At 39.7% G+C, this 144,179-nt stretch overlaps 5 protein-coding genes and 1 non-coding gene across 9 annotated transcripts; 3 read left to right on the top strand and 3 right to left on the bottom strand.

Annotated features, from left to right (window-relative positions):
- Positions 1 to 386: 386 nt before the first annotated feature.
- LOC121528576 (phospholipase B-like 1) lies at positions 387 to 17,194 on the bottom strand. Its single transcript, XM_041816091.1, has 10 exons — positions 16,965 to 17,194; positions 15,083 to 15,166; positions 14,648 to 14,789; positions 14,397 to 14,543; positions 12,172 to 12,316; positions 9,289 to 9,489; positions 4,895 to 5,035; positions 4,619 to 4,804; positions 4,358 to 4,464; positions 387 to 651 (listed from the first exon to the last, which is right to left on the bottom strand). Exons 1-10 carry the CDS (start codon positions 17,192 to 17,194, stop codon positions 475 to 477), a joined length of 1,560 nt encoding a protein of 519 aa, XP_041672025.1. The 3' UTR covers positions 387 to 474.
- A 781-nt stretch (positions 17,195 to 17,975) lies between these two features.
- trnar-ccu lies at positions 17,976 to 18,048 on the bottom strand. The gene has a single exon. It is a non-coding gene; the product is annotated as a tRNA-Arg (tRNA).
- A 432-nt stretch (positions 18,049 to 18,480) lies between these two features.
- cby1 (chibby homolog 1 (Drosophila)) lies at positions 18,481 to 20,795 on the top strand. 3 transcript variants are annotated; one of them, XM_041816228.1, is made up of 5 exons: positions 18,481 to 18,572; positions 18,790 to 18,888; positions 19,042 to 19,147; positions 19,300 to 19,412; positions 20,417 to 20,795. In XM_041816228.1, the coding sequence occupies exons 1-5, from the start codon at positions 18,567 to 18,569 to the stop codon at positions 20,495 to 20,497; spliced, it is 405 nt and encodes a 134-aa protein (XP_041672162.1). In that variant the 5' UTR covers positions 18,481 to 18,566; the 3' UTR covers positions 20,498 to 20,795. The 3 variants fall into 3 exon arrangements, with proteins under 3 accessions (XP_041672162.1, XP_041672163.1, XP_041672164.1); XM_041816229.1 differs by having other exon boundaries at positions 18,521 to 18,653; XM_041816230.1 differs by having other exon boundaries at positions 18,554 to 18,658.
- A 685-nt stretch (positions 20,796 to 21,480) lies between these two features.
- Positions 21,481 to 27,993, top strand: pdap1a (pdgfa associated protein 1a). The gene is made up of 6 exons (XM_041814869.1): positions 21,481 to 21,634; positions 22,257 to 22,339; positions 22,424 to 22,498; positions 25,265 to 25,389; positions 25,495 to 25,646; positions 26,554 to 27,993. The coding sequence occupies exons 1-6, from the start codon at positions 21,622 to 21,624 to the stop codon at positions 26,586 to 26,588; spliced, it is 483 nt and encodes a 160-aa protein (XP_041670803.1). The 5' UTR covers positions 21,481 to 21,621; the 3' UTR covers positions 26,589 to 27,993.
- Positions 27,994 to 30,808: 2,815 nt separating this feature from the next.
- Positions 30,809 to 60,612, top strand: sh3bp1 (SH3-domain binding protein 1). The gene is made up of 18 exons (XM_041815411.1): positions 30,809 to 31,060; positions 42,002 to 42,044; positions 42,433 to 42,537; positions 44,521 to 44,597; positions 44,933 to 45,044; positions 45,555 to 45,631; positions 45,715 to 45,802; positions 47,186 to 47,254; positions 47,388 to 47,478; positions 47,576 to 47,712; positions 49,849 to 49,960; positions 50,325 to 50,406; positions 50,494 to 50,574; positions 53,764 to 53,877; positions 54,303 to 54,400; positions 55,226 to 55,376; positions 56,652 to 56,992; positions 59,817 to 60,612. Exons 1-18 carry the CDS (start codon positions 31,011 to 31,013, stop codon positions 60,140 to 60,142), a joined length of 2,154 nt encoding a protein of 717 aa, XP_041671345.1. The 5' UTR covers positions 30,809 to 31,010; the 3' UTR covers positions 60,143 to 60,612.
- An 873-nt stretch (positions 60,613 to 61,485) lies between these two features.
- Positions 61,486 to 80,073, bottom strand: cdc42ep1a (CDC42 effector protein (Rho GTPase binding) 1a). 2 transcript variants are annotated; one of them, XM_041815412.1, is made up of 4 exons: positions 79,932 to 80,073; positions 70,679 to 70,793; positions 66,430 to 67,389; positions 61,486 to 62,518 (listed from the first exon to the last, which is right to left on the bottom strand). In XM_041815412.1, exons 3-4 carry the CDS (start codon positions 66,899 to 66,901, stop codon positions 61,791 to 61,793), a joined length of 1,200 nt encoding a protein of 399 aa, XP_041671346.1. In that variant the 5' UTR covers positions 66,902 to 67,389; positions 70,679 to 70,793; positions 79,932 to 80,073; the 3' UTR covers positions 61,486 to 61,790. The 2 variants fall into 2 exon arrangements, with proteins under 2 accessions (XP_041671346.1, XP_041671347.1); XM_041815413.1 differs by lacking the exon at positions 70,679 to 70,793 and having other exon boundaries at positions 79,932 to 80,066.
- Positions 80,074 to 144,179: the final 64,106 nt, after the last annotated feature.

The raw sequence follows: 144,179 nt of genomic DNA on the forward strand, positions 1-144,179 counted from the left end.
AGTTCTCTCTTTTTCAGAGCATTTCTCAGCTAAATTTGTTGGTGTTGAAAAAAAAGAAAAGGTTAACAGTCACTTTGGGATGGCATACCAAAGGATTAGTCTAAATATCTTAAACACAAGCTACAGCCTGACATTCAAAAAACAAAATAGCATTTATTAGAGATAGGGATAGGACCTTAAGATAAAAAACTAATTGACTGTGTGCTGAACAATGAGAACGTCTATTATACTGTAACACAGACTATATCTAATCCTTCAATGACCACTTTTTGTTGTAATTATGTCTCTAAATTTCAACATTTGAGTAGCATTTTTGGACCATATTAGCCATGTTTTCCCAGGCTTCAACTTTCTGTCAATTATCAGAAAGGTACCAACAATTTTCCTCATTGTTGTGACCAAAAGTTACAGGACTGGAGCAGGAAGACATGACCTTTCCTACATGGGTGGGTGGTATTTTTAGTCTCTGTGCTCTCAGGGATGACGCAGAGTTGGCCTCATGGTGATGAAGGAAAAGTTGTAAGTGTGTGGGAGACCGTGATGATTCGAGAGATTGAAGAATTGCCATGAGAAGGGATGCAGCCCCCCCTGCGTTGTGGGGCCGTTTATAGCTTCTGCAACCAGCTGGACGGCCATCTGGTAGTCCGTCACCTGCATCATGAGACAGAAATGGTTAAAGACACCACATTGGGAATAGAGTGAGTAACCGGAAGAAAGGACTAATATCAATTTGCAAAATCTCAAATTTAAGAAAGTTTATCTGTCAAATTTCTTGCTAAGTATCTACATGGTTTTATTTAAAGCCACAGTCAAACGATAAGGAAGAGGTAAACATCTTATTTTAAGATTACATAAAATAAGGCCTGAATTGCTTGCAAGGACTAAAATTATGCCAGTTGTAAACCAGTGCATATGAGATCCAATAATGTAAATACTGGTCAGTACATCACAAAAGTTTGCCATGACATTTTAATAAAATACTCGTGCCCAAGGACGATTCAGCTCAGTGGTTGTCTGTCAGTCCTCAACTAGAAGGTCAGGCATTGATCCCGAGCTTCTGTAGTCACATGTTGATGCGTCCTTGTGCTCGACACTTAACCCCAATGTTCTCCCTCTGCTGTGTTAGTGACATTTGAATGTGTATGAATGAGATTAGCTAATGCTGACTGACACCTATAGCAACCTCCATCAGTGGGTGAATGGGTGAGTGTGTCCTGCGGTGTAAAAAGCACTTTGAGTAGTCAGACTAGAAAAGCTCTATACAAGCTCACATCCATTAACTATTCTTGTCCAGAAAACACCTCAGGTCATAGTTTCCAGTGTTTTTGTTAGAACACTTCTGACAGCCCTTTTGCCTGAGCTGTTTTCATGATCAGTCATCACTTGACAGCTAACATGCTAATATAACATGGAGAACGGCAGCTACAGTGCCTATAAAAAGTATGCACCCCCTTTAAAGTGACTGACCTAAGTTAACAAAAATCGAGCCAACTAGTGCTAGTAGTCCCACAGTTAGTGAAATGGGGATCACCTGAGTGCTAGGAATGTGCCTCAAGTGATTGTAGTATGAATACACCTCTGTTTTGAAGCTCCAGTTAGTGGTTAATCAGTATTCCTGGCTACCATTACACCATGAAGACAAAATAATACTCCAAGCAACTCAGAGAAAAGGTTATTGAAAAGTATAAGTCAGGGGATGGATACAAGAACATTTCCAAGGCATTGAACATCCCCATTTAACATCAGTTAAATCCATCATCAAGGAATGGACGGAAGATGTGCAAATTTTGCCTAGATCAGGCTGTCCTCACAAACTGAGTGATCATGCAAGGAGAGAGGCCAAGACACTTTTGACTATTCTGAAGGAGTGAGAAGCTTCAGCAGAGGAGATGAAAGTAACTCTGCAAACAACAAATGTTGCCTGTGCTCTTCACTATTCAAAGTTTTATGGGAGAGTTGCAAAGGAAAAGCCACGGTGGAGTTAAACTCATATTAAATCTGGACTAGAGTTCATCAAAAGTCATGTGGGAGGCTCCATGGTCAAGTGGGAGAAAGTTCTTTTTCTGATGAGACCAAAATGGTGCTTGTTTGTCATGAGACAAGACACCAAACACTGCACATCACCACAAACACACCAGCCCCACTGTGAAGCACAGCACACATTGCAGCCACATGTGCATCTGCTAAACACTGATTTGAAGGGGGTGAATATTTATGCAATCAGTTTTGGTTTATAAAATAAAAAAGGGTAAAACATCCAAGGGTGTACGTCCGTGCAACCTTAAACGATCCTGCTTTAGCAATCACTTTTGTGATTGCCAACACTCTAAAAGGTAAAACTCTGCCATGTGCACCAAATTACCCCCTATTAAGCTCACATGCCTCGGTTCTTATTCACTTTACCTACTTGCCGTGGGCCGTCAGATATGAACCGGCATGATTAGCGTTCCTGAGATTATTGGTAAGCATAGATAAAATTGTGTTGAGCTTCTGATACGGTCAGCTGGGTTGACTTTATTGGTGGCCCTCACATCAAAAACAAGGTATACATTTTTTATTTTTCAGTTAAACTCAACTTCATTTGTTGCACCTTCATAAATAAAAGCATGCAGGTTAAAGTGCAACATAAACAGAAACTGTCGTTTATAAAAGACTAAAACAAATAATAAAGAGGCAATAAAACTAAATAAGTAACATCATAAACTATAAATACATTAATCAGCATGTTATCGCTGTAATTAGGAAATGGTGACACTCACATTTAACTCAAACAACTGTTTCCCAAAGCTGAGTAAAACAGCTGCAGCATAATTGCAGACTATTGGTCGTGCTAATAAAAATTAATTTAACAGTTGACTAACTTAAAAAAAACAGTTACAAATAACAAAGACATTTATATTTTGAAGGAAGTTGGGACATAACAGGACCTGTGTATGGCAGTGATGACGATAAAACATCAAAAACATACCAAAAAAATCCTCTACACTATTAAGTATTATGGTGCTGTAAAAAAGTATTTGCTCACTTCCTGATGTCTCTTTTTGCATATTTGTCACACTTAAATGTTTCAGATTTCACATTTTAGTACTACACAAAGATAACCCGAGTAAGTGCAAAATGCAGTTTTTGAATTATGATTTAATGTATCAAGGGAGAAAAGTCATCCAAACCTACCTGGCCCATGTGAGAAAGTAATTTACCTCTAAACCCAATAACTGGTTGTGCCATGCTTGGCAGCAACAACTGCAAACAATTGTTTGTGGCAACTGGTGATAAGTCTTTTACATCACTCTAGAGGAATTTTGGCCCACTCTTCTTTGTAGAATTGATTTAATCCAGTCAGGGTTTTTAAGCATTAACAGCCTTTTTAAGGTCATGTCACAGCATCTCAATCAGATTTAAGTCTGGACTTTAACCAGGCCACGCTTCAGCTTTAGAACACAAACTAATGGCCGGACATTCTTCAGGATTTGCTGGTGGAAGTCAGAATTCATGATTCCATTAATTATGGCAAAGGGTCCAGGTCCTGAAGCAACAAGTTAGCCCCAGATCATGACACTGCCACCACCACGTTTAACAGTTGGTATGATGCTCTTTTTATGAAATGCTGTGTTAGTTTTACTCCAGATGTAACAGGATGCAAACCTTTCAAAAAGTTCAAATTTTGTCTTGTCAATCTGCAGAATGTTTTCCCAAAAATCTTGGGGATCATCAAGATGTTTTTTGGCAAACGTGAGACAAGCCTTGTATTCTTTTCGGTCAGTGGTGGTTCAAGCCTGGAAACTCTCACATGAATGCCACTTTTGCTCAGTCTCTTTCTTATTGATGGTCTTAGGTCTTTAGATGTTTTTCTGGGTTCTCTTGTGACCTCCTGGATTAGTCACTGATGCACTTTTGGAGTAATTTTGGTAGGCCGGCCACTCCTAGGAGGGTTCACCGCTGTTCCAAGTTTCTCCATTTGTGGACAATGGCTCTCATCGTGGTACACTGGAGTCGCAAAGCCTTAGAGATGGGACTGTAACCCTTTCCAGGCTGATAGATGTCGATGTCTTTGTTTTCTATCTGTTTTTCAATTTCTTTAGATACTTTTTCACATAGTGTTGGGCCTGGTATGCTTGGATGTCTTTTTTCCTTAATAAATGTAATCATAACTTAAAAACTGAAATGACTCTGGCTGTCTTTGTCTAATATTAAAATTTGATGATCTGAAACATTTAAGTGTGACAAATGTGCAAAAAGAAATCAGAGGGGGGTGCTTTTTCACAGTACTGTACATTTTGTAACAGCACTTTTTTTCAATGTTTAAAGTTAACATATTTAACTTAATTATTGTTGTCATACACAGAAGACCACTGACCTTGGTGTCATAGCAGCCTCCAGGGCGTGGCCTTCTTGGTCTTAGGTCATTACGGCAACAGATGGTTTTACATGGATGGCCCTTGGAGTAGGGGTCTCTCTTATAGTCTGAAACAGAACCAGTCCAACTCTAAGTCTCATCACTGTAAGCTGCAGAAAAGCCTCCTGAATTATGTCTCTCATTTTCTGTCACATCTCTGATGCACTTAATTTAGGAAATGATCAAAAAAGTGAGGAGAATGCAAAATAATGTCACACCTACTGTTGTATCTCATGATGTGTTTCAGGGAGCTGAGGTCAGACACTTTGGCCTGGTCCCTGCGGAGGATTTTGGCTCGAGGGCAGAGGTCATAAGAGAAGTCTTCTCCATATCTCTTCCACATCACACTATACCCACTCAGGTTGTAGATTTCAGCGTGGAACGGTATGTTATACGATGGCCAATAACCTGCAAACAGCCACCTTAAACTGCAGATCAGGACTAAAAACCAAAAACCTACTAATCAGATGAACTAAAAGGTTTATTTTCATTTCTTACCTCTCCGTAAAGCTTGAGTCTGATCAGAGTGCACCACCTTCCCAGGAATCTGCTCCACCACAGTCAGAGCTCCACTCCTGATGCTGTGACCCAGAGAAACCCTGCTCAGGTCCAACACCATGTACTGGCTGTTATAGGTCCCTGAAATCAGACACAGTAGAACCACAAGGGGTTTGGAGATCAGTCAAACCTCACATAAAATCCTATTAACCCATATTTTATCTACAAAAGAAGATAACTAAAATATCAGATGTTGAATCTGAGACATTTTACAATTTCATGACAAATATTCGCTCGTTTTGAAATTGACGGCAGCAATGCATCTTGAAAAAGTAGGGACAGTGTTTACTATTGTGTAGCATTCTCTCTTCTTTTAACAACAGTCTGTAAACATCTGGGACATGAGCAGACCAGTTGCTGGTGTTTTGGGGGAGAAATGTTGTCCTTTTCTTGTCTGATGTAGGATTTTAGATGCTCAACAGTCATGGGTCTTCTTTGCTGGATTTTTTTGTTACATGGTGCAGTAAGAGGTTTGAGCTGCAGCACTGGGGATCTTCAACTGCAAAGCCATGCTGTTGTGATGGATGTGATATGTGGTTTAGCATTGTTTTGCTGAAAATAAAAGGCATTCCCTGAAAGAGACATTGTCTGGATACAGACTTTTCAGAAGTGATATAGCGCCTGGGTAAACTGCCCATGCAAAAGGCACTAATGCAACCCCACACCATCAGAGATGCAGGCTTTAGAACTGTGCACTGATAACAAGCTGGACGGTCCCTCTTCTCTTACATCTGCAGGACACGGCATCCATAGTTTAAAACAAAAATCTGATTTTGATTCGTCTGACCACAGAACAGTTTTCCATTTTGCCTCCATTTTAAATGAGCTGTGTCCCAGAGGAGATGGCAGCATTTCTGGACTGTGTTCACATATGGCTTCATCTTTGCATAATAGCAATGCCATCATCAAATACAAGCTTTAACTTGAATTTTGTTCCACAATTTTTCGACACAGTTCTTCACAGATTGGTAAACCTGTACTCATCTTTACTTCTGATAGACTTTCTCTCTGTCAAATGCTCCTTTTATACCCAGTCATGTCTCTGACCTGTTCCAAGTTAACCTAATTAGTTGCTAAATGTTCCTGTGGCTGTTTTTCATAAGTACCACTTACGTTTCTAGCCTTTCTTTACCCCATCCCTACTTTTTGAGATATGTTGATGCCATCAAATTTAACATGAGCTTATTATTTGTCATGAAATGGTAAAATGTCTCAGTTTCAACATCTGATATGTTGTTTATGCTCTATTGTGACTAAGATATGGGTTTGTGAGATTTGCAAATCATTGCATCCTGTATTTATTTACATCTTACACAGCAACCCAACATTTGTGGAATTGGGGTTGTACATGTTTTTCACAATCAATCACATTTTTATGATTTATTGTGCAGCATTAACATAAAACATTCATTATGCTATACTATCATATTATTGAGTCTAGTTGCTTTACTTCTGATTCATGACTGGCAGAGAAAACAAATAATGCAGGATTTAAAACTGTTAACAAGAAACTGTTAAACTAGAAAAGCACTTGGAGAGCGCAGATCTCCGCCATTAGCCCTATCTCCCAATAGTGAAGAATCCTTTAACAAATTCCTGGTTCCGTCCCCATACGCCCCCCACCACGGCATTCGCCAATTACCCCTTCCCTGGTGGGGTGGAAACATGGTTCAGGAAAGCATTGGCTTCACTATGTGTGTACCATCATGTGAAAGCATTGCCTGCCGGTGCCAACAGATGCACTGGCAGTCTCACCCATGGTCTCACTGGACGACAGGAAGTCATGGCAGAGGGTGAATATTCCTCTATTCCTCCCAGGATTGTGAGTATTCCCGCTACAATTTGCTGTCTTTCTCTCTGTTAAGCTCTGGCTCGTCTCCTCGACCAGGCGTGCGTCTTACAAACTCTATAAACTTCAAAACTTTGAATAGAAACACACCCAAAATGCTGCTGGGATTGAAGTTACTCATGTCCGCCATCTCTTGGTGTAAAGTGGTAACAGGGCAGACCTCCGCCATTAGCCCTATCTCCCAATAGTACAGAATTCTTTAAAAAATTCCTGGATCCAGACGGTGATCTGGACCAGTCCCAAAATCTAATCAGTTCTTTCTTCCCTGAAAATCTCCTGAAAATTTCCTGAAAATTTCATCAAAATCCGTCCCTAACTTTTTGAGTTATGTTGCTAACAAACAAACTAACTAACAAACAAACTAACTAAAAAACCCACCCAATCACATAACCTCCTTGGCGGAGGTAATTAAACAAAAACATAGGCAAAAGTTAAGCACAAGTTCCTGTGTTAAGTGCCTGCTGGCCTCTGTGACAGTCAGACAGGATGAGGAGTATGAGAGCAGAGGCTGCTGGGTAATGAGAGGACTGTCAGTCTCAAGAACTCTCTGTCCTGTTCTCCCATGCCCTCGCATAGCAACCTGAAGGAAGATCAAAGCAGCTGCACAATTAACATGCAAGACTGTGTAATGAAAAGGACAGCCTGTTTAGGAGTCTCCTAATTCTCTATGGAAACCTGACCTGTGGATTTTTACATAGTCCGAGTTTCTGTTGTAGAACAAGGCAAATATTCATGATCATCTGCAAATCAGATTTTCCACCAGTCCAATCAGTATGAAATAATCCCACTCGTCTATACACCTTCACACACCACTGAAGCAGCAGGGACAGCAATATGGGGTTAAGTGTCTTGCCCAAGGACACAACTGATATGTGACTACAGGTAACAGTAATAAAATATGAAAAAAAACCCAGCACTGATGATAAATCATTTGGAAATTCAAAAAAGTAAAAATAATAAGTTTAAAGGCTAAAATCTGAGATAAAAATTCCAACTTAATAGTTCAAAAGATCAGAACACAACATAAAAAATAGAAAAATAATGTTTTTAAAGAGCAAATATATGAGGAGAAAGTTGAAATCATAAGTTTGAATGGTCAAAATATGACATCAAATTTGTAAAAGTCAAAATATGACTTAAAATTTTAAACTGTGAGTCAAAATACGGGATTAAAAGCCAAAATTAGGAATTGAGAATGTCAAAATATGAGCTAGAATTCAAAATGATGACTTAAAACTTAAAAATAACTGAAATAAAAAATTCAGGGTCTAAAAGGTAAAAAAAATAATACAAAAAGTAAAAATTATTAATTAAAAATGTAAAAATATCAGAAAAAAATTAAAATTTAAAATTGGGAATCTGAAAGATAAAAATGTGACATATATCATATATCAAGTCCAAATTCTGAGTTGAAAAGGTCAAAGTATGAAATGAAAAGTCAGAATCATAAGTTTGAGTTGTAATCTGATTCAAAATTGAAAATATGAAATTAAAACACATTAATTTTTTCCCCCACATTCTTGACTTTTTATGAAATCTTTTTTACTCTTTACTTTTTCAGGGTTTTTTTAAACAAGGATATTTTAATTAAGTTGAAGTTTACATTATTATACTAGGGGAAATCTCCAGACCTCATAGTGGTGGGCCAGTTATAATACAAATATTATATGATCTTGCAGGCTGGATATAATCATTCCACAGGCCAGATTTGGCCCCCAGGCCTTGAGTTTGACACCCCTGCTCTAAATCTTTGACTTGGCCACTCCAAAACGTACTTTTTAAAAACCTTCCAGAGGTGGAATTTCGTATCATTGTTCAGCCGAATAACCCATGTGAGTTTTAAAGTGATCATCAAGGTATTTTTTTGGCAGATGTGAGACAAGCCTTTGTGTTCGTCTAGAACCATGAACACTGACCTCAACTGAGTCACCTGGGGCCTGCAGGTGTTTAGATGTTGTTCTGCGTTCTTTTTTGACCACCTGGATGAGTCGTCAATGCGCTCTTTGAGTAATTTTGGAAGGCTGGCCACTTCTGGGAAGGTCCACCACTGTTTCAAGTTTTCTCCATTTGTGGATAATGGCTCTCATCGTAGTTCTCTGGAGTTCCAAAGCCTTAGGAATTGCTGGTTAGGGATATCTAGCTTGAACCACGGATTTTGGTATGTTAGGAGCAACATGCTCTTCTGGTTTTGGCTCAAGAATTTTTTTTTTGGCTGTCATTTTGCATGAACTTTTAAATCTCAAAAGTGATTGATAAGAAAAGTAACTGTCCAGATGATGTAAGTTAATCATTTTAAAGAATGTGGCTGATAATGAAAGTTAAATCATTGTATCATCAGTGCACAGCTTAAAGAGTATTTGTGTTCAAACTGTGCTTGATGCTTAGTTTTTCTTAATCCACTGTAACTCTGTCTTTTTAATGCTTTTAAGATTTTATGAGTTTGCCTAAATTACTGATTTAGTGTCAGGCGATGACAGGATTTCACCTGAGTTGTATTTGGAGAAGATCCATGCCCACTCCTCTCCACTGTGTGCCAGGCTGTTGGCCAGGCGGACCCTCTGCCACGCCAGCAGGCTGTGAGGGCTGAGCTGAGAGAACAGGGAGACTTTGAAAACACCAATGGAGGTCTGAGTCATCAGCAGGCCACTCCCGAGAAGGTAGAAGTCATCCAGAGACATCAGGAAGCCTGGAGGAGGAGGAGGGGGAGGAAGCAGTGTTCATACAATATATTCATATCAATATAAAAGGGGTGTGTATGTCTTTAAAAAGAAAACAGAGTTGTGATGACATCATTTCCTACTGTGATTCGCAGCAAGCCTGCAGATTATGTGACTTTAAGTATCTTTGACGTACTTCTACATGTTGTGACAGCTGTAATTGCAGGCGTCTTCGCAGGTGGAGATTTTCCTCTCAAAACAAGTCATTATGTCTTATTTCCCTCCCACAGTTCTCATGTTGTTGTTTCCAGCAAAAATAAAAATAAAGCTCTGGTGTACCCACACACATCTGCTGAGCAGGAAACAGTAGAAAGACTCAGTTAGCAACTAGCTGGATGGTATAATAAAATTATTTTGCATAGACATTCATCAAATAAACACCATCATCCTTCTTTATTAATAAAATGTTGCTCTGTCTTTGTCCAGTGACTTTATACAACTGTGGTTAAGATGTTTGCATGAAGTGTTGTTCTCACAGATAGTATCTGCTGCCCCCACACAACAGGGGCCTCATGAGCACCTCATAAACTTAATGTTGAGCTCATATTTTTATATCTTGTCATTGTGAAAATCCACATATATTAAGATGGCATTAAAATACCTGTAGTTTATTAATGACTAGTGCTTCAGTCTTGTAGGCTAGGAGAGATCACTATTTATGACAACACGTGACACTAAGGGTGGACAATATGGAAAAAATATATCACTTTTTTCTATGGCCAGCTCACAATATTGATTATACCACGATTCTTTAATTTGAATTTTAAGACAAATTGGTAGATTAATGACTGGAAAAAAAACAAACATTTCCCCCACATATGTTTTGGATGCACAAATATTGCAATTACAAGTCATAGCTGTAACTGTTTTCATAGCTGGCACCATTAAGGCTGGCCACACATTACAGGATTTTAAGCCTGATTTGAGGCAAGATTTGCCTCCCCCAACAATCGCGGGGGCGTATCCCGAGTGGAGCCTCACCACGAACGATTAATTGTCTGAATAATCTGCATGTGCGTGGTGTCAACATGATTATTTTACTGCTCCAAACGGCGTCGTAGCCTCCCAGACGCCAAATCAAATTCTAGGTTGTAGTGCCTCTGACAGAGGACCCCACAACAACCAATGAGAGCAAGCAGATGTGGTAGCGTCACCAGCCGGATCATACACACTTTCACCGCTCACAACCATAAACACAACTGTAGCAACTGTGGGATTTCATCCTGAGTCTTTCTCTTGTTTTAAGATTTATGCTGCACCTGTAACGCATGCCTGGGCCGCCTGTTGTGCAGGAACAGCAAGAGGGTATCGCAGACATCTGTTTGTTTGTTTTTTTCTCAAGTCATGTGATCACCCGAGGTCATTGGCAGGTCTTTCAGATGTGTGGTCTAGTGTGTGCGTTCAGAGGATTAAAGATGAAACATAGTTTGAAATGGTCCTCGTGTCTGTGGTCTCCCACGGTTTTAAAATCGTTTCAGATTTAAAAACTGGCTAGCATGTGACTGGCCTAAGTAAGGAAAGGGGGTCTGAAGGCCTTCTCCAGAATACTTTTAACATTTATTTATCCCCATTCTGATCTATTTAAAGGAACAAATTTGTGCATTTTCTATTGAGATGTGGAGACTTTGAGTTATGTTATGTAAAAGGTGAGGAGGAAGTACTCCTTGCATACTTTTAGGTATATCCTATCCAATATGGCTTTTTTAACTGAAAAGAAATGCTTATAAATATGTCTTGCTTTGAGCAAATTGGAGAAAAAACACATACTGCTCTTACTAAAACTGCCTCTGGGAATGGCATACTAACCATTTCTCTAGTATGCAGTTTGAGTATATCGTAGCAGTGTGTGCAATTTCTGACACATCCTGGGTATAAACAGAAAAATACTTTTACTTCTCTGAATACATGCACTACCATAATGTTACTACACTACAGCTCATAATCACTAATTCTCCAGATGATGTTATTAAAAATGAATACAGAATAATGCTACTGTTATGAATAATATAACGACTATGTAGGTCTATGAGTGTTTCCACCAGCCCTACATCTGCATTAAGCATTTATTTATTCCATCTTCCCCAGTTTCTTAGCTGTGATCTGCAGATGTGAATGTTAAAGAGTGAGAGAAAGCAGCTTAAGAAAGCAGCAGAGGTCACACAGCACCTACAATGGCAGGACTGTACTTCATCTCCTCATTTTAATAAGGTGAAGTGATATCCTTGGCCTCCTGGCCTCTAAAAATAGTCTGTTTTAAAACCACTTGTGTTCTGATAGCAGTGGACCCTGTAAGAGGATTTTTATGGTTTGGACCACACTGCAAATCTTTGGTCACAAATTACTGAGTCCCCCCTGACTTTGAAAAGAGGGCTCTGTTTTAGGTGTTTACACTGCTGTGGATGTGTCTGCACGAACTAAGCTGTGTGCTTATCAGGAGAATTACTTTCAGTAGAGACTGTTCTTTGAGGATTTAGGTTAAGTCTCTATGTCATTGTTTATATTTTCCAAGATGGAAACAAAACCATGTGGATTAACGTCAAGCTGTTCACCTCATCTCAGAGTTTTTAAATGAATGCTTTGCTGTGCTGTGACACACTACTTTTCAAATTTCAGGTTCTGTACTTGTATTGTGTGACTGTGCATGTGTGTACCAGGGTAGCTGCTGAACGACAACTTTCCAGTGGCAACGTGTGAGTCAGACACCTGAAAGTCCCAGTGTTTATAGATGCGCATGGTGGCTGCATAGGTGTACCAGCTTGAGTGTCCAAACAGCAGGTTTTCAAAGCCTGGGAGCACCTAAAACAGAGAGAAGGAAGAGAGAGTTCTGTGATGGATGCCACCTCTGCAATCAGACTGTTTGTGAAATTTAATCTAGGACAGATATTCCACTGTCAACTGTACGTGATATTATTAGAAAATGGAAGCATTTAGGAATAACAACCCCGCATAAAATAAAAGAAAAGAGTGGGGTCAACAAGTGCTAAGGCTCACTGTACAAAAAAGTGGCCAACACTGCTTACTCCATAGCTAAAGAGTTCTAAACTTCCACTGGCATTGATGTAAGCCTAAAAACTGTGTGGCAGGAGCTTCATGGTATGATTTCCATGGCCGAGCAGCTGCATGCAAGCCTTACATCACCAAGTCCAATGCCAAGCATTGGATGGAGCTGTGTAAAACACACAACACTGTGGAAATGTGCTCTGAGGAGTGAAGAATCATGCTTCTCCGTTTGGCGAGTCTGAGATGGAGGGAGAACATTACTGGTCTGACTGCACTGTGTCAACTGTGAAGTTTGGTAGAGGAGGGATATGGGGCTGTTTTGCAGGGTTTGTGTTAGGCCCCTTATCTCCAGTGAAGGGCAATCTTCATGCTTCAGCATACCAAGACATTTTGGACAACGCTATGCTTCCAACTTTGTGGCAACAGTTTGAGGAAGACCTTTTACTGCCTGGCCTCATAAATGCCCTATAGGGTGAGCGGGCACAAATTCCCACAAAGACACTTCAAAATCTTGTGAAAAGCCTTCCAAGAAGAATGGAGGCTGTTACAGCTGCAAAAAGAGGCCAACTCCATGTTTATGTATTTGAATACAACCTTATCACAGTCCCTGCTGGGTGGGTGGCCGTATACTTTTGTCTATTGGTTGTATATATTTTTTTTCTCAATAATTTCTATTTTTTTGTGTTGTGGTGTTAATTTACAACATATTTATTGTTTGTGTTTCTATACTTGCTTGATAACAAACTGCTGAAACACCAGAATTTATCAGTTTTGGATCAATAAAGTCCATGCATCTATGCATCCATTCATCCATCCACCAATGAATTCTCCCATCCATCCATAAATCTATTCATCCATCCACGCATCCATCACTCTATCCATCAGTTGGTCCATCCATCCATCCATCCATCCATCCATCCACTCATCCATCCATTCATCAATCGGTCCATGAATCCATCCATCCACCACTCCATCCATCCATCCACCACTCCATCCATCCATGAATTCTCCCATCCATCCATGAATCCATCCATAAACCATGAATCCATGCATCCATCCATCCATCCATGCATGCATCCATCCATCCATGCATCCATCCATGCATCCATCCATCCATCCATCCATCCATCCATGCATGCATCCATCCGTCTGTGCCCTTCGTGGTTCACACTGCATTCATTCCCACTTTTCAGAATACTCTAGGAGAAACGTGCAGAATAAACCAGTAAGCAGGCCACTGTTGTATCCTTCATTATGTGAAATCCATCTGTGTACCCATAATGCTGTTGTTTAGATAATATGCCATATAGTGTGCCATTTTTGTTGTACAATTAGTGACCAGTGGAGATAGGTGAAGCAAAGAAGCACATTTCTGCTTGCTATCTTTTCTTATTATTTGGTTGAGAATCCCCTGGCAGTGGGGTTTATACAAAACATCCCCAACAGAAGCAGATGAAACCAATTTTTGAATGACAGTTAAGCAAATGTTCATAAACTATGTTCAGCAGGCACACAATTTGCAAAACAGGGAAGCAAACAAAGTAGCCTTATTCTTTTTTAGATAGAAACAATAGAAACAATAGAGTTCCAGTGGATAACCAAATGAGAAACAAAGATATAAATCCATCATTTAAAACCTTATCATGTTGGATTCCAGACTGCGAGGCCTCACTCTATTTCCACTATGTCATTGTTTCCTGAATGGCTGTTGGTGGACAGGAAACTATTCTCCTCCTAATGGCCTTTTACCCCCTTTATTGACACACTTAAGAAGAGGAAACCCCATGCACAAGGACCCTCAATAAAACTAATTAGGCCTACTTTCAGACCTCCCAAGTGCTCCCTCACAGCATGAGCCAAATGAGCTTGGCCTGACCTTGATGAGAGCCGTGCAGTGGCCCATTCCTGGCATCCTGAAAGCACCGCCGCCTCTGGAAGAGTTGGAGCGGGGTGTCAGAGCCGGGACGAGGTCCAGGAGATCTCCGACACCATTCAGAAACTGGAGAGCAAAGGCTGATAGAGGCTGAGGGGAGGGAAGGGAGCATGAGGCGGGATATCAATGATATGATACTGTAACAACTTTCTCACTAACACACACACACACACAAAATGCACACAGTAACACACCTCTCTGTGTTCGCTTTTGGCCCACTGTGCAGCTCCAGCATGGAGCCCATCCAGCTGGGCCAGGATCAGTCCTAGATGCTTCCACAAGGGGTCGCTGGATCTTCTCAGTTTAACCTGCTCTCTGGCCCACTGGTCCTGTTTGCTGTTCAGAAACATGAAGTAGAGTTTTTTCTTACAGAGAAGCAGTGTGGGTGGCTGTTTTTAAAACCTGAATCCTGCTTTTAGAGCAGCAGAATTCACGGTGCAAACAATCCTGCAGGCATAAATGTTTCTTGTTCCATATCTTAGAGGGTAAAACCTGCATTTTAAGACATTTCTCTTTCGATGAAGGAAACAATCTCAGATATATTTACACTACATAAGATGAAGCCAGTTTGGGACGATTTTCTACCAATTTACCAGTGGTTAATCTTAAAGGAAGCTGTAAGACCATACCTTAAAAACCTTCTCAGGGGATTCAAAACCTTCTCATCCTTTATGAGTTGAGGATACATGTTGTAGTAGTGATGGAACATCTGTCTGAGGAGAAATATAATGATCAGTGTGCATTAAATCATTTAATTAACATTAAACAGACCAACAGTAAAAACTACAGCAGTATCAATACAAGCCATAATCATCATAACAAATGTTTAAGACTACCATAATAACCTCCCCTTTTCATCATAGTTATAAAATGATCAGTCTTTTGACAACCATTGTTGTTCTTTCAACTACTACACAGAGGCTACTGTTCCCATCATTCAGTGCCAATTAAAAGTATTCACCCCGTTAGATGTTTTCTCATTTTATTGATTTTATAAATCAATCATGGTCAACATAATAAAAAAAACAGATTTGTACAAAGAAATGTCAGAGAAATAAAAACATGTTATTTAAAATGAGTGACTGCTGGAAAACACATCCTTATTTCTATATTTTGATGCATTTATTTCCCTCTCTACCTTTACAAGCCTTCCAGGGCCCATGCTGAAAAGCATCCCTACAGCATGATGCCGCCTCCAGGGGCGTAGCTAGGGATTTTCGGCCCCCAAAAGAATATTACACTGGGCCCCCCTTAACCGGCAAGCCAAGCAACAAATGTGTGATTTTTTTTACAAATATCTCTGCATTTAATGTATTTTTGAACCATAATTTCACCATTTATGAGCAATACTTTTGCTTTGGTTAAACTGAATTTACTTCCATTATTTCACAGCGCTGGACTACGCTATTTAGACATTTTTAAGGGAGGACCAGAGGCCCCCCCTAGTATTTAATTTCAGTCTATTTGAGACAAATTTCAGTCTGTGGACCAATTAATTCTGTTGCTTTTGATTCAATAATGACTCTGGTTACAAAGAAAAATAAATAAAGACAGTCTTTTCATTGCAGGCTTCTCAAAGGCCCCTCCCTACCGTAGGCCCGGGTAATCAGTAACCCCCTCGTGCTACGCTCATGGCTGCCTCCATGGCCTCCACTGCTTCACAGTGAGATTGGTGTGTTTGGGGTGATGTGCAGTGTTTGGTGTTTGATGCCAACAAAGCGTCTTGTCTGACGGCCAAAAAGCACCATTTTGGTCTCATCAGACCAAAGAACTTCCTTCCACTTGACCACGGAGTGTCCAACATACGTTTTAGTGAACTCTAGTCAAAATCAGAGTCTCTCCCATCTGTAGGACCCCTTTGAAAACAAGATGCTGCTCTCAAGGGGCTAGCCTTTAATAATTTCAAACTCAAAAGCTATATATTTTTATTGAATGCATGCCATTTTACCACAGAGCAATCTACAAATTTGTTGTGTCAGAGTGTTTGTAAGAACTTACCTTACTATGGATGTCTTGATAAAAAAACGTTTTGGAGGTTTTTTGGGCACTCTAACCTTTCTGTTGGAACCCGGGCACTCCTCTGGAACTTTTTTAGCTAATCAACAGCTATTTTGATGATATTCTAATTGCTCTTAGCCCCTTATTTACATTAAAAAACAGGTTTTATAGTTGTAAATAATTTTAGACATATCTCACATGTAATTTTACACTTATTGCACCCAGGAGCTTGAGGTCTCAGGCATTTGCCTACTTTTTTCTCATGGTTAAACTGCCTATCAGCATTTCTGTATGTCACAAGGGGAAAATAAATGCTATTACTTGAAACATTACAGCTCTGTGCATTCCAGAGCAAATAAGTCATTTGTAGCAAGTCTGTGGACAGATTATTTACTGTCAAATCACACCGATTAAAACTAATCAAACTTGTTGAAGAGAAACCAGGGTCTGATTAAAAAAATCTATGACTTTGATTATTCCTTTATTTAATGATTTGATTCCTGTGACACTCACCCAGCAGTAAGATAGCCCTCCAGGTACCCAGCCAGGAAGAAGGTGGTCTCATCTTGCTGTGGGAATCCTCCATGACCTGCACTAATTTCCAAAACACCCCATCCAGTGAGGAGCAGTGTGTCATTGAAGTAACCGAAGGCTCCCCCCTTTGTCTCCATCACGCCCTCCTTCAGGATCACACTTTTCTGGGCAGCATCCCAATACACAGTGGCCTCTTGAAGCTCTACCATTGTAAGAGGATGGACAGGGTCACAGGGTTGAGGTTGGATAACAAACATTATGTAAAATAAGGCTGGCAATAGAATCAACTATAAGGAAAACATGCTTTTCACAGTTGTTTTATTGCCTAGTTAGTTTCTGTCAATAAAAGTTCATTTCTAAGACTAGCATGTTTCAGAATAAGTGTTATTAGTAACAGGTAGCTTATTTAAAGGGGTAATGAGTAAACAATAAGTAATATTAAAGGCTTCACCACTAAACAGAGGGAAATATTATCAAATGGGATCTCGGAAATACTTATGAGGAATATCAGCGTTATTAGGTGTGTTGCTTCCACATGACAAGAACCTTAAGAATAGAACAGATAAATGTAAATGTTTAGATTCTTATCGCTAGGCGCCATTGTGAGATCTTTGTGAGAGCCGTTCACAATTTAACTCATCAAACATTGTTTTTTTTTATCCAGAGTTTTAAATATATTGGATTCAAAGTTTCAGTATCCGTCATATTCACACGATCATCAGCGATACTCACCGTAAGTGCGCACCAATGCAGCGAAGTAGGTCAGCATTATACATAGTTTGAAATAATACTTCTCCATGTCAGCTGACATTTTCTTACGTTGTCCTGCCTTTCAAGTATGTAGGACGGCCGAGGTTCCTGTCATATCTGCGACCGGCACGCGCGAGTAGATATGGTCCTGGTTTATAATCCCTTAATTCCTCTCATGGTTCGATCTTCTATAAAGGGCATCAGATGAAGAAATTTCACTCGGATAGGAGGAAAAGTATTCACCCCAGATGGGACTCGAACCCACAATCCCTGGCTTAGGAGGCCAGTGCCTTATCCATTAGGCCACTGGGGCTAGTTGTACAACCACCTGGCTACTGAGTATTTATCCATTTCTCTGGGACGTTCAATGACTTTTATGAGTTGGTATTTTTTTGGTTAATAACTTCCGTTTATAATTTTGTGTGTCAGATAATTGCAACCATTCAACATAAACAATAACTACATCCCATATTACAAAGCTTCGGTCGGTGACGCGTCTCCATGGTGAGGATTGTAAGATTAACGGGTGCATCCATTATCCCCGCAAAAAAGGGGTGTTTATGCCTTCGCAAATCAAACTTGACAACTAAAATGACTACAAAACGAACTGCAGAGCTTTTATGTTCTAATTTATTGCACAAAATCTTCCAAACTTACGTTTTCAAACAAATACAAAACAGCGTTGATATTTTAGGTTTTATCTTTTTTTAACGGCAGTGTCTTGTTTGAACACAAGGAACCCTCACACATGCGCAGTAGAAAATAAACATGCCTTACCTTGGAGAAAGAGAAGTTCTGCAACCCCCCAGAGAATTTAAGTAATTAGCCTGTATGGAGGTAAATATATGAGCTGCATATTTTCAGTGACTCAACCACTACTAACCAGTCTGTGAGGCAGCCAAGAGTTTTCGTTTAAATGTAAGGTATGAGTAGTACTAATAGTTAGCAAGTGGTAGCAACTTAGCACTAGCGTGATAACGTACCGTTAGCAACGATAAACACACTGTGGTTGCATGATGCTGTTGTTAACAAAGCACCGATGTCGCTTTAACAGGACTTGAGAAGATCTCTCAGGATGCCGCTCTTTGGAAACTCATTTAGTCCGAAGAAGACTCCACCACGTAAATCTGCCTCTTTGTCCAGCCTGCATACAGTGAGTTAAGAAACGCAAATGTCAATTGTGAAGGAATATTTTGGAAATTTGTCGATTTCTTGTTAAGTATGAACTGATTGATCAAGTACAAGCACCTAGAGAATAAAACTGTTAACATGTTTTGAGACAACAAAGATGTTTGATCTCTTTCAGTTGGATCGTTCAATCAGGGAAGTAGAGCTGGGTCTTGAATATGGCCAACCTGCAATGAACATTGGAGGTCAGAGCTGGAAATTTGAAGATGGACAGTGGATGACAGGTAACAGCTTAACTTATGATGAGTAAATTCACCTGCTGCGACTGCTTCTAACGTAAAAGCGCGGAAAACCATGAACATATAGTGTGTTCGGCGTATTATTATCAGGTCGATCACTACCGTTATCTGTTTCCTTTTTGTTTTTGTGTCACCAGAATCAGGAGGGAATACTTCCAGTAGGGAATTGCAGCGACTTAAGAAAAGAAACGTACAGCTGGAGGAAGAGAACAACCTTCTGAAATCAAAGATTGAAATTCTCTTGGACATGGTAAGATTGATGAACGATTATTCAAATCCTTTTAATGCTCTTATACCCACAGATAAGATGAGCCAGGGTGTATGCAGGGTCTTAAAAAGTATTAAAAGTTGATAAATTAATTTAGCAAAACAAATTAGGCTTTTATGAAGTATTAAAAGGTTTTCAATGCAACACCACAAGGTCTGAAAATTTGTAACTGTTGTCATTTTTTATATTTGTCGAAAGAGGTTGAGGAAGTGGTTTGGGGAGAAAGTGTTAGGGCTGAGGCTCTGGTCAATTCTTAGCAATATTTACATGATTTTGCAAACAAAAAACCTTTTTTCCAAAGTGTAATACTACCACAGAGCAATGTACAGTGCAATACATAGTGCAAAACTACTTTTAGGCCTCTTAAGTAAAAAATAAGAACTTTCCATTTAGCTACCTTATGGTGTCAGTTTTTTTTCACAGTCTAATCTCAAAAATTTCCAAGAAAGTATAAATAAAATACTACAATAGGAAATACTACATGCGCTTTCTTTTCTGTGTTACCACAGTGTTGTTTTACTGTTGGCAACATATACCTTACTGTGTTGTTAATGTAATTGGTTGGAGAAAAATATAATGGAGTCTTAAAATTTAAGAAGAGGATCTTGAAAAAGATCTTGAAAAATATAAAATTCAATGTCAGATTGTCTGTATATATGTTTTTTTTTCACTTAGAGGGAACACTAGAAAGTACCTTGTCCAATTTTGTCCACTTAGAGGGTTCTCTATTTTGTTGATGTACCCAAAAGGTATCCAAGAGGGCACTTGTGCGACATTTTTCCCCAAACACTAGGGACAGTTGCACCTCTTTCCCTCTGAATCTACCAGTGAACCTCTACTTGCACTAAAAAACAAGAGATTAATATTCTCACTGTCTGACTTGACAAGGGTTTTTATAACATTGGTCAAAACAAAAGTCTCCTAATTCTTGGCTCTCTTATAAAATTAAGCTTTTAAATAACCGATATTTAATCTTTACCTTGTAGTTAACAGAGACAACTGTAGAGTGCTGCCAGATGGAGAAGGAAGTGGAAGGCATAAAGACTCAACATCGAAGGAAGAAATGACAGATGTGCCCTGATGTTGTTGTCACATCATGTTTGTAGTCTGTTAATGAAAATTTTTACTTGCCTCTCCTTTTGTTCTATTTTTTGGAATAACTGATAGAATACATGTTCATTGTTTTTGGATGTCCATGCCTTTCTTGTGTTTATTGAAAATAAGTAGGATTTTGAGACATGCAACTTAATTGTGAGTATTTTTGCTCATAACACTGAATATTTTATACCTTTTACATCTGTTAATCAAATTTAACATTTCTTGTATTTCCTTTTTATTAAATTAAAAGATGTTTTCCATCAGAAAGCTGTTTTTGTCTTTCACTTTCAGGTTTTAGGATATTACTCTTAGAACTTGACAGACTAATACTTGAGTCGCAGATGCCAACCACTGAGAAACGAAAAATCTTAATCATAGAAAAACATCTTTTCGGCGTATATGGACAGAAGTATAGTCTGTTTTGCTCGAATACTTAATATTCTATTTGCAAATATGGCAGTGGATGGAAAAGAAGATGACAGAAAGTTTGTAATTTTTAAGGCAGACTCAAAATCTTTTGCCTTGCAAGGCAAAAGGCAAGTTTATAGTTATTATGATACTAGACTAGACGTTTCGGACTTAATTTTTCCTTTCGTTTGTATGATTTAGCATTGTTCTCTATTTAAACAATACACTAATTTAATGGTCAAATTTGTGGTCCTTTACAAAGTTAGAAATGTATCTGTCTCAGTGTTTAATCTTCCAAAACAGCAGACTTGTTAGATATATTAATGCGACTGAAGAAGTATAATCTGCATCAAAATCAGTTCAGAGTTGCTGAGAATGAAAGGTTCAGTCCGTTCAGTCCCACAGCCTATGCTGGTTAAGTCCTTTACTATAATGTACTCTCACAAGCTAATTGGTTGATACATGTGTCATTCAAATTCCCACTGCAGTCATTGGTTGAATTCTCCTTACTGCGCAGGCGCACCCTGTCTGACTCAATGCAGCGTTTCGATGATTGTATTGCTGACAGCGGGAGAGACGAAGTTGTTTCTCGCCTTTCTTCTGACTCTTGAAACTGCCCATACAGTCGTCAAGTTAGCTTATCATAAAATTGTCGACTTTGTCACTACAGATCTTATCTGTAACAATGCCTCGAGGTGGTAAGTTGAATCCTGAATGTTCATTTTACATGCTGTTTTTAGCTGGCTAGTCCTTGCTAGCCAGTCGTTAGCTAAAGTAGTGTGAAGTCCCGTTGAACTCTCACATGCTTAGCTTTTAGCATGCTAACCGGTTAGCCAGTGGTATTTGCCAACAAGGGGAAGCCGCCAACTGCGAATTTGCTGGTGGTGTTTCTTTGAAATGTTGACATGAAAACACCCTTTATGTTGTTGTTGGTAATAGTATCTATTTAAAACACTTTCAGTAGTCAGGCTTTCTGTGCTAAACCGCTAGTACCATGTGCACATTAAACCACCTCTATTCATGTGTATTGTTCTCTCCCCAGTGTGGGATGAATGGAGACTGTCGGTATGACTAGTTACTTAATGCGTGTTGTGTCTAAGTATGTATATCTTTACGTATTTGACTCCTTTACCAATCCAGCCCCTGTCTTGCACTTACTAGCTTTGGTGGAGGGAGCTAGGCAACAATAAACAGCATGTGCCATCTCCTACCACATACAGTCTCTGTCGTTTGATCAACATTGATGCAGAACTATATGACAGACTTCAAAAACAAGTTTTTACAACCATTTATAATTAACACTTCGAATCACTGTTTCAGGAAAAAGGGGCCACAAGGGCAGAGGGAAGCAATTCAGCAACCCTGAGGAGATTGATCGACAGATGAAGGCACAGAAAGAGTTGGTGAGTGACAGAGCTTTTGAGCTCTTTTAAATGTTGATTTCTCATCAGAAGAGGTCTGGTTTAAGTTAATGTGTATGTTTACAGGAAGAAAATGCTGCTGCAGAGAAAGGAAGCTCTTCAGAGTCTGGGGATGAGAGCAGCAGTGATGATGAATCTGAGGTGAGTGAGGGCAGTCGAGGACATGGTAATGAGACAACTTAATAAAATTTTGATTATTTTGCGAATCATGTATTAAAAAACGTTAATACATGATGCATATAATGTGTTTTTGAGGGATAAAAGCATGGGGATCACCAGCCTCATATATGCTTTAAGCCCTGTTTCCACTACATAATCTGTCTGTTACAACTACATGATACCACATTTTGAATTTCATCAGGATACTAGCTAAGTCAAACCACACTGATACCTGTTTCAGTACCACTGCAACAATAAAATGATCTCCATAATACCACAACGTGTGAACTTTTGCAACGTTTCAGCCTTCATGGAAGAAAAGTTCACCAGACACTAAATGCACACTGACGTCTTTACAGTACTTGAGGTTTTCTTGAAAATAAAATTTAGGACCCACCTAAAATCAAATATTTCATCTGAATTATTAAACCAGAAGAATTGTCTGCAGTGATTCTGTTCTCTGTTTTTTTTCACCTTTTTTCCCCATATTTAGATCATTTATGGGTGTCATTGTGCAGGGCTTTGAGGCTGTCATCAGTCTGCAGATCAAGACCAGGAGAGATCATTGTCTCTTTCATGTACTTACTATCTTATGCCTGTGCATCTTTGAACAATACTCAAGTGACTTTTTAAAAGGTAATTTTTTTAAGGGGATGGTGGGGGTGCAGCAGACAGATACATGTAGGCATCTTATGCATTAACTAGAAAAGCACTCGGAGAGCGCAGACCTCCGCCATTAGCCCTATCTCCCGATAGTGAAGAATCCTTTAAAAATTTTCTGGATCTAGACGGTGATCTGGATCACTCCCAAAATCAGTTTTTCCTTATGCCATTTCTGACATTTCCTGAAAATGTTATCAAAATCCGTCCACAACTTCATGAGTTATGTTGCAAACAAACAAACTAACAAACTCTCCCAATCACATTACCTCTTTGGCGGAGGTAATTACATAAAATGCTGAATCTTCCTTCATGCCTGCATGGAGATTTTGCAGTGTTTCTAAACTCTGAGTGTAACCGCTGTGAAACAATAAGGAAATAACATCTCTCCTCACACTTTCACTCTGTTTTAGCATCAGGAGACCGGCACTTGGTCTAATTTAATCGACCCTCCCTATTCCCTCTCTTTCCCTCTCTCTTTTGATCTCTCTCCACTTGCTGCATCTTTGGGCTAAAATAGAATTGTATATCTGTTACTTCTTCAAACCTTTCTTACTTTGCATTCTACTGGACATAAACATTAACAGATATTGTGTTGGTTAAAGCATGTGGTATTGAAAAAGTATCAAAAATTCTGAAACCTTAGCTGTAATAGTCACTGTGGGCTCACAGTGGCAGAGCTATAAAGTTGTCTGACCTGACTCACTAACAAACATGACAGACTACATGGTTGTGCCTGATGAATCATCCCTACATGATGACACTGGAAGAGGCTAAGCTAAATGACACCCAGAAAGAAGGCTACAAACAGACTTACTTTTTTTTTTTTTTTTTTTTTTTTTTAATCTCTACTGCATTTTACAAACCAGCTGTTACTCACTGGGTTGCTGAAGTGCGTCTTCTGTATCTTGACAGCATAAAACACTCATATTGATGCCCTCTCAGTTCTTTGTTTGATTTAAGATGTACTGATGTAAATACTGCCATACCTTAGAACTCTACTCACTCATCCCTGCTTGTGTTTTTACAGATTGCATGCACAGTGGAGAAATATTATGGATTTTGAATTTTTGTTTTGTGTTAGTCTCCTCGACGAAAACTACACTTATTATTACCAAAGATCTGTTTTTACCTAGTCTTAAGCCAGGCATTCACTGTGATGTGACTTTAAGCTGACTCTACAGCAGTTGTGGCTGAGAGTCAGCTCACACTGGATTGCTTACAACGCACAGCAATCGCGCATGATTTATGTGCTCAAACTATACAGTTCGATGGTCATGCAATGACCTGTGACAAAAGTCTGTGGAGTTTCCTTTGAAATATTTTCATACACTGAGACTGAAATCGTATACAGTCATATTCTCCCTCTTTCTCTCTCACACAAACGGCATTGCCGTCCGTGTCAGCTGGAGGTCCGCGGGTAGGAATATTTCCTGCTCCTTTATTATAGCAGGGTTGTGGGGCATGAGAAAGTCATTCCTGCTGTTGTCATGATGATTTAGATGCCATCTGACTGTTTTACAAAGGAAAAAACACCCCAATGTGTAGAATTCTGCTTGTGGTTTTGCTCTTACTGAGAGTTGTATGGGGTTGTCCGACCAAAATATCAAACATGTCAGAAATCCATCAGACCAGTCGGGAGCAGCTGTCAGGCTACAGCCGGGTCATGGTCGACCGTCACATCCCACTGTACACAGCATGACAAAAGGCGCACAGTCCGAACTGGTAATGGACGCACCTTTCAAGTGAGTCATATGACTCAAAATTTGTTGCTGAATCAGATGAAATTCGCACAGTTTACGCCAGGCTCGAGTCTTGACTTCCTCATTGACAAAGGTAGTCAACCAATATTTTAGTCATTGTTTTTGTCAACAAAATTAACACTGAGATCAACAGGATGTGGCCTTGGTTGTTGACCATGATAATTCATGGGAATAAAGGATGGATTTTCAGGACTGGCAGGTCTCAAAACCCTGTGTTTGTTGGATCAGGCTATAGTTGTGCTTAGAATGTGTTGACTGACCTTGACATTGAGCTCTTGGTTTCTTGTCTCCCTGGTGTTAAAAACGTGTTTCCTTTTTCACACAGTCCAGGAAGAGGAGTGGAGTGGAGGGGCTTATAGAGATTGAGAACCCCAACCGTGTGTCTCAGAAGAGCAAGAAGGTGACTGAACTAGATGTCACTGCTCCCAGGGAACTGTCTCGCAGAGAGAGGTATGCTCAACCTGCTTATGTTCAATGTCTGTATACATCAGCTTTTAAGCATGTTTTAAAGAAACACTTAATGTTATGTGTATTTATTCCGGTCTTCTCTGTCAGAGAGGAGATAGAGAAGCAGAAATCAAAGGAACGCTACATGAAGCTACATCTGGAGGGGAAGACAGAGCAGGCCAGGGCTGACCTGGCAAGACTGGCTATCATCAAGAAACAGAGGGAGGAGGCTGCCAAGAAGAGAGATGAACTCAGGAAAGGTGAGTGGTCAAAACAACAGAAACATGAAAACCTGGAAGAAATCACTTCCATAATTTCTGACAAAGGTTGTCAAAACTTTTGATACTTTACCTGTTTGATAAAATATCCAACATCGAACGGTTGATGGAATTGTAAAGTATCATAGCTTTCAAAAAAGTCACAGGTTTTCAGACATGTTTTTAAACGAAGCTCACTCAAGAGACAGAACAGTGGTTGTTTATTCAGATTCACAAGTTGGCTAGGAAATATATAATGCATAAATACATATTTAAGTCATTTTGGGTTCTCATAAAGTCAACTTTTCTGACTCTTAAAAACAGACAGAGCAAAGTTGGTACATGCCAAAGTATTTTTGCAAGTTACACAACTTGCAGGAGATTACTTGCTATTTTTGTGTATGAAATAACGATGGATGAGTCACTATAGGGAACAGGAGCTTCTGTTTTTGTTATATTGTTATTGTGATTTATTGTTTTTGCTTGTAATTTTAACGGTTTCAAAATCTGGTTTTGTAACAGCCCTCATGATGTTTAAATGATAAACTTCAATTAAGTTTCATTATTATACTAGGCCTGAGAGTTTTTGTAGTTCAGCCCCCACATGTTAGAACAGACACCACATCAGGTTTGCTCTTGTGGTGAAGCTTTAATGCAGAAAAGCTGCTGATTGTGACAAAATGATTCAGTAATCTCAGCAAAGCTTGATGATTTGTTGTAGGTTTTGTCTGTACATGTACCACATTGTGACATGCCAGATCAAACATTTCCAGTAGCCTTTAAGGGACATTCCCACGTTTCTTTTTTTTCTGTCAACACTTAAATAGTGATTTAGAGTCGTCGTATGGAAATGTTTACAGTTTAAAAAACCAAACCATCCAGTCTCATTGATGTTGTTTCTCATATTCAGAAAAAGAAGCTGAAGAAGCCAAAGCAAAGCGCTAGTCCTCCACCTTCAAGCTTCAACATGCACTTCAGTCTCAGAGGGAAGGAGAGTGGGAGATCTGGAGGAGGAGGAGAACGGGTAGGGGACCAATTCGAGCGGCGTCAGATCAGGGATGCTCCTGAACTCCTGTCTCTCGTTTCAAATCAGAGGGGCGTGGGATTTCCCTGACCGTGTGGTCAGGACAAGGGGCAACGGGTGGAGTAAAAACAAGATGAAGAGGAATGCAACATTTGGGATGCCTCTAGTTTTCTTTCAGAGTCCAAAATCAATCTCAGGTTTTCCAAGTGCTTCACTCTCTCTTTATTCTTCCCCACCGTCTATGGTTTTAATTCTAAAGCTGCTGAAGTTTTTTCCATTCCTTTTGATTCATAAATCTTTACCTATTACAAGTTAAGTAAATGACTCGACAGGTGTTACAGTGAGTGTGCATGAGGAATTTTTTGGTGCTTTACTCCTTCTCATCTCAGTTGCTTTGTACAAAGCCAAATCAAAAAGAGATGGGGGGAAAAAGAACCATATTTAGAGGAAAAACTGATATATAGGAATCATACAGTGTAGTTTAGCTTTTGTGAATATATTGCACAAAATATTCATAACTTTTCTAAAATATTCCTAATTCCAAATATGTCAAGAATTCCACTTTTCCGCTGTCTTATTTTTTCAATTTCAGGTTTTCCCTTGTCTGGACCCTTTTTATTATTTACAGCTGTAAGAATTAGGTGCCTCTCACCACTGCACACGTCGATAATTGGATATATCTTTTGGTTTTTCATTTATTTTTTCTGCAAATGTACACTGCTCACATGAATTATGTTATTGCTGACAGTTAATAAGTGTTTTGTGGTCATTTACTCAGAGCACTTAACTACTTGAAATACCTAAAATAAATAAGCATTTTTTTAAGTTGTTGAACATCAGTGCTGGAAAGTGATAACTGCGGCCTTGCCCTGTTTCTGATGGGATCCTCTGAGGTTCTTAAGGAGGGATTGTGTCTTTTGTTGCCTTTCCAGAGTTTACACAGGACCAGTTCACTGTCTTTCTCCTGTAATAAAAGTGCTACAAAGAACCTGCACCGAGTTAGTTTATTTAGTACAATTAGAATGTAATCCAGTCCCAAACCAGCACCGCTGTTAACAGTCTTTAAAATGATCACAGTAAAGTCAATGTAACATTTTCACAGTGGGAGGATTTATAGCAGAAATGTTCAGGATAATCTGTTAACTCAGGATGTGGGGCTTGAAAAGGCATGATCAGGAAACGGTGTTCCCTATAAAAGATAAAATCAGCTGAAAGAACAAACTGTTGAAACCACAAGATTTATAAATGTAGCTGCAGTTAAAAAATAAGATTTAACAAAATTTCCATCATGTAATTTAATTAATTTTAGAAAATAAATCCATTTAAAGATGAATGATTGTGGTGTTTTGTTTTTATATTTTGCCTACTTGTCGTTTCAGTTCTATTTTCTATTCTGTTTTTGCCGTTTCCACCACTAGACTGCAGCAGTGTACATCTCATAGACTGCCAACATTTTCAGAGGACAGTTCAGCAGTGAAACTGGAATCATGTTTGAGAGTTTATTCCACAATCCAATGCTGTTAATGATACTGAAGAACACTAAGATTGATTAACATACTCAAATCTTGGGTTTAAGAGAGGTCAAGTTTTTCCAAGTTGTTTCAGCGAAACTAAAACCCAATTTCCAAAAAAAGTAGGGCACTATGTGATTTGCTTTACAAATCAAATTTTTAAAAACTAGTTTTCATCGCTTCACACAGACAAAAATGCTAACTAATTAGGTTAATCTTTATATTTAATACTGTAATAACCTCTTAGGAGGAAATTCCGTTTTTACACTGTTGTTGAACATGCTTTACTCACATTGAAATGCAGGAACATATACAAACAGGATTGTATGGACATTGGCTAATGTATGTATTCATTTATTCACACATTGAAAAACAAGGTACATTGACAATGCATAAATGGGTGTGAGGGTTTAGTGCAAGTCCACAAGTGACGTATATATAAAAACCACACCCAACTGACATAAAGGATAATATCAAAACCACTGAAGCTTACTATACAGAGGGGGCTCAATTATTAGCCCCCTTTATGAAAATATCACTTGTTCAAAGTATTTCCTAAGCGCTGTAAAACAGAGCAAGGATTTAACAACTTTTCCAAACATCCTATTTTTTGTTGTGGATGCTTATTTTACCTGCTAACAGACACAAAAACTATTTCACAAAAACTACCAGGGTCAAATTATTAGCCTCCTTTAGAACTTACCTTATTTTTGGGCACAAACCACTGTTGTGCAATTTTTAAACTTTAAAGCTCAAAGCCTGTCAAATCAAAACCGAGAGTAATCTTGTAATTTACATACATTATAAAAACTTCAGTAATGGTTTGAGCTGTCACTGGAGAAAGCATCACAGCAAAAATGAAAGAAATTAGTTTCGATTTGAGAAACAGAATTGATGCTCTCAAAGCAGAAGGAGGAAAGTTATCACAGCGTTTCCAAGTGTCAAGAACTTGAGTGAGAAGTATCAAGAAATTCAATGAGAGCTACACAGCACAGAACAAGCCTGGGAGGGAGGAAGAGAAAGATTTCAAAGATCCTGGAAAGAAAACTGAAGAAAATGCATTCAATCTCCACTAGAAGAAAGAAGTCATGTGGGAGACTCCATGTCAAGTGGAAGAAAGTTCTTTGGTCTAATGAGACCAAAATGATGTAAGCATCTGTTTGATGGACACCAAACATTGCACATTACCACAAACACACCATGGTGGCAACATCATGCTGTGGGGATGCTTCTTGGCAGCCGGCCCTGTAAGGCTTGTGGAGGAAGAGGGTAAAATAAATGTGGTGAAATAAAGGAAAATCCTGGAGGACAATCTTATTCAGTCTACAAAAGAACTACGGCTTTGGAGGAGATTTATTTTCCAGCATGACACCATTACTTTGAAGAAATCTGATTTTCCTTTGACACTGAAGAGGGTTTTTGGAAAAACAAATTGGGGTTAAAGCCAACTTGTATTGACAATGATTGAGTCATTAAATCAATAAAGGATAAAACATACAAAAGGGGTGAATACTTTCTAAAGGCACTGCATATAAATGCACCACTATGTTCAACCTTTAAAGGTGAAGCATCAAGTTTGTAGAGTTTTAATCAGAAACATGCACAGGTGCATCTCAATAAATCAGAATATCATCAGAAAGTTGATTTATTTCTTTAATTCAATTCAAAAAGTGAAGCTCACATCTACATATTCATTACACACACTCAGATACACACAGGTAAAACACTCACACATCACTTTATATTTAATCAGCCAATCACATGCCAGCACGCAATTTATGTTGGCATGGTCATGGCAAATACTGAGCATCAGAGTGAGGAAGAAAGGACTTTAGCGTGCCGTTGTCTGGTCCGGCAGGCTTTATTGTTTACACCAAATTTTGACCCTGTTAAAGCCAATTCAAGACTCATCAGACAAGACAAAGCTTCCAGTCTTCTCATGTTCTATTTTAGTGACGTGTGAATTTAAGGCTCGGTTTCCTGTTCTTGGCTGTCAGGAGTGGCACCCAGTGTGGTCTTCTGCTGCTGCAGCTGATCTGCTTTTAGGTTTGACATGTTCGATATACATTTGGGGCCAAAAAGGTCGACTTTTAAAATTAAAATCGGGCTGTTCAAGAGCAAAGGAATCAGTTGATGTTCACAGGTGTAAAAACTATCGTAGGAAATTAGAGGCCTAAGAACAGCAACGTTGCATTATTTTCCCATTTAAACTAGCTTTCAAAATTGCTACAACCAGCATTGATAGTTTCCTCTTTTGGTCTTTTCACATCCTTTTAACTGTCAGAAGTTACAGAAGTACAAACTGATCACAAAATGATGAGAGATGAACACCACATATTTACAAAGAGAACCAGGGGGCAACAATGCTCAAATAATGGTAGTAAGAGCTATATATCTGCTGAACCAAAGACAATTAACCAAACAGCTATAATACAATTGGGAAATTCAATTAAAAACAAATACTCTTCCATTCTAACTCCTAACCTCTAAAAACACCATCACTAAATCATTACACTCTGAATACAGGTAGTGTGGTTGTAATGAGTTAACTTTTAAATCATAGTGTGACAGTTAAACCTCACAAAATCTCTCTTCCCCCTCGCGACTGACACCATGAGCAACTTCCTCATTCACGGTTTTTGACAGTTGTTCCTTCAGAGCGCACTCCTGAAACGAGAGCAAACTGATGGCCGCACAAAAACACAGAAAAAGCATCAACCAGCCGATGAAGTGAGACAGCTGTGACTGCGTGTGTGGCGGTTTCTGGGTCTGGATCTTTCCTGAGGCTGAGCAAGTCCGAGGAGTACAGGTAGACACGACTCCACAGCCAACATGCTCCGGCAGTCTCTGAACATCCTGAGGCAGTTCGGCACTGCAGCAAAGTAAGCACTTTGTACTCTGCTTTTGTAGAATAAGTTAAGACTCAAACATGTAAACTAAAGTCAAGGTACTCAAAGACCTCATGTAAAGTCTCATGTGTCACGTTTCAGTGAAGGGCTTTTCAGTTTGGCGGTTAACATTTTGTAATTATGATTTAGTTGATTTGAAAGATCAAGGCTGTAATCATTAAAATTAGTTTGAATTTATTGAAATCAATTTTGAAAGAACTGACATCACAACCTTCAACTTGTCAATGAAAAGTTTTAATTTATGGCAAAAATAAAACACAAATTTAGTCCTGCCAGCACACGTTAAAACATTGCTGCTGTATGCTTTCTGTTCTGGTGTGTCCATTTGCTTGTTGTGGCTAAAGGCAATCATTACACTTTGTTAGATTATTTACCCTTTCCCATAATTGTTAGCTAGAGTCACTTTGATTAACAGAATGAGGCCTTCATTTGAGAGGTGGTTTCCTTGTTATAAAAGAGGCAAGGCTGTACTAAATAACAAGCCATTTGGGAGCCAAAAACCAGATCGTTACTCGGCTGAGCCAATTGATCAGGATCTCTCAGGGGCAATCACGCAATGTGATCCGTATCAGCAGGGTTGAGCCCCAGCGTCAGTTTGCTTGACTGGTGTTAGTGCACTCAGGCACGGTACACTTCCTTGGCACTTGCACTGATGGAAAAGGTGTTCCTCTCACCAATCATTTTAAACAACGGAGGCATGTTAGTGAGTCATATCTGTCCAAAACCACTCAATATAAGCCTCTAAGTGAGTTAGCTTATTCTGCCATATTCTCTATGTATACCTCTATTGTGCTGACTCTGTGAGACTGCACATCTTGTAAGCCTTGGATCGGGGAAGACTAAAAAGTTTCACTGAAGGTTCCCAAGAGCACAGTGGCCTCCACGGTTCTCAAATGGAATTTGTTTGGCATGACCAGGACTCTTCCAAGAGCTGGTTGTCCGGCCAAACTGAGCAATCCGTGGAGAAGGGCCTCAGTAAGTAAGGTGACAAAGAACCTGGTGCGGAGCGCAGATGGTCGAGTGGTTTAAGGTGCTACCCGTGTATGCGGGCGGCCTGGGTTCAAATCCAGCCTGTGGCCTTTCACCGCATGTCTCCCCCCACTCTCTTCCCTGTTTCCAAGTCTATCCACTGTCCTTACTCTATCAAACAAAGGTATGAAAAGGCCCAACAACAAATCTTTAAAGGAAAAAAAAAGTTCCAGAAGGACAAACATCACTGCAGCCCTCCGTGAAACACATGAAAGCATGCATGGATTTCACATGTTTTGAAAACTCAAAGCAAACGTTCATGTGTTTCGCATTGAGGAGAGGCTGCTGAAAAACACCCCAGTGGTATGATGCTGCCACCACCATGGTTCACTGTTGGGATAGGCAGATGATGAGCGGTGCCTGGTTTCTTCTCGACATAACGTTTAGAATTGAGGCCAAACAGTTCAATCTTGTTTCATCAGACCAGAGAATTTTGTTTCTCACAACCTGAGAGTCGTTCAGGTGCTTTTTTTTGCAAACTCCAAGCAAGCTTTCAGAGCTGCAGTGATGGTTGTCCTGGAACTTTGTCCCATTTCCACACAGGATCTCTTTGGAGCTCAGTCAGAGTGACCATCAGATTCTTGGTCACCTCTCATTACCTTGGCCAAGGAGGTTATGTGATCGGCAGGGTTTGTTTGTTAGTTTGTTGGTTTGTTTGTTAGTTAGTTTGTTAGCAACATAACTCAAAAAGTTATGGATGGATTTTGATGAAATTTTCAGGAAATGTCAGAAATGGCATAAGGAAGAACTAGTTAGATTTTGGGAGTGATCTGGATCAATGTCTGGATCCAGGAATTTTTAAAAAAACGATTCTATACTATTGAGAGATAGGGCTAATGGCGGAGGTCTGTGCTCTCCGAGTGCTTTTCTAGTTTCAATAGTTTTTATTAAGGTCTGAATACTTTTTGTAAATGTGATATTTCAGTTTTTTATTTTTTTAAAAATTTGCAAACAAATGATTTTTTCTACTGTAACACGAGGCTGCAACATCACAAAACTGAAAAATTGAAGGGGTCTGAATACTTTCGGAATGCAGTTTAAGTAAGAGCAAGGAGCTGATGATCTTATTTCTTCTCTTAGGTCACATAGAGACAACAGTATTAGCTTGAGTCTGTTTTATTACCAGATAAACATTCTTCACTGGAGCTTTAAACTTCGGTCAAATGAGAGTCTAATTTCCCCCTTTAAAAGCAGAAACACTTCGCCTTAAATGTGGCAGACCCTTTGTGTATCTTACACCACCTGCTGTATGAAGTTTGTTAATTTTAGTACTTTGTTCTGCTTTAAGGAAATGTTAAATTCACTTTGGTTACCATGTTCTCGTTTTCTGGTTGCAAACAGTGTTGATAAGTGTGGTAAGCTGAAACACCACAGTTGTTGGTTCCTCTTGAAAAGTAAAGCATGCTGTTTGGGTTTTGAGGGAAACCTCGGATTTATCTATACGTGAAACCCATCGAGTTTCAGCACACTTCAGCGGGCACAGTTACTCATGCTGTGATATATTTGGGGAAAAAAGAAAAAGAAAAAGGTTTATCAGGTTTGTTTTCTATGTGATCTATTGTGATGCAGCCTCAATCTGTACGCTCTAACAGGCTGAAAGTAGCTGATCTGTGAAAGTTAGTATCAGTCCCTGCCTTGCAAATGAGTGGGTGACTAAATTATACATCTGCACCCTGTATGGTTTTCTTGGTGCAGACCTGCATGCAAAAGGCTTTAACCACTGTGTTCATGTTTGCCTATGCAGGCCTCTGACGCACTCTGGTTTAATAATAAACCTACACTGTGTGCATTTGCAGCAGAGCAATGTGGGCTTCAGCTGCTTCAGCAACACTTCACCCTGTTCTCGGTCTGTCCTCACTCTACTGTCTCAGATGAAAGAGATGTATCTCTAGGAGCATCAGCATATTTAAAATTGCATATATTGTTAAGTCTCAATGTTGCATTCACTACCACAGATCACAGAGAACTGGTTTACAAGTTGGAAAATGGGGTTAGATGAAAGAATTGATTATTCACTATACTGCCAAATGTATTCGCTCTGCTGCCTTGACTCACATATGAACTTAAGGGACTTCACATTCTTAATCCATAGGATTTAATGTGACGTCGGTCCATCCTTTGCAGCTATCACAGCTTCAACTCTTCTGGGAAGGCTTTCCACAAAGTTTAGGAGTGTGTTTATGGGAATTTTTGACCATTCTTCCAGAAGCGCATTTGTGAGGTCACACACTGATGTTGGACAAGAAGGCCTGGCTCTCAGTCTCCACTCTAATTCGTGTTAAAACAGGAAGGGGCCATCCCCAAACTGTCCCCACAAAGTTGGGAGCATGGAATTGTCCAAAATCTCTTGGTATACTGAAGCATTCAGAGTTCCTTTCACTGGAACTAAGACGCCAAGCCCAGATCCTGAAAAACAAGCCCACACCATAATCCCCCCTCCACCAAAATTTACACTTGGCACAGTGTAGTCAGACAAGTACCATTCTCCTGGCAACTGCCAAACCCGGGCTCGTCAGTCAGATTGCCAGATAAAGAAGCAATATTTGTCACTCCAGAGAAAGCGTCTCCACTGCTCCAGAGTCAAGTGGTGGCGTGCTTTACACCACTGCATCCGACACGTTGCATTGCACTCGGTGATGTTTGGCTTGGATGCAGCTGCTCAGCCATGAAAACCCATTCCATGAAGCTCTCTACGCACTGTTCTTGAGCTAATCTGAAGGCCACATGAAGTTTGGAGGTCTGTAGCGATTGACCGCAGAAAGTTAGTGACCTCTGCGCACTATGCGCCTCAGCATCCGCTGACCCTGCTCCTTCATTTTACGTGGCCTACCACTTCGTGGCTGAGTTGCTGTCATTCTCAATCGCTTCCACTTTGTTTTAATACCACTGACAGCTGACTGTGGAAAATTTAGGAGTGAGGAAATTTCACAACTGGACTTGTTGCACAGATGGCATCCTATCACAGTACCACGCTGGAATTCAGTGAGCTCCTGAGAGCGACCCAATCTTTCACAAATGTTTGTAGAAACAGTCTGCATGCCTAGATGCTTGATTTTATACACCTGTGGCCATGGAAGTGATTGGAACACCTGATTTCAATTATTTGGATGGGTGAGTGAATACTTTTGGCAAAACAGTAAATCTCCTGAGAATAGATATGAAAGCTTTAAACATGCAACAGTCACTGCCCATATCACACCACATATTCTGAACCTTGAAAGTGGACTTTAAAAAAATGCATCATGGGTGCTGGTTTAGTTCAGTTGGTAGAGGCTAGGAGGCTACAGTCCTCAACACACTGGTTGCAGGTTTGAATCTTGATTCTGGTGCTATTCGGCACATGCTTACCCCACTTCCTCTCCCCAAACAGTGCCCATAAAAGCATTTATCCCCTTGGATGTTTTACCCTTTTGATTTCATATATCATTCATGGTCAGTATAATTTGTCTTTTTGACAAAAACAACAATAACAACAACAACAACAAAAAACTCCTTAAAGTTTAATAAAAACAGATTTCCACAAAGTAATATAAATCAAATAAAAAATATGTGTAAGGTAAAATAAGTGATTGCATCAATACACACCCCCTTCAAGTCAGTGTTTAGTAGATGCACCTTTGGATGCAATCACAGCACTGAGTCTGTGAGGATAGGTCTCAATTAAGCTTGTGCATCTGGATGCTGCAATTTTACTCCACTCTTCCTCAAGCTCTGTCAGAAAGCACAGAGATCGGGCGTGAACAACTCTTTTCAAGACCAGCAACAAATTCTGTATTGGATAGAGGTCAGGGTTGGCTGCTTAGATGCATCCCCACAGCATGATGCTGCCACTGCTGTGCTTCATAATGCAGATGGTGTGTTTGTGATGATGTGCAGTGTTTGGTGTCCGCCAAACATAGAATCTTGTGTGAAGGCCAAAAAGCACCATTTTTGTCTCATCAGACCAAAGAACTTTCTTCCACTTGACCATGGAGTCTCCCACATGCCTTTTGGCTGCCACCAGATTTGATTTGAGTTTTCTCCACTAGTCTCTCACTAGTCTCCTTCTTTCAAGGTCACTCAGTTTGTAAGGATGGCCTGATCTAGGCAGATTTACACATGTGCCATATTCATTCCATGTTTTGATGATGGTTTAAATGAACTCGGGTGGATGTTCAGTTCCTTGGATTTATTTTCATATCCATCCTCTGACTTAAACTTTTCAATAACCTTTACTCTGAATTGCTTGGAGGGTTCATTTGTCTTCATGGTGTAATGGTAGCCAGGAATACTGATTAACTAGTGATTGGATCTTCCAGACACAGTTGTCTTCGTACTACAATCACTTGAGACACATTCACTGCACTCAGGTGATGTGAGACTGAGGCTGGACCTCTGGTGTAATAGGTCACTCACTTTGAAGGGGGTGAATATTTATGTACTCATTTATGTTATATTACATATTTTCATTTAATTGACATTACTTTGTAAAAATCCTGAAGTATAGTCTTGTCTTCCTAATAGAGAAAGGTTAGTCAGTCAACAGTTTTAGTCATCGTTTTAGTCTATGAAATTAAAGCAGTATAGAAGTTCATGACTGAACCCACGACCTCCCCGTTGCAAGACAACCATCTCTCCCTGCTAAACCCCAGTCACCTCTTGTCATGTGGAGCAAATTAACCAGTAGGTTTATTTGCTAAATAATATCAGCTTATCCCTTAAAGGCATGTTTACACCAAAATGAGAGAGAAAACCAATTCAGCAGCACCTAACCTGCCTCCAAGTGCACTGCGGTGAAGTCTCAGCTGCTTGTCATCATTCGGGAATGATGATGCCTCGCAGAGGTGCAACCACTGCACCGAACTTTGAAGACTTTGAAGTAGAAACAATGCAACTCTTGAACAGAACAATGCCTATTGAAGAGTAGTCATTTAACACTGACTCAAAACACCACGTCATCAGCTCAAAGGTAGCCCGGTTGTGGAAAAGCAAACCCCCTTACTGTGCTGGGCTGCCGAATCAAACCAGGAGCAGATGTACACTCATTGTAATGGAAAAGCCCCGATTGGTTCACCAGCAGAAAGGTGTCAAAAAAGGAGAGCACAATGGATTGCGAGCAACAAAAAAGGGTCAGCATCAATAAACATCTTGAGTCTCAGGATCTGACTAAAAATATTTCTGTGATTGTGGTCAGAGACAACAATTGATTTACACAACCACTCATCCGTAGGGGATACGACATCCTCTCACATGGTCTGATGTAATGTTGCTCTTCATGGAGTAATCTGTCTTTACAGCACAGAAATAAGAGTTGTAACGAGAGTCAAGGAAACAAAAAGGAACTGGAAATACTTTTGGGTATTTCTTCTCTACTGTGTTTTGAAACATCAGATGTTCACTGGAGGAAATAAAGAACAACACCTTAGAGGTGCAGAAGCTCATCTGCCCTCTTTACGAACCGGGCTGGGTTTCCTTTTTTCTGTGACAGAGTCTGTGACAAGTTTGAAGATGTTCTCGGGGTTGTAGTGGAGTTTGTTGTGTTTCACCTCTGTTTTTTCACTTCCCACCTATGTTGTTTTTTTTTTTAACGGCTGAGTGTTGCTCTGTGTTTCTGCAGCCTCCTCTCACACAGAGCATGTACAAAGGTGAACCGCAGCTGCAGCCCTTACACTTCAGGTTTTTGGCGTCATGCCACTTGTCAGTTGAGCCTAAAAATGTCTTTGATTGACATATAGAGTAGAAGAAGAAACGTAGACTTCATACAGTAGCTTAAATTTCATTATCTGATCGAGGAGTTTGAATACAGTAGTATGGATTTTAAACATAACAGACAGAACTCATTATATTTAGTATAGCTGATGTGGATTATTAATCAACTTTATTTAGGATTTGCAACTTTTGTCATCTTTATGCTACTTCCTTGTAAATCCCATTAGATAGGTGTTAAACGAATGAGGCAGGAAACCTCACTGAGTTTCAGTGAGTCATATTTAAGGGCGTTTTCACACTATGCACCCTTGTTTGTGCCTGGGAGAGATTGCTGACTCCTCCCCTCTCCTCTGCTTCTCACATTATTTATACCCTTTGTGTCTGATCACACTCGTGTGTGTACACAGTCCAATACAGCAGGTGGCAGTAGTTGGTCTGTAAACCTGCAAAGAAGAATCAAGAAGAAGACACAACATGGGAACCACTCTAGTCAAAATGCTCTGTGCAGACGGTGGAGTTAATCCTGCAGGCTATTATGCATCTCTTGATTTTTTTTTACACCAACAATGACCCTCTTTCTTCCTTCCTCCACATCAACCCTGTAAATCTGAGGACAAAATGGGCCCATGCTGCATATATATGATGGTTTGAGAAGAGACAGGAGACATTCAGAACTGCCTTTACAGATCTACTTGCTGATGTTCTCGGGCACAGCTGTGTTCATATCTCCCTCATAGCATCCCTGAGTCTACATGAATCATGCCCGAGACTACCTCTTCAAAGAGGAGTATAGTTCACCTGACACTTCACACTGCCAAATGGAACTAGAATTTGGACTCAAGTTTACACAGATCTGGGCAAGGCCACCCAAAAGGAGGGATAAAGGGGACAGACTTCTGGGGCAAAGCCAAATGGGGGACCCATAAAGGTCAGCAAAATCATGGTCCATTGTAAAAAGTTTATTGTTGATAACCATACCTTATACAAGGGACAAATGTAAGGAGGCCAGAAAATGAAGTAGAATTAGTGGAAAGTAGTGAAAAGCAGTTAGAAAGTGGCAAAAATGGGCAAAAACTGCTGAAAAGGGAAAAACTGGTGGAAAACAGTGGCGAAAAAAGCTTACAAAAGGCAAAAATGGGATACATAAATGCCAAAAAGGCTGGAAAGTGGTAAAAAGTGGCAAAAATAGAATACAAAAATTGCCCAAATGGGTAAAAAGTGGTTAAATGTAGTTAAAAAGTGGTGAAAGTGGGCAAAAATTGGTCTCAAAGGGGGAAGGAGGTAAAAAAAAAAAAGATGGCAAAAATGGTGAAAAGAAGTTAAAATTGGCCAAAAATGTGTCTATATCAAGGAAAGAGGTCAAAAATGGCAAAAATTGGAGAAATAAATGCAAAATTGGGTGGTATGTGGTGAAAAGCAGTTCAAAAGTGGTTAAAAACTGGAAACCTAAATGCAACAATGGATGGAAAGTGGTGAAAAGTAGCTAGAAAGTGGCATAAATGGGATGCATAAATGCAAAATGGGTGGTACATGGTGAAGAGCAGTTAAAAAGTGGCAAAAATAGGCAAAACTTGGCCTACATGGATGAAAGAGGCAAAAAATTGGTGTTAAATCAAGTGGCAAAAAGAGGTTAAAAGACAGAAAAAGGGATACAAAGATGCAAAAGGTTGGAAAGTGGGGAAAAGTGGTTAAAAAGTGTAAAAAAATGGTTAAAAGTAAGTTACAGTGGGTTAGAAGTGGCATAAATCTGTCATAGAGGGTAAACAAGTGACAAAAATGGCCAGTTAAGTAATAAAAAGTAGGTTAAATGGGAAAAGGCTGGCTAAAATCTAAAAAAATAATATATATATGGGTTTAAGAGGCAAACATAAACAAAAAATGGCAAAAATGAGTTAAAAGTGGCATAAATAGGTTGAAAAGGCAAATATAGCCCAGAAGTGGCAAAAATTGGATTAAAGTTGCAAAAACTTGCAAAAATTAGTTAGGTCTTTTACTCCCTGGTGATACACCCGGTGACTGCCAGAGATTTTCTGGCCTCATAATATTCGAGCCAAAATCTCAAGATATACCATATTTATATTCATACAAAACATCTCGCCCTAAGGCTCACCAGTGTGTCTCACCACACCATTTGTGCTCACTTGCCACATCCACCCTTTACTCCACTCTGAACATGGAGAAAAGGGTGGTAAAGCATTTTTTTCAATCAATAGAAATATTTATTCTGGATCCCATTTGTGTTCCATGAAAAGGTCTACAATTGCATGACAACAAACTTTGATTGTCTATAGGTGGAATCAGTCCATGTGAAGAGTAAATGAGACAGTTGCATTGGCTATGAACCAGCCAGCTTCACCCAGTGATGATTTTAGCATATCTAACTCCCTCTGACACTTATTTATTTTCTTCTCAAGTACCTGACGCAATCAAGGTCCAATCTAAAGAAAAAGGGTCATGGCTCTCATCAGCCTGGCACTGTTGGTTATTTATGTGTTTCACACCTTTCTGAGGTGTGAGACTGTCACACTTGGGTGTGAATAAAAAGTGTCAAATGCAGATATCAGAAGCATTAACGTGATGGGGACAATGCTTTCACAGTTACATACAATATCATTATCTGCATAAATCTGCTATCTGAAGAAGCCCCTAGAGTGTGACCTAAATCAGAACTCTGAGGTCCAACTCTGGTGGATCTTACCTCTGAGCAGCACATACTAATAACTTTCTATTATAGTAGTTTTAATAGGACACTGTATTCAAATGATTGTTTCAGTATCATTTTAAGAGAGGGCTGAATGACGCCAAGTTTTTTTTGAGTTTGTTAATCAAAACAACAATCCAAATCATATTTTAAAATAACTTTACAACCCCATTCCTAAAATGTTGGCACACAGTGTAAAAATGTAAATAAAAACAGAATGCAATGATTTTGAAATCTTATAAACCCTTTTTTATTCCCTATAGAAAAAAAAACAATATCCCAAATATTTGCAATTTCATTAAAATATAAGCTTATTTTGAATTTGATGTCAGCAACATATCTTATAAAAGAAGGGCCAGGGCAACAAAAAGCTGGAAAAGTTAAGTGGCACAAATAAAAACAGCTGGAGGAGCATTTTACAACCAATTAGGTTAAATGGGAACGGGCCAGTAACATGACTGAGTATAAAAAGAACATTTTAGAGAGGCAGAGTCTCTCAGAAGTAAAGATAGGCAGAGGTTCACCAATCTGCCAAAAACTGCATTCAAAACAGTCACTGCATGGGCTCTGGAACACTTTCAGAAGTCATTGTCTAACAAACACACAAGTGTCCACAGGTCGCACATCTGGAAAGGAACTATCACTACTGCAAAGTATATAGAGGTTAAAGAGCCGCATTCAGCAAGACATTGCTAAACCACACACCACATCTATCACAACAGCATGGCTTCACAGTAAAAGAGTCTGGGTACCTTTTCCTTGCTAAACAATGGTAAACATGACCCTGTCTGTACTTTTTAAGATGTGTTGCCACCGTTAATTTCAAAAAGATCTCAAATTTATCAGGAAAGAGTAAAATGTTGCAGTTTCTACATCTGACATGACGTCTATGTTCTGTTGGGGGATTCTACTGTCTGTGTTTAAAATATGAAGCATTAAGCCACATCCAGTTGTCATATTTAGCAAAAAGACTGGAAACAGGAGACGGCCACTGTGGAAATTGGAGTATTAAAAAAAAGTAACTGGTATTTTTGCACCTGGGTTTTAGTGACTGAAAGTTTTTAAAAATGATAAACAAGGTGTCAAACACTGAGGATGAGGTCTGCTGGATTTTGCTGCAGACTAGTGCAGGTAACATAAAATCATTCAGTGGATAAGACTCAAGACAAAAGGGCAGATAAGCAGAATTATAAAGTGATATGAACAGACAGATGTCTCTTATTTGGAACTGATTATTTTTGAGAATTCTCCTGCTTTTTGAAGGTCTTATTTGATTTTATACCTTCAAACTTACAACCTTTGATAACTACATTGAAGAACACAGGAGTGATCTTCCCACCAACTGGTAGTGAATTAAAAATGTTAAGTTAAAGTACAAGGAGGGCATGCCAGAATTACAGTGGCTGTTGAATAAAGTCCCACTTGTTTAATCTGACCCAGCTCTGGCCTCTGTTTGCCTGTTTGTTTATTCACTGACTCTACTTTTACTTCTGCAGGTCTCAAGATGCCACTGAACTCCTACATGAAGACCTGGTGTTGGTGAGGGCAAAATAACTCATTTTAATCTCCACAATTCCTAAAATGACTTATTATTAACAAGGATTGCTGTATGATTTATGCTTTAATGCACTGTGAGATTTACGCCATACTGAAGTAAATTTAAAATGTTTTCAATCTGATTAACCATAGAAATCAGCTTACATGTTTGAGATAGCTGACTTTTAAAAATTGCATGATAAAGCCAACATTAAACAAATTAGATAACTATGACCACAGAGTGCATTTCTGTAGAAGTTACTGATATTAAAAGGGAACAGAGAATAGATATAGTGATTATCCCATGAGACACATTCACAGATGGCTTCTGGTAACCTGAGCCGTTGTTTCAGCGCTGATTGTTCCTGTCTGTTTCTCTGACTGAATAAAGGTGGAGCAGCGGGTGGAGCCTGCCAAGAAGGCGGCTCAGATCCTTCACAAGAAGCTGCAGGGCTGCATGCAGAGCCAGCCGGGGCTGGAGGTTGATAAACGAATGGTACAGAAACATTCATCCTGTAGAACTTGTATGGTATTAATTCACAAATTACCAAAAAAGAACGGATCCATATCCTCAACTATGAAGGGGACCCTATATGAAAACATATTGCCCTGATTAGGTTACCATTAGTGTCTTTAATAGTATGTTGCACAAAAAACTCATTAGATTTCTACATTTTGAGAAATCTTAGATCAACAGATTCATATACAGGCTTTCTTTTTATTCAGTGCATTCTGAGTGGTAACGTTAAGGAACTGCATTGCTCCTTTTTGCACATCTTAAACTTGTACTCACCTTTGGCTATACTACAGTAACTTCTTCCTAATACTTCACTAAAACTGCAAAGAAAAGGCTTTAAGGATGAAGGTGAGGAGAGAAAAATGCATATTTTTAACATCATTAGCCAGAATACATTTCACAACAAACTCAGCTAAGCATTTTTTTAAAACTACAGAAATCTAGTGTATTTCTTTGTGCAGCATACAGTGCATGCACAACACTAATGTTAACCTAATAAGGACATTTTTCCTAAATTTACAGGGCTACTTTTAACAACACATCCTGACTTTGAATTTTACAGTAGTTCACAAATTACAGTTTTAGTAAGGAGTTCTATGATATTATAAGTAAAAGGCCCCTATATGCATGCATTTTTCCCATATGACTTTAGTACTCTTATACAGTGCCTATAAAAAGTGTTCAAACCCTTGGATACCCTTTAAATTATTTTATAAATCAATCTTGATCAATATAATTCGGATTTTTCTCACAAAAAATAGGGAAAACCCCTATTTAATGTCAAAGTGTTTAAACAGGTTTCTACAAAGAAATGTCGATTAAAGAAAAGTATGTAAACAGACTTGCACATCTGGACACTGCAATTTTTCTCCATTCTCCTTTGTGAAAGTGCTCATGCTCTGTCAGGTTGCATGGGGATCAGGTGTGAACAGCCCTTTTTAAGTCCAGCCCCAAGTCCTCTATTGGATTGAGGTCTGTCCTTGACTCAGCCACTCCAGAACATTCACCTTGTGGTTATTTTTGTGTAGCTTTTGTTGTATGCTTCGAGTCATTGTCTTGCTGGAAAATAAATCTTCTCCCAAGGTGATGATCTTTTGCAGACTTAATAAGAATGTCCTCAAGGATTTCCCTATATTTTCCTGCATTCATTTTACCCTCTACCTTTGCATGCCTTCCCAGGCTGGCTGCAGAGAAGCATCCCCACAGCATGATGCTGCCACCACTGTGCCTCACAGTAGAGATGGTGTGTTTGTGGTAACATAGCATCTTGTCTGATAGCCAAAAATCACCATTTTGTCTCATCAGACCAAAGAACTTTCTTCTTCTTGACCATGGAGTCTCCCACATGCCTTTTTAGAGATTTATTATGAGCTTTCTTTAACAGTGGCTTTCTCTTTGGCAACAGTTGTTGAATGCAGCGTCTTTCCCTTCTCAGATTCTGAAGCTTGTGACTTCTTCAGAGTAGTCAGAGTTGTCTCGGCGGCTCTCTCACTAGTCTCCTTCTTGCACGGTCACTCAGTTTGTGAAGATGACCTGATCTAGGCCAATTTATATTTGTGCCATAATCCTTCCATTTCTTGATAATGGATTTAACTGAACTCGGGGATATTCAGTGCCTTAGATATTTTTTGTATCTATCCCCTGACTTCTAGTTTTCAAGATTTTTGTCTTTCTTTGAGTTATCTTTTGTCTTTATGGTGTAACGGTAGACATGAATACTGATTAACCAGTGACTGGAGCTTCCAGACACAGGTGTCTTATACTACAATCACTTGAGACACATTCACTGCATTTCATTTCACTTATTGTGAGACCACTAGCACCAATTGGCTGGGCCTCTGCTGAATTAAATAGGTGGATATTTATTTACAGACATTGCAAATTTTAAAGTAGACCGTTGTTATAAAGAAAATGAATGTAAGGAACAGATAATAGGTGTCATATCTGCTTCTGTGTCCACAGAAAAAGCTTCCTTTGATGCTGCTGTCCATCAGCATGGCAGAGAGCTTCAAAGACTTTGATGCAGACTCCTCGATCAGGTGACAGGTTTGGTTTTTTTCCACAGTTGTCCAACTCTTCATTAGCATATACGCTCAACCTGAACTCTTACAGCTGTGTTGACTGCTGTCATGTGAAATCCTCATGACTTTAAAATACACATGTTTTCAGTTCTGGGTGAAACTGAAAGAGGATCCACTCACTGTCTTCAAACTGTGGCTGAAATTCTCTAAGTCTCTTATTTATAGCTCTGAATCATAAGGTTTAGGTTTAAATTTAGCTCTGGTGCTTTCCGTGTTGTGACCTGTCGAAAATGTGTTGTAGTAGGTGCTGAGCGTGAGCTCTCTGTGTTTTTACCTGTGTTTGTGTGAGGCAGGAGGGTGCTGGAGATGTGCTGTTTCATGGAGAAGATGCTGGCGAGCATGCTGGCAGACTTTGAGATGAAAGTGGAGAAAGAAGTGCTGGAGCCGCTCAACAAGCTCAGTGAGGTGAGAATAGCTCTTGCAGCATTATGTTACACAAAACAGAGATTTTAATCTTTAACATTAACAAAGTAGAGACACAGCCAATAAGCAGGGAGCCCAAAGCTACAGCTGTAAAACTACTGAACAAACACTTGTCTGATAAATACCAGTATACATAAACTGAGTTCTGATGTCAGGTCATAACTGAAGATGCACTGTTCATGCACAATACAGACACAAGTACTAAATTAATGTCTCTTAGTCTCTGGGAGACCAGAACGCATTGTTAATAAAAAAAAATGTAGACAGTGCAAATTATACCATGCTGAATAGTCTATTTCTTTAATATCTAACCTAATATTTTTGACAGTGGACTCCCCACATATACAGGATGAGATAAACAAAGATATAAGACATGTTTTTTTTTTTTTTTTCCAAATGGTAGCTCCAGAATCTACACAGAAGCTTTAAAATGGCTCTTGAACCCAAAAAACATTAAAGCTGTTCTCAATACAATGTTCATTTTCCTGGCAGGATGATTTACCAGAAATTCTCAAGAATAAGAAACAGTTTGCAAAACTTACTACAGACTGGAACAACGCAAGAATCAGGTGAGTTACAGGCTCAACCAGGGCTACCTACACCTGTTTAACACCTTAAAACACACATTACATGACTAGTTTTTTGTGTTTAGGAGTCAAGCCAGCACCGGTCCTCAGGCCAGACAGGATGGGCTCAGAGAGGAAGTAGAAGAAGCTTGGAGGAGGTTGGAGAGCATCAAGGTAATAGTACAGTGTATGGAAAGTGTTCAACTGCTTAGTTGTAATCAGTCATGGTCAATATAATTTGGCTTTTTTGACAAAAAAAAACCCTTTCATGTCAAATTGGAAACAGATCCCTACAGAGTAATGCCAACTAAACAAAAAAATTTAAGGTAAAAGAAGTGACTGCAGCCAATTGGTGCTAGTAGTCTCACAATTAGTGGAATGGGGATCACCTGAGTGCCGTGAATGTGTCTCAGATGATTGCAGTATAAAGACACCTGTGTCTGGAAGGTCCAGTAACTGGTTAATCAACATTCCTGGCTACCATTACACCATGATGACAAAAGAACACTCCAAGCAAATTAGAGAAAATGTTATTAAAAATTGTAAGTTAGCGGGTGAATACAAAAAAAAAAAAAAAAAAAAATCCAAGGCACAGAACACCCCCAAGAGTTCATTTCAATCCATCTTCAAGCCATGGAAGCAGTATGGCTTATGTGTAAATCTGCCTGGATCAGGCTGTCCTCACAAACTGAGTGACCATGCAAGGCGTAGACTAGTGAGAGAGGCCACCAAGACTCATATTAAATCTTGCCAAGAGTTCACCAAAATGCATGTGGGAGACTCCATCGTCAAGTGGAAAAAGGTTCTTTGGTTTGATGAGACCAAAATGACACTGGTTACAGCATCATGCTGTGGGGATGCTTCTTGGCAGCTGGCCTTGGAAGGCTTGTAAAGACAGAGGGTAAAATGAATATGACAAAATAAAGCAAATCCCGAGGACAATCTTATCCAGTCTGCAAGAAAATGAAGGCTTGGGAGAAGATTTATTTTCCAGCAAGATAATGACCTGAAGCAGACAGCGAAAGCTACACAGAAAGGTTTAAAGACAACAAGGTGAATGTTCTGGAGTGGTCGAGTCAGAGACAGACCTCAGTCCAATAGAGAATGTGTGGCTTTACATGAAAAGGGCTGTTCGTGCTGGATCTCTGTGCAACATGGCAGAGCTTGAGCAGTTTTGCAAAGAAGTATGGAGCAAAATTGCAGTGTCCAGATGTGCAACCCTAATTGAGATCCATCCAACATCGACTCAGTGCTGTGATTGCATTCAAAGGTGCATCTACTAAACACTGACTTGGAGGGGGTGATTAATTATGCAGTCACTTATTTTCTATTCTATAATTTTATTTAATTGACATTTCTTTGTAGAAATCTGTTTTTACTTTAACATTTAAGATAATTTTTCTGTATTTTCTTTAGTTAAAAAGTGAAATTAAATTGCCCATGATTAATTTATAAGATCAATAAAAGGGTAAAAACATGAGGGGGTGGATACCTTTTACGGTGCACTTCTGTAAAAGTACAATTGCCTTGACCTCAGACTGTTCGCCTTTTCCACAGGACCAGTACTCTGCAGATCTTTATCACTTTGCAACCAAAGAGGAAGATTACGCTAACTACTTCATTCGTGTGAGTTGCACTTCCTATAGTTTGGTGTTCAAACAAAATGAATAAAGTTTTACTTCTAAGAAAGTTTGCAACCGCTCATCTGTATGATTTTTAAAAATTAACATCTTTTTTTTTTTTTTTGAACTAACCTTAGCTTCTGGAGCTTCAAGCAGAATACCACAAAAACTCCCTTGAGTTTCTGGACAAAAACATCAACGAGCTCAAAGAAAACCACAGTCAGAAAGGTGAAGTTAGTTGTCACTAGTCTGTAGATTTTTTAGCCCTGCTGTAATATTTCTCCATGTGTTCATATTTCCTCTGTGTACTCATCTGATTCCACAGGGTCAGCACTTAGTCTCAACTGCCAGAAGGTCTACGGGGAACCTTTACTCTCTCATCTGTCTCAGAGCGGGAGAGAAATCGCTGCACCCATCCAGGAGTGTATTCACATGCTGCTGAGAACAGGCATGAGGGAGGAGGTAGGACTGACAGGAGTAGTTAACAGGTTCACTGGGCCAAAACATAACAATCTGACTGATACACTTTTCAGCTCTGCTGTGGTAAGCTTTCTTACACAGTGGGAATGTACCATCCTAGAATATTGCCTACTGAGGCCCTTAGAGTACCATGGCAATATTAAAGCCCTCCAATCAGGAACTCTTTCATTTATTGCAAACCTTCTCGTATGAACTCATGGTTCAACTAGATTTCCATCAGTGCACCTTTCGACACCATGGAAGTCCCTCAGCAGATAAAAACATATCTCCTTAGCTCGACCAAAACTTTATTTAAAATCCTAACTAGATAACATCAGTAAACCCATGGATTGTATTGGTATACTACAGCATATTCATTTATCACATCAAGATCAGTGACCTGCTCTGTGACACATTCTTTATCAGCATTTTTTTATTCAACAAATGCAAGGTAGCTCTAAAAATTTGTTTGTCCATTATCACTTAAATAGAAATACAAAAACACAAACATGTCTTCTTCAGCGATAAAAAATAATCAATTTTAAACTAACTGTAATCTGTACTCACTGTATAAAGTGACATTCTTTGCAAAAATGCCCTTTTAAGTTTCTAAGTTAGTTGTCATTGGTGTTTGCCTCACTGAAGTATGTCATAACAGTGCTACTTCCACCTTGTAACCACTGTGTGTTCATTAGTTTAAATATGGCTTTGTACATCTGCATTTCCACCATAGGTAGCTGAAAAAATAAACTTTTAGTTTGTGCAAACTGCAGCGTATTCATTACCTTGTACTTTGGGATGAAAGATTCTGTGTAGCTTTCACTCTATGGTCATTGCCTTACTGGAATATGAATGTTCTCCCACGCTGTAGTTTTCTTGCTGACTGAAAAAGATTGTCCTCTAGGATTTTCCTATATTTTGCTCCATTCATTTTACCCTCTACCCTTACCAGCCTTCCAGGGCCGGCTAATGAGAGGCATCCCCACAGTATGATGCTGCCACCACTGTGCTTCACAGTGACGATGGTGTGTTTGTGGTGATGTGCAGTGATTGGTGTCTGCCAAACAGAGTGTCTTGTCTGATGGCCAAAAAGCTGGAGTGTTCTTTTGTCATCATGGTGTAATGGTAGCCAGGAATACTGATTAACCAGTGACTGGAACTTCCAGACACAGGTGTCTTTATACTACAATCACTTGAAAAACATTAACTGCACTCAAATGATCCCCATTTCACTAATTGTTAGACTACTAGCGCCAGTTGGCTGGACCTCTGGTGAATTAGGTCAGTCACTTTAAAGGGGATGAATATTTATGCAGTCACTTATTTCACATAACATACTTTCATTTAATTGGCATAACTTTGTAGAATTTGTTTTGCACTTTGACATTAAAGAAGTTTTTTTTAATTTGTCAAAAAGACAATTATATTGACCATCATTGATTTTTAAAATAATTGAGAGGATATAACATCCAAGGATGTAAATACTTATTACCGGTAATGTAATTTTCAGTCCCTTCACCAGTTATTGACGCACTGATTAAAGGGAAACAAAATGTTTTGCAGCCAGCTTTCAGCTGACCTACATTGCCATTGCTCACGCTATGCAGCCAGCATGCAGTGAAGTAATTTCTGCAGGGTTTGGGTTTGGGTATGCTTATGTTGATGCTTGCAGATTGCAGAAGAAAATACCAATATATAAACTAGATGAGTTCTGTTAAACATTATGATCTCATCAGAGGCAGCCGTGGCTCAGTTACAAATGGCCCCTTTACTTTGGTTTGCAGTTCAATCCCAACTCCTGAGGTTAACAAGTGTTCTCGAGCAAAACACTGAACACTCACTTGCTTCCAGTGGCACCTAAGACCTCCTCTGCTATCAGCACACAAATGCATGAGTGAATGGGTAAATGTGATGTAGAAGCACTTTGAGTGATCAGAGAAGTGCTATATTAGTGCAATCTTTAAACCAGTTTACTGTTTAAACCAGTTCATCTTGGGTCATTTGGTATGCAGTTACTTTAGGAGTTAGAACATGTAGCTTCATAGGCATAATGTTTAGATGGTCAAACCCTTCTCCACCTGCTCTCGGTATTGGCTGGATTTCAGCATGGCTGATTTGTTCTTCTTCGTCCTCCTTCAGGGTCTTTTCCGCCTGGCAGCAGCAGCTTCAGTGGTGAAGAGGCTGAAAACTTGTTTGAACCAGGAAATGGTCGACCACAGTGAGTTCAGCATGGACCCTCACGCCGTAGCAGGTATACAGATTTCCTCTTCTGGTTTAGTGATGACTTTCTGTTGTGGGCACTCTTTACTGTTCCTTCTTGTTCAGTCAATGTGGCTTTCACAGCTCATTCTAACTTCCCATTTTCCTTTTCTGTTAACTCCAAATATGGCTCCTGTTGCAGCTTCCAGTAATGTAAAAAGCACAGCTTCCTGTGTACTAGAGATTCTTTTAAAACAGTGATATTGAAGCTGTCATGGGCTGCACAAAGTCACAGTGAAGAAAACAGACACTTTTAGGTTTAACCTTACAACATGACAATTGAAAGTATTCAAATGAACTATTTCCCTCCACCTTCTAAAATGCAACATTGATGATATTTTCCTCTGGTTTTACAGGAGCTTTAAAGTGTTACCTACGAGAACTACCTGAACCTCTAATGACATTTGAACTCTACAATGACTGGTTCAAAGCAGCAGGGTCTGTATCCTATCTACACTACAGCTTGTATTTCTTTTTTCTGGTCTGTTTATTGAATGTGTGTGTGTGTTTTTTTGTTCCTTACAGGGAAAAAGACCTAACAGAAAAGCTAGAGCAATTCAAAGTACTTCTAAAGAAACTGCCATCTGAAAACTACAACAATCTCCGGTGTGTATTTCTGATGTTTTTCGTGCATATCATTGTCAAAGATCATTTAGCATTCTTGTTTTCTGTTACTGGAAGTCTGGAGTTTACATGTTGATTGTGAAATCTTTGTCCCTAAAGAGTTATTTTGGAGAACAAATAAAACACGTGCATAATTAAAATTGAAGTGAGTTGGATGTTAGCCACATTAGTAAATCTGTAAGGATTTGCAGTGCTGCTATTGGTGCCTCAGGATTGCACACTGAGAACGGATGAGAACAAAGATAGTAAGCCACACAGTTGCTTGTGTGGCTTGTTCCTTTCATTAACAATCATTTTAACTAAGGATGCACGATAATGGATTTTTGCTGATATCCGATATGCCGATATTTTAAAACTCAATTTGGCCGATACCGATATTTAATTACATTTTTTCCACTGTAAAACACCAATGCCATGCTGTGCGACAATTTTTTTTTTCTAAATATTGGTAGTCTATTTTTTTTTTAGAAACAGACAAAACATTTGATTTTTATCAGAAATGAAGGATGTTTTTTTTTTTTTGTTTTTCACATACAGCCATACACTAATGAAAAACTTACACTAATGTCTTCGGGTAACATACAAGACATGCTACATGTGTTTTTAGCAGTACAGCCAAAGTCATCTTCATCTTTGAGGGCAATAAAAAGCAGCAAAATAACCTGCTGACACTGAGCTCCACAGTGCAAGAAATAGCTTATAAATTTAGATTGATTCTCCTTATTACTCAGCCTGTATGCAGGATGGCTCCCTGAGATACTCCAAATACAAAGTGCTTTAAATAACAACAACAAAAATTCTTAAATGCAAAAAATCTAGCTATAGTTCAGAGCTCCTGTGAGTGCAGGACAGGCTTTTTAAGAGTTAAATTCTCATATCCACTGAGGCAGTGAGGCTCAACATGCTAACAGGATGAACACTTGATGTCCTTATATTTGTGGTGAAGCTAGTATGTTTAGCTTTAATGAGGAGATTCTTTTTGTAACTTGAAACAAAGTTTTGCAGTTCAGGTAAGGCTATAAGGGGGCTTTAAATGCGTTATTAGCCCGCGGAAGCCCGTATATTCTACCACGCTGAAAGGCGTCTCTTATCAAAAGCTATGGATTCAATGATTTTCCTGTTCAGCTCCTTACCTTTGGGAGGTCACTGTTGTATTTTTTTAGCTTTGTCGAAAGTTGAACAGCTGCTAGCTTGTTATGACGTTCTCACTGCTACCTAGCTCTTTTACCCTTAGCCAGAACTGACATTTCTTGTCAGTGTGTGTGCAGAGAACCATCTCCTGGACATACTGAATATAGCACATAAGCTTGACAGATATGGGTTAATTCAGTGATTTTCTCTTTAATAAAGAACACAATATTTCACATCAGTAACTTCAACCTTTTTAAAGACTTTCTAACTTATAACTTTAAATGAAATGAAATTTTGAGACCTTTACCCTATGTTGAAGAAGAAGTTGCACTCAAACTGATAGGAAACTGCATTTTGTCGCTTTGTAGTTGAGACATAGGCTGACAATACAGTAGATCAACCTTTTCAGAAATAGACTAGCTTATAGCCTATTGCAGAATCTAATGCTAGCCCTTTAAACTACACAGATGTACTTAGAAATATGAACGACCAGCATGTTAGCTTTGCTATTCTAAGTAGTTAGCTTACAAATGTAGCCTATACCAAACCAATTTGAGCTAGCTAACTTTCGCTAAGTTTAGCTCGAAGTTGGAAGCTGACATTAGCCATGTATTAAAGTACAGGTTATATCTTTGAACATGAGCAGGTTATAACATGCTTAGCAAGTGGGTGCTAACATAAAACCGAGCACAAATCACCCCAGAAAACTGCCTTTCAATAGTATTAGCAGGATGCTTTTTCTGGTAAAAGCAAAAAGATTGCTAAAAGTTTTTTTTTAAAATCAAAATGTGTTGCAAAATGTTTTTAAATCATTAATCAATTTGTGGAAGTGGTTCCAAACTTTTTCTGCCAGTTCCCCTTTTAGCAGATTAAATACTTTAGAGCCCCCCTCACCACACACATCAACACAAATATCTATACACAGAGAAAAGCCTGTCTTAAACAGATGGGATACATTAAAAGGAAGGAATGTGGCTCTCTATTTAACACCCACCATTGTAAAGGTGGAGTAAAATCAAGATATGACTCATCATATTTTCTTGCCTTTATTATAGTAGTTTGGACATCAGGTATAAAGGTGCATTCAGAAAGTATTCAGATCTCTTTCACTTTTTAAAAAAATATGCTGTGTTACTGCCTGATGCTACGATTGTTTGAATTCATTTTTTCTCTTATTAATCTGCTCTCACTTCACCGTAATGACAAAGTGAAAACAACAGTTTAGAAGTACATATACAAAAGTATTAAGACCCTTGGCAAAAAACAATTTAGCCCTGGCTCCTCACATTTCTCTTGATCACACACCTCTCTATAGAAGACCTCACAGCTTGCAATGCATTTCAGAGCAAAAACCAAGCCATGGGGTCAAAGGACTGTTGCAAGGTACAGCTCTGGGGAAGGCTACAAAAAAAATCTGTGACACTGAAGGTTCCCATGAGCACAGTGGCCTCCATAATTCTTAAATGGAAGAAGTTTGCCACAGCCAGGAGCCAGGGCTGTTCCAAGAGCTGGTCGCCAGGCCAAACAGCAATCAGGGGAGAAGGATTTAGTAAGAGAGGTGACCAAGAACCCGATGCTCACTCTGACCAAGCTCCAGAGATCCTGTGTGGAGCTGGACAACGTTCCAGAAGGACAACCATCACTGCAGCCCTCCACTGATCTGGACTTTATGGCAGAGTGTCTAGACAGAATCCTCTCCTCTGTACAAAACACATGAAAGCCCACTTGGAGTTCACAATAAAAGCACCTGAACGACTCTCAGGCTGTGAGAAACAAATTCTCTGATGAAACCAAGACTGAACTGCTTGGCCTTAATTCTAACTAGGCACATCTCATCACCTGCCTATTGATTGTTTGCTAGCTGTGGAAAACAGTGTCATTGCATCAGGCTCCCTCTACGGGCCACACTGCCCAATTTGGCAATCACTGGTCTCGTGCAATCTTGTATTTACTTTCCACTGAACAGAAACTACACTTTTCTATTACAAACCAGTTTAACCTCTGCTCTATCTCTTTTTTTTCTCTTAATTTCCCTGTTAGGTATCTTGTCCAGTTTTTGTCTCTGCTCTCTGAGCAGCAAGCTGTAAACAAGATGACACCAAGTAACATTGCCATCGTCCTGGGACCAAACCTCCTCTGGCCACAGGTTGAAGGGTGAGTAGAAACCAGACTCTTTACCTTTTGTTTACTTTTATCAGACATGCATGTCCCCTATCCTGCCTGCTCTTCCTCTTTTATCATCTTTATGTCTTAATTTAGATGGACAGCATATTTCAGCAATCACACCTGCTAGTGGGTCTGAACCACAACAGTCTAATAACAGAAAATGGCTGTCTAGGCTTCAACTCTTTTCCTAAGGAGGGATGTTTAATACATTAAATCTAGCAACAGATTGCATAAGTGCTCTCTTTGGTTAGACCTCAATGAGCAGAGACTATTTCAAGCTGTTATCCACTTTTTAATCATCCTGTGGTAACACAGAGGTTGTATTTTATGAATTAACCTGATGAACTATGAGAATGACTCAAATAACCTGATTGTTTGCACTACATGATTTCTTCACATCTCTGCTTCTTTAGGGAAGCTGCTCTGTTGGATATGGCGTCAGCTTCTTCAGTCCAAGTGGTGACTGTCATCGAGCCTCTTATCCAGTACTGCTCCAGCCTCTTTCCTGAAGGTAAAAAACAAAATAAACAAGTAAAAGTCTCTTATTTGACCTTTCGAGGACCTTTTTGATTTTTGACCTGAATGTTGTTTTGGTTAAAAGAACTTTTTTTTTTTTCGATAATCCTAGAGATCTAATGAAAGAAACACCCCTATAGACACAGACACTCACAGCAATCAAACAATCAGTAACATTAGGGCTGACTCAGCCTTTAAATGAGCTTAGACCCATGTGCCAAAATGACCTGTATGGACCTTTCTTGACCTCTTCTTCCCCTTCTCAGAGGTTGTGTACGTATTAAGAAGTGATTGATAGATTTATAGTATCCCAACAAAGTTGTGTTTAGAAATATACAACATATAAGCGAGATTATTATGAAATAATATGGGTGTTTTAAAAAAAGACAAAATCATACACGTTATCTTATACGTTATACACGTTAATTTTTGTTCCCCTCCTTTATGATAGACTAACAGGCACTATTACCAATAATATTATGATTAAAAGCTTCTTACTGTGATCTGCTGCACAAACTTTCAAAACTGTGTGTTGCAAAGACTTTATTTTGGGTGAAACTGAAAGTTGCTGCACCTTTTGCAACCATTTCACAGGAAACAACTTCTGTAAATACAGTATAGGAGAATTAAACCTTGAAGTCTGCCTGTGAGTGTTTGCAGCAGACAGTTGTGTTAGGGTAAAATAGAGTAAAATCATAGAATTACTATTACGGATAATGGCCTACACTTAAAAAAGAACATTTTTCTGATATGTTATCACAGTGATGTTTTTTTGTAAGAGCTGCTGTTATTTCATTTTTTCTTGTCTTGTTTTTGTCAGCCATATCCTTTGAGGTCCCAGAACTTCCCGAGGTACATGATGTGACACTGCCGATGCCAGAAAAGGAGAAACTGAGCAGAACTGTCTCCTCATCTTCATCCACAACCTCCTCCTGCTCCTCTTACCACCTGCCTCTCTCAAAGTCAAACAGGTATAAGTCTTTGTGGACAGAACATGTACAGTGCCCATAAAAAGTATGCCCCCGGTGTTTTTTACCCTTTTATTGATTTTATAAATCCTCACTGAGGTCTTTGGCTAGGCCACTCCAGAACATTCACCTTGTAATGCTGGCAATATTTTTTCTCAGACTGAGTAATTTTGTCCTCCAGGATTTTCTTATATTCTTCCGCTTTCATTTTACCCTCTACCTTTACAAGCCCTTCAGGGCTGGCTGCTGAGAAGCATCCCCACAGCATGATGCTGCCACCACCATGCTTGACCGTGGGGATGGTGTGTTTGTGGTGCTTGGTGTCTTGTCCGATGGCCAGAAAGCACCATTTTGGTCTCATCAGACCAAAGAGCTGTCTTCCACTTGACCATGAATTCTCCCACATGCCTTTTGGTGAACGCTTTTCCCGATTGGAGGTTTTTTCAGCAGTGGCTTTCTCTTTGCTACTCTCCCATAAACATTTGGCTGGTGATGAACCCGGGCAACAGTCATTCTATGCAGAGTCTCTCCCGTCTCAACTGCTGAAGCTTGTAACTCCTTCAGAGTGGTCATAGGTGTCTTGGTGGCCTCTGTCACTAGTCTCCTTCTTTCACTGCCCTCAGTTTGTGAGGATGACCTGATCTAGGCACATGTGCCATATTCTTTCCATGCCTTGATGATGGATTTAACAAACTCTGGGGGATGATCAGTTCCTTGGATGTTTTTGTATCCATCCCCTAACTTATTCTTCTTAATAGTCTTTTCTCTGATTTGCTTGCAGTTTTCTTTTGTCTTCATGGTGTAATGATAGCCATGAATACTGATTAACCAGTGACTGGATCTCCCAGACACAGGTATCTTTATACTACAATCACTCGAGACACATTCACTGCACTTAGGTGATCCTCATTTCACTAATTATGAGACTACTAACAACAATTGGCTGGACCTTTGTGCAATTAAATCACTTTGACATTAAAGAGGATTTTTTTTTGTAAAATAATAATAAAAAAACATTATGTTGACATGATTGATTTGTAAAATCAATAAAGGGATAAAGCATCCAAGGGGGTGAATACTTTTTATAGGCACTGTAATTCATAATCTCAAGGGAGTTTTAAATTAGGACTGTAAATACAGCACAATAACAAAACTCCTGCTGCCCCAAACTATAACAACAGGACGTTAAAGCTTCTTTTGTCGGTGGCTGCTCTTTGAATTTTTCCCTCATTGCTGAATTTTTTTTTTAATGATTTTTTTTCTGTTTCTCTCCATCAGCTCAGCCTCTTTGGACAGCGGCTGCTTCTTGATCAAATCTGGCTCTGTGGGTCGCCCTGGCACCTCCACCTGGGCCAGCCCTGTGCCTGAAGAAGCAACCTCAACCCACCCAAGCACAACATCAAGCAGCTCATCCTCAATCAATGCCAGCTCTGTCATGTCCTTCAACTCTTCCCCTGCCTGCAGCTCAACAGCAAACCTTCCTAAAGCTACAGGAGCCCCAAACCCTGGTCAGGTCAGGAGTCCCACACAGAAGCAGAGCTCAGACCAGCTGGAGCCAATTTTAGAGGCACCTCCTGACTCTCCAAAAGCTCTGGTGAAGATCACCTCACCGTATAAACGTAAGTTAAAGTCAATAAAGACACTGACTTTTTTATAACAAGGTACTCCAGCTTTTCTCTTTCTTGACACCAGGAAACCAAAATGCTTCAAAACGTCAGATTTAAAGGTTGCTGGAGTCTCCACAATCTCAAAAACTTTGTCACTCCATTCTCCCTTGCCACTAGAAGCATCCATGAGTGGAGTGCAAAGGATGATGATTATTATATTATCATATTGAACATAATTGGATATAATATAAATTTTAATTTTTTCCCACTTTAAATGAGTCAGTCTTTTAAAAACTACTTCTGCCTGAAATTTACATATCAAATAATAATATTTTCTATTTAACACTTTAAAGGCATGTATGTTTACACAACTCCCTTTTTTAATAGAGCAAAAGCAAAAAAAAAAACTCAAATAAAATACACACACTTTTTTACACACTCAAGCATCAATATCCAACATCAATAGTGACACATGCTTATCATTTCTGTAGCAAGACACCCTTGCAGAAAACAGAAAAAAGTGTGAAATTTCAACCTATGCTTTGAATGGGAAAAAGTATCTCCATCTGGTGAAGAAATGTAAAAATTAAAAATTGAAATCAAGTAGTCCAAACAGAAATCTTGAGGAATGCATTGGTTTATGTTAAGATGAACATATCAATTTAAAAAAATGGCATTTTCAATGGTTTTGAATTGGACTTTTTCTTCATAGGACAATTATAAGATTAAAAAAGCATCTCTTAAGGGTTAACAATATTAATCTCTGCCAAAGACACATCCTCATGTGACTGCAGGAGTTGGGGACTGAACCCCCTCTCTTTGGTTAAGGCATTACTGATTGTACTTACTGAGCCCCAGTCACCCCAGCCATCCTACCTGACTCATTATCTACTGTCATCTGTCATTCCCTTCTCAGAAAAAAAGGGTTGGAGGTTGGAAAAGGTCAAGGCTGGCGGCCTGTTTTGGGATCAGGCCGATGGCTTCTTTCCCTGCGTGTCATTTCTCTCACTACCTGGTTTCTGACTACATCTACTTTACTTTTTCTCAAATAAAAGCATCTGAGCCAAAACAAATTTACAAAAGTCAAATGGTCAAAATCAACAGATGCTAACCCGTCTCGATTACTTTGAAAAATAGCTTAAGCTTTAGAAAAAACAGATCCTCTATTTTCCAAAGTTCAGCTCAGGGTTAGTATTTTTTTTTTTACCATAGAAGCTCAAATTCACATTTTTTCCTCAAATCCATGCTGATAACATTAACACTTTGACATCATCAGGTCTTTTTTTTTGTATAATTAAGTCCCTTTAGAGCAACGGGATACATTACCAATCATTATTATTACAATCTGAACAGCGGGCAATCAGTCTTCCTGAACATAATATTTGTAGTCTCCCTTTAATGGCCTTCATATTTGTCCTTCAAATACACCTGTCCCCTCATATATCTGGGCTCAGGCATATCTCATTATTTCAACGTCTCTTTCTATTGTATAACATCGTCCCATACAGATTCTTTACTTCTATCTGTTTCCTCTCATAAAGTCAAAGTGCTGCCTTGTCGGGTCAAGCTAACAGTGAGAAAATAAATGTACTTTTCTTCTTGTAACAACCAGGAAGTACACAGGAAACAGGAAGTCTCAGACCACTGACCAAAATATCAGCATCTGGGGTTGTGCGTCATCTCTGTTGAAACTTGCACACTGAAATACTTTCCTTATGTCTTCCCCCCTTTATTCTGTAATCTTCTGACTTCAAATCAGATGTTGTTACTTGACTTTTACAATCAGTATGAAGTTTATTAAACACTTGCATGTTTACTGCCACTATGGCAGCATGGTGGATGTTAAAACTCTTGGTTTGACTTAAACCAAAGGTAAGACAGTAGTTAAAATGGTTAAAACCTGCAGGTGATTTTTCAATTGGAAGTCTTATGGTGTATGAGCTAAGGATGTTCCTGGGTGTCTATTTCCCCATTTGGCTAAACACTCATTTAAATAGTGTTGAAACGACTAATCTAAAGAGGAGAGAACACTTCTCACAGGGTCTTTGTGCCAGCAGGTACGGTGTGAGCCTGAAATACTCTGTACAGCGTAGCTAACATTAGCAGGAAGCTCCGCAGCCTTGGTTCCTCTTTGCATATTAATATCATGCTTTGACGTGGCCTTTTTTCACTTCAGTTGAAATACACAACTTCAACCCTTGACAGACTACATACAACTTTATTTCTATTTACTACTTAAAAAACGGCCTTCCCTGGCTGTCCCTACTACATGCTAACTACTGGCGCACCGATGGTCGGGTGGTTGGGGCACATGCCATCTGCGAAGGTGACCCGGGTTCGAATCTGGCCCATGGCACTATTTCCTGCATGTCTCTCCCTGCTCTCTTCCCTGTTTCCGACTCTATCCACTGTCCTATCAAATAAAGGCAAAACGGCCAAAAATAAATCTTAAAAAAAAAAAAAAAAAACCTACATGCTAACTACTTAGCATCTCACATTTACTTCAAGTGAAGTGCCATTGGTAAGCTCAGACAGGAAGGCAGCTGCCATTAACTGAAGCTACAGCAGCCTCTAGTGGCAGGAGGCCATTACAGTCAGTTTAAAAGAGTCTTAGACACCAGGATTAAAGCCTGTGTTTATAAAAAACGATAGGTAATTGGTTTAACCAACTCATAAATCTTGCGCTGGCTAATTTGATAAACAGATTCAACCATTAAACCACGGGCATCCCTAGTATGAGCCCTGAAATACTCTTGATCAGTAGAACACTTTTCTTATCTTGTTGCTCCTGCAATGCCTACTCATAACACAAATGTCTTCTCTATCTTATAAACAGCAAAACGATCTTTCAGCCAGAACAAACCCCTCCAGCCAAAAGAGCAGCTGACAGTTCAGTTCTCTAAATCCAGACCTCCTGCACCACCTAAACTCCACACCCCAGCACCAGCCACCACAGCCCAAGCCCCTGCAGAGATCAGGACCCAGCCAGTACCAGCACCAGTCCCTGAAGAGACGAGGACACAGCCCATACCAGCACCCCGGGGTCAGCCTGTGAACCCAAAAAAGCCTCCAGTGAAGAAGCCTGGACGGAAAGCACCAAACTGCCCTCCACCTCTCCCTCCTCCATCACAACCAAAAGAGGTCCCTTCTGTAGCACAGTGAGAAAAACAGAGCACTATGCAATACAGTATAAAATCAGATACAGCCCTTGTTGATGGTGTTTATTTTACTTCACACCTCAAAGACATTACTGTTTCCTGTGACTACAGATGCCACAAAGCAACAGCTACACAGATATTAGACATTTTGGGACAAATTTCAACCAGAGAGGGCAGTACAGCACTGATTCAAGACCTGCTTTTAAGCTACTTTTTAAATACAAGGATGTATTAATTAAATGAATTACAATGAATACATTTGCATGTTTTTTTTTTAGTTGTTGTAAGCAGTGATACATTTCAGGTTGTGGCATGGTCAATTTTATGGCATATCAGTGTTTCTGTAACCACTGTCTTTAATTTATTCCTTGGTACTGTTACCTTAAACTGTATGTTTCTGATAATAAAAGCCAGAGAGAAATCTTTAAGGATAAAAGTGTAACATAATAAATGAATGCAGCCACCCGAAATTGATTTCCAATGCATGTCTGTGGTTTCTTTAAGGTGAATTATCTGTAAATGTAAGCCCTGTAGAGTAGTAAACTTTTACAATCTTTGTAAGTTTTCCTGTAAGGATTTTGGGTGGAATATTCCTTTAAAAAACTTTTATTTATGCAAATAAATGAACATCCAACCCAACTAAAATATCTTTATTGTAAGTTTCATCATAGTGTATGACTGGTACTAACTGCAGCATAAGGATGTGAATTGCACAGTGTACTGCAGGTGCACAAACTTGTACAAATAGCACATAAGTACAAACTAATAAGAGGTCAGTTATATCTTCATTTACTTTTGTATAAAAGATCAAATAAATGACAATTCTTCTATAAAAATAATACAGGAGTCAGACTTCATTATCATGAAAGGTGCACTGAGTATTTAAAATGGAGGTCTGCAGCATAACATGAGCATTTATACAATTCAGTCTTATTGCAGCAAGCAAAAACAGCTATAACATGTAATCTTCCCTCAGTCCATGTAGTTTAACTTGTGAGATGTTTGCATTTCTCTGCTTTAATGTGGCCTGAGATAACAGATGTCCTTTGTTCCTTCCCTTTTGTTTCATGGTAGTGTGTTCCTGAGTGAAAAGATTGTAGTGGTGCCGGACGTTTCTTATGAGATTTCATGTATTTTTCAAATCCAAACATCTTCCCAGTGTTCTTAGCGTCAGCTTTCACATGAACCTTCCCCCCATGCTTGTGAGGAAGCATGTTAACTTTAAACTGAATGACAGGATTTGTCATTTTTTCAGAGAGTAACGCTGGCTTCCTTTGAGACAATTTTGACCACATTCTCTGGCACATCCTCACTTGCCATGCCACTTTTCTCTGAGTCATTTTTAAGCCAAGGCCTTTGCAAAAAAAAAAAAAAAAAAAAAAAGAGAAGCATTCTCCCATTTCCGTTGTCAAACGTGCAGCTTCAAAATTTCTTTTAGATACATTCAGAGACGTTTTGCATCAAAACTGTAAATCCTTAAAGCATGACGTCGTGGAAGGTAAAGATCCAATATAAAGGTTATAGTTTAAATGGTCATCCCATCTGAAGAGCCAGCCTTTTGGAGCAAATAAAGACTCAAGAGCATTAATTTTCAAATCAGGAGAAATCATACATCAGTGAAGATTTATGTGAAGTTTAGTGTTGAAACATCCTCAGACTTTAATTTCATCCTCGTCGTCCATGTAATTGTAGGAAATATTCTTCCTGGGCTGGTTGATGATCATCTCAGGAGCTTTAACTTCGATCCTACTCTGTCCCTTAAAGGGTTTGATGCCATAGTGGCGTGCCAGCACATCTGTTGCACTCTGGAAGCGCTCATGCTCCATCCCCATCCCCACCTTCACACGTTCAGGAGACCCCATCACCACATCAGGGACTGTAACTGAAAGCCTGCCTCTGCTCACCTCCAGCACTCTCTCCTCCTCCTCCTCCTCTTCCCATTCGGCCTCATGTGGGCTCTTCCTATCCCCACAGTCCTCTCTCAGGAGGGAATCCACATACGAGATGGTAGCCGAGTCCATCTCTGATCCCTCGTTGGTCATCCCACATGCTGATCCCATCTCCTCACCCTCCCATGTGTGACTGGGATCCTCCAGGTGGCTGTCGATCAGACTGAACACCTCGCTCATAAGGGAAGGGCCAAGATCAAAGGTGAAGGCGTCCAGGGAGGCGAGGGAGGGGAGGGAATCGGAGAAGGCGGTGGGTGGTTTGGTATCACAGGTCAGAACGGAGGTGGAGCAGGTGGATAAGATGGCGTCTGTGGGGTCGGTCAGAGAGCCGCGGTGGATGTTGGAGGAGCAAGAAATGGGGAGGGAGATGGAAGGCTGCTGACGCTCAGATCGAGAGAGACGAGGCAGGGTGACGAAACCAGAGTCCAGACCTGAGGAGAGAAGACACATTTCAAAATGTGAAATTCAGTAGGACGGATTCTGGCTTTCTGATCTATTACTGACTTTTTATTTTGACTAATTTCCTGTATCTTTAAACACTACTGTCATTTTGTAATCTAGGCTAGTCTTTTTTTTTTACCCACTTGCTGAAAGTTAAAACAGAAGCTTGTAATCAGTCAGTGGAATATAAAACTATTGCAAGTTAAGGCTAAGCTCAACATTTTGGTTCCTGGAGTTGTCAGATGTTTGTCAGGAAATTTCACAGCATCTCTCTTTCTCTGTTATCACATTAAGGGCAGGGGTCACATGTTCTGTTATAATGTCATGCCACAGTTTTCTTGTCTTGAGTCTTATAAACACAGAGAATTTTACAAATGAAAATCATTTAAATGCTTGCTAATTGATCAGCACCTGAAAGAACATTAATTAAAATGGACTGTATTCAGAGTTATACTGACATGTTTTGAGCACCAGATAGCTTAGTGGTCGTATCTCATAACCCATGAAGGCTACATACGTATATGCATTTTTTTTTTTACATTATTTAATATTAATACACAGTATTGCTGATTAATCCCTAAAAGTAACAGAGCAGTGGTTCTCAAAAGGTGTACCTCGGCACACTATCGTGCCTTTAGGCAAATCTAAGTGTGCCTTAGGAACTTGTGCAAACATATGTTGTCCCTACAACTACACAATAACTAATAATACTGCAATTTATAGGCATTACACAATTTGTCTGAAGGAGGCTTTTTGCATGGATATGTGTATGGTGTGCCTTAAGATTGTGGGTTGATCTTTAGGCAAAAAAAAGTTTGAAAACCACTGTAATAAATAAAGCACTCACACCCTTACCATGGTTTAAGGGGATATTCCAACAGGGGGCAATGTAAGCCAATCTGAAACCACCCTGACTAAGATAAAGCCAACAAAAATATCAGCCTGCTAAGTGCAGAGTTACTCAGATCTGTAGAGGATGAGTCATTCGACCGATTCTGCCAGAAACCTTTAAAAGTCACACTGCTGCCTCCATCACCCAAAATTACCAGTGTCTCTCTGTCTCAGCCATAAAAAAGCCACTGAAGTGCTTTTATACAGACAAAACACAACAGTATCTCATTTTCTAAAACCCTGCCTGTCACATTTCATGATCGATAATTTAAAAGACAGAAGGGCAGCTTTGTTGATCCTTCCAAAAGTTTGCTGTGTACTGTTATTTTGTACATTTACAACACACAACTAATTATTTTGGCTCTTAAATATCATTGTCTATGCCAAGAAAATACAAAGCACAGATTAAAAAATCTCTGATTCCTTTCAGCTCCTTAGAGAAAAAAAAAAAACAGTCCAACATTTTGAGACTTCTTGATGAGACTGAGCTAAGGAGCTTGACTACTACCGCACCTTTATGTTCACATTTAGGATACAGCAAAAATTAAATGGCATACAGTGCATTCAGAAAGTATTCAATTTTTGAATTTTGGGATGTTACAGCCTGATGTGACAGAAAAATCCTTTTTTTTTCTTAATCTACACTCAGAACCCCACCATGACAAAGTGAAAACAGAACTGTACAGTTCTTTGCAATTTCATTAAAATAAAAAATGAAATATCATACAGACACAAGTGTTCAGATTCTTTGCAAACAGTGACTAAAACTATACCTAAACTTAGGTATAACTTTTTCCATGAGAAAGACTAGTCTCTGACTAGCAAAAATAGATCTTTGCTGACTAAAACTGACTAAAAGTAAGTTTAGTTTTCGTCAAGATGACAAAATTAGATTAAAATGTAATGTAGTTTTTGTCTGACATTTGCATCTATATCTATTCTGCCTCTTAGGTGTAGAAAGCAGAGATCCCAGGTTTAGTGGGGGTGTAGAACACACTACCATGACTTGGTACCAGATTCAGGCAAAGAGAAAAAACTGCTGGGACTAAAAGTAAAGACAAAATAACTAGACTAAAAATATAAAAAGTAGAAATAAATAAAATGTGACTAAGACTAAAATTCATTCAATCCAAAGACTAAGACTGAGAATGAAATTAAAAACAGCTGTCAAAATTAACACTGATTGCAAAGAAACTTTGTTCAGGTTCTTCCCATTTTTCTCAGCCTTTGCTGAGATGTTTCTACACCTTGATTTGAGTCCAACTGTGGTAAAATAAATCAACTGGACATGATTTAGAGAGGCACACCTTTTTATAGAGGACCTTTCAGCTGACAATGGTTATTGAGGAAAAATCCAAGCCATGAGGACAAAGGTTCTGCCTGCAGAGCTCAGAGACAGGATTGTTGCAAGGCACAGCTCTGGGGAAGGCTACAAAAAAATCTGCACTGTTCCCATGAGCCTCAATAACTCTCAAATGGAAGAAGTTAAGCACCATCAGGACTCTTCCAAAACTGGTCGTCCAGCCAAATTGAGCAATCAGGGAGAAGGGAATTAGTAAGAGAGATGACCAAGAACTTGATGGTCACTGTGTGGAGATGGGACAAAGTTTCACAAGGACAACCATTCCTGCAGCCCTCCACCGGTCTGGTCTTTAAGGCAGAGAGGGAAGCTTAAAAACACATGAAAGTTTTCATATGGAGATTTTGCAAACTCCTACTCTGCTGCAACATAAACTTGAAAACAGTGAAGGGGGTCTGAATACTCTCTGAATGCACTTTAAAAGTCTGGGAACAGAAAGTAACACAACCTCCACTTGGCTTCATGTTGACTAATTTTACCTACAAAACCTTGGTTAATTTAGTGGTTTGTTTTGTTCAAACATGCAGTATCTAAATGTGAAACTGACAGGACATAATTCAATGGAGACTGGAGCCAGACGAGCTGTTTCCCTGCTGTCGATGTTTATGCTAGACAAACTGTCTCCTGGCTGAGTTGTATCAATCTTGTCATCCAAACAGAAAGATTTCCACTTAGGGAGGTCAGTGTGTATGAGCGCCGAGTTTGGTGTTAATGTGTTTCATTGAAACAGTGTCTCAGACTGACGGCTTGTTGCCCGCTCAGTCTGGATCTCTGTGTGTTATCAGTGGAAGCTCTGCTCATTATGAGCTGAGGTGATTCACAGACATCTGGAGAAAATCTGTGGAAGATTACTAAGTTTTACTGCAGCTGCACAGATGGCTGCCATGTCTCTGTACTTCCCAGTTAACACTGGTTAACCCAGTTGACCTTTCTTTTTCTCTTTGTGTAGCACAGTATCATTTAATTTGAAGGGCACATCTTCCTTTAATCTCTGGGGCAATTTGGGGATTTTGTCGTATAATTTTCATAATCCTTGGATGACAGAGCAAAAAAAGATGACATGAGATCATCTGGAGAAGTTTCCACTGAAGAAGCTTTAGAAAACCAAAACACCAGAGATTTAAAGAGCAAAACCTCGTTTATATGATCTAAGGAGAGAAATATGGGGTAAATGACTCAAACAGAATCCTACATCGCCACCCAAGAAGAAACCTTAGAAAGATGAGCACCCTTAAAGTTTTTAGGATGTACTTGTATCTCCATCCTCTTCACATATTATCTAAATAAAGTCCATGTCTGGATGCCTGACTTTAACTCACATTAAATTGTTTTTTGCCACTTACAAAGCAGAAGTAGTGCGATATGTACACCTTAATTTTTCCTTTAGCTTTAGTCTCAACAGACTTAATGTACCCTGATTTTTTTTCCACCTTAAAGTAGTGCCTGTTGAATCTGGAAATAAGATATAATCAATTCACAAACAATAAAACAGGAAAGCATTGAGTAAAGACAATACAAAGCTATCTAAAACTGAGGGAAGTTTGAGTCTCTTGAGTTTAAACACTATAAGCGACCCCTAAATTCCCACATATTGGTTGGAGTCAGTGATGATCCAAAAGAGCAACTGGAAAAATTCCCTGACATACTCACCATATGTGCTTTTCATGTCCTCTGGCGTGCTATGGGAACTGGGAAAGAGCACTTTGGTTGTTGGGCATCCATTAGACATATCCACATCCAGCCGAGGGAGGGAAATGGCGTTCTTGATGATGGGAGAAATGGCAGGAGGTGGCGGTGACATTTCCTTTGGCCCCCCTGTTGGTCGGGTCTCAGAGCCCCTCCTGATTTGACGGAGCGTCCTGGAGAAGAACGCCCCTATTTTGTTGTCGGGTGAGGAGATAGAATCTGTCTCCCCGTTGTTCCCATTGCCTGTGCCACCATGATTGCTGAGAAAAGATGTGTCACCGAAGACATCGCCTCCACGGCCTACGTGCATGGTGTGGCGAAAGTCACCCAGAGGAGGGCTGATCATGTCCAATGTGAGGTCGCCTTTGTGGCGACGTTTGCTGTGGGAGTGTGTGACCAGACCTTTCAGGCCTGACAGCTTCTCCTGTAGATTCATGCTCTCAGAGGGTGGATGGCTCAATAATTCTTCAAATGTTTCTCAGTGTCTGGATTTGCCTTTAATTCCACTGCTTTTTTCTTCGTTTTTATGCAAAAATCAATGAAAGTTTAGCGGTCCAAAGTATAGACATAAAAAAGAACTTCAGATTATTCCAAGATCTGGAAAGTGTGTAATTTCGAAAGCTGAAGAGTTGAACGCCAGGCCTGCAGCGCCAAATACTTCACTGGATCATTATCTCTGTTTATTATGTCCAGGCCAGGCTTTGTCCCACTCTTGGTAGCTCGATGTTATGCATAGCTGGCTGAACTAAACAGACATAAATTGAGGAGAACACTGTGCAGTTGTGTTCCTGGAAGCAGCTGGGATGGTTGGAGTGTGGTCAGGTCGCCTGGTTTCCCCTGCTTGCCTTTGGCTTTGTCGACATCAGCTCAGAAATAGGTCTGAATCCAGCTGCAAATGCTTCTGCGGTCGCACCATGGAACCATCTATAGAGAGCAAAAACAGGGAGAAAAACATCTCTCTTTAAAATGTAGACAGGGATGTATTTTATTTTGAAGGATGCTGACAGAAATGCATGACATTTGCAGTTTGTTTAGTGAAAGCTGAGATTCTGTTGGAGCCCTTTTTCCTGTTGTGAACTGTTCTCTATGTAGTTGTAAAGTAACCTCAGTGCATTTTGGACTAATGCGTCTTTCCGCAGGTTTTTTAGGATTCCAAAGGTCTGCTGGTCTGGAACTATCTAAATTTAGACCACAGCCCCTCCTCTGTGCAACAAGCCAAAGTCTGCTCCATGTCCATGAAATGGCTGGACTTTCAGGGAATTCCTGCTGCCATTTTGTAGTGCTTTGTCGAGCTGTAAGGTTACACAAAGTTCATTCGACATTTGACATTGAAAGGTCTTATCATGCTTTTAAAGCTGAGCAGCAGCCTTCCATCAACAGGCTCAGAAATGTTTATAAACAGGCAAAGAGTTCTCAGCCAGATAGGAAGAGATAGTAAAAATTTCCTTGACAGGAAAACACTGCTACTTCTTAACTGGAGCGCTGGACTGCCTTTGAAAGAAACACAATCATTGTGGAAAGGCAGTCATAGACTGTCAGACCACTCAAATCCTGTTGACGCATTGTAGTATTGTTTTTTATATTGGTAAAAGCTAGTACCGGCCAGTAAGGACTCATCTGTACTTGCAGTTCACTACAAGAACAGTATCGCTCACAGTGGTGGGGGCAGTATTGCTCCCACTGTTTACATTATTCACAGAAACTGAGAAGAAGAAGTTAAGCATGGCGGAAAGCACGGAGGTCACACCAAAAAGCCGACCCAGAGCTTCCAAAGTTTGGGAACATTTTACAGAAAACAAATTGGCCAAACAAGTCAACTGCAAACTGTGTCAAGTCAAACTCTCGTACCATGGCAGCACTACGGCAATGCACAAACACCTGAAACGTAAACACACTGTAGCTGCCGCGTCTTCAAATACCACGAGTGGGCAAGTTTGCAAGTTGCATGAATATCTTTAAGATCTTTTGCATTTAGTTACTGAGCCCTTTGTGCTTCAGGCACAAGGATTAATTCCAGTAGCCTACTTATAATGTTGGTGCCGTACATTAATCGGTCGGAAAACCATCTTTGATATTTGCTAGGGTAACAGTTTTTTTCAGTAATGCTGTTTAGTGTGCAATTTACTTTAGTTATCAGTTCAATACTTTTATATTAGAGGAAAAACAAACCTTGACGATGTAGCAACTTGACTTGTCACGTCAATTTGCTAAACCATTAAGTTTTCACAGGTGTGCATGCATAAGAAGGCGAGGTAAAATGGGGATCCAAAATAGTATGCCAAATAGCCACGATTAGTCGCGTAACGTAAAAATGATGGCTAGATTAGTCGACATAAAAAATAATCATTTGTTGCAGCCCTAGTTAATTCCTTACAAGCCAATCAGAGCAACACATGAGGTACAGTAGACATGCATCAGCCTGGGAAGCAGCTTACAAATGTGAGCCACTTTCATTGTTCACTATTAGTGGAGCCAGTTGGGTAAAAAAGCTTCAAGTGCAGTTGTTGGCTCTTCTTTCAATAGAGAAATGTTATTTTATGATAAAACTGATGCTATAACTGTAACCACAGTAATCTCTTCCCTAACCACTGTTGTTTACAGGCTTGCAGTATAACTTAACCACACTGTAAGCTACTGTTGGTTCTTCTGGATTGACGCTTTTAAGTCTAGTCATTCTCTGAATGGAAGCAGGTGTATCAGCTTGAAGCTCTGAATGGCAGATCAACCTAATGACAGACGTGGAATATGGCCAGTTCATCAGCTTTGCAAGGTTAACGAGAGCATGGAGTGGCCAGCTTTATTGGATACTGTAAGCTTTTTCAGGGGGTTAACAAACTTAATCCTGTTTTGGGAGGTGATACCATATACTTCATAGCATAATCAGAAACTCTACTGTATTAGAAGTCGAAGTATTCTGGCCAGCTAGTTAACATTAATAAGAGACTGCTTATGAGGGTTAGCACCTTGAAAAAAGCATTGCAATTTAAATAATATCTTATTTGCCAACTATACCTTCAGTCCTAATTAAGCTAATTTTGGGTTAAAGGTATGAAATTTTAAATCATTTTTGCTACATTTCTAATGAATAATAATTGATGTTTATTTGACCTGACTGACATACCATTGCTGCCTTTTGTCAATTCTGGGGCTCATGTCCTCTGTAAGTCTGTAAGTCTCTAATGAAGCTGATAAAAAATTGGCCTTTTCTCGTGTGTTGTTCTTTGCCAGCAGAGTAATGGATATCCAATTCTTAAATATTTTGATAGCATAAGGCAGCCCTGTCAAGGACCTCTGGCTCTCTTTAAAAGCTTTCCACTCCAGCGACGAAACGTCGGCTGGCCTCCCACGCATGCAAGGCCCCGTCTGGCTTCATTAATGACCTGCTATGGTTCAAGAGTCGAGGATTGCGTCAGGTCCAAGGCAGCCCCTTTAATTTTCTGCTGACCGTGAGTCCCGGGGCTGGAGTTTTAAGAGGGGCATCTGGGAATGGAGAGAGAGGAAACACACATACCAGCACCGAACAGAGCCATATCAAGGCTCACATGAGGACACAAGGGACCAGTATACTGAGGTGTGATGTTAAATCTAATACCGTGATTGCCTGCAGGGACCTTGTGCACATTCCCATGAACTGCAGTGAAGCGACAGGCAGACTCTCTGATTGCACCAGAGTGACTGCAGCCCAGACAATGCCATATGCACTTCCCAAAAAAGGAAAAAGTCGCAATGTTATATCAATATCAAACAAAAACAAAACTAGGTCTAACTGATGACTTATAGTCTTACAGGAATACACATGGGGCATTAATTATCCTCACCGTGTGCTTACAGAAAGCTCTAGTGTTCTGTCTTTGCCTGTAATCCAGTTAAAAACCTTTGACCACAGCTCAGAGGGGGTCCCCCCCGATACCTCTTATGTACTGAACCTTCAGGGCATTTTATTTGCACATACACTCCCATCCTAACAAACTCTCCTTTCCTCCTCTCCTTGAACCCTCCCTGCACTTGCTCCTCTGTTTTTTGGCTACACAAAAACAACAGCCAGCACCCTCAGGCTTTAAAAAATGGCCAAAAGACCCAAAAGAACAAAAACATTTCCAAGGCTTTAAATGGTAATAAGTTTAAAGCTTTAATCCCTGCGGCAGCCTGCCTGTGTAAGTCTTGGATATGAGAAAAAAGGGGAGACCTCTCAACAGGAGGGACTTGGACGTACCCCAGATTATCCTTTAATCCTTCATCCCACCGTTGCATCCAGTAGGGAGCCTCTTTTTGGGCAAAGCCTGGCTGCTGCCTCCCTGGTCAGCTTCTGCACTGGTTTTGATTCCTGGCTGAAAATAAATGAAAAAAATTTTTTAAGGGAGGCAGGGAGGCTGTAGTTTCATTTTCATTAAAAGGATCAAAAGAGGAGGACTGCAAACTGGACAGAACTGAAGATGAAGAAAAGGTCAGATAAGGAGAGAATGAAAAGGGATGAGCTGATGGAAAGATGTGGAGCTAAAAATAACACTTAAAGCTATAGATTGGATCTCAGAAACATGCCGTTCGGGAAAACAGGTTTCACTGAAATATGCTGACAGCAATGGGAAGTATTGCTCTGGAATTTAGTGCACATAAAACTTCACATTCAATGAGAAATCCATAGACCTCAGCAACTCTTACACAACTTTAAATATAACAAAAAATAATTCAGAACTCTACACATTAGAGTACAGTACATGCCACAGATACTTGGTACATTCTTGAACCCTATTTAAGACTTGTCTCAGCTCCTTTATGGACCTGAAGGGGAAGGTATTTTGTGACCAGACAAAGAAGGGAATATGCCAGAGAAGAAGTGATGAATAACACGCAGGTGTAAATGTTGCTAATTCTGGTATCTGTGTTTGAAGCAGACAAAAGAAAAGCTCAGTGCACATTCAGCCACAACATTCTGTGCGTGACTGCTGTGGCCTATTCCATCTGTAATCTGTTGTAATTGTATTAGACACACGCAACACCAATCTACTACTTAAGCACGATGACTAACCTGGTAAACATTACACCTGCAAAGAATCAGAAAGGTAGCAGTGAAAACACCTGCAAAATTTGGAGGTGTAGATAACAAGTCTGAAAGGTACTTCTAAAATATATATATATTTTTTGTTTTTAAACCTTGCCTTCTGTCCTGTTAGCCTTTGGACTTTTGGCACTTGCCAAATCACCTGACAGCTTTGCCTCTACATTTTCTTTCTTTGGTTTTGAGTTTTGGGCAAAGAACATCAGTGAAACAAGCCTTTGCTCAGGACAGGAACAGACCTAGACCCTCTGAAATGTTATTAGATACCCCAGTAGCCACCCTAAAATCCTAAACTATTTTGACTATGATGCAACAGGCTGCAAGTAGATTTCTTTGCATTTCAATGTTGCAGATTTATTTTTGTTATAGCAGCCTTTCCCAAACTTTGGTATGCCCTACTCCAATTAGAAATTTGAAAGCTTGAAGGTCTGGATGAAGGTTAAAATGTTTTTAAAAAAGAAAGGTAAAATAATGGATTACTCCCTGTGTGTAGGGGGTGAATCTTTGCTCCAGTATCTTGGGGTCTCATTCATGACTGAGGGTAAACTGAATCCTGAGACTGACAGGTGAAATCAGCAGAACTGTAGCCTCACCTGTGGTCAAGAGCTCTGGGTTGTGATCAAAACAATAAGATCATGCGAACAAGTGGCTAAAATGAGCTTGCTCAAGAGGTTGGCTGTGCTCAGTCTTAAAAGATTAGGTGAGATACTCAGTCATCCTTTGTATCAAAAGATGCCTGCAGGGGACCCAAGCATCTGATCAGGGTGCCTCCTGGTTGCTTCCCTTTGGAAGTCTTCTGTCCAAATGGAAGGAGATCCAGGGGTAGACCTAGGGCTTGCTGGAGAAGTTACAAATCCCCTCTGACCTTGGAGTACATCCCCCAGAAGGTTCTAAAAAACATAGCTGGGGATGTCTGGGTTGACTTGCTTAGCCTGCCATCGAGGTCCAGATGTTGCATACAAATTGCAACTTCACCCAAGATAAGCAGAAGAAGGATGGATGGTTTGACCGTTGCCACTATGTTGTGTTACTTTAAAAGAATGAAATATTAATAGTTCAAGAGTATAATATATATTTAATAGTAAAATAGTATAATAGTAATTCATTGAATAAACCAATCAATCACCAATGGTATACCGGTTCAATGACATGGAGAGCACAACTAAAAAACGTATAGACAAAAGAGAAAAAAAAAACCCAAACAGGAATAAACTGTGAACATCACAAAACAAAAAGGCAAACTACTGTTAGAAACAGTTACATTCATGGGTACAGTAGTTAATAATCATCTTTTTGAATTGACCCATGCTAACTGTTGTGTTGAGAGTCAGTGTTCACTGTAAGGGGTTCCAGCTGTGTGCAGTTTGAAAGGGGAAGGAGGATTTTTCAATTTTAGTATTTACTCATGGCTCTCTGAGCATCAGCCAATACCTTGATCAAGTCGGTGGTAATTACTTTTTGCCAAGTTAAATAAAGAAGTGACGTAGAAAGGAAGACTTCCAGTGAGAGCTTTGCAAATAAATAGTTGGCAGAGTGTTTCTCATCAAACTGTTACTGAAGGCCAACCCACTCTGTCACACAGTATCTAATGATGCGCTGTCACCAGTGATAAATCTAAGTGCAGAGTGAGCGAGTCTGAGGAAACTAGGGATGTAGACTGAAACTGTTTCTCTATCTTTAAGTTTTAGCTTATCGATACTGCTATTGAGCATGACAGCCTCAGTGATGTAACATCAGCTGTCATCTGAAGATCCAAGCTGATCCAAGATTCAAGATGGTGTTGGCAGCCTTGGCACTAAGCTATCTAGCAGTGACAACTTAACAGTCCCAGAGTTACTCTGATAACTAATAAACATTTACAAAGTGTCAGAAATCAAAACTGTCATTTAACAAGCACCTTAGCCCTGCTTAATGTTAAATATCCTGCGGTGCACGGTCTCTTACTGATTTACTGTATCTCAAATACTGCAAGAAAACTTACTGTGGTAAAAGCCACCCCTCATATGCACATGTGTACTAATTAATCTATTAACTGTAACTTAAATCACTGCTGTAAAATGCCTCATCTCATAAGTGTATTTGCTCTATTCAATCTTTTTACCATACTCAAATGCTGTAAGTAATTAATCTACTCACTGTAACTCAAATACTGTAAGAAGGCTCTCTGTGGTAAAATGCCTCACTTCATATGCACACTTGCACTAATCAGCTGCCTTAATTTATCTTATCTACCTCATTTTAAATCTGCCCATATGCTTGCATATTTTAATCATCTGTTCATGTCTAGCCAGCAGCATTGCACCCTTTGCACATCTTGCAACCAAACCAATGCAAACAGCTTGTATAAACTGAAAAAATATCTACAAGAGCTTAAACATATTGGTAAGGGTATCAATATCAGTTAAAAATAACAATCTCTATTCCTAAAAGAAACACCTACAGACACTTTAATATAGTAATATACATTACAGGTGAAGATATCCCATCAGTGCATAAGTATTTACCCCACTTAATCCAGAAAGAAAGTTTGGATCCACCCCTGCTGACACTTCATGACAGATATTGAAATCCAGTTCTGTTTTAAGGCAGAACAAGTCTGCAGATCAAAATAGCCAACCCTGACTAGATTTCTCCTTTATTTGATTAATCAAGATCATTTTTGCTTCAAAATTTGAGCTGCCTTCATCTGACTGATCCAGTTTCGAGCTGCTTTCTTTGGGCAACTCAGCACTGAGGGGATTTTGCAGCATTCAGGCATCACAGACAGGCTGAATAAAATATTTCCATGTCACTATGTACAGTATTTGCTTGAGGTGGCTTTGCTGGATAGAAACCAGCGTAACCACAGTCTAATAGGAGCCGTGTGTTGTGTGTGTTTGGGTCTGAATGCATTCCTCAGTAAAGCATCAGTCGGTGGAGTCTTTCTCTCTATGAAGGCCATCAAACATCCTTCTCCTCAACCTCAGCACTGATTGAAACCACGTTTCGATGTAAACCACCTTTCTCCTTTACTCAGTTATTTCTCTCTCATTCCTCTCTTCTATTTCTTCCCCTTCATTTGACGCTCATTCTTAATCACCTCTCTCTTTGTTTATTCCTCTCAGTGCTCCCTCTCTCCTTTCTTCTTTCTCTATTTTTGTCCCTGTTTGTTTCCCTGCTTGCTTTCTCTTCTTTCCCTTTCATGTCCCTTCTTTTCTTCTCTTTGAGAGTCTTTACTGACCATAACAGCTGTAGGGCCCACACAGGCACACATGCACCCATTAATCTCCACTTTTGATTACTTTAACTCAAAAATGTTTACTCGGCTGTAGTTTGCCTTGAGTAAAATAAGCGCAGGACTTTGGTGTTTTCCTCCCTCCCTTCTCTCCGCCTCTCTTCTCATGTCCTTCACTCACTAACCCCGCTAACCAGGTGAACAAACATACAAGATAAGGCCGCATTTTTTAGGCTAACCCTTTGACTTTCAATTACGCCCCTATTTTCAACCGTCCATGCTCAGTTTGGATCCAAGCAAAACACGACTTCACTTCCTTGTCAGCCAAGAAAACATTTTTATGCCTCAACAAATACCCATACTCTCTGAGGATCGCTGCTCTCTCCATCCGCTGGAACGGGGAATCCCAATATGCCCTCTTTGTTCCCTTGTTCTTTCTGAATATATTACTCCTTGTACATACGCGTCTTTTCTTTTCTTCTTACTTCTTCTGCTGCACAGACTTTCAATCTCATAATGAGAGCTGCCTTACAGCCAAAAGATTGCTAAAGCATATGCAAGGCTAATTTAATTTATTACATATAAACGGCAAAAATGGCATGTTAATTGATCGAATTAAAATAAAGATAAGCACACTGAAGCTATAGCCAGCAGTTCAAAGAAAACTGGACTGCAAACAAGATGTTACAGGTTGTAAAGTGTGATGAAGGGAGGCTTAAAGGGTAAAGTTTGCTGAAATATTTCTCTAAATATGTAGGGCCCTATGATTTCTGTGTTAATGGAATCACGGACAGAAACACAGAATTGGCCAATAAAAACAGAATTTACAATTAAACACAGGACCTGAATGAATTTGACTGAAATAATGTGTTTTTTAAAAAGAGGAATGTATATCTGGGGAATATGTTCTGGGGGGTCACTGAAGCGTGGCACAACTTGTGCCTCACTTCACAAACAATCACCCCACCCCCTCCTAAACAATAACAGCATGTCAAAGCAGCTGCACGAAACACTGGCAAACATCACGTAGCTCAACATGGGGCAGTACTGTGCGACATAATGTTGAGAGAGTAAAGAAAGTTTAAGTAACAGGTTTACTTTTTGCCATTTAACTTTAATGTCACTTTCTTATTAAGTTACTGTCCTTCTCTGTTTGCAAGAATAAAAGGATTTCTATATTTACATTAAACATCAGTTAGGATGTGATTATACATGTGGATGTGTCTTAAAATATTGGAAATATCTGTTACACTGGTTATAATTATTTTATATCAGTGTTATCCTGGGCCAACTGTGGCCATTTTTCAATAAATTTAAGGTTATTTCTATTTAATTAGTGAAGTCTTTGCTAAGCTTAGCTAGCATTCCCCTGAATGCTCTTTTCTTACCTAACCTACTAGGATGATTTTGATCTTGTTGTTTTAAGGCATTGCCTGCACAGAGTAGTAATGTCATCCTTGCCTTACCTCTACTAATCCATTGTCAAGTATTTGCAATGCTATACCACTTTCAAGCTTTTTCTAGCCTCCTTGCGTGCAATCTGTATCCCAAAGACACTAGGATGCTAATGCTAGATACACAGTAGCCTTTAAAGCAATGCTTTCTGCAGTCTTGCCATAAAGCTACCAAGCTGACCAAGTACAGCTTTGGGGGCCGATGTAGCAGCAACATGTGTTAAGCCTACAAATTTAAAGCAGAAGTATAAATTCAGGTTAAATCCAACCACCATGGTTAAATAATGAAGCCAATATCCAAGTGAAATAAATTGTAGTTCCACAAGTGTCCACTTGCTTCAGAAGTATTGGAAGTCACACACAAACTCTGTGATAAAATGCCTATTTTTTACAGCCAAAAAAATGTCTGTTTACAGCCTGTTTAAAAAATGATCAGAGTAGTTCATGCCTGATTTTCTTAATTACTTGTCTGCTTCAGTTTAATTGAGATATGGAGTGGTGCTTATACGGAGCATGACTTATATGACTGCATGCCTGCATGATTATGGGGGCTTAAAGGTCACATATTTTCCCCCTTTAAGACAAGTTTATATTGGTCTCAGAGGTCCTCAAAACATGCCTGTGAAGTTTGTTGCTGAAAAACACTCCAGTAATGGCTTTTTGCATGTCTAAAAACCCCTCTGCTTCAGCCCAGCTCAGAACGAGCTGTTTCTGTGTCTGTGGCTTTAAATGTTACTGGGTTGTCTGACTCCGCCCCTCTCAGGCAATGGGTGTGGCAATGATCTTCGACCATAACATGGTAAATGCACTTGAGCTTGTATAACACTTGTCTCGTCTCCTCAAAGTGCTTTTACACCGGAGTTCACTCCTACCCATTCACACCCTTTCACTCCATTCACTCACTGATGGCTGGTTGCTATGGTGAATTGGCTATCAGTATCAGCTTATTTTATTTGACTGCATCCATATACAGTTACACACCACTGACGAAGCAGTGGGAGAAAATTTGGGTTAAGTGTCTTGCCCAAGGACACATCGACACATGACTGAAAGAGCTGGGATTGAACCCACAACCTTCTGATAAGCCTTGATGCCTGCACAGTAGTCCACATTAGTATCTCTTAGTTTAGTTTTTCTTCAAATTATCCTCATCAAACTACACAAAGCGGTGTCCCCAGGTACTCTGTCTGTATTAACATCTCATCAGTAGGCATCTAATAGCCTACTGACATTTCAGGCTTTCTTAATTTTACATGTACAAAATGTGCACTACACAGATTTCTGCAGGGAATTTGTCAAAAGCAGTATTTCATTAGCACTAGCAGTCAGTGAGTAACGTGCCCTCTTTGCTGTCCAGGTGAGGGTGGAGCGAGGTGGAACAGATGTTAAAGGCCTACGTGGTTATTGGTAGTGAATTTTCAGGGTTTCTATCAAGTTGTTTTGGCAGACTTTTCTAACTTTACTGTATAGAAGGAGAGTCGGAATGAGAGTGGATGATGATATGAGGCAACATTCAGAGGGTCACTTACACTGAGGCATTACTTTGAGACTATAGCCTACTTGCATGGAGCATGCAACATGACCACTAGACTATCTGGTGGCCCAACAATTAGTAGGATGATTGCCAAGTTTCTTAAACTCAAAAAGACACTGAAATTTTCTTTCAAATTTCCATCTAGCCCAATTGTCCATCGCACCTACTAAGTCTCCAGACTTTTAATCTTGTAGGCTATTCCCTTACCTACACAGACGGCATATGATTTCATGTTGTATAGCTTCAGAGGAACAGGAAAAGTCTGGGAAACATTCACAATGGGCCACATTAATCATCATCTGAAAGGTTCACATGCTGTCATATCTTGGACAGCAGCCAGTCAACAGAGCTGAGCCAAATCCTGTTTTTCATCCTAAATATCATGCTCGGATGGTCAACTCTTTCAAAAGAACCCTACCATGAATCTGTGTAATAATCTGAATATTTTAATCTATCACAGCTACTTTAAATTTCTCTTAAAAACTGGAAGTTTCTTTAGAGGCACCAGTGACCACTTGGCATTGAAAGGCACACGTAATCCCAGTTTCCTGGTGTACTAATTCACCATTTGGTGAGGAAAGACTGTGATAGAGCAGTTTTCCCAACATCACCATGTGGGGCAGAAAAAAGTCTGGGGGAAATAAACAAGGGGATCTTGTGGTGTGAAAGCAAATATAACTGCCGGATTCAGAGTTCTCACCTCTACAACTGACCCTTGCCTGGCTGGTTACGTCAATGACACCTAAAGGTCACGAAGGGTCCCCCTCAAAGGAATGTAGAGCTCAGGTAAAAAGGAGGAAAAAAACAGGGGATGCCTTTTCCTTGAATAAAATTAGATGCTATGAAAAGTACTGTATAATTAGTGTAAACTGTATGAGGGGGATGGAAAGGAAACACATTATCTGCGTGTTTATGATCTCACAAGAGGCCGGCTTAGACATATCAAAGCATGAACCATAGGAGGATATACTGTACGCCCACCATGTGGACACAAACAAGAGGAATTATGGATCCAATTAAACTTGAAAAAGAGACACACTGTTCAGATCCACAGCAAGGAAAGCTGAGGTCATTGCCGCATGTTGTTTATGGATTTTGTGTTATTATCACTGAAGCAGACGGGCTTTTCATTGATCCCCTCTGTGCACGTTTGTTTATTGGCGAGCTTTAGCAGGCCAACAAGCTCTTCAATCAATGTTTGTGTGGTTGTGATGTGTGTGTCCATGGATGTGCGTGTGCGGTATTTCACATGGTGGCCCTCCCTCTTGGCTCGCTGACAGGCTGCAGGGGTCAGAAGGCCACTGCCCCCAATTGGTAGTGAGTCTGACACCGTGCTGCACGTTGGTCTCCATAATTAAAACACCTCAAGGCCACCAACTTCAACTTCACCACCATGTCACGTTCCACTGAATCCCAGTACTTTCTTGGTAATGTCAGTGACGTGTGGAAATTGATAGGTTATGTCATGTAACTGCACTAATTACAAGGCAGAGTGATGAAAATCAACGTAGAGGCTGGGCTGACCAAGGTTACTGTGGGGAAAAAATAATGATGTCCTGCTGCTGCTTCTGCATTTAACTATGTTATAGCAGATTGAATTTCAAGCTAGGCATCTAAGAAAAGACACTAAAAACCTTCCCAGAGTTAACAGTGTGCACATTAACGCCATGGCTGATAACAATCAAGTTCAGTCAACATTTGTGCATATCTTCATGGTTAGCTACCTGTAATACTTGTTATTAAGTAACTATTGCCTTCTTTCTGTGCTCTGCAGGGGGGCTTTTGACCAAGCTGACTAATGCAGCAACACTGAAAAACGCATAAAATTAGCAACAATTAATATCAGCTGTATGGACAAGCAACTTTTACGTTGTTTGAAATTATTCTTCCTCCAAAGTACAATGCTAGCTTTAAATTAAGACAAAAAAGCTTCAAATGTTGCACAAATATAACGGTAACAGACAATGCATTACTTGTAATACAAACACGTTGCTAAAATGACGTTATGTCGACACAACTGAGCCTCATATTAGCAAAGAAAGTTACCCCAGGTTCACTATGTTTGCTCGACACGCGCTCTTAAAGCGCACTGCCTTAATAAAATATCGATAAAGTCTCTAATAACTCCTCGTTGGCCATTTTAAAGTCACGGTGTCTCCTTCACATCGATATTAGGAGTTTAAACGTCGAAGTTGAATACAAACTCACCTTAATAGCTTGCGGAAGGACGGTCCAGGAGACGGCTTCCCTCTCCTTTAATTATCTTTCCAGTAGAAATGTATTTAAGGCTCGCGCTGTCCGTGGAGCAGCCGGACTGTCCCGCTGGTGCGCCGGGTGTGAGGAGCGGCGCAGCGCGGAGCAGCAGGAAAGGGGGCGGGACGTAGATCAAATACCAATGAAACCATCACAGGGCCACACCGGGAGCTCCCACACCGCTTCATGTTTCACACTTCAATTCCATGTCCCTCTCCACAACATGCCAATTGACTTGTCAACTCAATTTGAGGTAATGAGCAAACAACGTAGAAACAGGGCGAACTAGAGGGCGCTTTTAAATGACAGACTCTTAAAATTAAACGGCTCTCTGATATGCCACCCTAAACACTGAGTATCTGTTTAAAAGATCCCAAATTAGAAAACAGTCTGCTGTTTCTGGTCAAGTGCAACTCATCAGACTTTATCAGCTGAGTCTCTGCTGACTTTTACAGGAAAATACATAATGATGAAACTGTTTCATGATGACTCAGTTTGCCTCAATAACCAATAAGTACCACATGTTTATGTGGCCCAATTTTAAATCTAACAATGACCTTCTCTGATGATTTTTATGATCCTTAAGCTCACTCAAATGAAACTGTAGCCTAGAGTAACTGGGGAAAAAAATCTTTCAATTCAAGAGTTACACATTTTAATAGGCTGCACTGGAAAAAAAAAATCAGCCATCTGACTATTATGTCAGCAGGGACTGTAATGACGTATTCAGGTACATGAACTTTAATATGGAGTCCCCCCCACCCCACCTACATCCTATTAACAGCTATAAGAACCTCCACTCTTCTTGGAAGACTGTCCACAAGATTTGGGGTGTTTTTGTGGGAATTTGTCCCTATTCATTCTGTGTTGGACGAGAAGGCCTGGCTCACAATCTCTGTTCCAGTTCATCCCAGAGGTGCTCAATGGGGTTGAGGTCAGGGCTCTGTGCGGGCCAGTCAGGTTCTGACTTCAAACTTGTCAAATCATGTCCATCCTTTTTGCCCTGGGGCACAGTCATGTTGGCATAGAAAAGGGCCTTCGCTAAAGTGTTGTCACAAAGTTGGAAGCGTAGCATTGTCCAAAATGTCTTGGTATGCTGAAGCATTAAGATTGACCTTCACTGAAGATAAAGGACCAAACCCTGAAAAACAGCCCCATACCCTCAGGCCTCCTCCACCAAACTTCACAGGTGGCACAGTACGGTCAGACAGGTAACGTTCTCCCAGCATCCGCCAAACCACACTCATCCATCTGACTGCCAAACAGAACACATTTCCACTGCTCCACAGTCCAGAGTGAAATTAGCACTTTACATGACCATCTGACGCTTGGCATTGCACTAGGTGATGTAAGGCTTGCATGCATCGTCAGTGATTGAGTCAGCAGAGCGCTGACCACTATTACGCACCATGCACCTTAGCAGCTGTTGACCCTGCTCTGATTTTATGTGGTCTTTCTTCTGCTTCGTGGCTGAGTTTATGTTGTTCCTAAATGCTTCCATTTTCTAAAAATATTGCTAACAGGTGACTGTGGAATATCCAGCAGGGATGACATTTCAAGTACCATCTTATTGCAAAGTTGGCAACCATCAGAGTACAACGCTTGAAGTCACTGAGCTCTTCAGAACGATCCATTTTTATCACAAATGGAGACTGCATGGCCAGGTCCTTGATTTTATATACCTGTGGCAACAGCTCTGATTGAAACACCCAAATTCGATAATTAACAGGTGTGGCCAAATGCATTTGTCCATATAAAGTATCTCATATTTGACCTTCTAAATTAGAAAGGACAGTGGCAAGAGAGGGAAATCAGAAATGATATGCAGTAAAGGAGCAACAGGCCAGACTTGAACCTGGGTTGTCCAATTGGAGAACTGCAGCCTCCGTATGAGATGCAATCCATCTGATTGAGCAGATCTGATCTACTGTTACACTAAGGCTATAAATTAACCGTGGATGTGGTTTTGGTTTTCCATTACAGAGGGTTAAAACCACTTCATGACCTGAAAATTGAAATGCCTTGAAGGCACATTAAGAGCTTGAGCCTCAGTTTGTGATTATTCATACAAGGAAACCATAGTTAAGTCTAGTGAGTCATTAGACAAATGGCAGACAAATTGCCAGTTGTGAAATTGTTAGCATTATACTTTCTCAATGTGTTCAAAGAATGAAAAGAAATAGAAATCAGAAGCATTTCATTCACAGGGATACATTTAGATACATATTCATTGCAGTAAGTGGAGTTTAAGTGCAGTATAATTGTCAGCAGATGCAGCTTTAAACAAAAAGAAAATGAACTTTAACATGACGAGTTACTGCAAAACTTCACTCAGCACTCAGAGAGTGACAAGCTTAAGAGCTGCAGCCCCATAAAAATGCACGTGAGTGGTCCCAGGCTGACCTGTACAACAGGAAGCAGAGCCTTATCAACAGGAACAGAAGCATCCTCAGCCAGTCCTCAAAGGTTCCTAACAGACACGTCTGTCGTTTAAGCTCAGAGGTGGCCTGTTAGTCTGCCAGCGTACACCACAACACCACAGCCACATGCCACCTCTCAGTGCTGTAACACTTCCCAGCTGTCCCCCACACTCCTAGTACCACACAAACACAAATGCAACACTTATGAGCTCACACGTAGGAAGGCGGAAGAAAACACAATCACACACAACCAGGAAAACCACCGTAGTTCACTGACAACACCCTTCCTCTTCTGACATGACTGGTTGTTCTCTGTTTATCATTCTCAAAGAATAATCTAATATGATGAGTGCTGTGATTTCATTTTGTATGAATTAATGTCAATAGTTTTAAAACTTTTTAACAGGGAGTTTCAGGATAAAATTGAGAACACCTCTCTGTGATTGGCTCATGTTGTAATGTTTGACTCAAATCCATCCAATCGGGACACTTGGCTGCATTTGAACTAGAACTTGTCAGCTCAGCTCTTTCTCCATTTTTACCTCACGTTCCTAAAATACTGTCAGACTTCTGGTACATTGTAGTATCAGCTTGACTCATCTCTGCTCGGTCTTGGTACCAGATGCCTTGTTTTCCATAGTAGTAAATACTTACCTCCTTGCTATCACAGAAAGGAGATAAGATTTGTTCCAGAGACATTTGCAAACAACAAGACAAAAAGACCTATAGTTTGATTGTAGTCATGTGATTCGTGATGACTTGGGGGACAGGAGGTGAAAATACCAGTTGGGAATCATTGGGAATGAACATCATATTTATCTCACTGCAAAACACAGACTCTACTGGGTGATAGCTTCTGTAAAATATTGCCACTCTGATCTGTATTCTTCTGCTGTTTTCACAAAGTAAAGTAGTTAAATGATTGCAGCCGTATGTTTCACAAGTAGTAGCTGCGTACACAAGCATTGTGTGACTCCAGACTATAGGTTGAGCGTTTAAATCCATGTCTGCTGCCGTTTCTCCATGAGTTTTTTTTAACTTTTTGCCTTTTTGTGTGACCACTCTTATGAATAGAAAGCAGCTGATGTTTTTTCATGGTGTGACCACTTGGTTAAGTAGTAAAGAGCACAAAATTGACATTTTGACTGCACTTCTCTATGCAGAAATCACTTCCTGTCCCCCATCTGACGTTCTTTGCTGTAAAGCAATAATAATGAAAATGATAATAATAATGCATTTTATTCTGAGGAGCCTTTTAAAGCACTAAAAGTCACTTTACAAGGCAAAACAACACATAAATAAGTAAACAAAAATTCATAAGATTGTAAGGAATTAAACACTGAATAATGAAAATAGTGTGTAGGCTGGCAGACAGAAATCAATCAGACCAAATACGCCAGTTTGAAAGGATTAGTTTTGAGATGGGAATCAAAAATGGAGAGTGCTGGTCTAGTGGTTTTAGGTGCACCCTCTGTCTACAGGGGGCCAAATCTGGCCTGTGGCTACATTCCCGCATATCTCTCCCCAACTTTCTCATCTCTGTTTCTCACTATATCCACTGTTCTCTTCTATGAATAAAGGCATAAGAAAACCCAAAATACATCTTTAAAAAAAAAACCCTCTGGTGTTCATTTTTCCCGGTCTCCACTTGACTTTTTGTCTTGGATCTTAAGAAGGTTCTAAGTAGAGCTTCAAAATGCAAAAGGAAGAAATGGGAGTGAGACAAAAAAAATTGAGTAAGCAATTTATTGAAAACAACAATTAAACTAAAATAGGCTGTTCATCAGCTGATCAAAAGTTTAAGACCACAGCCTTTAAAAGCCAAAATCTGCACCAAAATGTGGCCTCAGTGTCATCTTCTGTCAGGTATTCACACTGTCATGACCTCCTGATGGCAAAGGCAAAAAAAGCTTTCTGTCTTTGAACGTGGTTGGATTGCTGAGCTGCATAAGCAAGGCCTCTCGCAGGCCTCTGTAATTAAAGAATGTAGAGTTATTAACTTATTAACCATTAATTTCACAAAGATACATGAGGTGGGATGATGTGAGAATGAGCTGAACGAACTTTTGGCACTTAGTTGAATTTTCTCTGCTATTGGACATGTGCCAAATTTTGTCCATTGTCCATCAAAGAAGGCACTTTTTTTTTTGTCCATATAATTGGCATGCTAGAAGGTTCTTAGTCAATTTTATTACTTACAGGGCAGCAAACAGGGTACTTTGTCAAAAATTTCCATTTAGAGGGCACAAGAATGAGCATGTTGTCAATTTAGCCCATTTACAGGGCACTTTGTCAAGTTTTTTGTACTACGATGGCACTAAAGAGGGCATATTGTGTAATTTTGTTTATTCGGAAGGCACCAAAGAGGGCATATTTCAAATTTTGGCTACAAGAGGGCACCAAAGCGGTCACTTAGTCACATTTGTTCATTTCGAGGGCGCCTCATCATGGTTACCTACCATAAAAACAGCCAGTAGGGCACTCATGGCATATTTCCAACCATAGGGACACCAATGGGGCTATCACCCCCCTGCAACCCTTCTGAGTCCACCAGTGCATGTGGGATATCCTACTTGTGACGCTGATACTCTTAGATCAGTCGGAGGTGGGCAGTGTTTTATTCACATTCATCAGCGCAGCTTGCTTGGATTATCTGAGGTGATAGCAAAACATGCTTGTACCTACATACAAAGTATCATACCTAATCAAAAAATTAAAAAAAAGAGAAAAACGAGTTGAGCAGGTTTGACACAATGGGAAACCCTATTATAGGAATGGAGCTATAAAGAACGGACCATGTTGTAACACTTTAAAAAAACAAATATACTTCCATTGATTCTCCTGATTGATCAAATGGACTTTTGTGGACATTTTTTCATAAGAGGTTTTCCTGTAAAGAATTCAATACTATATTTGCCTTAAATGTTGTAATTATAACTAATCTATGTGTTTAATCAATCCTAACAACAACCTGATCTGATGTCTGTTTAGTCAAAGGGGCTAAACGTCCTGACAGCTCTAATCTATACAGTATTAGAAGGCCTGAGGATTAGTTTGTGCTTGTGAGTGTGTGTTTAGGTGTCTGTGTACATTCCCAGCCTGTTGGTGTCTAACAGTATGTCTGTATTTGGTCTTGTCTCTGGCTGCCACCTTTGCCCACACTTCACGGGCATGAAGTGTTGGCACAGACTCTCGGCCTTCACTGCAGCTCAAACAGACATTCATTAAACGCTGCCAGTAAACAGGCTTCACTGTGCTTTCAGAAGATTCACTAGGTAACATTCATTCTGAATGTTTTTGCCAAAATGTCAGGCTCTTTGGCTCAAGGAGCACATACTGCTGCCGTACAGTTTCCAGTCAGATCTAACTTTGAAGTCACTGACTCTTTCTTTTCTGTACAAGTTTGATTCACTTTTTCAGCCCTCCAAGGCATTTTACAATACTGTCAGTGGCACAGAATCTTTAGACTGAATCCATGCAGTGAAGGGACTCCTGTGAAAAACCTGGTTACCCATCATGCACATACTTGTGTTAAACTGGTTGTAAAGGAAATATAATGTACACTTTTGTCACAGGCTTGAGCTTGTATGGCTCATTCCTAGTCATCTGACTACTCAAAGCACCTCCACACCTACCCATTGTCACCCTGCTGGCAGAGCTTGCAATGGAGGTATTAGTATTTACTAATGCCATTCAAACGCATCCAAACCCATTTACACGCCACTGATGAAGCAGTGGGAGCAAACTGGGGTTCAGGGTCTTGCCCATGGACACATTTACATGTGACTGCAGGAGCTGAGGATCTAACTCACGACCTTTCGACTGTGAGACAACTGCCCCTACCTACTGAGCCACAGTAGCTACAGTGCCTGTAAAAAATATTCCCCCTCTTGGATGTGCTCTCCTTTAATTGATTTTACAAAAAAACTCTTTAATATCAAAGTGAAAACAGATTTCTACAAAGTTATGCTATGAGTCTCACAGTTAGTGAAATGGGGATCACCTGAGTACAATGAATATGTCTCAAGTGATTGTAGTATAAAGACACCTGTGCCTGGAAGGTCCAGTCACTGGTTAATCAGTATTCCTGGCTACCATTACACCATGAAGACAAAAGAAGGTTAAACCAGAGAAAGGCTAACTAGAAGTCAGGGCATGGATACAAAAAAATATCCAAGGCACTAAACATCCCCCAGAGTTCAGTTAAATCCATCATCAAGAAATGGAATGAGTATGGCACATGTGTAAATCTGCCTAGATCAGGCCGTCCTCACAAACTAAATGACCGTGCAAGAAGGAGACTAGTGAGAAAGGCCACCAAGACACCAGTGACTACCAGTGTTGTACTCAAGACCACAACATCCGAGAGCAAGACTTGCCTGAGACCAGAGTGCATCGAGACAAGACCAAGATTTTTGGGGGTCAAGACCAAGCCGAGACTTAGACCGAGACAAGCCGAGACTGAGACAAGTCCAAGACCATAAAAATCCATTAAAAAAAAACATGACAAGGTTGAACAGTTAAAGAGTATTCTCTCTTTAATTTTAGTTTTCTTTTTTAATAAAATTGACACATAAAAACAAAGTGTCTGCAACTCTTTCAAAAACAACATGCAAAAATCTCAAATCTTAACAAATTTGATCCACTAACTTCTTGTAAAAAATAAATCCTTGTATGTTTTTAAAAGCCACTGGCATGACCTGAATTATTTTGAATATCTGAAAATGAGATGTTTATCTAGATTTGTCAGGTGAAAGAGGCCTAAAGTAAGTGTTCAGAGGTATTTCTGACTAGAAGTAAGATTGACAGATGTCCAAGTTTTTGCAGATTTTACTATATGCTGTTTTAGCAAGTGCTTCTCCTTATTAATACATTAATGAAGTAAACAGATCGGTGCTGGTCTCAACTGGTCCAGATGGAAAAATCCCCAGTCCGGACAATTCTAGGCCAAGACAAGATCAAGTGAAAATACTCTTGAGTCTGAGACAAGACCGAGACGTTAAAAGTGTGGTCTTGAGACCCGTTTCAGGACCAAGACCATCCTAGAGACAACACTAGAGACTACTCTGAAGGAGTTACAAACTTCAGCAGCTGAGATGGGAGAGACTCTGCAGATAGCAACAGTTGCCCGGGTTCTTCACTAGTCAAGCTTTATTAAGAAAGTGGCAAAGAGAAAACTCAAATTAAATCTCGGCTATAGTTTGCAAAAAGGCATGTGGGAAACTCCATGGTCAAGTGGGAGAAAGTCCTTTGGTCTGATGACACCAAAATGGTGCTTTTTGGCCATCAGAAAAGACATTATGTTTGGTCGACACCACCACAAACAAACCATTCCCACTGTGAAGCATGGTAGTGGCAGCATCATTCTGTGGGGATGCTTCTCAGAAGCCAGCCCTGTACAGCTTAGAAAGGTAGAAGGTTAAATGAATGTGACAAATCCTAGAGGACAACCTTATTCAGTCTGCAAGAGAACTGTAGCTTGGGGGAAGATCCCTTTTCCAGCAAGACGATGACCTGAAGCATACAGTACAAGCTACACAGAAATGATTTAAGACAACAATGTGAATGTGAGAATTTGAGACTGGATTTGAAAAGGGCTGTTCATTCCTGATATCCCTGCAACCGGCAAAAAAGAGTGGAGGAAAACTGCAGTGTCCATAGCGATCTAAATACTGACTTGAAGTGGATAAGGAAACATGCAATCAGTTATTTTACATTTCATATTTTTGTTTAGTCAACATTAGTTTGTCGAAATCTGATTTCACCTTGACACTAAAGACATTTTCTTTAACAGAAAAATTGTCATAAAAAGCCAAATTACATTGACCATGATTTTATTATTATATCAACTAAAGGGTAAAACATCCAAGGGGCTGAATACTTTTTAAAGGCACTTTATCAATAACTATTCATGCCACCATGTATAATTGATCCCCTGCAGGCTTTGCTGAATATTTTTATTGTTCTACAGGAGTGACGCCATTATTGGCATGAGGCAAGATGGAAAGATGTCCTACATCTTTTATTATGCTGATGAGTTCAATAAATTGTGGATAGAGCAAAGCAATTGAGTGTATAATTTCTGGCACAACCACTTATTGTTAGCTGGCAGGAACAGCTTGTTGTGACTACAGTAGCTCTCTGCAGTAATTTGTTTCTGCTTGTTTTCTACCCTCTATGATGGTTCTGATTTAAATGTTGTACAGTAGTAAAGTTACAGATTTTGTTCCAGTGTTGGGTGTATATTTAAAGTGCTCATGTAGTGAACTAAGCTCAGTGTTGTTTTTGCCATGATGAATATTTTCATTCCAGTATATCATTAGACTCATGTTGAAATATGAGGTATGCAATTGTTTAGTCATGCTTTGAACATTGTTATCTTCCTGATATGTTATCTGCATTAATTTCTGCACGTCATCCTCCTGCAGATATGAAGTAAAGTGTGCGTGTGAGTTATGTGGATTAGATATCTTTAGAATTTATTTATATCTTACTTATTCCTGGGGAGTCTTTTATTTTATCTTTAACCTACTTATGGCTGATATATTTGTCTGACATGACCTTAATTCACTCTCTAGTAGTTATTCTTACATAAAACCTCTCTTGGATCTGTTAGTGTCCTTATTTCAAGAGTTTTTGTTGCCGTTGTTACTGTGAGTTTAACAAGCTAAATATTATTCCTGCAGATCTGCCCAAACTGTCATTTGTGTTTTTTTAAAGGCCCAGTTTCCCAAGCACCTCATCTCTCTTCTGTCTCCCTTTTATTTCTCCATCTTCATCCCTCCTCCTCTCTCTCCCAGGCTCTCCTTGCATCCCTCTCCTCTCTCCCCTTCTCTCTATCCCAAGATAAACAACCTCTGTTCTGTGGCATGTCAGCTATTTGTTCAGAAAAGCTCACAAGTTTTTGGATGCTGTTCAGAACCGGGTCTCCAAAGGGAGGCAAGATCGCAAATTTAGTGCTTTTTTCACCATCTCCCCCTCTGGTTTTCATTTTTCCCAGTCTCCACATGACTTTTTTTCTTCTAACTCTCTCATGGCTTGTGTATCTATCTCTCAGTTCCAGCTTGGTGAGCCCCACAGTTGTGATTTTCAATGCCCTACCACCTTCATCTTTGACCTCCTGTTCCTCCATTTTGCTCACATTGTGTTTTAAATTCACTTTATGTTTTTTAAAGGCTAAATTATTTTGTGTCAGCAGCTTTCATCACTCGCCTCTGATTAACACACAAGGGGAGAACAGGACAGCAGTTCTCAGGCCTCTGGGCCAGAGTCACACATAAACACAACAAAAGCTTCCTTTACTCTGTGGCAAAACACTCCCAATCTGGCATTTGCTTATCGCTGAGTTGTTTAGAGAAGTTTTTTTTAGTCTAATGACCTGAGGTGAACGTTTCTCTGATGACAAGAATGCGTGTAAGTGTTTTTATAGTCAGAGTACAGAATGTGGTGTTCTGTGGTGAGATAAAACCAACGACACTCAACAACATTTTTTTTTAAAGTTCACACTAAGGCTAATCTTGCAAAGCTATTGCATTGGCCTGATTCCTTGTCTGTCATCAGCCAATTCCATCCTGCAAAGCTCCGATCAGAAACATTGGTGCCAGGTCGGAGAACAGACCTGATGTGGTGGTAGCTACTGACAATGCATCCCTCATGCTAAAAGAGATATCCAAAGGCAGACGGTGATGGGACTTCTGCCAGGCTAGGAATACTGTTTGACTTCAGAGTCGAAAGGCATGAAAACTGTGGAGCATGTGCAGAAAGCCTAAGCCAGTTAAGAGCCAATTGTACATGCACAAGGAATCCAGTCTTCACCCATAATACCTATGTGCGATTATGAGAACTTGTTCTTTTAAAGTCTACTTTTTCTGACTGCATGTGGACTAACCAGGTACCAACCTCGCCCCTGTATGCTCTCAGTGGGGGATACTATACTAAAAGCAGAGATTTGGTTATGACCAGGCACCAGTGTTGGATAGATGTGCAGACATAAAGCATGTTACTGCTCAGAGAGACAGGTCAATGCCATCACAGCGTCCTTGAGAAAACACCAGCGGCAGCAACATGATGCCTGCACAGTGTGCATCAAAAGTTTTCCTGGTCAGCCATGCAGACTTTGATGGGTGAACTAATGAAACAGTCAGACTTACTTTGTATTGATGAACAAATAACTGAACCACAGTGGTTCTTTTCTCTTGCAAGCCACTGGTCACAGACAAAGCATCACAATCCACTCATGCATGTACAAGGACAAGTGCAAGATTACATGTTGAGTTAATTCCTGATTTGAGTTCAGTGATTCACAAGTTATAATGATTGTTTGAGTCATTTTTCAAACAAATTAGCATTAAAGCCATAAATTGGATTGAAATATTCCCATTAAAACAATATGCAGGGTTATGAAACTTAAGTCACACCACCACCCTTACTGGAAAATAACTGCACTATAAAAAAATCCTCTTGCAGCATCATGCTGGTCACAGATTGGTTACACCAGTGTGATACAGAAGAGGATCAGGGTCACTGAAAAGAAGTTTTTGAGAACAAAATATTTTTTTACTTGTGGAAAAAAAGTCAGAATTCTGAGATTAAAGTCGAGATTCAGAGATTAAAGTCAGAATTCAGCGATGAAAGTCAGAATTCTGAGATTAAAGTCAGAATTCAGAGATGAAAGTCAGAATTCCGAGATTAAAGTCAGAATTCCGAGATTAAAGTCAGAATTCCAAGATTAAAGTCAGAATTCTGAGATGAAAGTCAGAATTCCAAGATTAAAGTCAGAATTCCGATATTAAAGTCAGAATTCAGAGATTAAAGTCAGAATTCAGAGATGAGAGTCAAAATTCTGAGATGAAAGTCAAAATTCTGAGATTAAAGTCAGAATTCTGAGATGAAAGTCAAAATTCTGAGATTAAAGTCAAAATTCTGAGATTAAAGTCAGAATTCTGAGAAGAAAGTCAGAATTCCGAGATTAAAGTCAAAATTCAGAGATGAAAGTCAAAATTCTGAGGTGAAAGTCAGAATTCAGAGATGAAAGTCTCTGACTTTAAAGTCAGAATTCTAAGATTAAAGTCAGAAATCTGAGATTAAAGTCAGAATTCAGAGATTAAAGTCAGAATTCCGAGATTAAAGTCAGAATTCCGATATTAAAGTCAGAATTCCAAGATTAAAGTCAGAATTCCAAGATTAAAGTCAGAATTCTGAGATTAAAGTCAGAATTCCAAGATTAAAGTCAGAATTCCAATATTAAAGTCAGAATTCTGAGATTAAAGTCAGAATTCTGAGATTAAAGTCAGAATTCAGAGATGAAAGTCAAAATTCTGAGATGAAAGTCAAGATTCTGAGATTAAAGTCAGAATTCTAAGATAAAAGTCAAAATTCTGAGATTAAAGTCAAAATTCTGAGATTTAAGTCAGAATTCTGAGAAGAAAGTCAGAATTCCGAGATTAAAGTCAAAATTCAGAGATGAAAGTCAAAATTCTGAGGTGAAAGTCAGAATTCAGAGATGAAAGTCTCTGACTTTAAAGTCAGAATTCTAAGATTAAAGTCAGAAATCTGAGATTAAAGTCAGAATTCAGAGATTAAAGTCAGAATTCCGAGATTAAAGTCAGAATTCCAAGATTAAAGTCAGAATTCTGAGATTAAAGTCAGAATTCCAAGATTAAAGTCAGAATTCCGATATTAAAGTCAGAATTCAGAGATTAAAGTCAGAATTCAGAGATGAAAGTCAAAATTCTGAGATGAAAGTTAAGATTCTGAGATTAAAGTCAGAATTCTAAGATGAAAGTCAAAATTCTGAGATTAAAGTCAGAATTCTGAGAAGAAAGTCAGAATTCCGAGATTAAAGTCAAAATTCAGAGATGAAAGTCAAAATTCTGAGGTGAAAGTCAGAATTCAGAGATGAAATCTCTGACTTTAAAGTCAGAATTCTGAGATTAAAGTCAGAAATCTGAGATTAAAGTCAGAATTCAGAGATTAAAGTCAGAATTCTGAGATTAAAGTCAGAATTCTGAGATTAAAGTCAAAATTCAGAGATTAAAACCAGAATTCTGACTTTTTCTCACAAGTAAAAAAAAAAATTGTATCTAAAATTTTTTTTCAGTGACCTTTATCCTGTCCCGTAAATGTGCAAGATGCAGAAGGAAAAAACAACAACAACAAAAAAAAAGATATCAAAAATGCATCTTGTATTCAAAATTTCAGTCTTTCAGTTTATTGATGGATTTTCCCCTCTTGAGTCTTAAGGCTCTATTTGATTACATTTTTATTCTCCAAAAGCAGATTTTCTCTGACTTTCTTTCTTTATTATACATTTTTAATCTCAGACTGAAGCATAATGAATCCTTCTGAAGTCCCCTTTTGTTTGTCCCCCATTTTTAATCGCTGGACACACAAACCGCTCCAATGATGCACATCTTTTTAATATTATTCATCTTGTGACAAACAAACAGTGACCTACAACTAATGATGTGTACCCATACATGAACTGCGATTCATTGCATTTTATGCTGCAAAAGCAAACACAAACAAAAACAGCCCCTGCTGTTAATAAAGCGGTGCGCACACACAATACACGCACATGTGCATAAGCAAACACAAGCATATGCACAAGATCAGCACAAGATCACAGCGGCTGTGTTTAGACTAGGCCACTGCTCCTATATGGAGATACAGATCACTGTTTTGCTTTCCCGAGCATGATGAAGGGGTAATTATATCTAAACCAGAGGGAAAACAACAGAGAGAGAGAGAGAGAAGGAGAGGAGGGGGTGGTTGGTTGAAGCAAAGGCCCACAGAAAGTTTTAATGTCATATTTCCTCCTGATTCAGCCACTGGTGGTTGCATGATGGTGAAAAATACACTAATGTTTGTATATTAGACCGCTGCCTCATAAGTCAGTTTGTGATGACAAGTGTCACCGTTTGATGTGCTTGTTAGCCCCTAACTGTGATTTATTTTGGGTCTCAGTGTTTTCCCTCAGACTAACTCTCTGTGGCTTGTTGCTACTGTTCGTCTCCCAGCGTCGTCTGGAGGAGAGAAGATTCTTCAGCGGTGTTTGTGCTTACGTGATGCCTGCTGGCTGTAGGCACGGGGCTTTGCAGTAACAGAGAAGTGTTTTCCTTTTAACCTTCGACCTGTGAAGGTAAAATAGTTTGTCATCAGTATTCATAATAAACACTCAAACACAACATACAGTTAGCTAAACATCCTTGGCAGTTGTTCCTTCGCAGAACATCTCAACCCAGCAATCGATAACTCCACATTTTATAAAGTTCAGACCAAATATTTGTGACGCCACAAGACCATTTTAGAACCTTGCAGAGGACAGTCACAGCTGTGTGAACCGAGCCGTCGCAGCTTGAACCAGGCCGGCTAATGATAGTGTCAGTTCAATTTGATGTTGCAAGCAGATAAATGGAAAATGGACACCTTGTTTTCCAACAAAAATCTGTTCAAAGTAGAATATTTCGTAAGATAAAATGTTGAGAATTTTATCAATGATTACATCTTTTTTTTCTTAATAAACATGTCACATTAAAACTTAAGCCCATGAAACATTCATGCCCCCTCCATCAGCTGGGCACATAAGCAGGACACACAAGGCTATAGCAGCTAATGCAAGAGAAATTCAAGGCTGTTGTAGCTGAATTTGTCTGTGAAAAAAAGTTGTTTTTAACAAATTTCTTAGACATTACAAGTCCTGTGTTTTGCTATTTATATTTATTGGAAAGACTAATATCTTTGTTTCAGAAAATAGATAATCCCCAGAGGGTCAAAACAGATTTTTCTTCTCCAACTGCATTTGAAACTGTCACATCACTTCCCTCTACCAGTTACAACATTAGCAAGCAAAGGACTCTGGGAAGAGATAACCACTTACAGGGACTATAAAAAGTATTAACCCCCTCGGATGTTCTACCCTCGTAATGATTTTATAAATCAGTCATGGTCAATTCGGCTTTTTTGACAACAACCTAAAACAAAACAAAGCTCTTTGATGTCAAAGTGAACACAGATTTCTACAAAGCAATGCCAGTGAAATAAAAATATGTCATGTAAAATAAGTGACTGCATAAATATTTACCCTCTTCAAGTCAGTATTTAGTAGATGCATCTTTGTGTCTGAATGTGTATGGATAGGTCTCAAGCAGGCTTGCACATCTGGACATTGCAAATTTTCTTCTTTCCGTCCTCCTATATTTTTTCCGCATTCATTCTACCCTTTACCTTTACAAGCCCTCCAGGGCCGGCTGTGAGAAGCATCCCCACAGCATGATGCTGGCACCATGCTTCACAGTGGGGATGGTGTGTTTGTGCTGATGTGCAGTGTTTGGTGTCCACCAAAAATACAACTTGTCTAATGGCCAAAAAGCACCATTTAGGTCTAATGAGACCAAGAACTTTCTCACACACACCTTTTGGGGAACTCTGGTTGAGAATTAATGAGATTTCTTCAACATTAGCTTTCTCTATGCCACAGAGTTAGAGCTGTATTGGTGGCTTCTCTCTCTTGCCTCCTCACCCTTTATAGAAGAAATTGTGAAGAACAGTGTCTAAAAGGTGCACAGCTTGGAAAATTGGCACCAAAGTTCTTATGGCAAACTTTAATTCTATAAAGGATAAAAGAGAAAGAAACTTTAGCAGGAAAGTAAAACAGGAAAAGGAGAAAGATGTGAAAGCAGCGAAGTGTTGGACCAAAACCGGATTTCACAGACAGAACGTGGGGTAAGTCTTTCCAGGAAATTACTTTCACACAGTCCAAGTGCCTGCCAGATTTCCTGAAACCATTTCCAGCAGCAAAATCCCAAGAAAGTCGACCAATTACTAAAGTCATTTTCAAAGAAATCACTGCAGAGCCTGCCATGAACTGCTATGTGCTTATATTTTATTTGAGACTAGAGACATTTTCAGGTAATGAACAACAGCAGTCTTAAATTATGAGCAATGGTTTTGGAAACAAACGGCCTCTAGATCATGCAGCAACATTACAGACTAACATGCTTTTATAATGATGGTAGTTACAGAGATTGTTGTGTTTAGGGGGATTTGACTCTATAACTGCTACTTGATCCTATAAACATGCATATATAAAGCTAAAATAGACCTTGGAAAATGCCTCCCAAGACCACCCCCCATTTAAAAGGCAGCTTTGTCTTTTCTCACTGCTAAAGCTAGAAAACAAGTGAACTCGTGTCCTATCCAGCTTTGCCTTTACAGGTTCTGATGGAATTGTTTTAATCTGGTGATGAAACATGTTTAAATTGATACTGATGTGGGTCTGCATAGTCATGTCCAAATGGGCAGACAAATGTTTTTCATAACTTGGTCTTTTGCAAGGAAGCAAGTTGGGCCTGGCTGATTTGGCAAGGCGGCATGGTGTAGCTGTTTGTAAGGAGGCTTAAGACTCATCTCAGCTCCACATCTTTGCTTGTTTAAGCTTGATCTAAAGATAGTTCGATACATGGGAATGAGACCACAGTTGTGTCTTCTTTGCTATTTTCTTCTTTTCAGAGCACAAGACCTCTAGCATCACACAGAGCACTTCTGTCCTAGCTATGATTGACACTCTCTGACCCGCCCCCTCCAATGAACTATGAACTTGTGCACAGTTGTGAAGACAGACATGAAGACAGCAAATGATGGTTGGTCGGGATCACACTTGTAGTGTTACTGGTCAAGTGGTCAACAAGATTTTTGTCACGTTGTCCAATAAAAGACCATTGAAAAAGATAGTCTGATCCAGTCTTAAAAAAGAAGTCTTCCCTTGGCCAAGCACATTTAAAATGGACTGAGGTAAAATGGAAAGCTGCTCTGTGGTCAGATGATTAAAAATTTGAAATTTGTTTTGGAAACCATGGATGCTGTGTCCTGCAGACTAAAGACGAGCTTGTTGTCCTTGCACTGTTCAAAAGCCTGCGTCTCTGGTGGTATTGGGTTGCATCAGTGCTTATGGTGTGGGCAGCTGACACAGCTGCAAAGGCACTGAAAAATACTGAAAAGTATACAGAGGTTGTTGCTCCCATCCGGATGTTTCTTTCAGAGAAGGCCTTGGATATTTCAGCAAGACAGTGCTAAACCATACCATACCACATCCATCACATCAGCGTGGCTTCACAGTAAAAGAGTCCTGGTACGGAGCTCTTCTGCCTGCAGTCCAAATCTTTCACCGAGGGAAAACATTTGGCAACCTGAAAAATCCAGCAAAAACAACCAAGGACTGTTCAGCAGAGAGAATCCTACGTCAGACAAGAATGGGACAACATTCCTTTCCCAAACTCCAGCAACTGGTCTCCTCACTCCCCAGAGGTTTACAGACTCTTGTTAAAAGAAGAGGGGATGCAATATAGTGGTAAACATGGCGCTGTCCCTACTTTTTTGAGACATGTTGCTAGCTTCAAATTCAAAATGAGCTCATATTTTTCATGAGATGTTCTAATGTCTCAGTTTCAACATCTTTGCTGTTCTTTAAACCACTTCCTTCTCCTCAAATGACTCTGATTAGTCTGGTAATTTTTCAGACCTGGCAGAAATGTTTCAGATTGGAGCTTTGCTAATGGATCTGCCTGATGGCAGACGTGGAATGTGGCCCATCCATTGGTTAAGCAAGGTTTAAAAATGTACTTGAATAGAAAATATCAAGCATGCAGAGCACTTCAAAACAGATCAAATGGTCACGCCTGAGGGACGTGGAAGTGCTCTGAGCAAACTTTAATACTCTAGTGAGAATAAACGCTGCTAAGAAGTGCTCTGAAATTAATTGTAGAACTAATGCCTGCCAAAAATAAGCCTTTAATGGACACAGCTCATGTAGGCGCTGAAACTCCTACTTACAAATGCAATCAGACTCATTTTTCAGATGGAGTTTTATCCCTCCTTTTTGTCTCAGCCCTGCACATTAAACAGCGATTGAGCACCAGTTAGTAAATCCTGCTTCAGCGGCCTGATCTCTTCCCCAGTGACCAGACTGGTTTAAATTAGGCCTCACCAGCCCTCAGTGGCCCGTCCGCTAATTTGACTCCTAGAATAACAGCGGCTACTGTGTTTTCCAGGAGACTGGAACCAAATGTCTGTCTGGGGAGTCTGCAGTGGACACAGGTGCTGCCTTTTTCTCTCTCTAACTTCAGGATTTTGGTTGAATTATGCATTCAGAAAAGGCTGTTTTACTATTTAACTTAAAAAAAATTCAAAATGTCTTGTTTTCATCAAGTGAGTTTCCTGAACCAATCCGTGCTCTCCAGTCTGTCTGTGTATTTGGCAGAAAGTTTGTGTTTGCAGGTGTGCTCATGTGGTATATGTGTAGTGCAACTGGAAGCCTCGTGCACGTCCGTCTGGTAATCCTTTTAAGTCACTCATTACTCTTTTAAAGGGTCGGAGTACTGAACCGATACTGGACTGCTATCTGCTTCTACAGGTTTGGTTTGAAAAATATTCATTTATTCCAGATATCTGCTCATCTGTGGGAAATTTAAGGACAAAAAAACAACCATAACAGAGAACCAGAGATCCACATTTCTTGCAAACGCCTATGTATATCCACCAAACATACAGTAAAGGTGATTTAAGTCCACTGAGCCATAGTGAAGCTACACTTTCATCATTCCTTGAGATGTCCACGCTGATACGACGGTGTGATGAAACGTGTTCCTGTCCGTCAATTCTCACTGTGTGAGAGCACGACACACCGCTGACTCAGCTGATCCCGTTTTTCACCAATGTGACACCGTAGTCACAACCTGCAAAGGCGGCACAGAAGGGGGATCACTTCATCTCCACATTATGCCTCCAGGATATTAATAGTGTGGTCATAAATATCACATCTTAAAACAGCACTTCAGAGAACAAAGCTGTTCAAAGGAAATTCCACTGGTAATAATGGTTGTTGAAAAAAACTTATCTTTACTCATCTTATGAAGGATTTGTTGACACAAAGGTGAATATATAACAGGTGCAAGGATCATTAGTCAATATGGAAGCAGGAGTTTGACATCAGATACAAGTGGTAGGGAGGAGAAACATCAAACTGCATTAGCATTTGCTCTGCAGCAGTTAATAACACCATAGGATGCATCCAAACAAGTATTTGGACTGTTTCCTCAAGATCTTGACGTAGTTATCATGTTTAATCAGGATAAAAATCTTAGTTTTCCCTGGATATAGAGTTTTTTTCTCAAGATTTCAAGAAATTAACTCCTCATCATGGAAAACAAGCATTGCTATCTTGAGATAATGATAAGACAACATCTAGGAAATTATGAAAATGGTTGTCCACTTGGGATTTAGTGTCAATGTTAAAGTGAAATTTTGCAATTGGTTCCATAATGTAAAAATATTTTTGTATAATATGGGGTTTTTGGAAACTCTTAAATCTGTCGATGTTTAAAGGGGACATATTATGCAAAAATTACTTTTTCAGGCTTTTCTAACACAAATATGTGCCCCTGGCCTGTCTACAGTCCCCTCAGGTACCAGAAAAATCCATTCCCTCTCCCCCTCTCTTCCTCCACCTTTCAGAAAATGTGTGCTGATTTTACACCTAGTGACCTCACATGGGGAGTAAGCACCTGGCCCCAGGTTTGGCTGGCCCTCCCCCACTTGGAGGAAAGTTATGCCCTTCTCTCAGCTACCAGCTGAGCGGCTGGATAGCACAGTGGGTTACCCTGCCGACTAAGGTCTGGGAGATTGATGGTTCAAGTCCCAAACTTTGGATAAAAGTGTCTATAACATCAGGAGAGGGCAGAGTCAAACAGCCAATTACCATTTTAAGCCACAGACACAGAAATGGCTCATTCTGAGAAGGGCTTTTAGGCATGCAAAAATCCAATACTGGAGTGTTTTTTCAGCAATAAACTTCACAGCCATGTTTTGGGGACCTCTGAGAACAATATCAACTTGTCTTAAAGGAGTAAAATACGTCCCCTTTAAAAGTTCAGCTCCAGTCGTCTTACAAATGAAAATTTTACCTGATGATATTAAATAAATAGAATAGGACTTTGTTTTTCTGGAGTATCCCCCAAAACCACAGAAACGAGGTCTAGCTTCAGGTGTTGATTGATCCATTGATCCATCCATCCATCTATTTTCTTCCGCTTATCCAATGCCCAGTCACAATGGCAGCAGGCCAAGCAAGTCCACCCAGACATCCCTCTCCCACTAAACATTTTCTAGCTCCTACCGGGGGATTCCGAGGCGTTCCCAGGCCAGATGAGATGTATAATCCCTCTGCGGTCTCCTTCCAGTTGGACAAGCCCAGATGACCTCTATGGGGAGGTGACCAGGAGGCATCCTGGTCAGATGCCCAAACCACCTCAGCTGCTTCCTTCAAGACACGGGAGCAGCGGCTATACTTCGAGATCCCTCTTGGATGTCTGAGCTCCGTACCCTATCTCTAAGGCTGAGCCCAGCCACCCTCCTGAGGAACGCCATTACAACTGTTTGAACCCCTGATCTTACTCTTCAGTCATTACCCAAAGCTCTTGACCATAGGTGAGGGTTGGAATAAGATTGACTGGTAAATTGAGAGTTTTGTGGCTCAGGTCCTCTTTACCATGATGGTACAGTAAAACGTCTGTAATATTGCTGATGTTTCACTGATCCACCGGTCGATCTTGTGGTCCATTCTACCCTTCCACCCTCCCCACTTGGAAGGAGCGATCCACCATTGTCCTGCAGAGAACCATGTCCTCAGACTTGGAAATGCTGACCCTCATCCCAGCTGCTTCACACTAAGCTACAAATCGCCCCAGTATCTGCTGGAGGTCCCCAGCTGAAATTCATATTCAAGCACATTATTTGAAGCTCTCTCCAGAGTGAAGAAATTTACCGTTCAGAGGGATCTGTGTAAATGAACAACTAAGATGATGGGGCAGGCTGTTCTGAAAATGAGGAGTTCTGATGTGAAAAAGCTTATGTCAAGGTTTCCTCATGCAGAAATATGAAAAGAAAAAGTACCTTTTTAACCCAGGCTGATGAAAAAAGAGTGGTCATGTTTCGTCCACTTTCCCACCAAAGAAACTGACACAGAGTAGGTGTAATCGTTCTCTATCTGATACACTATAAACCATAAAAGCCTCCGTTGGAATTCCCCACCATTCCTGGTTTCATTTTCCTAACCCCAATCTCTCTGTACTCCACCCACAACCCCTCACCGCCTCCTGCTTCAGTCCCCATCACTTCACTTCACATGTATGTGGGTCTCCCAAACCTGGATGCTACGCTGATTAGCTTCCTGGCAGGACCGCTAACACCCACACCCGGATTCAAAGTCGAGTCCCCTCCTGGAGGGCCTGACAGTCGGTGGAGAGTTGCAGCCGCTGTTGTTTGTTTGCCCTGTGTCCTAATTTCCGTGAATTATGACCTGACAGGAAGTGTGGAGGGGAGACTAGACAATGGGCTATTGTAAGAATGCGCTTTATGTCCATGCAAGGCTAAAACAGGAAAATGCACTAAGACGGGCACAAGCACGAACACATAAAGTCACTGAGACCTCAGTAAAGACCCTCACATTAACCTGCCCTGGTCCTTAATCTCAGTCATATACACTCCTTCAGTGAATTAGCAAATTTAACCTCTCTTTATGTCATCTGAGTAATCTTAGATTAAATATGTGGCATAGAATCTGTACACAGAGGCATGATTTTCACTATGTTAGGTCTGTGTTTAGTCCTTTGAGCTGTATTGACCAATCAGCTATCAGAAGGCTTTGGCGACACAGTGTTTAGAGCCAATCAGTGGTTAGATGCTCACACTACTTAAAATACATCAGAAAATGTTGAACCAAACTCCATTTACAAACATCCATCCATCCATTTTCTTCTGCTTAATTGGGGTTGGGTCGCGGTTGCAGCAGGCTAAGCAAGTCCGCCCAGACATCTCTCTCCCCAGCAACATTTTCCAACTCCTCCTGGGGGATTCAAAGGCGCTCCCAGGCCAGATGAGTTATATAATCCCTCCAGCAAGTTCTGGGTCTACCCTGGGCTCTCCTTCCAGTTGGGCTTGCCCGGCAGACCTCCACAGGGAGGTAACCAGGAGGCATCCTGATCAGATACCCTAACCACCTCAACTTGCTCCTTTCATGGCGAAGGAGCAGTGACTATACTTTGAGATCGCTCTGGGTGTCTGAGCTTCTCACCCTATCTCTTAGGTGCAGCCCAGCCACCCCCTTCAGGAATCCCATCCCGATCGTTTGAACCCACAATCTTGTCCTTTCTGTCATTACCCAGAGTTCATGATGTAACTCAGGTTATTTTCTGTAGTGTAAAACAAAAGAATTACAAATTTATGGATGATCCCTAAATGCAACTTGAATTTATGAGCGTCCTTGAAAGCACCACCTGCAAATAACGACTCCTGAGAGAGAGAAACGTGAGCAGAGTCAAACTTTACTACATGATTACAGAGCCTGAATTCAAGATAAAGTGTGATTAAAAACTGCAGTTAGACTTTGAAAACTGTTTTGATAAGTTCATGCTTGATTTAGAGATTATAGAGTCACTAAAGTGGAGCTGGCAGTAAAGCTAATTTTTTTTTTTTTTTGTGGGAGATCATCATCTGCAGAAATTTGAGGGTGTTTTCTCACATTCATCTGGATTTCCTGGCTGTTTTTTTGAGGGACGATTCAGCTGCCGCCTGGGTCCATGTGGCTAGGAGGTGCTGTTGTTTATCTGGATGCTGATCTTTGGATGCTGTGCCGTTCCAAGGGGCGGTAGGATCATAGACTGTAGAAAGAACTTGACAAACCCTGTGTGACATCAGCCGTCTGCTTACGCTAGGCGGACTCAAACTTCTTTTGAAGCCAATCCGCGGCGGCCGGTCTCAACCGTACAGACAGGACTTCCGGTTCCTGCAGCCGGCCTCGAGTGGACACTGGCTGTATTGCAATTTTTTGCATTTGGCTTCATTTTTAAGGACTGGAGGTTGCCGCTTGGGTAGGATGCACATCACATGGAAAATTCCTGAGGAGCTCCCAATTTTTTTTGCACTTTAATTTTTTCTCTAAGAACTCAGTATATTTTTTGGCCAAAAATCTATATCAAAGACTGAAACACATTTTGAGGAACAAAGAGTATATACCTATCACCTTTAAGGATAACTAATAGGATTTCAGGACAAATTTCTTTGTACTTACAAAACAACTGGAAACCATTTTTGAAGGACAACTATTGAAGCCTGAGACATTTAAAAAGGTCAAATTTCTTTCTTTTTTTGCACAACAAAGGGCTTTTTATTTTATAAGTGATCAACCTTACTGGTTGTTCCTGTTTTTTTCTGAGTATACATTTGGTTTTGTACTTATAAAGGGACATTTCCCTTATTGAAAACACAACTGTGTCATTGTTAAACAAATTCTGCAATACAAATTTTGTTATTTCTATAACTACAAACGCTGTGTCTTGTGTGTTTTGTGTGGGCTGGGGGTCATGCTGCTCCTTACAGACCTTGCTATTACCAATCTCCTTAACAATCTAGTGCATTGGAAACTCCAAAAGCAGACAAATTCTTTTACTTCCTTGTAACAGGTGAACTTAGAGAACCTTAGATACTAAAACCTATGACATTTGATTCAGAATGACTTACCTTGATCCTTCCTTGTTTATCCTTGCTAAGGATAATCCCCTCCCCCCTGTATTGAGGAGTTACAATGGAATAATATTTAAAAGCTGTTTTTTATACTCTTAGAGCTCCCAAAATGTAAGATCCAGGTTTTTGCTCTATTGCGTCCGCAGAAGGCCTCTACATGCAACTGGACTGCCATAAATGTGCATTTGTTGACTAGCAGAATTTGGCTTCACCAGCAAGATATTGTATACCATGCTATCTGATAAGGTGCAGTAACAATAGTTTTTCACATTATTTTTTTGTAGTTGTGCACTTATAAGTCCCAAAGTGGTTGGCAAAAGCATGTCTTCAACTGTCTCTATTACGTATTTTTATATAATAGGGGGTTGTTTATGATGTTCTAGTTAAAATAGGTTTCTATAGTTACAAACTTATAAAGCTAACTTTGGAGATCAGCATGGATAGAGACAACATTCTGATGTAAGATCAATTTATTTTCATTCTTTAGATATAAGATAGGTTGGGTAACTTTCTCTACTCTGTAAAACATCACACAATAAAGACAACCATTCAGCTTATGTTCCCACACAGTCTGTTAAATATTCACAGGGATGTGAATGTAACTTTGCCATCAATTAGCTGTGGAACATATTATAATGCCTGCTTGTGAAATCACACATTAAGTCACTGAGTAGTGGCATAACCAGTGCTGGGTATCTGTGCATCCTGAGTATCATACTGTAACATTAAAATATGACTGTGATTTACAAATTATTTTAAAACAGCACAAAGACAAGTTATCTAATGTTTAGACTCACTAACTTCATGTTTTTTTAAATACACATACTTGAAATTGATGCCTGCAATACTTTTCAAAACTGGTTGGGACAGGGCAAGAAAAGCCTGGGAAATGTGTGGATTGTTAAAACACACCTGGAACATTCTGTGAAAGTGGGTTAATTGTTTGCAGGTTGTAGTACCATGATTATGAAAAAAGGAGCAGGCATTAAACACTCAGTTGTTCACAGTTAATTATGGCACAACGTTCTCCACTCTGTGAAAGACCGTATGAGCAAATAGTCCAACAGTTTATGAACAACGTTCCACAAAGGGATACTAGAAAATGTTAAGAGGTTTGAACATCTAAAGTCCATTTTATCATCGAAAGATTCTGGACAAGAAAAAGGCAAGGCTGAAAACCAACACCGAATGCCTGTGACCTTTGACCCCTAATGTGGCACTGCATAAAAAACAGCCGTCATTTTGTAAAGGATATTTCCATGCACAACAAAAACCATGGTCAGTTAACATGTATGTCACTGCATCTACACTGTAAAAGATTGCTGTGAATTTAAAGCAGAATTTCAAGAGCATTAACACATTATTTTGAAATACAGCACTCAACTGTTAATATAAAACCTAGTCTCTTAAATTACACTCCTTTGACTGTTTTTTAAAAATGGAAACGTAATGTTTTTCCTAAAATACAGCCCTTTAATGTTAATTGACCACTAACAACATATTTAAGGGGTGGAAACTTCATGTGAGTTGCACATGTGGCGTGAGTCTGTTCTTTTCTTCATCCATGACATATCTTATACATTATAGAAGTCTACACAGCAAAATCTGGAGTGTTGAAATTTCACTTTTGAATGTTTCATAGTTAATTTTAACCTCCAAAATGTTATTTTAACTCCAGTGTCAGTGAAATGGTCTTGAGTGTTGGACTTTTTTTTTTTACAGTGTTGATCCACCAGTGTTAGTTTAAGTTTGTAAACAGTCAACTAATCTAAGTGAAGTTATCCACCAAGTTGGTCACTTCCTGACTGTGGAGGGGTATGGTATCCAATAAAGGATAGAGTGCAGATGCTCAATTCAGGGAATATTCTTTTTCTGCATCTGTCTCCATGGTTACCATAAGATGCACTACTTTGCCACAGTTGTTCGTGGCAATCTCCAATCTTTTCTAAGTTTGAAAAATGCTTTGCACTGTGTAAGTAATTAAAATTATAAATTAGTGTGTTGTCATTTAGGATGAAAAATATAGATTTATTAAGAAAAACAAACAAGAACCAAAATACAGTAAGATACTATAAAGTAATTTTAAAAAACAGATCTTACTGTTCTTTTTTCATTAACAGTAATATACTGTGATGGTAAAAATATGTTTCTTTTACAGTAACATAATGGCAACTCGGCTACTAGTATATTACTGTTATTTTATGGCAAAACATTTTACAGTGTACAAATGTATGTTAAAAGGACCATGCAAAGTGAAACCCACATATCAACAACATCCAGAGATGCTGGGCCTTCTCTGGGCCTGAGTTCGTTTGAGATGGACTTACCTAAAGTGAAAAAGTGGGCTGTGGTCTGATAAGACCACATTTGAATATGTTAGGCTAAAGAAGAAAAGGACCACCAAGATTGTTATTCAAAAGCCAGCATCTGCAATGGTTATGCACAGTTGAGTAACAAGATGTATATCAAGCAAGAATGGGTAAGAATTCCTCCTCGATACCCCGGCAATAGTGTCTTCAGTCACCAAACACTTAACAGAGTGTTATTAGATAAAAGGTGATGTTAACACAGAGGTAAAAAAAAAAAAAAATGAAATAAAGTTTATTAATTTGAACACTAAATATTTTGTCTCTGTGCTGTATTTAATTTGAAATAGGTTGAAAAGGATTGAAACCACTGTACTTGTTTTAATCCATAATTTGCACAATGTTCTAATGTTTTTCAAACGGGTTTGTAGTTGGGCTAACTGACAAAATGGCTTCCCATGAAAAAGGGGAAAAAAACTAAGCAGTGTCTCAGCCTTTGACCTAGACCATGTCACCTTTAGGGTCAACTCCGAGAGCTTTGAGGCTGAATGATGTGTGCATTCACACAGGCTGTCAAAAGAGTCAAAGGAAGAGAAATATGTAGAGGAAGGGCGTCTATTTACAGACAGGAGGTATGTGGCAGAGCTGTGCTGTTTTCTGCCCTGTGTGTAAGTGTGTGTGGGTTCTCTTGTCAAAGCCAGTGAATCTGAAGGTGTGATAACAGAGTCGCTTATATAAACTGTACTATGAGTTTACTTAGCTAATCCATTGGTTGGCGATGTCAACAGTTCTACACAGAAGGGGTCAGGACTGGACTGTGTGTGCTGTGAGGAATGTAGATGCCTGACCCCGGCATTCTTTGTGTATGGATGATCGACCTGGAAGACTGACCTGTGTGTGCTGGCTTCAATCATACACTCAGAGCATACACACATCAGACGTGCCTCCTTTCTTAAGTGTCAACCAAAATCTCAATCATGCTAACCAAAAACACGCAGTACATGTTTGTTAAAATGTCTGGACACATTTGTCAACATTTGCATGGTGATCTAAACCTGTCTTTGTCTGGTGGTTTAGTCAGTGTGATCTCACTCTCACTGTAATTAGCTCTCATTATGTTTGACTCAATGGGATCTAAATAACAGTGTGACTGTAGATGCAGCGACAACTTTCTAAGTGTGAAAATAGCAGTGTGTGTGCGGTGGTGGTGGGGTAAAGTTGCTAGACTTTTCTTTGTGAATTGACATAACAGCTACACTATTTCTTTGTGTTGTTTGCAGTTTTTGTTCTAGCAATGCACCAGGAAGGCTCATATTTCTTAACGTTAAAAGGGCTAAAAAGATTTTTTTTGCCCAATGGATCAAGTGCACATGCAAATGGCATCTTAGGCACCTTTTGACAAACTCCTACCATAGTGAAGAATATTGGAAACTCTGTTCGTAGCGTGTATGTATGGCAAGCCGCTTTAACATTAAAAAGTTAAGTTTGACTATCTGGAATTCAAATTATAGATATCTGGAATTCAATTTCGCCTAGTCAAAAAGAGCATTTAGGATATCCGAAAATACATTCTGTCTATCCAAAATTGTCTTTTAAGATATCTACAACGTCATTTTGACTAGGCGAAATGACATCACTTTTGCCATTCATGTGAATGGGGTATGTCATTTCAGATATCCAAAATGTGAATTACAGAAAATGAATTGTAGATATCTGTAAATCTAATTCAAGATATCTCTAATTACATTTTGACTAGGCAGAATTAGAATTACAGATATCTTTAATTCGCATCAATTCTATACATTTCGAGATATCCGTAATTGTAATTCTGCCTTAATAGATATCTAGATATCTTAAAAGACAATTTTGGATAGGCAGAATGTATTTTCGGATATCCGAAATGTTCTTTTTGACTAGGCGAAATTGAATTACAGATATCTACAATTTGAATTCCAGATAGTCCAACTTAACTTTTTAATGTTAAAACGGCTTGCCACATGTATGTGTGGAAAGGGAACATGTAAGTGTGCTGGTTTCTCCTCTGTTTGATGTTACAGGTCAGTGACATTATCAATTTTGTTTATATAGCATGGCAATTATGTTGCCACACCTGTACTGGTGGAAATTTTGCTTACTAAACTTTGTACATACTTATACACAAAGAGAGAGAGAGTTGATCTTCCACTATGGCTTGCTTGCTTTAGCTTTGAAAGCTTTAGCTAAAGCTAGCTGCACTATCTACATAATTAACATTACTACAAAGGCAAATGGAGCTAAGTTAACTTTAGCAACATGAGCTTTAGCAAACATAGCTCGCCGGCATAGCTACATTGAAAACGTATCTGTGGTTACATAGCTGCTTTGGAAGCTTATCTTTAGCTAAGATAGCTAAGTAGCTACTTTACCTACATTGTTCCATTAACCATAGCTAAGTAAACAGTAGCAACGTGAGCTTTAGCAAACATAGTTAGCTAGCACAGCTACATCAAAAATGTATTGCAGTTACGTAGCTGCTTTGGAAGCTTATGTTAGTTAAGGTAGCTACATAGCTACATTACTTTCATTGCTCCGTTATCCATAGCTAAGTTAACTTTAGCAACGTGAGCTTTTGCAAACATAGCTAAAGCTGGCATAGCTACATCAAAAATTTATCTGTTGTTACATGGCTGCTTTGGAAGCTTATCTTTAGCTAAGTTAGCTATGTAGCTACATTACCTTTGTTGCTCTGTTGCCCATAGCTAAGTTAGTTTAGCAATGTGAGCTTTAGCAAACAAAGCTAGCTGACATAGCTACAGTGCTTAACAAATTTATTAGACCACCACCCAAAGTAAGGTTTATGCCACAGCTGCCCTAAATTAACAGTATTGGTAATTAACAAAATCATTTTTTATGTTTCTGCAATGGGTAATATGTAGAAGCTCTTTAACCAAAATGATATTTTTAATGCTAAAATATAACTATTATTGTTATCCATGAATTCCCAAATGTACAGGTTTACAAAAAAATGAAAAAAAAGTAAAGCACATTATTATTTCTTGAATAATATATGAAATTATAGTTATTTACTTGCATTCCTGAACAGAAAAATGAGTTTTTGTGGTTGAATGTTATGCTTGATTAATTTCTGACTTCTCAGAGAAGCCCAGTGAACCGGCTCAAATTTGGGTATAAAAAGGTGAGTTCAGTTTGAAATTCTTCATTCCTGTTCAAAATAGCAACATAGCTAAAGCTAACTTAGCTATTTATAAGACAGAAATGTAGCTCATTTTTGAGTTTAGCTCGAGCTATGTTAGCATTTAATTACGTTATCCATGAGCTTACGTAGCTAATGGAGCTATATAAGCCATGCTTGCTGCATTTGAATGTTTTAATGAAGCTTTTTTTCTGTTAGCAGACTGTTCACTCAGCTTTATTAATTATTTTGAAATTAGGATTTTCAGGTAAGGTATTTAACTTTTGACTTTTTGCATCCTAACTGATATCTTCATCCTAGCCTAACCCCAAACAGAAGTATGATCTGATTTTATTTCAAAAGTTTTAGTGTGTATTTCTATTCTGAGGCATACAATGTTTTAGATGAACAGTCTGAGAGTGGCTGTCAGGAATGAACGGTCTGCAGCAAGAGATGTATTTTACATTCATCTGGGAAACCACCCATAGAGAGTGTTTGGGAGGGGCAGGACTTGTCAAAAACATTGGGCAAATGTTGTACCCGTCGCATTTATTACTGGCCAACCAGAGCAACAAGACCATGTGAGGTAGTACACATACACTGCTCTGGTAAGTGACCCCAGCTCGGCAGGTAGACTACTAGAGTGCTGGATTTAGTTGTTGAATCAAATTCATGCCAAGGCTGGTTGGGAGAAGTGCTAAAACATCTCCTTCACCCATAAAGGCTTTCAGTGTGGTTCTTTTCCCCTCTTCTTTGCCCACATGCTATCCAGATGTGATTAAAAATGCCAATGTGGGTGAGAGAGGCCATCAAGGCACCTATGACTACTCTGAGGGAGTTACAAGCTTCAGCAGCTGAGATGAGAGGGACTCTGTGCACAACAAGTGTTGCTTGGATTCCCCAAGACTCCATGGTAAAGTGGTCTGATGAGACCAAAATGATGCTTTTGGCCATCAGACAAGATGTAATATTTGGCAGACACCAAACACATCACCACAAACACACCATCCCCACCATGACGCACAGTGGTGGCAGCATCGTGCTGTGGGGATGCTTCTTGGCAGCTGCCTTGGAAGACTTTGGGGTAAATCAAAGCAACAAAATTTTGGAAAATCCTGTAGGACAATCTTAATCGTCTGCAAGAGAATTCGGCTTGTGTAAAAATCATTTCAGGCCAACTGGAAACCTCATAAGCAATCTTGTCTTATTCTGCTTCATTATTGTAGGTTGTAAACGAAACATAACTAACACTAACACTAACATGTTGTCCTTGACAGCTGCTATTAAATAGCTGCTCTGATGCAGATTTGCCCCTGTGCTCATTTTTAACAGTTCAGGTTTAATGTTTAAGAATCCACTTAAGAGAGTAACATCAATCAGAGATGATAAAGAGTATAACTTTTACAATGAAAGGTAGGTGGTATGAGAGAGATGACTTCAGCAGTAAAGGCTGGCATTATTCTTTCATGCTACACTCATCCATCCCAACTCCCCTCTCTCTTTCTTCTTCCTCTGTTATATCCTCATCTTTTCAGCTGCTTTGATTGCCTGTCTCCTCATGGCTCGATGCCTAGCCACCACTGGGTAGCATTCCTCAACCCAAGCCAACGGGGAGGAGAGGGGAGGAGAAGGACAAATGGAAGGAATGAGAGAGAGAGCCACAGCAGGGCTCCTTATATAGAGAGTGATGTTATATATCTGTGACCTCGCTGAGGGGGCAAGGAGCAATTTTGACTTTTTAAATTGTTTTGTGCTCTGTTGCCCGCTGCTCATAAACCTTCCTCCTCAACCTCTCTGTTTATAGCCACATCCAGTCACTTTTACTCATTTCTTGCTCCCGCTCAGGCCACAAGATACCCACACAGTCTGACCACGCAGGGGTCCACTAAAATACACACAGCACACAAATACACAGCTTTGCTTTCTCTTTTTCACAGTGGGATAAGAAATGCTATATCCTTAAGGTAAGTTATGATGCTTGCGCTGCTGCAGAGGTGCAAAAATAAAAGAGTTGCTGAGAAAGCAGAATGGACTCCACCCTGCTCCGCAGCTCTTATTTCTTCTGAGCTCTTCACTCCATGTGCGTGTGAGAGAAAGAGAGAGTTTTAATGCTGTAGGAGCATGTGTGGAGGCTACAGAGGATTTTCTAAGTGTGTGTGTGAGAGTGTATATTGTGTGAGTGTGCGGCATCTCCTCTGCAGAGAGTTGGCGGATGAAGCAGTCAGACTGTGGGCATTGAAAGACGGATAAAGTTTGGTTTCGCCTACAACTGGAGCCACACTGGAGCAAAAAAAGCCACGCATGCACTCCTTTCTCTTTCAATCTGTCTCTCCCCCACATTTTTTATCTTTGTCTTGCTTTCTTTTCAGCTGTCTCTACTTATTTAACTTAAGATGAATCTTTGTCATTGTTCTTCCAAGCCTCTCTTAACACAGTGCTTATAAAACCAAGGCTACAACTATCTAAACTGTTCGAATGTGGAAGAACAGTGGAAAAGGAGAGCTAACTTGAAAAACTATGTTCATAAACACTTTAATTTGAGTCCTGCCATAATCTACTGTGCTACATGATTTGGTAACGATTATACTGGGCAGTAATGCAATTTGCAACTGCAATTTAATACCTAAATGCTATCAAAAGTCTACTTGCTTGATCATTAAGGAAAATGCTGATAAAAATGACAGTTGTATGTGTATTTCTGAACTCAAAACATATTAATTAGATCAAGAAAATACAAATGAATGTCAACTAAATAAAAACGTGTTACATAAAGTGATTGCATAAATATTTCCCCCCTAAGTCAGTGCGCTGTAGATCTACCTATAGCTGCAATCACAGCACTGAGTTTAGGTTAACAGGTCTCAATCAGGCTTGCACAACTGGACACTGCAATTTTACTCCTTGTTTTGCCAGACTGCTCAAGCTCTGTCAGGTTGCATGGAGACTGGGTGCGGACAGCCCTTTCCAAGTCCAGCTGAAGGTCTCTTTCAGACTTCCTATATTTTGTCACATTTATTTTACCCTCTGCCTTTACAATCCTTCTGGTCTGGCTGCCAAGAAGCATCCCCACAGCATGATGCTGGGGTGATTTGTTTGTGGTGATGTGCAGTGTTTGGTGTCCGCCACAGTTTCTTGCCTGATGGCCAAAAAGCAACATTTTGGTGTCATCAGACCAAAGAACTATCTTCCACTTGATCATGGAGTCTCCCACCTGCCTTTTGGCCAGTCGACATTAAATATGATTTTTCTTCAACTGTGAAAAAACTCCAAATGAAAGCCATATGTCGACCGTTAGGGTTGATATGTGATTTATACTGCCAATATGTTGGCTGTAAATATTGGTAAAAATGTTAATATCTCCCTATTGATATTTAACTTCTTAAGCTAATATCTGCTGATACTGACATCATGCATACCCACCCCCCCAGTTAGCATAAACACAGGCCACTTTATTAGGTACAACTTGCTATTACTGGGGTGGATCCCCCTTTGTCTTCAGGACTGCCTTAATTCTCTGTGCTGTGGTTTCAACAAGGATTTAGAAACATCCCTTGGAGATTTTGGTCCATTTTGACATGATATCATCACACAGTTACTGCAAATCTGTCAGCTCCACATCCATGACGCGAACCTCCCATTTCACTACATCACAAAGGTGCTCTATTGAATTGAGTTCTGGTGGCTGTGGAGGCCACTGGAGTACAGTGAACTCATTGTCATGTTCAAGAAACCAGTTTGAGATGATTTGAGCTTTGTGGCATGGTGGATTATCCTGCTAGAAGTAGCCATCTGAAGACGGGTACACTGTGGTCATAAAGGGATGACATGACAGGACTGGCTTTCTAACCATTCACTGAACAGGAAAGGGCTAGATTCACAGGAGCGGGGACAGTGTGTATGGCATACACTTCAACAAGACTGGGAATCAAATTTGTGACCTGTGTGATGAGGACTGTTGCCTCTGTACGGTACATTGGGTACCTGCTCAACCAGCTGAGCCAAATTGGTGCCTTGAGCTCCTCTGTTGATGTCAAACATTGCATACTTTTAAAAGTACTGGGACACTCTTTGATTGAGCCTTCTTGAAAGTCTGTGTTTACACTCTTCTCTTTTAACACTCATCTTAAAAGCTTTAATCAAAACCATCAGAGCAGACAACTGTCCACCATAATACAGCATAAATTCTGCTGTAGAACGTGTTTATAGTCAGTAAGAAGTCTGTCATTAATGTGAGGGTTATGAAATCATGGGGACGATATTTTTTTTTAACTAAAAAGCAGTTGTGTGTTTTTTAAGGCAGCTTTAAGGTCATTGAGGTGGTTTATACGACTGGCAGTTAAAATCCCTGAGTGGAACGCATCCCCCTCCCTTCATTGGTCGCACTCATGACCGAGAGCCCACAACTGTCCCAGAGGAGCTGTTGAGTGAAGTGTGTGGTTTTACTGAGCAGCTCCAATACATGTGCTTCAACTGAAAACAAACGAGGACAAAAATGAAACTGAGGAACCGAAAACTAACACAGAGGCTATTGTTTGTTCATGAACATTCAAAGTCAAGTAATGCAGTTATATGTCTCAAAAGTGAGGGATTTGTTGAGGATTTTATTTTCATTGCAATTAAACCAATGTGACAGTATGTTTACCTGCAGTTATAAAAAATGTTTAATTGTGTTAGTCCAACTGAATGTGGACTCTAAAAATACATATAAATACACTAGTATAACTGAATTTGTTTTAAAACCTGGTTTATACTTCTGCAGCAAGTCTACGCTGTAGTTACACCAAAGTGGCAAACACTGTCCTGAGCTCTATACTTGTGCACTGGTGAAGCCTCATTGCTCTGCAGCACTCTTCCAAAATGCTAACCAGCAGTGCATTCTTATGCCAGTTCCTGGTCCTGCTTATTTTTAACTGAAGGTGATGAGTATCAAGCAGTGGTAAATTACACTGCAATAATTTTAAAGAAAGATGGGGAGACATCTGATGTGATGGACTGTGCAACGACTTTACCAGTTGAAGAGGAGGTGGAAGTTTTGGCCTAGATGAGAAAATTCATGTCCCCATCTGCAGCAATTTATCTGACACTGGAGCAAGGGATCCCAAACGTTTCAGCATGTGACCCCCAAAATTACAGTGCCAGAGACCAGGGACCCCACCATCACTGGATGTGGTAAGAGCATCATGTACAAATTTACATTTTAGAGAGTTTTTGTACACATCACTTGATTTTAATTACAAAAGCTATGGTTTTATTTTAAACTGAACTAATATTACGTATATTTTTACCATAATGGATAAAATATACCACAATAAATCATTTTTAATTTCTCTTTGTTTTTTGGAAAGCATCCTCCAACCCCCCAGTGTCTGGTGACCATCCCCATGGGTCCCAACTGCTACTCTGGAAACCACTGCACTACAGTCCATGCAATATGCATATAGACCTTACACAGAGACTGGCGGTTGCCAGTGCTAACCTGTGGACCAATCACAGGGCCTGCAGTCTGTGTCATTACTCACGCTCCCTCTCCCTCTCTCTCTCTCTCCTGACGCTTGCAGCACAGAAACTCTTATCACGTCTGTCCTGTATATCCACCCGTTATTCTGCAACCTCTCTTGTCAAAAGACAGCTTGTACTATTCTTTAGTTTGTGAATTTATGGTGAACCTCCGTAAAGTTCCCGCACAGGTTCTGACCAAGAATGAACTGACATAGTCTAACTTCCTCGCACTGTGATCAGCTGTTTTAAAATCAGATCGCAGGGGCCTCATCAGAATCTGCTTAGGGCCTCACTTTGGCCATGAGCGGCCCTGGGCATACACTATTTGGGGGTTGAATTTGTCAGTATGGCAACCCTTGCAGGTTGGCCTTAGGAGCCCCAGGTGGCTAGTGTCACTCACTTAGTCCAGTATTTTCTACAGTCACTGGCTCCACAATCAAGAGGCATCTGGCTGCAGCCCTCGGGCAAATTTCTACGCTGGGGCATTTGGTTGGAGACCTCTACGCTGGGGCGAAACCTCTACGCTGGGGCGAAACCTCTACGCTGGGGGGTGACGTATATTGCCCGCGACGGCGGACCTCTCCGCTGGGGCATGATGTATATTACCCGCAACGAAATTTCAGCTCTATCTGCTTGCCGACATGCTGACCCTAAATCTAACCAGTTGGGTTTTAATGCCTAAACCTAACCAGTCGGATTTAAACGCCTAAACCGAACCAGTCGGGGTTTAATAGCTTAGGGGCTATGCTAATGTGTCATAAGCACAGTGTTGTAGTCATGCTAACAACAGCTAGGTCATGCTAACAACAGCTAACACGCTGCACACCCAAGTGTAGGCTTGGGCAATGACGTCACGCCCCAGCGAAGAGGTTTCGCCCCACCGTAGAGGTCTCCAGCCGAACACCCCAGCGTAGAGGTTTGCTCGAGGGCTGTAGCCAGACCCTCTTGCCACAGTCTCCATGCAGGACTTTGACCGAGAAGCTGAACAATGAAGCCAGGAGTAGCAGAATTTGCATTGTTGCCCAAGGTCAGATATCATAAGCCAGAGGTATTGAGTTCATCTCATGTATTCCAAAAGTAAGGCCTATAGACTGTACACAAAGTTTACAGGGCTCTACGTTTTTTTCTTATCGGGTTCAATGGTCTGAAACATGACCAATTAGCTGCTTTAGCATTAGCTGCTTGCTAACTTGTTTGCAAGGTCAACAGGAAGAAGGCCAATAGCTGAATTGAGCTTCAACTGTAGTTTGACTTCCCTAAGCTAGCATGCAGGGGCTGCACAGTGGCACAGGGGTTAGCCCTGTTGCCTCACAGCAAGAAGGTCCCTGGTTCGCTTCCTGGTCAGGGCCCTTTTGTGCAGAGTTTGCATGTTCTCCCTGTGCACACATGGGTTCTCTCCGGGTACTCAGGCTTCCTCCCACCACCACAAACATGTTCAGTAGGTTAATTGGTGCCTGATTGTCTGTCTCTGTGTCAGCCCTGCAATTGACTGGCGACCAGTCCCCAAAACCCCAAACGGGCTAAGCAGTATAGAAAATGGATGGATGTTAGCATGTAGTGGATAGGCTCTGGGACGGTGTTATGGTGTTAGGCCCCTTGCAGGTGTCACAGGCTAACTGAAGGTGGTTCCTACCTGACAACCCTGGTCAAGTGCTGGCTTTTTGCTGCCCATGACTCTGGTTGACTTGTGGGGGCCATTATTAAGGTCTTTACTGGAGTTAGGGGCCACTTCAGTGATTGTTTTAGTCGGACACATGCATCTTGTGGTAACTTAGAATAAAAAATGCATGTAAATTGGCTGAATGTCAGTGTTTAATGAATGAGGAATCCCACACAAGAGGAGGAAGCATCTGCTAATTTTGTACACAGACAGACATATTTTCTTGAAGGAGGTCTTTTATCGAAAACAGCTTTAGTTAATCCCACCAAACAAAGAGCAGAAATGCAAGTGCAATTCAAGAATTTCCCCCTCTTTAAGTCACTGAGTTCAAACTCAGAAACAATGTCTTCATTTTAACTGTTTGAGATGTCTTTCCAGCTTCTCTTTGGCAGGCTGGCTCACGTCCTTTTCCCACAGCGGCTATTAGTCTGATGGAAACTGAGTCCAGGAAGAGATCATCAGTTGGCTATTCACAAGCCTTCTGAAACTCTGAATTAGTCTAACCAAAGATATCTGGACGGATTTAAAAAGTTGTATAATTAGATCAGTGGCTTCGGTGGAAATATTCACAGCATAATGTAATGACAGGGAGAGAGGAGAAGAGACGGCTGGAAGAGAAACATGGGCACAGAGTAGACCAGAAACAGCTAATACCACACATTTTCAGATAATAAGAAAATGGAAAGGCATTTGGAGCCCTCATCCCTGTCCCTTTACAAAAGTCTCCTCCAGAGAGTGATTAATTCAGAGTCAAGGAATGCATGTTCATTTGTTTAGTCTTCACCGTCTCTGGGTTGTAACCTGTAACCCAACCAGAGCACCAGAACGCCTCTGAAAACCATCAGACCCCTGCTTATCTAAACTTTACAGCACACAAGTACCAGGAGCAGCCTCCTCACCATTCAGACTCCATCCATCCTCTCCTCCAACAGAAGCCAAACTTACACTAACAGGAGACGTCTTTTCAGTCAGATTCAAACAGGCCGGACAGGCATTTCCTGTGGGTGGGACCTGAGAGCAGAGACATTCTTGGGCCAGGCACCTCCACTTCCTGTCTCTGTTAGCGCCGAAGTCAAAGACGTACTGTCTGGGTCTGATCTAACTATACACTTCACTTTAAACTCTTATCCAGCTGTAGGGTAAGTTTACAGTCCAGAATTATTATCATTGCATGTAAACAAGAGTGAAAACTACAAAGTCAGCGTCTCATCAGGAGATAAATGAGGGAGTTAAACTACCCCATAAACACATGCATTATGGGAGACAAAAGAAAAACTACTTATAGTCAAGAGGAAATTGTCTTCAAGTGATTTTCCTTCAGGCATTAAAGCTAGAGTATGTAACATTTTATTCAACGAAATCTATTTACATTTTGATCATTGTTTGTTACTATTTAATTTTGGACCTTTAGGCCCCCAAAAAACTGTCTTTTTACCCCCATATAGGGTGCCATAGTGAAGAAGACAAATGTCGTATCTGGGGCGTCTTTGCAACAGAAAGTCTAGATTTTCTGAAGATTTATTCTGGGACTTTTTGTCTTTATTGGAGAGATATAGGATAGAGGACTGAGCTGGAAAAAGTGGGGGATGACATGCAGGGAAAGAGTAACAGGGTAGACTTGAACCCAGGCCATCTGCATCTATGCGGCATGACCTAACCACTGGATCAGGGGTGTCCAAAATTTTTCCACTGAGGGCCACATATAGAAATATATATATACATATGTAAGGATGTTTGGGCCACTTTAATATGCACAAGGTAAGGTATATGAAAGTTTGTAAAACCAAAATAACGTAGGTTAAGATATGCTTAGTGACTGAGTACGCCTAAAGGGTTTGTTCATTCAGGAAACAGCAAAAACTCTTAAAGCAGAGCAGGCAGCAAAGCATCAAGTCAGAAGCAAAAAGGAGGAGCTGGGATGTAGGAGGGTTGCAAGAGCAGCTTCTAGAGAGAGCAACAGAGCATGATCAGGCAAGAGCAGTTTAAAAAAGGCAGTATAAGAGCAATCAGCCAATAGCATGCTTGCAGCAAATTAGCTGGCCGTCAGCCAATGAGGGCTTGCATGATTACTGCAGTGCTCGACTCCATGGCCTTCCTGAGCTAACGCTATACGCTCCATTTAATGGCTGACAAACCAAATAGACAATCATTTCAAAGTTTTTGGGGAGGCCAATCAGATTTCAGGGGGCCCTGTTTGGCCTAAACTACCACTGGCTCCGCCCCTGAAATATTATTGGTACTGCTATTTGCTGCTGTCACTCATCAGGTAGTTAGAAAATAGGATATTGTTATCATTTTGGTTACCAGTTTGATTACCATGTAGAGTTTTGTCTCAGTTTAGCCACACCAAAAACACATTAATAAATTCTTCTTGTCAAAATGTTTGTTTACAGAATTAGTAGAGTAGCCCCGCCTCGTGCTGAAAGTATGAAGTACAATACAGTCAAGCGCACACTTAATGTTCCAATGTGGGCCATTTTTCATTTTATTTCTAGAATTTGCTGCGGGCCAATTAAAATTGGTTTGCTGGCCGCATTTGGCTCCAGTTCCATAGTTTGGACACCCCTGTACTTGACCATCTGCGCCTTGGAAGTCTATCTTTTTTTCTTTCTACTTCATATGATCTTTTCCATCATGTCAATGAATTTGACCAATGGGAGCAGAGAGAGCATAAAAAGCATATGGGAAGGACAGGGCTTTTAAAAAACTATCAGAAGGGAATTGAAAGAACATTCTGCCTGTCACATTCATTACGGGACAACCAGAGTGACGAGACAAAATGAGATAGCGAGCATGCACAGCTCTAGTAGAAGCCTGAGCTTAACATACAGGTGCTGCCGTAGTTAATGAACAGTGGAGTTTGTACTGTATGTGGATAAAACTAATGCAGTGGCCTGTTGGTAGAAGAGCAAAAACATTTTTTCCACCATGACAAGCTTTCAGGCCTTCTTTATTTTCAATAAAGAATTGTGGTCCAGTTCTTTTAAAACTGCAGCTATATGATAGCTACAGAAGCTAATTGCTACACTGGTGTAAGCTGATGCCATCGCTGCCCTTGTTCTCCTCAGATGACCCTGATTGGTTAGATCCGTTCTCAGACCTGGCACTATCGTTTCAGATTGGAGCTCTGCAAGATAGATTAGCCTAAATACAGACATGGAGTCTGGCCAATCCATCGGCTTCGCAGATGAACAAAACATGTCTGCCTTTATAATGTGTTCTCAAGTGACTTCCATTTTACAGAGAGGCTGGAGGCTGGACCACTCAGTGGGTTACATCCCTGACTTCAGTGGAGGAGAATGATGGTTCCAATCCCAGTCAGGGCATGATCAGCATCCAGTGGGCAAAGTACTCAACTTTTGGAACACTGGTCTACCTGTCAGATGTACGTTGCTTTGGAAAAAGCATCTGCTTAATAACACTGTATTAAAACAAAGACAACAGGTCAAGGCTGCACTCTTTGATGTATAATTTATGAACACCTATCTTTAACCCACCATGAGAACAGCACTTAGCAACAATAAGTAGTTAGACTTACATGAATGAATGAAGTTATAAAGTATCTATCATCTTGTACACAGTGTTAATTTAGTATAAGTAACATATTAAAGGATCAAAAAAGGACATAGAAACTCATATCAATTGAATAATAAAATTATAAATATACACTTGAGTTAAAAAACGAAGTGATGTATTCTGAATTGATTTGATTAATTTTAGGATGATTTGATTAAATCTTATTATTTTGATTGCTGGACATTTTCTGCCCTGTGCCACATCGACCACGTTTTGCTATGGCCCTCTCTCTTAGCTTGTTTCTGTCCTTTTTTGTCTCAGAGGTGCCACTTGTGTTGCTTTGTGTGCATCTGTTTTAACATCCAAACCTCTTAATAGTCTCAAATCCCAGTCACAAATCTGTCTTCAATCAATGAGTCTGTCAGTCCTTTAAACTGTCGTTTTACTTCTGTTCTTTAATTCAGCCACATACCGATCAATTGTCTCTCCTGTAAATAAAACGCCGCCGCTTCCTGCGATTTATTTAGAAACGCCGGAATTAGGCGCTTTTTTCGGCCCTTTACCTGATGGTTTTCCCGGCAATTTAGGGGCAGAAAACGGTTACAAAGTTGAGAATTTAGGAACTCTTATAACTATGCTTACTACGCCGTCTGACTGTTCCCCAATCTTCAGCCACACTATCAGACAGCTGAAGGCTCCGTAGTTGGTGGACTCCCTCCATGATACCTCGTCATGTACACTTTCTGTACCGGCAAGTTGGCTAACGGCGCCCTCTGCTGGCTGTCAGTGATTAAGACACGGGAGAGAACAAGAGTGAATAAAATATCAAACTACAGCCTGATTATCAAGAAAAGTCACAAGAGCAAGGTCAAAACATCATAACAGATCAAGAACCTCATGTGTTTGTGGACTCACATGTAGTCGTACTAAGTGCACGTACTGTTCCTCACTTTAAAGAAGTCCTAAATGTACAAACAATCTTTTTCTCTGATGGATTGGATTGGCTCCTACCAAAGAGGTTGAACATTGATAAAGAAAGAAAAATCTGAAAACATACATATGGAGGACTGAGAGTGCGAAAATGAAATATATAATTCATTAATTAATTAAATGTGCCATTTATTAATTAAATGTGCCATGAATTAATTAAATGTGTCATGAATTAATTAAATGTGTCATGAATTAATTAAATGTGCCATGAATTAATTAAATGTGTAATTTATGAATTAATTAAATGTGTCATGAATTAATTAAATGTGTCATGAATTAATTAAATGTGCCATGAATTAATTAAATGTGTAATTTATGAATTAATTAAATGTGTCATGAATTAATTTAATGTGTAATTTTATGAATTAATTAGATGTGTAATTTATGAATTAATTTAATGTGTCATGAATTAATTTAATGTGTCATTTATGAATTAATTAAATATGTCATGAATTAATTTAATGTGTCATGAAATTAATTAAAGGTGTAATTTAGGAATTAATTAAATGTGTCATGAATTAATTAAATGTGAATTTAACACATTTAATTAATTCATGACACATTTAATTAATTCATTGTTCCTGCTCCAGCAGTGCATCATGAATTTAATTTATCTGTCATCCTTTCCCATCAAACTCAGTGGGCGGGACTAACGCTGAACAGTCACAAACCATTGGTTTGGTCTGCAGGATTGCCACATGGGGAGTTTCCCACCACACAAACTAACACACAAACATGGCAGCTATCACTGAGGACCTGCATGAGCTCTCCCGTGAGTTGATAACAGATATTTTAGTCCTGTCAGAGAATGTTGACACTGGAATTTCGGACCCTGAACATGTGGCTAGCAAAGCAGAGGGATTTATTGAAGTTCTTGGAGTTATTTCTGCTCTGCCTGACCAAGATACTGACCAAAGAGTGTTCGCAAACTTAGATTGCTGCCATGTTTGTCTGTGTGTGTGTGTGTGTGTGTGTGTGTGTTTGTTAGGTGGGGAATCCCCTTGTCTGGCAGCCCTGCAGACCAAAGCAATGGTTTGTGACTGTTCATCGTTAGTCCCGCCCACTGAGTTTGATGGGAGAAGATGACAGATAAAATAAATTCATGATACACTGCTGGAGCACATAGTGCATCATGAATTTATTTTATCTGTCATCCTCTCCCATCAAACTCAGTGGGCAGGACTAACGCTGAACAGTCACAAACCATTGGTTTGGTCTGCAGGGCTGCCAGGCGAGGGCGTTTCCCACCAAACAAACTAACACACAAACATGGCCGCTATCACTGAGGATTTGCATAAGCTCTCCCATGAGTTGTTAACAGATATTTTAGTCCTGTCAGAACATGCTGACGCTGGAATTTCGGACCCTGAGCATGTGGCTCGAAAAGCAGAGGGATTTATTGAAGTTCTTGGAGTTACTTCCGCTCTGTCTGACCAAGATATTGATCGAAGAGTGTTCGCAAAGTGTTGATTAACAGGTTTATTTGTCAGCGCAGTAGTAGATGTTGTATTGTTTTGTACACATATGTGTTTTGTCGAGTTTTCCAGGCACTTCAGGTTTTGTCTTTGCTTTGTACGTAAACTACGCCTCTGTCATCAGCTGGTCCACTAGCTCAGTGCTAGGATAGATTTCTGTCACTTGGGAGACCAGGGTTCAAATTCCCCCAGTGTCATAAGTATTGATGTTTCTATGGTTTCTTTTAATTTTTTAAAAGATTTTATGGAATAAAAAACTATACGAACCCCTCTCTGTGTCTTTACTGGGCGCTGTTAACGCAGCGTACAGATCCTAGGTCAGGTAAAATAACCCTGATGGCAGATCATCTATCATAAAAATCAACAATATTTAGTGTATTATTAGGCTGTTAGGTAATATTAGGTAATATATTCTGTGATGACGTGTGACGTATCTGTGGTCAGGCCTGGATACGTTGGACAGTGTGAATGCAGGCCAAGGGGGGGACAGGGGAGGTTAACAGAGCCCAGTAAAGACACAGAGAGGGGTTCATATAGTTTTTTATTCCATAAAATCATAAAAAAAAATTTTTAAAAAAACCATAGAGACATCAATAATTATGACATTGCGGGGAATTTGAACCCTGGTCTCTCAAGTGACAGAGATCTATCCTAGCACTGAGCTAGTGGACCAGCTGATGACAGAGGCGTAGTTTACGTACAAAGCAAAGACGAAACCTGAAGTGCCTGGAAAACTCGACAAAACACGTATGTGTACGAAACAATACAACATCTACTACTGCGCTGACAAATAAACCTGTTAATCAACACTTTGCGAACACTCTTCGGTCAATATCTTGGTCAGACAGAGCGGAAATAACTCCAAGAACTTCAATAAATCCCTCTGCTTTGCTAGCCACATGCTCAGGGTCCGAAATTCCAGCGTCAGCGTGTTCTGACAGGACTAAAATATCTGTTAACAACTCATGGGAGAGCTCATGCAGATCCTCAGTGATAGCGGCCATGTTTGTGTGTTAGTTTGTTTGGTGGGAAACGCCCTCGTCTGGCAGCCCTGCAGACCAAACCAATGGTTTGTGACTGTTCAGCGTTAGTCCCGCCCACTGAGTTTGATGGGAGAGGATGACAGATAAAATAAATTCATGATGCACTATTGTGCTCCAGCAGTGTATCATGAATTTATTTTATCTGTCATCCTCTCCCATCAAACTCAGTGGGCGGGACTAACGCTGAACAGTCACAAACCATTGCTTTGATCTGCAGGGCTGCCAGACAAGGGGATTCCCCACCTAACAAACACACACACACACACACACACACACAGACAAACATGGCAGCAATCTAAGTTTGCGAACACTCTTTGGTCAATATCTTGGTCAGGCAGAGCAGAAAAAACTCCAAGAACTTCAATAAATTCCCCTGCTTTGCTAGCCACATGTTCAGGGTCCCAAATTCCAGTGTCAGCATTCTCTGACAGGACTAAAATATCTGTTATTAACTCAAGGGGGGGCTCATGCAGGTCCTCAGTGATAGCTGCCATGTTTGTGTGTTAGTTTGTGTGGTGGGAAACTCCCCATGTGGCAATCCTGCAGACCAAACCAATGGTTTGTGACTGTTTAGCGTTAGTCCCGCCCACTGAGTTTAATGGGAGAGGATGACAGATAAAATAAATTCATGATGCACTGCTGGAGCAGGAACAATGAATTAATTAAATGTGTCATGAATTGATTAAATATGTAATTCACATTTAATTAATTCATGACACATTTAATTAATTCATGACACATTTAATTAATTCATAAATTACACATTTAATTAATTCATGACACATTTAATTAATTCATGGCACATTTAATTAATTAATGGCACTTTTAATTAATTCATGACACATTTAATTAATTAATGGCACATTTAATTATTAATGACCCATTTAATTAATTAATGAATTATATATTTCATTTTGGCACTCTAAGTCCTCCATTCATATATGCCAAATTCTGATTTCATATTTTTGAGTTTTTATTTTATAATTTCAATTTTAAATCTTATAATTTTGACTTAAGAGTTGTAACCCTTTAATGTCTTTTTATTGATACAATTAGAACTTTCTGAATTTAATTTTAATTCCATCTTGTGGTTTTCACTTTTTATCTGATAGCTTTGACTGCTGATCGTATCATTTGGAATTTTTATCTCACAATTATGACTTTTTTTTCTGAAAATTAAGACTTTGTACCAAATAATTTTGTTTTTTAACCTCAGTGCATTAAAAAAAACCCTCTATCTTTATCTCACTATAAATTAATCTCATATTTATGACTTTATACACAACAATTTGGACTTATGAGCTTATAATTATGACTTTTTGTCAAATAATTGTGACTTTTAACCTCACAAATGTTTCTTTTTAATCATAAAAGTATGACTTTATCTATGTCATAATAGTTTTACCTCCTATTTATGACTATAAATCTCATAATTATGCATTTTTATTGGACGTTTTTGTCTTATTTTTTTCTTTCCGCCTTGATAACCACTTTTGATTCTCATAATTTTTACTGAATAACTGTGACATTTAACTTCAGAAATGTAACTTTTTATCTTATAATTTTGACTTAAGATTTTGGTTATTAATCTTAATTATTAAAACCAAAATCCTGAGTAAAGTATACTTTAAACTCATATCATTTTGAGGCAGAAACGGGCTTCCATGATAGTCAGTTCTGGCTTTAACGGTTCTGAACGGTTTATCTGCTCCTGAAGACATTTTTGAACTTCATGAAAAGATGAAACGTGAAAGTTTTCATTGGATTTAAAGAGTTCTCTTGAATGGTTTGTTGAGTTGATCCGCGTTTCTGCGAATCACCACAGAGGACCGCTTTTTGATGTATATTTGGTGATTTTTCTCCGGTGAGTATTCGTCGTTTTGTTCACTGCTAGCTTAAAGTCATGTTAGCTTGTGCTTACATTGTGACAATTAAGAAAAGAAAGAAAAAACAACAAATGTGATTTCTTTGCTTGAAGAACTCGATATTTTACGTCTGTGATTGTAGCAACGTTAAAACCGAAAAATACTGTCAATTGGTAAGATTTGGTTTGTGAATTATATATTTGATAACATGGCAGGTTCGTTTTCTAGTTTCTTGTAAACATTAGCACAATACCGTGATTAAAATGTGAGACGGTGAGAGCAAGAGTTTACAACTCAGTTGATATCTGAGAGACTGAAGAAGAGCTCCAACAATACTGGTTAATTTCACGGATAGGAGTTTATATTTGTAACAGTATTTAAGCCCACAGGTTCACAGATCGTTCGCTACTTACAGATAGTCAAAAAATGCATAGATATGGATACGAAAAAATGCACCGCATTACGGCAACTTCCGCTGTTGATTTTCAATATAAAATACGTAATAGTAAATCCATCGCTGCTGTCCAAACCTAAACAGGAATTTAAAAATAATTTCAACTTAACTTTATACGTGTTAACACATACATTGAAATTTGAAGAGTATGAAGGCCTTAATCACACATAAGTTGCTGCTTGTTTTGGCCCACTCCTGACCACGTGACACATGAAAGGAACCGGAAGTTGATTACGTCACAGATCCAAGGACTCGACTCCCTATATACCTGGCCCGCCCAGTTTATGGTGTTGTATTAGGATTGAATGTCTTAGCTGCATGGACAGTGAAGATAACTTTAATTCAATCAAAGAAATGCAGAGCTCACAGTCAGAACGTAACTTTAATTCGATTGACAAAATGCAGAGCTCACAGTCAGAAGAGCAAATGGAGGGCATCCTTCCAGCCATTTCCCCAGAGGCCCTTCGTCCTACTGTGGAGGACTATTTGATGAAATTGTCCTGTGATGAATGGAACTATCTTGTGTTTCACGGCAATGACAAGAACACAAAAGAGGTCTTAGCAGGTATGTGTGCTGAAATTATAAATGTTGTCTATGGACACATTTTAAAGGCTTTAGAGGAGAGGGAGTCTAGACAGAGCCGTCTGAAATCAAAGAGAGGCTCCTCAAGTTCAAGGATTTCTGTGACTAGTATCACAGAAAAGGATGTTAAAAAGTGCCTAGGGGACACTCTTTCACTCGTGCTAGCAGAGTCAGCTGGTGTTGAGCAAGAAAACATCGTCTGCACTAGCACAGAGGAGGTCACCAGGCTTGTTGCCCAAGAGGTGGCCCAGAGGATAAATTCTGCCTCTGAGCCAAAGAAATTCAAATTAGGACTGAAGAAGATGGCAAACTGTTTGATGGCGGTGCTGAGAAAGATCAGGAAAACAGCGCTATGTAGATCAAGCAGTGAGAGTGGAATTACAGGTGAGGAAGCACAGGTAGAGACATCAGAGTGGGAGGAGGAAGCTGCACTGGAACGTTTGTCAGTGCAAAGTCGCAGTGCTTCAATAGCAGTCAAGTCCATCCTCAAGGACGAGGCTGAGAATATGACTCAATTTGAGCCCAGTGCTGACCTTACACCAGAAGAATTAGAGATGATGGAGGACAGTGCTGATCTTACAACAGAAGAGTTGGAGATACTTGAGGCCAGCCAGAGCAAAGATTTAAGTAAGGCGGCTTTTGATATTGTTGAAGTGATTGAAAATGAAAAGTCAAAAGCCTCACTTCATCAAAAATCCATGGATTGTGATACGGAGCCCCTGTGGGAAATGATAATAAACAGGGCAAAAGCCTTCTTTGCTAAAAAGTTTTCCATGGAGGTATTTTTAGGTATCTTTGCAAAACTTAGGAGCAAATTTGGGAAAAAGGACAGAGCTTCTATCCATGAGGTTATCAACAGTCTGGATCACATGGTTGAGGAGCTGATTAACGAAGACAAGAAGACTGTGAAAAAGGGCACTAATGTCATGTGTCTCTACAAAAGGATGGCACATAAGATCGTTGATGGGAAATATGAATTAACAGAAGAACGTTTGGCTGAATTTATATTTCTCCAACTGTCCCCTGACAAGAAGCAAAGGGTGCACATGATGGACTTTGCTCGTGATGTAGTGGACACCTTCATGAGACTCGTGGAACTGGCTCAACCTGCAGGCACACAAGCATGAGTGTAAGAAAGACCATGCAGCTGCTGCCATGAGGAAGATCGAGGAAGTCGTTGACCAGTGTCAAATGTTCATGTTCAGGGACAGTCAAGTGGATAACTTTGCCTACATAGAGCCTTGTGCTTCTGTCAGAGATGATCCCGATGACAAGGAAGAGATGGATGAAGACAAGTGGGACAAGGTCACCTGTGAGATTATGGTGACTGGGCTGTTTAAGAGGACTTTTAGAAACGTCGTGATGGATCCATCCACAGAATCCTGCAAAGCTGCCATCACAACCATGACGGAGCTGCTCTGGGAGGAGATGGAAGGCTCCAAAATAGTTTGTGATCTGAGCCCGGAGAATATGCAAGAGATTTATGCAACTGTCTACAAACAGCTCTGCAAGGACCTCACTAAAGATTCTCTGAGGAGAGGCTTGCTGCAGCAGACAAAATATGTCATCACCTACGCGGTGGACGCTCTGACAGAGTGCCTGAAGAAGCCGACTAAGACCAGCATCTTCAAGACCTGCTTCCGGAAAATGACTGGGTTCTGCAGGGCCATCTTCAGTGGTGGCTAAGAGCTGGGCTTCATACGGGTGGGTGGGTGGGACACACCTTTCCACAGCACACTAAATGTGTGCTGTGGAAAGGTGTGCTAGGGCCTGAGGTCCGGCCTCTGGTTTATTCTCGGTGTGAATGGCCTCGCTTTGGCCACAAGCACAGAGAGTATAGCTGGATGTTAAGCCTGGCTTCAGGTGCCTACAGGGCACTGCAGTGTTCAACTCACAGCAAAAGCTGAAGGTTCCTGTCAGAGCCTGAAGCCCCCGCTGATGAGAAACTGCAGGTCCACTGAGGGAGGATTTAGGGTTTTCTCCGAGTGCTTCGGTTCGCCCACATTTAATCATGTAAAAAAAAACCCGACCCCTCTCCCAAAAAAAAAAAAAAAAAAAAGTTTAATTACTCCTGTCTTTTTAAATTTGCCATATGAATTTAATAAAGTTAGATAAAAAATTGAAAAATGAAAAATATATGTAAACTCCCCATTGGTAGAGGAAGGTGAAAACAGCTTTTTTGCCCCTTTTTACCTTCAGTCTGATTTTGAATTCAGAATTCTAAGATTTAAGATGTATTTCTGAGAAAATGAAAGCCCATCTTCTCAGATTAAACTCAGAATTCTAAAATAAAAGTCAGAGTTTTCAGATCAAAGTCAGAATTCTTAGATTAAAGTCATATTTCTAAGATTAAAGTCAGAATTCAGAGATTAGTCAGAATTCTTAAATTAATGTCATAATTCCAAGATTAAACTAAGAATTCTGAATAAGTCCAACTTCTGGGGTACAAATCTTGACTTTATTCTCAGAGTTTAAGATTAAATTCAGAAACCTTTGATTAAAGTCAGAATTCTAAGATTAGAATCATGATATTGAAAAAAGGAAGATTTGTATGTTTAAAGCCAGACTTCTGAAAATGATTCAGAATTCTTTGATTAAAATCGATATTCTGAAAAATTCTGAATTCTTTTGTTTCCTGCCTTTAATCTCAGAATTTGTGATTAAATTTAGAATTCTGAGATAAAAGTCAGAATTCAAAGATTACAGTCATATTTACTGAAAAAAGTAAGATTTCAGTAAAGTCATACTGTTGAATATGCAGGAAATTTTATTCATGACGTGGTTCAAAAAGAGAACTGAAATCGATCTTTTGTCAAATTCGTTTTAGTCAGTGGTTCTTAACTGATGAGTTGGGACCCCAGAGTGGCTGGTGGTGGGTTACAATACTCATACTTTTTCCACTTCTGTTGACTACACAGTAGCACATAGCAATAGAATGATTCCTTATCCCATACCAAAACAGAAATGTTATGGTAATATAACAGAAAAAGGCATATGTTGTAGCCTACTCACAGGTCATACCAGAGACAGAATTAAGAAGTTGCTCTCAGCTTGGCTCAACACCATGACGCATGAGCGGGTGTCGTATGAAGTTGTCTGTCAGGATGGATCCAGCAAGATTATAAAGAAGTGACAGAGCCACAGGCTCGCAGTATGAAACAATTTGAAACATTTAATCCCCCACCTACCTTGTATAAATTGGGGTTAAGAAATAACAGACTATTACTTCCATTGGGGTTAAAAAAATATGGATTTATGGTGACATTAAACACCTGTGCTATTTTTGTACTGGTTACTAATTGCAGCACATGCAGCTTGTTTACAATGTCATACATGACATGTTGTGTTCGCCTATGTGCCCACTACATGGCATTATTAGAGTACTAATGGCAACGTGTTGAATTTTGAAACAAACCGCTACTCTCCAGAGGCCCATTTCTGAGAGGGTTTTTGTTTGTTTGTTTGTTTTATTGAACACAAATGAACAATACAAAAACATACATCCTCTCATAAGGACCATTCATTTTCTTACAATGAAATGTCAAACACAAGAAATTCACATTCACATTTTAGATTATTGGGCACAGAAAACAAGGCAAGCAAAAATATATAAGGAGGAGCAAAGTTAGGGCTAAATCAGATAAGTAAGAAACCAGATATATCTTCACAGGTCTTTATAGCTATTTTACTGGAGCACAACTTTTTAAGCAATAGGAAAAATAATTTGAAATCATTAATAAACCAATCAAAGGAGGGTTTGCTATTTCTCCACTTGCTGCAATGAATATGATATTTCTCCATTAGAATAATCAAATTTACCAGATGAGAGATATTAGATTTTAAGTTATCTATGTAAAAGAATATTACGAGAAATATCAAAAGCTGGGATGTCATTTATCTTAAGCAATAACCAATTTCTTATTTCTGACCAAAATTTCCTAGACACAGGGCATGAGAAAAACATATGTTCAAATGTGTACAAAAGGTACACAGGTCAACTTCAAACTTAAATCTTTTTTTTAGAAATTCTGCAACTGGGTAGACTTTGTAAAGTGTTTTAAAAATGAGTTTCTTTAATCTTTGGGGAGGTAGGCCATTTAATATATTTAGAGTGTGCTTTTTCCATCATAGACACAGTTACCTTATCAGTCACTTGTGCTTGAATTTCTCTGTTGTAATCATAACATATTATAGATTTCAAAGCAGCACTAATCAGTTTGTGATTACATTTTTTGTCAATTAAGTTACAATCATTAATCATCAATTTTGGTAGCACTGATTCAACATTTGAATACAATAAGGTATTCTTGATTAATTGAATCAGTGGTAAGGGGATTGCTTTACAAGTCCTATCATACTCACTCTGAGTACAATTTATTTCATATTTTTCAAACCAAGCCCTGTAGTCTAGAAGACTTCCATCAGAATCCATTATATCCTGTCATGATTTCTGTTCTTGTTCCCCTGTGTTTTTCCTGTGTTTTCTCAGTATAGTTCAGTTAGTTCTTTATCCCTCGTGTTTTTCTTGATTGTTCTGTGAATTCCATGTTTTATTGTATTAGGTTTTCCCCTGTGTTTTATGTTTAGTTATTCCCTGTATTTCTTGTCTAGTTTTACTCCTCGTGTTTCATGTGTTGTATTCCCTGATTCTTGTTAGTTTTACTTCCCCTGTGTTTCTTGTTTAGTATTCCCTGTTTCTTGTTAGTTTTACATTTCCTGTTTCATGTTTAGTTAATTCCTTGTGCTTTATGTTTAGTTACTCTTCCTGTGTTTCATGTTTAGTTTTAATTCCTGTTTGTATTTTGCTTCCTTGCTCCCTCCTAGTGTCACATGTTTGATTCTCCTCCTGGTCCAGTGTTGTGTATTGTGAAGTGCTCCATGTTTCCTGTTTTATTCTGTAGTTTGCCTTCCCTTGTGTGTGATTGTAGTTTTGCTTCCTGCCTCAGTTTCCCTCCACTGTGATTACCTTCACCAGTTCCACCTGTGTCTGATTGTCCACACCCGTCCTCCGTTGTTAATCACTCCCTGTGCATTTAAGCTCTCTGTCTCCCTGTGTCTGTGTCAGTTCATTTGATGTCTTCCCTGTGCCTGCTACTGAACTATACTGAGAAAACACAGGAAAAACACAGGGGAACAAGAACAGAAATCATGACAAAGCCCCTCCCTCAAGGGATGGATACCAGACATCCCAAAAAAAAAAAAAAAAAAAAGAAAAAAAAGAAATTCCAAAGTTCAGTCCATTAAGCAGGGTAGGAGGAGGGGAGCCAGGAGGAGGGACCAACAGTTCAGGTGGACTGTCAGGGGGAAGCCCAGACGGACACGAGAGTTCTGGGGGGCGGCCCAGAAGCAGCCCAGAGTGGCACGAGAGATCTGGTGGGCGGCCCAGAGGCAGCCCAGAAGGGCACGAGAGTTCTGGGGGGGCAGCCCAGAGGCAGCCCAGAGGGGCACGAGAGTTCTGGTGGGCGGCCCGGAGGCAGCCCAGAGGGGCACGAGGGTTCGGGGGGGCGGCCCGGAGGCAGCCCAGAGGGGCACAAGAGATCTGGGGGGAGGCCCGGAGGCAGCCCAGGAGAACACGAGGATTCAGGAGGGCCGCCAGGGGGCAGCCCAGGAGGACACAAGGGTTCAGGAGGGCGGCCCTGGGGCAGCGCAGAGGGACACGAGGATTCGGGAGGGCGGCCCGGGGGCAGCCCAGAGAGACACGAGGATTCAGGAGCTGAGGTCTCCGTCAGGACCTCCGACAGAGAGCCAGGAGCTGAGGTCTCCATCAGGACCTCTGACAGTGAGCCAGGAGAAGAGGTCTGGACGGCCACAGATGAGGAACTAGAAGCTTGGGTCTGGATGGCCACAGATGAGGAACCAGGAGCTTGGGCCTGGATGGCCACAGACGAGGAACCAGGATCTGGGGTCTGGACGGCCTCCGGCAGAGAATCAGGATCTGGGGTCTGGACGGCCTCCAGCAAAGAATCATGATCTGGGGTCCGGACGGCCTCCGGCAGGGAGTCAGAATCTGGGGTCCAGACAGCCTCCGGGAGGGAGTCAGAATCTGGGGTCCAGACAGCCTCCGGCGAGGGGTCTGGTGGCAGACAGCGCTCCGCCGGGACTGGTGGCAGACAGCGCTCCGCAGGCTCAGGAACCAGACGCCGTGCTGCAGGCACAGGAACCAGATGGCACACGGCAGGCACAGGAAGCTGGAAGCTCAGGCACTGGGTCACTGGATACAGCAGGCTGAGGCTCTGGATCGCTGGATGCAGCAGTTTCAGGAGCACTGGAAACATGAGTCTCTGGAATTAGTGGTGGCTCTGGCTCCGGAGAGTCAACAAAAACCAGCAGCCACTTAGGCAGGGAACATTTCAGCACAGGTTTTCTGGAAACTTCACTCTTGGCCCTCTGAAGAGCTGCTCCTCTGTACAAAGGGTGGATTTTTGGATTTTTCCAGAGTCCATACAAAGTGACTAGAGAGTCAATTAAAGAAAAAAAAAAATCATCTTCGTCCGCTGGGTCCATTATGCAGGTCAGTTCATTCTGTCAGGTTCAGGCAAAAACTCAAAAGGGAGGACCCAAATGCAGATAAAACAAAGAACTGATTTTATTAAACAAAAGAACTTACTTGAAACAAAAAACCAGCAATCAAAATCAACAAAACAAAATCCAAAAGAAGCACGAGGAGAGATCACGGGGAGTAGCATGGGCAAAGATATCAAATGAACTGACACAGAGGACTGACACAGGGAGTGCTTAACAATGGAGGACAGGTGTGGACAATCAGACACAGGTGGAACTGGTGAAGGTAATCACAGTGGAGGGAAACTGAGGCAGGAAGCAAAACTACAATCACACACAAGGGAAGGCAAACTACAGAATAAAACAGGAAACATGGAGCACTTCACAATACACAACACTGGACCAGGAGGAGAATCAAACATGAGACACTAGGAGGGAGCAAGGAAGCAAAATACAAACAGGGAATAAAACTAAACATGAAACACAGGAAGAGTAAAACTGAACATAAAACAGGGGATTACTAAACAAGAAACACAAGTAAAACTAGACATGAAATACAAGGAGTAACTAAACATGAAACAGGAAATGTAAAACTAACAAGAAACAGGGAATACTAATCAAGAAACACAGGGGAAATAAAACTAACAAGAATCAGGGAATACAACACATGAAACACGAGGAGTAAAACTAGACAAGAAATACAGGGAATAACTAAACATAAAACACAGGGGAAAACCTAATACAATAAAACATGGAATTCACAGAACAATCAAGAAAAACACGAGGGATAAAGAACTAACTGAACTATACTGAGAAAACACAGGAAAAACACAGGGGAACAAGAACAGAAATCATGACACTCTCCCTTTCTCTCCCTCTCTTGCACTAACTCACTTCAAACATCGTAGTTTTGCTTGCCGATGTATTATGTGGATATCAGCCATGGAAATATAACAGATAAAGGCATATGTTGTAGCCTACTCACAGGTCATACCAGAGACAGTTCTCTGTCAGGATGGATCCAGCAAGATTATAAAGATGTGACAGAGCCACCGGCTCGCAGTCCATTTTACAGAGAGGCTGGAGGCTGGACCACTCAGTGGGTTACATCCCTGACTTCAGTGGAGGAGAATGATGGTTCCAATCCCAGTCAGGGCATGATCAACATCCAGTGGGCAAAGTGCTCAACTTTTGGAACACTGGTCTACCTGTCAGATGTACGTTGCTTTGGAAAAAGCATCTGCTTAATAACACTGTATTAAAACAAAGACAACAGGTCAAGGCTGCACTCTTTGATGTATAATTTATGAACACCTATCTTTAACCCACCATGAAAACAGCACTTAGCAACAATAAGTAGTTAGACTTACATGAATGAATGAATGAATGAAGTTATAAAGTATCTATCATCTTGTACACAGTGTTAATATAGTAAAAGTAACATATTAAAGGATTAAAAAAGGACATAAAAACTCATATCAATTGAATAATAAAATTATAAATATACACTTGAGTTAAAAAACGAAGTGATGAATTCTGAATTGATTTGATTAATTTTAGGATGATTTGATTAAATCTTATAATTTTGACTGCTGGACATTTTCTGCCATGTGCCACATCGACCAAGTTTTGCTATGGCCCTCTCTCTTAGCTTGTTTCTGTCCTTTTTTGTCTCAGAGGTGCCACTTGTGTTGCTTTGTGTGCATCTGTTTTAACATCCAAACCTCTTAATAGTCTCAAATCCCAGTCACAAATCTGTCTTCAATCAATGAGTCTGTCAGTCCTTTAAACTGTCGTTTTACTTCTGTTCTTTAATTCAGCCACATACCGATCAATTGTCTCTCCTGTAAATAAAACGCCGCCGCTTCCTGCGATTTATTTTGAAACGCCGGAAATAGGCGCTTGGTACGCGAGGACGGCGTGATTTCCGGCCCTTTACCTGATGGTTTTCCCGGCAATTTAGGGGCAGAAAACGGTTACAAGGTTGCGAATTTAGGAACTCTTATAACTATGCTTACAACGCCGTCTGACTGTTCCCCAATCTTCAGCCACACTATCAGACAGCTGAAGGCTCCGTAGTTGGTGGACTCCTTCCATGATACCTCGTCATGTACACTTTCTGTACCGGCAAGTTGGCTAACGGCGCCCTCTGCTGGCTGCCAGTGATTAAGACACGGGAGAGAACAAGAGTGAATAAAATATCAAACTACAGTCTGATTATCAAGAAAAGTCACAAGAGCAAGGTCAAAACATCATAACAGATCAAGAACCTCATGTGTTTGTGGACTCACATGTAGTCGTACTAAGTGCACGTACTGTTCCTCACTTTAAAGAAGTCCTAAATGTACTAACAATCTGTTTCTTTGATGGATTGGATTGGCTCCTACCAAAGAGGTTGAACATTGATAAAGAAAGAAAAATCTGAAATCATATATATGCCAAATTCTGATTTCATATTTTTGAGTTTTTATTTTAGAATTTAAATTTGAAATCTTAAAATTGTGACAAAAGAGATCATTATTATGACTAAAATATTGCCTTCTAATATCACAGTTGTGCGCTATCTCATAAATTTAGACATTTTATCACATAAATATAACTTTGTATTGAATAATTGTAAGTTTCAACCCTTTAATGTCTTTTTATTGAAACAATTAGAACTTTCTGAATTTAATTTTAATTCCATCTTGTGGTTTTCACTTTTTATCTGATAGCTTTGACTGCTGATCGTATCATTTGGAATTTTTATCTCACAATTATGACTTTTTTTTTCTGAAAATTGAGACTTTGTACCAAATAATTTTGTTTTTTAACCTCAGTGCATTAAAAAAAACCCTCTATCTTTATCTCGCGATCAATTAATCTCATATTTATGACTTTATACACAACAATTTGGACTTGTGAGCTTTTAATTATGACTTTTTGTCAAATAATTGTGACTTTTAACCTCACAAATGTTTCTTTTTAATCATAAAAGTATGACTTTATCTATGTCATAACAGTTTTACCTCCTATTTATGACTATAAATCTCATAATTATGCATTTTTATTGGACGTTTTTGTCTTATTTTGTTCTTTCCGCCTTGATAACCACTTTTGATTCTCATAATTTTTACTGAGTAACTGTGACATTTAACTTCAGAAATGTAACTTTTTATCTCATAATTTTGACTCAAGATTTTGGTTATTAATCTTAATTATTAAAACCAAAATCCTGAGTAAAGTATACTTTAAACTCATATCATTTTGAGGCAGAAACGGGCTTCCATGATAGTCAGTTCTGGCTTTAACGGTTCTGAACGGTTTATCTGCTCCTGAAGACATTTTTGAACTTCATGAAAAGATGAAACGTGAAAGTTTTCATTGGATTTAAAGAGTTCTCTTGAATGGTTTGTTGAGTTGATCCGCGTTTCTGCGAATCACCACAGAGGACCGCTTTTTGATGTATATTTGGTGATTTTTCTCCGGTGAGTATTCGTCGTTTTGTTCACTGCTAGCTTAAAGTCATGTTAGCTTGTGCTTACATTGTGACAATTAAGAAAAGAAAGAAAAAACAACAAATGTGATTTCTTTGCTTGAAGAACTCGATATTTTACGTCTGTGATTGTAGCAACGTTAAAACCGAAAAATACTGTCAATTGGTAAGATTTGGTTTGTGAATTATATATTTGATAACATGGCAGGTTCGTTTTCTAGTTTCTTGTAAACATTAGCACAATACCGTGATTAAAATGTGAGACGGTGAGAGCAAGAGTTTACAACTCAGTTGATATCTGAGAGACTGAAGAAGAGCTCCAACAATACTGGTTAATTTCACGGATAGGAGTTTATATTTGTAACAGCATTTAAGCCCAAAGGTTCACAGATCATTCACTACTTACAGATAGTCAAAAAATGCATAGATATGGATACGAAAAAATGCACCGCATTACGGCAACTTCCGCTGTTGATTTTCAATATAAAATACGTAATAGTAAATCCATCGCTGCTGTCCAAACCTAAACAGGAATTTAAAAATAATTTCAACTTAACTTTATACGTGTTAACACATACATTGAAATTTCAAGAGTATGAAGGCCTTAATCACACATAAGTTGCTGCTTGTTTTGGCCCACTCCTGACCACGTGACACATGAAAGGAACCGGAAGTTGATTACGTCACAGATCCAAGGACTCGACTCCCTATATACCTGGCCCGCCCAGTTTATGGTGTTGTATTAGGATTGAATGTCTTAGCTGCATGGACAGTGAAGATAACTTTAATTCAATCAAAGAAATGCAGAGCTCACAGTCAGAACGTAACTTTAATTCGATTGACAAAATGCAGAGCTCACAGTCAGAAGAGCAAATGGAGGGCATCCTTCCAGCCATTTCCCCAGAGGCCCTTCGTCCTACTGTGGAGGACTATTTGATGAAATTGTCCTGTGATGAATGGAACTATCTTGTGTTTCACGGCAATGACAAGAACACAAAAGAGGTCTTAGCAGGTATGTGTGCTGAAATTATAAATGTTGTCTATGGACACATTTTAAAGGCTTTAGAGGAGAGGGAGTCTAGACAGAGCCGTCTGAAATCAAAGAGAGGCTCCTCAAGTTCAAGGATTTCTGTGACTAGTATCACAGAAAAGGATGTTAAAAAGTGCCTAGGGGACACTCTTTCACTCGTGCTAGCAGAGTCAGCTGGTGTTGAGCAAGAAAACATCGTCTGCACTAGCACAGAGGAGGTCACCAGGCTTGTTGCCCAAGAGGTGGCCCAGAGGATAAATTCTGCCTCTGAGCCAAAGAAATTCAAATTAGGACTGAAGAAGATGGCAAACTGTTTGATGGCGGTGCTGAGAAAGATCAGGAAAACAGCGCTATGTAGATCAAGCAGTGAGAGTGGAATTACAGGTGAGGAAGCACAGGTAGAGACATCAGAGTGGGAGGAGGAAGCTGCACTGGAACGCGTTTGTCAGTGCAAAGTCGCAGTGCTTCAATAGCAGTCAAGTCCATCCTCAAGGACGAGGCTGAGAATATGACTCAATTTGAGCCCAGTGCTGACCTTACACCAGAAGAATTAGAGATGATGGAGGACAGTGCTGATCTTACAACAGAAGAGTTGGAGATACTTGAGGCCAGCCAGAGCAAAGATTTAAGTAAGGCGGCTTTTGATATTGTTGAAGTGATTGAAAATGAAAAGTCAAAAGCCTCACTTCATCAAAAATCCATGGATTGTGATACGGAGCCCCTGTGGGAAATGATAATAAACAGGGCAAAAGCCTTCTTTGCTAAAAAGTTTTCCATGGAGGTATTTTTAGGTATCTTTGCAAAACTTAGGAGCAAATTTGGGAAAAAGGACAGAGCTTCTATCCATGAGGTTATAAACAGTCTGGATCACATGGTTGAGGAGCTGATTAACGAAGACAAGAAGACTGTGAAAAAGGGCACTAATGTCATGTGTCTCTACAAAAGGATGGCACATAAGATCGTTGATGGGAAATATGAATTAACAGAAGAACGTTTGGCTGAATTTATATTTTTCCAACTGTCCCCTGACAAGAAGCAAAGGGTGCACATGATGGACTTTGCTCGTGATGTAGTGGACACCTTCATGAGACTCATGTGGAACTGGCTCAACCTGCAGGCACACAAGCATGAGTGTAAGACAGACCATGCAGCTGCTGCCATGAGGAAGATCGAGGAAGTCGTTGACCAGTGTCAAATGTTCATGTTCAGGGACAGTCAAGTGGATAACTTTGCCTACATAGAGCCTTGTGCTTCTGTCAGAGATGATCCCGATGACAAGGAAGAGATGGATGAAGACAAGTGGGACAAGGTCACCTGTGAGATTATGGTGACTGGGCTGTTTAAGAGGACTTTTAGAAACGTCGTGATGGATCCATCCACAGAATCCTGCAAAGCTGCCATCACAACCATGACGGAGCTACTCTGGGAGGAGATGGAAGGCTCCAAAATAGTTTGTGATCTGAGCCCGGAGAATATGCAAGAGATTTATGCAACTGTCTACAAACAGCTCTGCAAGGACCTCACTAAAGATTCTCTGAGGAGAGGCTTGCTGCAGCAGACAAAATATGTCATCACCTACGCGGTGGACGCTCTGACAGAGTGCCTGAAGAAGCCGACTAAGACCAGCATCTTCAAGACCTGCTTCCAGAAAATGACTGGGTTCTGCAGGGCCATCTTCAGTGGTGGCTAAGAGCTGGGCTTCATACGGGTGGGTGGGTGGGTGGGACACACCTTTCCACAGCACACTAAATGTGTGCTGTGGAAAGGTGTGCTAGGGCCTGAGGTCCGGCCTCTGGTTTATTCTCGGTGTGAATGGCCTCGCTTTGGCCACAAGCACAGAGAGTATAGCTGGATGTTAAGCCTGGCTTCAGGTGCCTACAGGGCACTGCAGTGTTCAACTCACAGCAAAAGCTGAAGGTTCCTGTCAGAGCCTGAAGCCCCCGCTGATGAGAAACTGCAGGTCCACTGAGGGAGGATTTAGGGTTTTCTCCGAGTGCTTCGGTTTGCCCACATTTAATCATGTAAAAAAAAAACAACCCCTTTCCCAAAAAATAAACCAAAAAAAAAAAAAAGTTTAATTACTCCTGTCTTTTTAAATTTGCCATATGAATTTAATAAAGTTAGATAAAAAATTGAAAAATGAAAAATATATGTAAACTCCCCATTGGTAGAGGAAGGTGAAAACAGCTTTTTTGCCCCTTTTTACCTTCAGTCTGATTTTGAATTCAGAATTCTAAGATTTAAGATGTATTTCTGAGAAAATGAAAGCCCATCTTCTCAGATTAAACTCAGAATTCTAAAATAAAAGTCAGAGTTTTCAGATCAAAGTCAGAATTCTTAGATTAAAGTCATATTTCTAAGATTAAAGTCAGAATTCAGAGATTAGTCAGAATTCTTAAATTAATGTCATAATTCCAAGATTAAACTAAGAATTCTGAATAAGTCCAACTTCTGGGGTACAAATCTTGACTTTATTCTCAGAGTTTAAGATTAAATTCAGAAACCTTTGATTAAAGTAAGAATTCTAAGATTAGAATCATGATATTGAAAAAAGGAAGATTTGTATGTTTAAAGCCAGACTTCTGAAAATGATTCAGAATTCTTTGATTAAAATCGATATTCTGAAAAAGTCTGAATTCTTTTGTTTCCTGCCTTTAATCTCAGAATTTGTGATTAAATTGAGAATCCTTAGATTAGTATCAGAATTATTGAATTCTAGTTAGAATTCTGACATAAAAATCTTGACTTTAATCTCAGAATTTGAGATTAAATTTAGAATTCTGAGGTAAAAGTCAGACTTCAAAGATTACAGTCATATTTACTGAAAAAAGTAAGATTTCAGTGAGGTCATACTGTTGAATATGCAGGAAATTTTTTTCATGACGTGGTTCAAAAAGAGAACTGAAATGGATCTTTTGTCAAATTCGTTTTAGTCAGTGGTTCTTAACTGATGAGTTGGGACCCCAGAGTGGCTGGTGGTGGGTTACAATACTCATACTTTTTCCACTTCTGTTGACTACACAGTAGCACATAGCAATAGAATGATTCCTTATCCCATACCAAAACAGCTGTTGTATTTTACTAATTAATAGTTAGGGGTATCGAACGCCATCTAGACCATTATGTCTACTTCGCCCTTCGCATTAAAACGTCAAATTTGTACGTCTTAACATGCAAAAATATTAAATCTTAACATGTTAATACCGCATTTAGATGAAAGAAAATGCCATGTTAACAAATACATTTTTTACGTATTAAGACGTTTAAATTTGGGTGCTACGACTTCATCAGTGGTAATAATGATTCAACAATCATTACAAGAGAGAAATCAATTCCCCACCTACCTTGTATAAATTGGGGTTAAGAAATAACAGACTATTACTTCCATTGGGGTTAAAAAATAATATTGATTTACGGTGACATTAAACACCTGTGCTATTTTTGTACTGGTTACTAATTGCAGCACATGCAGCTTGTTTACAATGTCATACATGACATGTTGTGTTCGCCTATGTGCCCACTACATGGCATTATTAGAGTACTAATGGCAACCTGTTGAATTTTGAAACAAACCGCTACTCTCCAGAGGCCCATTTCTGAGAGGGTTTTTGTTTGTTTGTTTTATTGAACACAAATGAACAATACAAAAACATACTCTCATCTCATCTCATTTTCTTACAATGAAATGTCAAACACAAGAAATTCACATTCACATTTTAGATTATTGGGCACAGAAAACAAGGCAAGCAAAAATATATAGGAGGAGCAAAGTTAGGGATGAATCAAATACGGAAGAATAAGTTAGGGCTAAATCAGATAAGTAAGAAACCAGATATATCTTCACAGGTCTTTATAGCTATTTTCCTGGAGCACAACTTTTTAAGCAATAGGAAAAATAATTTGAAATCATTAATAAACCAATCAAAGGAGGGTTTGCTATTTCTCCACTTGCTGCAATAAATATGATATTTCTCCATTAGAATAATCAAATTTACCAGATGAGAGATATTAGATTTTAAGTTATCTATGTAAAAGAATATTACGAGAAATATCAAAAGCTGGGATGTCATTTATCTTAAGCAATAACCAATTTCTTATTTCTGACCAAAATTTCCTAGACACAGGGCATGAGAAAAACATATGTTCAAATGTTTCAGCTGCCGCATTACAAAAGGTACAAAGGTCAACTTCAACCTTAAATCTTTTTTTTTTTTTTTTTTTTAGAAATTCTGCAACTGGGTAGACTTATAAAGTATTTTTAAATGATTTTTTTTAATCTTTGGGGAGATAGGCCATTTAATATATTTAGAGTGTGCTTTTTCCATCTTAGACACAGTTTCCTTATCAGTCACTTGTGCTTGAATTTCTCTGTTGTAATCATAACATATTATAGATTTCAAAGCAGCACTAATCAGTTTGTGATTACATTGTTTGTCAATTAAGTTACAATCATTAATCATCAATTTTGGTAGCACTGATTCAACATTTGAATACAATAAGGTATTCTTGATTAATTGAATCAGTGGTAAGGGGATTGCTTTACAAATCCTATCATACTCACTCTGAGTACAATTTATTTCATATTTTTCAAACCAACCCTTGTAGTCTAGAAGACTTCCATCAGAATCCATTGTATCCTTTACAAACAGAATGCCTTTCTCATACCAATCTCTTCTGAATATTGATTTCATGTTTACTGTGATCACTCTGTTATTCCATAGAATAGATCCATAAGGGGAGAAATTATGAGTAAATATCATTTTCCAGTATTGAAAAATCTGCTTGTGGAAGTTAGATAGCTTAATAGGAACTTTGTGTATATCAAAATCACATTTTAAAAGGATTTCAAGCTCTCCTATTTTTTTAAACAATGATCTTGGAATATGAAACCACATGGACTCTGTCTGAGACAAATATGTTTTCAATATGTTTCCAACCGTTGAATCAAATTCTAAAGCTTTAATACCCCCATTCCCATATTCTTTAACTAGCTCAGATCTTTTAATATAATGGGGTTTATTTTTATTCAAAAATGAAAAAAATAATAGAATTTACGATGGCCGAGAAGTCTCACACGAATGCAAATTCAAAACGCGTTGCAAAAAGAAAAAACACGACGACATTTGAGAAAAACACAAATACAAAAACTTGCTGCAGCGCTTGAACACAAACACTCAGCACCGCGCAAGACTACATAAACTCGACACAGCGCGGAGGCAACCAGATTCCACAACAGCACAAAAATACAACAACTTGGTCCAGCAGATGCACAACACAACAGAACTCACAACACAACGGAAGTGGGGCCATTATTAGGGACGGACTTGCTAAGCCTGCTAACGGCTCCGCTAGCAATAAAGTTACGTACAACACCGCTACTCAAAATAATTTTTGCACTCACAGTATGTAATTTGTAGTGTGTTTTTTGTGATTTTTAATAACTGTAACCTCCTGTACAGTTTAATATGTATGTAAACAACTAAATCAAATTGATCGAGTCCATTCATTCGTCTGGCAGCTTACATCATGCATATCGGACCCCAAACGTAGCCGTCTGCGCTGTTTGCCGGTTAAAAATTACTTCTAAAACTTATCGATTACAAAATAAAATGTGCACGAAGTGAAGCTGATGGACGAATGAACAGTGTTTACTTACTTTAATTACTCGATCCAAGTGTGTCTTCAGTAAGTTTGAGTTGTGGTACGCAACTTTGTTGCTAACGGAGCTGTTAGTAGACTATCAGATCCGACCCTAACAATGGCCCCACTTCTGTTGTGTTGTGAGTTTTTATTTGCCTCTGCTGCACCAAGTTGTTGTATTTTTGTGCTGTTGTGGAATCTGTTTGCCTCCGCGCTGTGCCAAGTTCATTGCGTGGTGCTGAGTGTTTGTATTCATGCGCTGCAGCAAGATTTTGTATTTGTGTTTTTCTCAAATGTCGTCGTGTTTTTTTCTTTTTGCAAAGCGTTTTGAATTTGCATTCGTGTGAGACTTCTCGGCCACCGTAAGAATTAGCTTTTTTTTTTATATTATCTGAAGAGACATACAGGGAGTGACATGGATAAATTAATTTAGAGACACCTTCTGCTTTTGATAGAATGAGTCTACCAAAGATTGTAAGATCTCTGGTTAACCAGTGACTTTCAGAGATCTTTTCATGTCTATCAAGCGATTAGCTATATTAACGTCTTCTCTTCTGATGTTTTTTGAAATCATTATTCCATGATATTTTACTTCAGATGTAACGTTAATTGAAGCAATACTGGGATCTGTACATGTATGAATGGGAAGTATTTCACACTTCTTAATATTTAAAGATAGCCCTGAAGCCTTGGAGAATATAGAAATATTATTAAGAGCTTTCTCAACCATAAATTTGTTTTTTAAGAAGATGGCTGTGTCATCTGCAAACTGACATTTTAAATTCCTTATTGAACATTGTAATACCTTCAATTTCTGGATTGCTTTTAATGAGCAGCGTTAACAGATGAGTGGTCAAATTAAACAATTTCGGGGAGACTGGGCAGCCTTGCCGAATGCCACGTAGCACCTTGAACCTCGGGGTCACTCCAGGGTTCAAAGAAACAGAACTATAAATGTCAGTATAAAACATCTTAACAATATTACAAAATTTTTTTCACAAAACCTATAAAGTGCAATGCTTCTAATAAAAAACAGTGTTCAACAGTGTCAAAAGCCTTATAAAAATCAAGAAATAACACCAAACTATCAGTATAAAAGTCTTTGTAGTCAAGCATATCTAATATCAATCTGGTGTGATTGTGTATACTTCTTTCTTTTATAAAGGCTGATTGACATTCATCTATTATTTGCTTTAACCCCTCATTTAAACGGTTTGCATAAACATGTGCCAATAATTTGTAATCATTACACAATAAGGTTATCGGTCTCCAGTTATCCAATAAAAGTACATCTTTGTTGGGTTTTGGGATTAGAGAGATAAGACCCTGTTTCATTGTGGGAGAAAGATTGTTGTTTGAAATACATTCTATGAAGGCATTGTAAAGCACACCTCTAATATCTTTACAAAAAAATTTATAGAACTTGACGGTTAAACCATCTAGTCCTGGTGACTTCCCATTAGACATCTGCATAACTGCTCTGTCTAGCTCTTCAATTTCAAGCATATCCTCCATGTAATTTTTGAAATCATCATCCATTAACTTACTTTGTTCTCTAATCTTGTTTAAAAACTGAAGACAGTTTTCCTTAGAAAAACTGAATTTATACAAATTGCTATAAAAAACCTTTTATTTCCTCATTTACTTGGTCCTGATCTTACATCATTAATAAGCAACCCATGAATTTTCTTTTTTGTCTGTCTCTGTTTTTCCTAATTAAAGACATAAGACGACTTTTCAGAAAGGTTTTGTGCAAGACCAAAATGAAGCGGCACCAGAGACTGCAAGCTTTGGCGACTAGATTCCAGCAGTTGGTTCATCGTCCAAGAACTGGATTCTGTACAGCATGCTATAACCAGGTAACCTTGCAAAGCAGATGGATACGCCTGTTTCCTTGTTTCTCACTGGCAAATCTTGCAAAGCTCCTGTCTGAACTGTTTGGGCACGGTTAGAAAGTGATGGCGTCTAACACACATTGCGTGTTTTGTTGCTCTGATTGG

The sequence above is a fragment of the Cheilinus undulatus genome, linkage group 20 (assembly GCF_018320785.1).
Source record: "Cheilinus undulatus linkage group 20, ASM1832078v1, whole genome shotgun sequence".
In the NCBI taxonomy this organism is placed as follows: domain Eukaryota; kingdom Metazoa; phylum Chordata; class Actinopteri; order Labriformes; family Labridae; genus Cheilinus; species Cheilinus undulatus.

What these genes read in the sequence shown, in the direction of transcription:
- LOC121528576 (XM_041816091.1), bottom strand. Translation starts at nt 17,194, where the DNA reads ATGGTAGAGCTTCAAGAGGCCACTGTGTATTGGGATGCTGCCCAGAAA. An exon ending in ACTGCACGGCTCTCATCAAG is followed by an intron (nt 12,317 to 14,396) that starts GTCAGGCCAAGC and finishes TCTCTGTTTTAG; the next exon opens with GTGCTCCCAGGCTTTGAAAA. An exon ending in ACACATCATGAGATACAACA is followed by an intron (nt 4,465 to 4,618) that starts GTAGGTGTGACA and finishes GTTCTGTTTCAG; the next exon opens with ACTATAAGAGAGACCCCTAC.
- cby1 (XM_041816228.1), top strand. An exon ending in CTTTGTCCAGCCTGCATACA is followed by an intron (nt 18,889 to 19,041) that starts GTGAGTTAAGAA and finishes GATCTCTTTCAG; the next exon opens with TTGGATCGTTCAATCAGGGA. An exon ending in TTGAAATTCTCTTGGACATG is followed by an intron (nt 19,413 to 20,416) that starts GTAAGATTGATG and finishes TTTACCTTGTAG; the next exon opens with TTAACAGAGACAACTGTAGA.
- pdap1a (XM_041814869.1), top strand. An exon ending in TGAAGGCACAGAAAGAGTTG is followed by an intron (nt 22,340 to 22,423) that starts GTGAGTGACAGA and finishes GTATGTTTACAG; the next exon opens with GAAGAAAATGCTGCTGCAGA. An exon ending in GAGAGATGAACTCAGGAAAG is followed by an intron (nt 25,647 to 26,553) that starts GTGAGTGGTCAA and finishes TCTCATATTCAG; the next exon opens with AAAAAGAAGCTGAAGAAGCC.
- sh3bp1 (XM_041815411.1), top strand. Translation starts at nt 31,011, where the DNA reads ATGCTCCGGCAGTCTCTGAACATCCTGAGGCAGTTCGGCACTGCAGCA. An exon ending in CAGTTCGGCACTGCAGCAAA is followed by an intron (nt 31,061 to 42,001) that starts GTAAGCACTTTG and finishes TTACTTCTGCAG; the next exon opens with GTCTCAAGATGCCACTGAAC. An exon ending in GAACAGGCATGAGGGAGGAG is followed by an intron (nt 47,713 to 49,848) that starts GTAGGACTGACA and finishes GTCCTCCTTCAG; the next exon opens with GGTCTTTTCCGCCTGGCAGC.
- cdc42ep1a (XM_041815412.1), bottom strand. Translation starts at nt 66,901, where the DNA reads ATGAATCTACAGGAGAAGCTGTCAGGCCTGAAAGGTCTGGTCACACAC. An exon ending in GGACATGAAAAGCACATATG is followed by an intron (nt 62,519 to 66,429) that starts GTGAGTATGTCA and finishes TTCTCTCCTCAG; the next exon opens with GTCTGGACTCTGGTTTCGTC.